Source organism: Sebastes umbrosus, chromosome 18 (genome assembly GCF_015220745.1).
Source record: "Sebastes umbrosus isolate fSebUmb1 chromosome 18, fSebUmb1.pri, whole genome shotgun sequence".
In the NCBI taxonomy this organism is placed as follows: Eukaryota; Metazoa; Chordata; class Actinopteri; order Perciformes; family Sebastidae; genus Sebastes; species Sebastes umbrosus.
The window spans coordinates 15,689,693-15,833,871 of record NC_051286.1 but is presented as its reverse complement, the minus strand read 5'-3'; the positions used below and the strand labels follow the sequence as shown (position 1 = coordinate 15,833,871).

Sequence of the window (144,179 nt, the reverse complement as noted above, 5' to 3'; positions counted from 1 at the left end):
TGAAGGGCTCATTCTAAGCTAACAAAAACACAGTGATTCTTAGTTTCAGGTGATTGTACACTAATGAAAACATAGTTATGAATATCATATTCCATTTCTGCTAATAGATCCCCCGAAATGTTAGACACTGTTCCTTTAAGATGAGATAAAGAAAACTGCTGGGGAAAAGAAAAAGGGCAAAATGTTTCAACAGTAGGCTACTTTTACCGAATCGACAAATTCCCTACACAAAAAAAGCACTCCATCCATTGAAAGGTTTTTTGTTTGTTTGCGAAAAAGGAGAAATATGAAAAAAGAAATCAGAAGAAGAAGCAGATAAAACATTTTTTGAGAGCTGAACTGTCAGCTTCGATCAGGTTGGAGGTGATAAAAATCTGCCCTCAACCCCAATATTTCATATTTACCAAGAAAAATCAGAAACATCAAACAGGCATCCTAAAAAAACATGAAAGGAGATGGTTCCTCACACACACACACACACACACACACGCACACACATAGCTGCTATCTGTAGCACCGTGAAACAACCAGATTGAAAAAAAGTTGATGAAACAGAGCGCAACCCACATGCTCGCACGCACACATGCATGCACACACACACACACACACACACACACACACACACGGGGGAATGCTTCTGTCTCCATCTAAAGGCTCTGAGTCCCATGAGAGCAAAAAAACTACTTTATCTTGCCACTCTGCCAAAACACTTGTGGCTTGGAGCCTCGCCAGGAGAGAAGCTGTTGGAGAGATTTCTTTAACAAAATCAAACACTAACGGACACACACACGCATTCACACACACACACACACACACACACACACACATACGTACACACACAGCTGCTGTTCGGTCCCATAAGCTGTGGAAGACACAAGCAGTGATGGAGAAAATGCCTGAGTGGACTGAGAGAAACTCGGTCTGATGGCTTTGCTAGAATGACCTACATAATACAACTTACATGAATATTTCCAAGGTAGAATTGAGATAAAGTGTATATTTTGTGCAAAGTAGAGCGCATATTAAATATTACTATTATATAAAATTTTGGAATAATGGTTTTAATAGATTGATTTACTGGCGAGATTAATTATACATTATATATAAGTTAACAGAGCACATTCTCAAATCTGGCATTTGCAATACTTACATGTGACCCTTTGGCCAATTAAGTCCTGGTATGATCGCAGTGTAAGTTATTTAATATATAATTATTTTATAATTATCTTCATTATTAATTACTCTGACAATTATTTTATTTATTAAGCAGGGCTTAAGTTGACAGAATCTTTGTCCGATCATCAGTTCAAAACACAAAAATATTCAATTTATAATCATAGCTCCAATTTGAGAAGCTGCAGGTAGTGAATTTGTGGAATTTCTTTGTTTAAAAACATGGCTGAAACGATTAATTATTAAGATTATTGCAGACTATGCTGTTGTTGATTGCCTAATTTGATTAATTGAGTAATCATTGTAGTCATTGCATTCAGATTTGGCATTAAATGTCACCTCCTGTCTGCCACAATGTCAGAACGTTATGCTCCTTGTACGATGTATTTGGGGTCAAAAGTGGAATTTTGGGCAAAAAAACCTGACAAAAAATCATCCAGCATTCTGCTTTCAGTCACGCTGCTGTTTATGAGAGGTGCATCTGCTTCCTCGTTGTGAACACTGACCTTCATCTACGCAACGCTATGCCTGTGTGTTAGGTGTGAAAGCCTCTTCTCTTAGTTTTATACAGTCACTGTGAAAGGAGCAATAATGTGCCACCCATATATTTCCCTCTGCAATTCAGCGCTGACCGTCTTTTCTTTATTAAAAAGCTTTCTCAAACTTGCGAAGAGGAACGAGGCTCAAAACAAACTGTTCAATGTCTCTGCGTTTGTGTCACAACAGCAACAACTGAAGGCTATTCTGTAATTCTTGTTGTTTCAAGAGTACTTCATTAGAAATAAGCTATTAAGTCATTCAGTTTGACCCCACGACTGCAGACATGTGCAGCGCCATCTGGACTTGGTAGCTGAAATGACGGATCGCAAACTTCGTCCATGATATAACTTTGATTTCAGGCCTTGGTTTTTATGGACCCACGTTTGTGGGTAGTGAAATACTTGCAGATCACGTTGCATATTTGTGAATTGTCTTCTGTGGATTATAACTATTATCTACAGATCTGCTACGGTACCAATCGGACAAAATTCTGTAAACAAACAGGAGGAAAGTTACAAATGTCATGTGGCCCATAAATCCACAGGAAGCGATCTGCACATGTGAAATAGATGCACAAATGTGTAGATATCACTTTACATGTAAACCTTAAAATACGTATTTACAGAGTAAGTTATGCGTATTTGCAAATCGCCCTGTATTTTTGTGGATGTGACTTTACACAACACAAATACATGTTTGTGGATAGTGAAATATTTGGAGATCATGGTACACAAAAAAAATCACACTAACACCCACTGTGCAAAGGTGTGCATGTTGTCTGCACGGACTATTTCTTTGTGTGGAAATGCAGTCCTTTTCTCCAAAAAGTGCAATCAATTATTAAACTTTTATTTTCAGTGGGGCATATTTTGGCACATTTTTTGCTCCTGCTGAGATGAAAGAAGAGGGAGAAGCGGTTGCAGTGGTCTCTTTACTATTTGCATTCACACCACCACTACTGCATGTTTGTATTGTGGCCTCAAGCAAATTCTGTCTGGTCTGATGGGGGGGTGGAGAGGGTCAACGGTTAACTGTCAGAATATTTAATGTGAACCCACTGCTATCTGAAAAACAGGCTGTGTGTGTATAACTGACTTTAGGCAAATGGGGATAAACAATGGCATGCAGCATATGCAATCAACTTTTTGGGGTGTGTCATGAGAAAAAAAATAATATTTTTGCCATGACAATAATAAAATAGGTCTACTTACAGGATGTGAAATCAAAGATGAGTTTAGTATCATTTCTGATGGAAATTGAATATAGGCCTATATTAAGTCCTCTAATAGGAATCTGAAGTAACATAATGACATTATAGCAGGCAACATCTCTATAATTAGGCTATTTCTATACAATTCTGTGAGTGTTTATTGAAGACTTCAAAAATATATTACTATTTTTTACATTATTTTATTTTACAATCATCTTACAAAATGTTAACATAAGAAATGCCTTTAAGTTTTATGACAGAGTGTGTGCTTCATATCATTACCTATATATCTCGATGGAGTCGATTCAACGGCGGGATGGATCCATCATCTCTCCTCCAGAGCAGCAGCAGCAGCAGCAGCAGCAGGCTGCCTGCAGCGCGCAGACGCTCAGCCGGCGCATGGAGCAGCAGAAGCGGCTGCAGGAGCACCGGGAACTCTCGGCTCTCGGATCAGTCCGGGTTCCACCCCTCCTGCAGCGGGGAAGGAAGCGAGCGAGCGAGCGAGCACCGCGGCGGGCTGGAGAGGCTGGAGAGTCGCAGTTTTGACCTTCCTCGACGCTGTCCGCAAGTTGGAGGGAAACGTGAGACTGAATCGTTGCTGGTGTCGGTGAGGAGGATGATGATGATTTGCCTATCCGGCGTTAAAGCTGCATCTCATTTACCTGCTGCTGGTTCACACAGACAGAGAGGAGAGATAGACAGCATAAATAAAACAGGAGCACTCTCAAACTGAAGAGGTTCAGCCTCCAACCTCCTTTTGATAACCCCCAAAAACACTCCTTTATAGATAATAATGTCATTAATTATATTGCCATTTATTGTGTCTTATAATTAAGATATTTAGTTAGTTATTATATGGTAAAGGTGTGCAGATAGTTAAGATATGTTGCTTTAACTCTATTAGCCTAAAATGACACACAGGCCTACATTTAACCTCTCTTTGGACCAGCATTAAGAGATCTACTGTAGGAAAGATCTCTTGATAAACTGGCAAACCACATTTGCAAAACTTGATGACAGGGAATTCCCATCACATGAGGAAACTGGTCTGCATAACCGTTGCGGTTGGGCCCATACTAATCCCACCACAGGAATATATACACCACCTGAGCACAATGAAGCAGAATAATTAGAGTTTGATAGAGGCACAATATTGGATATAATGCAGGACTCACCTTAGTTGATAATGTGGTTTAAGCTCCCAAACAAGTTTGCAATTAATTAATTAACAAAAAAAGAAAATAACATGACTACAGTATACAGGGGGAAATAATGACACCATCTCATTTAAAAGTTTTTATTTGAAATGATTTTAAATACAAATAATATATTTTTCCATTTACAATGACAGTTCCTTTGTAAACAAAAGTGGCAGATAGATAGTCATTGGGGGTAGTTTGTCCAAACTGAGGCGGCCTGCCGGCCAGTCGCCTGGACAAGGTCTGTCATGGGAAGAGATGGTGTCGTATTTAACCTCACTGCAGTGTTTTTTGTTTTTTTTCTCCACACAGCGTAAATCACTGATGCTACATTCTATTGCAGAGCGATAAATACTCAGAGTACAATGTTAACCGGCTTTGAACGCAATTACGGGAGGGAAGAGTGAGCGCATGTGAGTTTTGTGTCGAGTGTGTCGAGAGAGAGCGTGCCCAGAGATATTCATACCTTTATCCCTCTCCTGCACTAACATAACACACTAGTATATACCAGTAGAAACTTTTAACTAAGTGTGGAAAGTCATGATGAAAGATTAGTCATTTCTGTTAAACACTGTCAAGTCGTCGACATACAGTGAGAGCCCGCAGAGCTACACGAGGAAGCTCTGATTTTCTTTTTCTTTTTTGCACTCATGAGTCTAACAGATGTAAAAAAAACCCCAAAAAAACAAGGTTAGATTGGAACAAAACAAGACAATGAGTTACATTTGTTATAATATAACAACAACAAAAACTAATTTTAAATGAAAGTGGGTTCCTCTTTGTTAGCCACAACTGCTCTGTATTCCTCAAACAGAAAAATTGAAACGAAAATCCTTGAGGAGATGTGGTAGGGGAAAAAAACTCCATCTGAAATGGCAGTTGTAATTTCAAAACAGAGGTCATTCTGACTAAAGGTGCTGGACAGAATATGCCAAGTCTTACACTAAAAGTTACTTTCAACAGGTTTTTTTGTTTGAGACACTTTTCAGATCATGAGTGCGTTGCGTGTCAGGGACCTCATACTCCGATCCCTTTAACGCAGGGCCGGTCATATGTCACGTACGACTGCTAATCCTCTTCAGATCAGAGATCAGTGATATGTACTCCATGACTCAGGAGCTATAGGTTACTATGGAGACACTAACTTAAAAACAAAAGAAAAAACTGTTACAAAACACAAAAGAAACTTTTTTTTCCTCTGCTCTCCCAAGAAACCACTGATGCATAGCACCCAAGGACTTGTAACGTTGTGGTATTTCAGTTGTATTCATAAGGCCTTTTCGGACACCGAGTATACACTGGAATGTGCTACAATTGTAAAAGGAAAAAAAAAAAAAAAAGGATGAAGAGAAAAGGAAGTCACTTCTCTGAAAAGCCACAAGTATGTATATCTATATATATATATATCAGTATCTGAGCCCCTTAAAAAGACTGAAAACTCAAAACTTGTATGTAGTATATGGACAAGAAGAGTACTCAATAATTCAAACAAATCTTAACACTGCAAGTTTTGCCATTTTCCCCCCATTATACGTGAGGTCAATTCATTTCAAGATCCACCTGCTTTCGACCTCTTTCAGAAAAAACAGTTTGACAGTGTCTACCTGTATAGACATCTCCTTAAACATACAGTGAGTACAAGTACATACAAGTGACTGGCTGGTTTGACAGCGGAAAATAAAATAAAAAAAAAAAAAAAACCTGACAAGACTCAACTGTGCCCCCCATGCGCTGAAAGGAGCAAACGTCCTTATGGTTTATGTGTTATCCCCCGACGAATAGGGCTAAAGCTCACACGTCTGCAGTTTTAAGTGTACAATAGAAAGTATCATTGGTGTGGAAAACATCGGTGCCGAGTGATTTATTTTTTTAAATTAGGAGCGAGAGCGATGTCACGATTTTCCATACGGAGGTTTTTTGTTAATTTTGCAAACGGAATTAGCTGTTATACATCCCCCCCCTCTCCACCCCTCGAGAAAAAAGAAGAAAAGAGCCCAGATAATAGGTCCTCCAGTCCACAGTGTGTCAATCTTTCATACCTGTACAAACACATACATTGTTACAAACACACGCACCATCCACTCGCACTCTTACGTGCACACCCACTCACACACACCTGGGCCTGGGTAAAGTATTCACAGAATTCTCTTCCGCCCAGCGACGGAAAGTGAACGAACAAGTCTCTGTAGAAAAGGGGGAAATGGGAGGGGGGCGGGGTCACAGTCCATGTAAAGATAAAATGGAGGAGAAGAAGGAGGGCTCTGTGTGTAGAAACTGTCCCCAGTGATTCTGTGTGTGTTTGGTGTGTGTGTGTGTGTGTGTGTGTGTGTGTGTGTGTGTGTGTGGCGGGCACAGCTTTGCTGCCCCTCGTTCACTGCTCTTGAGTGCTGTTGTGGGGTCAGGAGTGGGTGGGTGGCCAGTCCATGGAGGGGGCTGAGCGAGCGTGTGTGTGTGTGTGTATCCGCGTTCAGTCGTTGTCCTCGTCGTCGTCTTCGCTCTCCTCGATGCCGTCGCTGTCCTCCTGCTCCTCGTCCTCCTCCTCCGTGTCGGGGATGTCCCACTGCGGGTGGTTGTCCAGCATGGCCTTGGCCTCGTGGACCTCCAGCTGGAGAGAAAAACAAGATTTAGATGTTTTGGCAACATTTTTACAGAGGCACACTAACTCTGTAGTCATTGGCCATTAAGAGTGCAGTGTTCATCAATATCTTAGGGTGCTTTCACACCTGTAGGTCTGGTTCATTTGTTCCCCACCAGAGGGAAAAAAAAAAAAAAGACACACGGATGTCTTTTAGTCTCGGTCTGGTTCATGTTCACACTGGCTTTTTTTTTTTACAAACGAACCGAGAGTGTAAACATGAAGTCATACAAACTGAAAACCAGAGTAAGGTGTGAAAGCAGCGTTTTTAACTAAGTGTAATTGATGAAACAGAGGCTAAAAAAAGAATCAGGTTTTACTGCCATCTAGCTGTTGACATTAACAAGTCCAAAAGTAATGGAGCACTGAATTAAAGCACAACATAAAATCAATAGAAATAATAAAATCAGTAATAATAATATATAGATCCCAAAATAGCCCATGAAATAAGGAATAATCCCACAACATTATTCATTCGCACAGCACCGCAAAGCTTCAAAATACCTTCGAATATTTCTCACCGAAGCTTTGAAGCACAAAAAAATGGTATTCGGGACAGCTACCTAGTTGAGTGTGAGAAGTTGTGTGCCAAATTTCAAAACTTAAACCCGCTGCGGGCAACGTAACAATAGTTTTATGGTATACAGAATTACTTATTTCAACTAGTTTTACAAATAAAGCTGCAATGTTTCGTAGATTTAAATTACACTGAATGAAAATCTCATTATAAACTGCAAACTGGATGTGCAACAGAGACCATGTAGAGTCACATTGTCTAAATTAATTTACATACTGTACCTTTTATGTGCTGTGTCCAACCTTACAAATAGCATTTAAAGACACAGTATTAAGATAAATTCTCATTATCTCTGAACCTCATCGATTTCTTGACCTATTACAGCGACATCACACCGTAAGAGCACATTATCTTAATGTCTATCAGGTGTTTAAATAAATAAATAAATAAATAACAGTACAATTCATGCTCTGTTTGGCTTGTAACAGATCCCCTAATTCCCAACAGCTTGGCATCAATTAACACCATTGTTCTGCGAGCTGCTGGTACATTTTGGCCGTGGCCGCCGGTGGGTCTATTGTCTCAGCCGATTTAGCAGGCAAACTGTTTTGGACAGCGGCAGGCGTCCTCCAAGCAATCACACACACACATTTGCACACACACATTTGCACACACACACACACACACACAGCTTTCGTTCTTGTCACCTTGAGTGGTTTGATCTGGTCCAGTCCCAGGTAGGAATCGGAACGGAGGATGACAGAATATTGGTAGTTGCCTGTTTTAGAGGGGGCTGGAAACTTCAGCTCCACCTGGGGAACAAAACACAAACAGCTGTCAAATCTAATCACAGGAGCACTCCAGGCGCAGTCGCATAACTGTGCGTCTGAGGGCATGATTGCTCGATGTGTTAAGTGTTACAGTGACGCATGTGGCGACGCTACACTGTGGCTGGATTGTTACGGCTGATGTTAAAAAAATTAAATTGCCGCCACATAAAGAAACAAGGTGGACGTTATCAGCGGTTAAGAAGACAGCACCGACGCAATGGAAGGAGGCAAACCTGAAAAAGACTCTGCTGAATATTATAAACTTATTAAAAATACAATCTGCCATTGACGCACACTCATCGAGCTGCAGAGGGACAGAGTGCGGTAGGTAAAGGCCAACGCTGTACAGATTTTAAAGCCCCTTGAGGCAAATTTGTGATTTGTGATGTATAAATAAAATTGACTTGACATGATGATGGGGTCCAACTGTAAATATTAGACCAGCATTACCTCAGGCTGTGATTACCATGTCGTGCAATTACATATGGCAAACATCTAATTATCAGCACAATGAGGCCAATTATTATGCAGCGGGTGAGCGGAGAATGAGCCGTGAACACGGCAGCAATTTGCTGCCGTCCCCTTGTTGATGAAAGCGGATCTCCTGCCCTTCCCCAAAAAGTCACGCAACGTATAAGCAGCGGCACAACACTAACAAACAGGACGAATTGTTGAGGTGACAGACTAATTGATTGCTAGACAGTGAACCGTTATGCATGGGCGGATCACCTCTCGCCATTACATTCCTTCAGAGCGGGGGACAGCTGGTCATGCAGACTTACACAGGGCCCCATTAAGCTTTTACCTCGCTGTCAGGGCCTTATTGTTGCTGGAGAACACCAGGATCAGAGGTGCAAAATAAACACACACACACATATATATGCACGTACTTCTCTGAGGAAATAACGACACAAGTGCAAAGGGTTGCCTAGCAACAGGATGTGTGATGGGGCTACGGTGCACGGGAAACATGAAACGTGAACACACACACACACTTTAACTTATTAAGACTTTTCTACTCCAGACGGATTATAGCATAAGTCACAATACATAACCCTGACTTTATAATACAATGGAGGGAAACCGATTGACTATAATTTTGATAATCAATTAGTGGTTAAACCGATTTATCAAGAATAAATGCCAGATGTTTGCTGGTTCCAGCTTCTCAAATCTGAGTTTTTTTCTGCTTTTTATCAGTTTAATATCATATTAAATTGAATACATTTTGGTTTTTGTCTGTTTGTAATTTAAAAATGTCACCTTGGGCTCTCAGAAAATATCATGGCCCTTGAGGGGCCAATTTTATGCCATTTCATATACCAGAAAATAAATCAAACTATAATTTCCGCCTCGCAGTTCTGTGCCTCCGCCAACCAGTCAAGTTTATCCTCTTAGAAATTTGAGTAAAATTGTCATAATTAGCATATGAATTGTTGCGTTATGGCTAAAAAAAATAGTTTTGTGAGGTCACAGTGATCTTTGACTAGGGACAGGCCATGATTTTTGATTTTTGAAAAATATATTTTCCCTTCTTTTAACCGTCGCAGGCGCTGGTAGTAACGTTACTACCCGTAAAACGTCTATGCCACGCTCAGTTCGGCTCTTTTCTTTCAGCGCTTTTCTGAGATATCGCTTTCACAAAAATGGGACGGACATGGGGTCACAGTGACCCTGACCTTTGACCTGTGATGAACAAAATCTAATCAGCTCATCCTTGAGTCCAAGTGGATGTTTGTGCCACATTTGAAGAAATTCCCTCTAGGGTGTTCCTGAGATATCTCGTTCACAAGTCGGACGGACGGACAACCCGAAAACGTAATGCCTCCGACCACGACGGTCACCAGCACTGAGGCATAAAAATCTTGACAGAGTCGTACTGTACAGGCATACATTTCCCTCATGTGTGTTATCAAAACTCAAAAGGTATATTTGCCCATACATAAACAAAAACACAAACTCACCTCTTCTGTGTCTTTTAGCGTGCAGACGTGGTAGGGCATGGAGACGAGGGTCTGATCTCTGCGGTCGGCGATGTAGAGCCACCACCACTCGTGCTTCTCCTCGGGGAAGTAGATGCTGTAGACGGGGTGCGTCACCTTTGACTTGGTCTCTAGCAGAGCCCGCTCTCGCCGCTGGATGCTTTGCTGCAACGCCTCCCACTCCTGACGGGGTGAGGTGTGGAAGAGTGGAGGGTTAGGTTGGGTTCAGGTACGAGCAGTGTTTTCCTTTTCCTTTACATTCATTAGCTTGACTAGGATATCAGGGACTGAGCGCTGCAGTTTTATGCTTCCAGGTGTGGAATTTATAAGGAGTGAAACACACAGTACTGACTGATATTTTCACCATATGCCATTTTAAAAGTTGTCTGACCTCTTCATCGTCGCCAGCCATCTCGTCCACCTCCGTGTCGCTTTGTTTGTCGCTGTCTTCGTCTCTCTCGCTGGGAGAGTCCTTGGTGGCTTCGCCCTCTTCCGACTCGCTGCCCTTGTCTGAGGCCTCCTCCTCCTCCTCCTTCACGACTGCAGCTACTGCTGGTGCTGCTACGATTTCCTGAGACATCAACATCGAGAACAAGAATTTATAATGTATGCGGCGTTGTTTTTAAAAAAAAAATCACATGACAAATTAATACAGTTAAATGTGTATAAAAATCACCAAGCAGCTTTAACTCGGCTGCGATTGGACACGTACATTTCCTGCCACGTTGCCGTTGGCCTGCTTGGCTTTAGCAGGCGCAGGAGTGGCCTTCTTCTTGGTTAATTTTTTCTTCTTGGACTTGGCTGTCTTCTTAGTCGCTTTACTCTTGTTCTGCCAAACTTTTGTTTTGGTTTTACTCGTGTCGCCCTGCTTTACACAGACAAAATAAGGTTAGTTAAACACTACATGATTTCTTAGCATTAAGCTTTTAATCATGGCTAAATCTGACCCAAACAGAGTTTATGTGTTGTCTGAAATAAGTCTGAGTTGACACGTGTTGTGTGTGTTTTATCCTTACCGCTTCCTCTGTAGTGGCAGACTCCTCTGTTAGACACGGTAATGAATCCTGCTCTTTTTCAAACACCTCCTACACACAAAGGATACAGTTAATTTATGCTTTTCAACAATGCATACGATAAGATAAGAGATAAAATAATCCTTTATTAATCCCACAGCGGGGAAATTTGCAGTTACAGCAGTAAAGTATTGCACATGAATGTGTGAATGAATGGTCAGTTTTTGGCATGTGCAGTTCACTGGGAGCTGTGTTGGTTATACAGTCAACAGTACACTCTAGTGGTCATCCGTGGAAGTGCATCTCCAAGGCAACAAAGAAATCAACTGGATTTGCAAATGTTGCTTTCTAGTAATCCATTAATATGTTGGATAACGTTAGTGTTTAACTAAAGGCAGTCATTCCTTACCTGCATCCGTTTTCTGGTTAAGGTGACCGTTACTGTGACAATAGAGCCTGCTGTGATGTTATTGCTGTCTTCATCATCAAGGACTGCAAAGACACAGGGAGAGAAAGAAATATAACTTTCAATATCCAAGAGTTTGAGTGCTGAATCTGAACAGTTACACTATGCAAGCTAGACTATGTCACTTTTTCTTTTTAGTTTATCTGATTCATTTCCGAAGAAACTGCACTCATGCTTATCCATGCAGCTCATAACGATTTCACTACCTCTTTTTGATCAGTTATTGCTAAAGCGTTGCTCAAAAGGGTGTTATGCGCCTCTCTCTACATATCAATGCTACCTTCAATGTACTCCATAGTTGAGTAGCACCGCCCTATCTATTAGGGCTGGGAAAGAAATTTACTCACCTATGTATTTTTTTATTTTTTACAATTTTGAAATCAATTTTTTTTAATGCCAGAATCGATTGAACTCCTTCAACTGAGTGCATGTGGAGGTAGAAGGAAGTCTTTGGTTTTCACACATTGCCCAGAAAAACGGAGCCAGGCATCATGGCTAAAGCTACATGCTAACTCTGTCATGGACAGGTAACGTTATCATTAGCAGTAACGTGCGGTCAAGCCAGCCGTCACTCTCATCTCTGTGGTCAAATCAGCCGATGCTATAACTGTAGCGCACCCATATACTGACATTTATGTTAAATGCATTCAAACGGCCCCGATCGAGCTGAACATGAATGTAGAAAGAGCGACTACGCCCGGTTTTGAAAGTAAGGCCTTAACAAAGAGTATACAAAATGCATAAGGAAATAAGATTAATTTGATTATATTTAACATAAGTATAAAACATTACATGTCCCTTATAAATTAAAAAGAAAATATCACTAATTTGTGAGAGACATGTCTTCATTCTTTGATTTTTTACATTGCTGGAAAAAGATTTAATAAATAATTTGTGACAGTGACTGATATATTTGACTTCTCTGACTACATAAATGCTAAAAATCAAACCTTTTTACTGTATCAATTTGGACATTTTCCAAAGTAAAAGTCCCTAAAAGTGTATGATTCAACTTTTTCCCCATGGTCTAGTGTTAAAAAAAGTTACCAAAAATCCAAATGAATTGTCTTATTGAATCGCAATACTTCAAAATAACAATACATCGACACACCCAAGTATCGGGGTAGTATCGAATCGGGAGATGAGCGTATCGTCTCGGCCCTACTATCTATAATGACAACAATCATACTTAGGTGAAGTATCTTCAGCTAAAGTGACAAAGACTAAGATGGATTTAACCGACTGCACATGGAAGCGTTTTAGGCCGCAGACGTGTCACAGGTCGGCTGGTGGCCAAACAAAGTGTGTTTGTATGTGTGTATTTTAGGACCGACCCTGCAGTTTGGTGTCCATGGCGATGTGAGGGAAGCTGCCCAGCACAGATATGACCTCATCGTACTTCTCCTCCCCCAGGAAACGCAGCATGCTGCGTCTGTCGGAGTCCTTGAGACTCACCAGGTCCTGGAGGCTCCGAACTTTATACTAAAAGAGGAGAGGGCAAATTAACCGTTGATCCATTGCACAACCAAAACGTTTCTTCATCTTGTGTGCATGTACTGTACAGACACTCTGCAGTCATACCTTCTTAGAGACGCAGTAGCGAAGGTGCTCCTCCTCAAAGTGGGGCAGCTGTAACAGTGGTGACTTTGACTCCTGCAGACCCTGCACTATCATTTGGGTCAGCTTCATACAGTTCTCTATGGTTACCAGTCGAGGAGCATGGAAACCTGGAGGCAATGGGCACAATTATCAAAGACGTTATGTGGGTTGAGACTTGTGAGAATTTTATTCAAAGTTATAACTGTGTGTGTGCGTGTGTGTGTGTGTGTACCTCCTCTGCTGTTGGCCATCATGGTGAGCTGACAGCCCACGTTGATCATCTCCTGGAGGAGAGCTGGACTCTTCCTCACCACAAACCTCTGATCTGAAACCCAAACACACACACACACACATATACCATGTTCTAAATAACAAGTTCATGACCTTAAGAAAAGATTAGAAGAGTATTATTATGCAGATAATGGCCTGAAATTGTCCTCTTCTTCAAAATTTCATTAAATCCATTCCCAGTGTTTCCCACAGGATTTTGTGAGACAGTGTTGGGTGGACCTTAGACCCTCTATGGGGGGCCCGGAAGAACATTTTGTACATTTTAAAATTAAATGCATCAATCTGGTACACTTTGAGAGCAAAATTAAGGGGCTGGATCTACGAAGAACTTTGTGCTATTGTAAACAATTTTGTGCTCTAACAGTGGTGGAATGTAATCAAGTACATTTAGGCTACTCAAGTACTGTACTTACAATTTTGAGGTACTTGTACTTTACTTGAGTATTTCCATTTTACGTAATGTTATACTTCTACTCCACTACATCTCAGAGGGAAATATTGTACTTTTTACTTCAATACATTTATTTGACAATTTTAGTTACTAGCTAGAGATTCTTTATAAAAAATATAAAAATCGACAAATGGTGTATTATTACGTAGTATATAATTATTATTAATTATTACTTTAAGTATATTTTAATGCTAATACTGTTACACTTCTACTTAAGTAACAGTTTGAATGCAGGACTTTTACCTGTAACCATATTTTTTACACTGGTATTACTAGTCGAATTAAAAGATCCGAGTACTTCTTCCACCACTGTGCTCTAGCGAACAATTAAATCATAAACACACTGGTCGTATAGATATGAATGGTGATGACACGGCAAAAAAGTCACACTCACAAAGCATGGTAAACGAGACGTGGTCCCGTGTTTCAAGACGGGTCGGGTGGGCTGCCGACATCGCCGGCCTGCCAGCCCACCCGTTGAGAGGTGTAACAATATTTTCGGTTCATTAAGAAACTGAGGCAGACTCAGCCAAAAAAGGCACAGCTTTCTAAGGTTGTGTTCTTTACGGTTCACAAACAGCTGGAAAAACTACTAAAACTACTCTAAACAGCTTGTTCTAGTTGAGTATGTGACCTTACCTCTGTGTGTAGGAGTGTACACATATAAACAGGGGGAGGGTTGTGTATATTCATGAGGAAATCTTGTGACTTCACCTCTAACAGCTGGTGCGGCTGTTTTTATTTCCCATTTTTGGAACTGTAAAGAACCAGTTCCAGACCACTGGTGTTGCTTTAGAGAAGGCTGACCTGAAGCTACACACGCTAACTCACTGTGTTCTTATGTGAACATATGAAATAAGAAACTTCATTTATCAGCCCTCTTAAGAGTTGTTTTTAGAACAGCAATAGTAATGCCTCATTGAATAGTAAAAACATAATATGTCTATACTTCTTACGGCCTTTACACATCAAATCCATACAAAAGGAATAATAGAATGAATTGGACTTAGTGTGCAAGGTTTCTGTGCATAACTATTTAAAAAAACACAGACTTTGTGTGCAAAGGCCTATTTGTATTTTAGTGTCCTACCTTCCTCCAACTCTTCTGATACATCCATGCGTGCCAGGTGGGCAAGCACTAAGACCCTGGCCTTCAAACTGTAAGGATAGCAGAATGGAGGCTCCTTCTTCTTCACGTTGATATTCCCCAACTCGCGGATCAACTGCAAGACAAACCAGGAGAGGTTGATTATGAAACACACTTGAGGTTAATCTGCTGTGAACTACTCCTCACAGACAGGCACAAAACTTTTGAGAGTCTGATGAAGTTGTCATTACCTGTGGCACTTCGATGTTGTCTGTTGGTCGTATGGTGGCGTCTTTATTGCTGCGAGGGTCAAACTCGAACGCTGCTGTCAACACCATGGCTAACCCTGGAGGGAAAAGTTGGTGAAAATCAGAATTAGTCAAAAAAAAAAGAAAGAAAAGATGACAGGAAAATGAGATTCATAAACCTGTTCTGTTAGGTGGAAGTCGAGCTTGTTTTGACTGATGTATTAATCGTTGCAGAAAAAATATAAACGCAGCGAGTTAAAATCAGAGATGCCCTGATCTTTCAGTCTCACACATGTGCCGCATGATGGTTTGACATCACGGAGACAGCGGCGCAGACAGTAACGTCACAGCCACACACGTGCACGACATGCACGTCGCACACACAGCGGCAGGTATGGCACAGAGTACAGCCACAGACATCATGTTGTCGGTGTGGAAGCATACATAAAGCTTGCAAATTGTAACACCGGCAAGTCCAAAATAATCAGTGGAGGAACAACCACAGCTTTCTGAGTGAGAGAAGGTCCTGTAACTTGGTATTTAATATTTAATATTTAAATATTGGTTATTTAATAGTCAATGTTTTTATCATGAACATACAATTGAATTGAAATGTTCCGTGAAAGAACGGTTACAAAAATGTTTGTGTATGCTGTCAATTATAGTTCTTAGATCGGTCATCAGTGCAAAATGACAATTTATGATATATATATATACACACTGATCAGCCATAACATTAGGACAGCATGGGCACCCTGACCGGTCTGCGGCTACGCAACCCCATACGCAACAAACTGCAATGCACTGTGTGTTCTGAGACCTTCCTATCGGAACCAGCATTAACTTTTTCAGCAATGTGAGCTCCAGTAGCTCTTCTATTGGATCGGACAACACGGGCCAGCCTTCGCTCCCCACGTGCATCAATGAGCCTCGGGTCTGACCCTGTTGCCAGTTCACCGGTTTTCCTTCCTTGGACCACTTTTTGGTAGGTCCTGACCAATGCAGACAGGGAACATCCCACAAGAGCTGCAGTTTTGGAGATGCTCTGACCCGGTCGTCTAGACATCACAGTTTTGCCCTTGTCAAAGTCGCTCACATCCTTACGCTTGCCCATTTTTTCTGCTTCCAACACAAAGTTCAAAGTTCAAAATGTTCACTTGCTGTCTAATATATCCCACCCACTGCCAGGTGCTATTGTAACGAGATAATCAATGTTATTCACTTCACCCGTCAATGGTCTTAATGTTATGGCTGATCGGTGTATATATACTGTATGTAGTTAACTTCTGTTGACAGCTGAATCCTTTGCTTAACATAACTGTTTCCCAACCCAAAACCATACTAACTACATGAACACTGTATCCCCATTTTACTGCTTGTACAGCTTTATTGTGCTCGTATCTGGTCAAGGTCTTGTTGTACATTATGAGAAGTAGGTAAACTCACGCTTCATGTTCATGTTGGGCGTCTTGTACATGAAATGCATGAAGAGCTGGGTGGTGTTGATGAGGATCTGGTCTCCGCTGTATCGGATGGAGCGGTACCACCATGTGCCCTACGATATAGAAGGAAAAACAAAAAAAGAAAAAAGTGAGAAATCTGGGATCTGGGAGACGGCAACTGTTTTATACGATCTATCGCACAGAACATGACGAGGACTTACCACAACAACAGGAAGGATGACCATAAAGGCTAGTCCATAAACCAGCAGCACCTACAGAAGAAAGCCAAATATAACACGCTCTTTGGGTTATTGATGACATTGGCTCGCTGCTAGAATAATACAAAGCATTGCAAGCTAATGAAGGTAGATTTATTAATTATAACTACTAATATCAATGAATATATACCAGCATTGAGTTCTTCTGGTCAACAATCCAGGCTGGCAGGGCAATACCAAAGCTGGTGGCTAGAAAGGGAAACAGAAGAGGCAATGGAAGAGAATTGAAAAATCTGTTCAAGAATATCTCTTTTTAATTTGGAGCCCAGTGAGCGTGCAGTTTTAAAACCCGCAGTAGAAGTGTGTGTGTGAAAGTGGGAGACATATCTTCATGATATGCTCAGCTCTCACTGGAATGACTGGGCTGCCGTGTTTCAATTCATCTTCCATTGTAACACGTTCATGATTACGAGACGCTGACTCACCGGCATCGAGCACAGAAGGTGTGGCAGGGCAACACATACAAAATGCAAACGTGTGGGATTTAGGTTAGCTTCACTCACCTCCCGGACCATCCGGGTTACCGTATATTTCCCAGTTTTGTCGCGATTGTTCATTGGTCAGACTATGGAGAAAAAAAAAAGATAAGTAAGAAGTAAATGAATAAATCTCCTAAAAAAGTCTGGGCTTTCTATTGATTCATCTGCTTATTGATTATGCAGATGCAGTCTTGCTGTCTGGCTTACAAAGTCAAGACCTGAATAACACTTACGCAGCATAGGCTTTGGCAATTCTCATGAATGTGGCCTCATCTCCACCTTTGTCGGGATGGTACTTGAGCGACAGTACACGGTATTGCTTCTTGATTTCTGACAGTGATGCACCCTGGAAACAGAAATATACTTACAAACTCCTTACCACACCACATATAGTGTAATTAACAGAAAGATAAAACAAATAAACAATACTATTGAGTCTCAAAAGTCCTGAAAGATTTTTATTTTTATCTTGTGTTTTATCTTAGACAAGTTATGGGTCTAATATCTTGTGCGCATAAGATAAAAAGTGTCTTTAGGGACTTCAGAGGCTCTGTAGAATACAGCAGACTTTATGTTTGTGTGTGTGTGTGTGTGTGTGTGTGTGTTTACCGGGTCCAAGTTGAGGACTTCATATGGATTATACTCCTGGTACTCTCTGTCCAGCTTGGACACCTTGTAGGCTAGTAGCAGGAACACAGCCCAGCCAAATAACAAGGCTGCTTTCCTGAAAACAGCAACACACAAACAAGAAGAAAAAAAGATGTCACACACAAACGTCTGTGCTCCCTGGAGACAACATCAGGCCCGTCTCGTTTTTATGAGACACTTTCACACGGCGGCTGGCAAGAATTCTAAGTGTTTGAAGTTATGATATTGTGTGCAGAAGCAATCTGCAATGCAAACTGGCTTTCATTTAAAAGGTCATTAGAAAGACTACAGAAAGCTTAATCTACTGCATACAAGCAGAATGGCAGGACAGGTTCTGACATTGTTGTTGTTTGGTTATGCATGGAAGTGTAACTTGTTTCCATGACAATGGCAAAACCCTATGGCCTGCTCTGCAGCATCTGTTGCCATGACGACCGCTCGCTGGCCTGAGTTGTCTGGGTGGCTCAAAGTGAAAAAAAATACATGATGGATTCCTATAATAAACACCATCGTTATGATACAGTTGTGAAGAGGAAACAAGATACTGAGATTTTTGGGAGAAAGGCTGATTCATTCCACTTAATAAACCTGCTTTCACCAGCGTCAGTCGCAACCATCCAAATAATAAAGAATTTATGAATTTTGAGAGTAAAAACAAGGACGTAGGTCTCGTGACAGAACAGGAGTAGAAAGTGGATGTGTGATGAAGGGAAACAGGCAGCTGAGGAGGCAGAACAAAGAGGAGATACTCGCAGAAACACTGGAGGCAAATGAGTGAGACGCTGAACCGCACTTGTACACCCATCTTCCCATTAACCCACACATGCAGAATGAATAAACAACACTGAGAAAAACAGCATCATGTTAAGAGAAATGTTAAACAGTGCAACGTGATGTTTACACCGACACCACTGAGAGTTTACACGTGAAAACAACACAAGCCGAACTTTGTGTAAAAAATGACCCGATACAAGAGCATATACTGTAATCTTGAGTCTGCCTACGCTAACGGACAACGTGGCACATCTTCACACACAACAGTGACAACATCTCTGTCCAGCTGGAAAACACACAGTGAGTGAACCAGTAAGATATCAGGAACCAGAGATGATGGAAGGATGTGTGCGCTTTCTCAATGCAAACAGCTCAGGCAAAGTCACGCCCAAACAACAGAGGTGATGTGACATTCAGCAACAAAAGGAAAAGGGAGCAAACAAACCAAGGAAACAAACCTGGTATCACACTGCCGAGCTAGTTATGGCCAATCATATGTCAAGACACATAACATGGTTCCATAAATAACTACCGGCAGTGAATAATTCAAAAGTATAATCAACTCAAATCCACAGAAATCACCCTCCTTGAATTTAAAGAATCATATTTATTTATTTACACAACAAAAAACACAAATTATTGGACTCACTTTAGTGTTGGGACAATGCTCTGCTGTGACTTCATCAGCCTGAGCCGGTACCACAGACACCTGCCATGTACCCTCCTCAGGCTCTTCAGACGCAGTTGTTCTGGAAAGAAAAAATGGACAGAGAGAGAGAGAGAGAGAGAGAGAGAGATTATGGACACATTAATACCATCAAACCAGTGGCAATGAATACTGATAATGCCACAGCAAATTTGGGTATGATCACTGGTGCTTGAAGTTAATCAGTTACGGGCCCTAGTCTGTGGAACAAACTGCCTCTCCACATCAGATCTGCTCCCTCTACGGAGTCTTTCAAAGCACAGCTCATGTTGTTTTAAATGTGCTATAGAAATAAATTTGACTTGACTAATCTAAATCAGGGGTGAGTGATATTTTCATTGAAAACATAAATGGATATGTTAGTCAAGCAGGGAGATGTTTGCTTCATTCAGCTTGAAATAAGTTCAGAAATGTGTATGAATTTCTTAATTGTTAATGCCATGATGCTAACTAGGATAACTTACAATACAACATGTAGCATTAAATCAACATATCAATAACTGCTGGCATGGTGACTTGTCATTTAACTAGTCCCAGTAGACCAGCTGCGTAAAGCTTGCTAGCACATATTAGATATGCTCAGTTGTTGACAAACAAGATAGCTGTACTAAGATAAGGGTATATCTGGGATAAGGTCAATAAAGCCACAAAAGCAAGCTTGAGAAGCTGAGGAGAGTGACTCTGGCTTTTAGTTAGCTTTAACTAGCCTGCACTTAGCTTCATTTTGACCCACTGAAGAAGACAATAACTGACTGGATATGTGAAGTTACTGAAGATAACTAGTGGGATGGTGATAATATGTAAAGCTGGTGTGGTGGTAACTTGTATTAAACACTGTGCTGCTGAACTCTGAACAGTACAAGATATTATGATCACAAGTTAATGTAACATTGGGTCGGCTGATTTCTTTGGAGCTCCAGATTAAATCAACATATCAATACAATAACTGTTGGCATGGTGACTTGTCATTTAACTAGTCCCAGTAGACCAGCTGTGTAAAGCTTGCTAGCACATATTACATGTTAGATATGTTTTCTGTTGTTGACAAACAGATAGCTGTACTAAGATAAGGGTATATCTGAGATAAGGTCAATAAAGCCACACAAAAGCAAGCTTAAGAACCTGAGGAGAGTGACTCTGGCCTTTGGGTAGCTTTAACTAGCAGGCACTTAGCTTCATTTTAACCCACTGAAGAAGGCAATAACTGACTGGATATGTGAAGTTTGTGAGAGATAACTAGTATAATATGTAAAGCTGGTGTGGTGGTAACTTGTGTTAAACACTGTGCTGCTGAACAGTACAAGATATTATGATCACAAGTTAGACCAGCTGTGTAAAGCTTGCTAGCACATATATATACATAACCAGTGTTAGATATGTGTTGACAAACAAGATAGCTGTACTAAGATAAGGATATATCTGGGATAAGGTCAATAAAGCATCACAAAGGCAAGCTTTGAGAACCTGAGGAGAGTGACTCTGGCTTTTAGTTAGCACTTAGCTTCACTTTGACCCACTGAAGAAGGCAATAACTCACTGTATATGTGAAGTTTGAGAGAGATAACTAGTGAGATTTATAACAATAGGTAAAGCTGGTGTGGTGGTAACTTGTGTTAACACTGTGCTGCTGAACAGTACAAGATGTTATGATCACAAGTTAATGTCACATTGGGTTATAGGTCACTGCATCTAGAGTAGCAAGCTAGATTAACAGAAGTGGTTACAAGCATGGTGACATTTAACTAGTCCCAGTAGACACATATTACATGTTAGATATGCTCTGTTGTTGACAAACAAGATAGCTGTACTAAGATAAGGATATATCTGAGATAAGGTCAATAAAGCATCACAAAGGCAAGTTTTGAGAAGCTGAGGAGAGTGACTCTGGCTTTTAGTTAGCTTTAACTAGCCTGCACTTAGCTTCACTTTAACCCACTGAAGAAGACAATAACTGACTCAATATGTGAAGTTAGTGAGAGATAACTAGTGGGGTGTGTAATAGGTAGAGCTGGTGTGCTGCTGAACTCTAAACAGTACAAGAAACAGGGGTAAACATGTCTGTGTAACGTTTTGCTAGCTTACATTCACAAGTTAATGTCACATTGGGTTACATCTCTGCATCTTTAGCAGCTAGTTAGATTAACACAGCTTGGTTTACAAGCTGAACTCTCCTGTGGTTGTGAGTTAGCTGAAGTTAGCAGCAGACATTGAGGCCTTACCAGCATTCTGATCCCGGGGCCAGAGGTAATATGTGGCCGGGATCACAATAAGTCCCACGAAGGACGTGAGGAAATAGAAGAAGGTGTTGCCGCTGTCATCGTACTGGAACTGCTGCCCGGCCATTGTCGTAGCAGGCGGCTTGTGGGTCTTGTGGCCCTTCTTCTTCTTCTTCTTCTCCTTCCTCCCCCTGCTAAGCCCCAATGTGTGCGACTGTGACAGACAACGTTAGCTTAGCCAGCAGCCAAGAAGACCAGCAGCTCTGATCAGCATCGGTGTACGTGGTGTACGCATGCGCAATGGGGACATTTCTTCTTCTTTGCTGCTGGTTTGAGTTGGAAGCTTTTTCTGGAGACGCTACTGACCCCTAGTGGTGTGACATGGAGATTATGTCAGGGGTCAGCAACCTTTACTGTCAAGAGACATTTTAGGCAAAAAAATACAGTAATCTAAATCTGTCTGGAGCCGCAAAACATTTGAGCATTGTGATGAAGTTAACACAGTTTATAGTCTAAGTATATAGTATAGAAGTCTAATGCAGTGAGGGCCAAAGTGCAAATGTACGACGGAGTATTAGGGTCAAAAATAATCGGAGATTTCCAGAATAAAGTCATTACTTTACAAGAAAAAAAGTTGTAATATTACGAGAATAAAGTCATAACTTTACGAGAAAAAAGTTGTAATATTACGAGATGAAGTCATAACTTTACGAGAAAAAAAAGTTGTAATATTACGAGTATAAAGTCATAACTTTACGAGAAAAAAACAGTCGTAATATTACGAGATAAAGTCATAACTTTACGAGAAAAAAACAGTCGTAATATTACGAGATAAAGTCATAACTTTACGAGAAAAAAAAGTTGTAATATTACGAGATAAAGTCATAACTTTATGAGAAAAAAGTCGTACTATTACAAGATAAAGTCATAACTTTACGAGAAAAAAACAGTCGTAATATTACGAGAATAAAGTCATAACTTTACGAGAAAAAAGTTGTAATATTACGAGTATAAAGTCATAACTTTACGAGAAAAAAAAGTTGTAATATTACGAGATAAAGTCATAACTTTATGAGAAAAAAGTCGTACTATTACAAGATAAAGTCATAACTTTACGAGAAAAAAAAGTTGTAATATTACGAGATAAAGTCATAACTTTACGAGAAAAAAAAGTCGTAATATTACGAGAATAAAGTCATAACTTTACGAGAAAAAAACAGTCGTAATATTACGAGAATAAAGTCATAAATTTAAGAGAAACAAAATCGTAATATTATGAAAATAAAGTCATAACTTCACGAGAAAAAAGCCGTAATATTACGAGATAAAGTCATAACTTTACGAGAAAAAAGTCGTAACTTTATGAGAAAAAAGTCGTAATATTACAAGAATAAAGTCATTACTTAACGAGAAAAAAACAGTCGTAATATTACGAGAATAAAGTCATAACTTTAAGAGAAAAAAAGTCGTAATATTACGAGAATGAAGTCATTACTTAACGAGAAAAAAACAGTCATAATATTACGAGAATAAAGTCATAACTTTATGAGAAAAAAGTCGTAATATTACGAGAATAAAGTCATTACTTAACGAGAAAAAAACAGTTGTAATATTACGATAATAAAGTCATAACTTTAAGAGAAAAAAAGTCTTAATATTACAAGAATAAAGTCATAACTTTACGAGAAAAAAGTCGTAACTTTATGAGGAAAAAAGTCGTAATATTACGAGAATAAAGTCATAACTTTAAGAGAAAAAAGTAATAATATTACGAGAATAAAGTCATTACTTAACGAGAAAAAAACAGTCGTAATATTACGAGAATAAAGTCGTAACTTTAAGAGAAAAAAAGTCGTAATATTACAAGAATAAAGTCATAACTTTAAGAGAAAAAAAGTCGTAATATTACGAGAATAAAGTCATTACTTAACGAGAAAAAAACAGTCATAATATTACGAGAATAAAGTCATAACCTTATGAGAAAAAAGTCGTAATATTACGAGAATAAAGTCATTACTTAACGAGAAAAAAACAGTTGTAATATTACGATAATAAAGTCATAACTTTAAGAGAAAAAAAGTCTTAATATTACAAGAATAAAGTCATAACTTTACGAGAAAAAAAGTCGTAACTTTATGAGGAAAAAAGTCATAATATTACGAGAATAAAGTCATAACTTTAAGAGAAAAAAGTAATAATATTACGAGAATAAAGTCATTAATTAACGAGAAAAAAACAGTCGTAATATTACGAGAATAAAGTCGTAACTTTAAGAGAAAAAAAGTCGTAATATTACAAGAATAAAGTCATAACTTTATGAGAAAATAACACGTAAAATTACTACTTCATAATATTATGACTTTATTCTCATAATATTATGACTTTATTCTCAAAATCTCAGTTTGTTTGTTTTTTCCTCAAAGTGGCCCTAATACTGCGTCGTACCGTCGTACCATAGACCTAAAATAATGATACATAAAAATGAAAACGTAAACAAAAAAACAGTTATTCATTTCCATTTTTAAAAATCCACAGGGAGCCACTGGAGAGGAGCTAAAGAGCCGCATGTGGCTCCGGAGCCGCAGGTTGCAGACCCCTGCCCTATATGGTGTGAATGAGCTTTTATGAGCTCGATTAAAGCAGTCAAATAGATATATTATGTAAGACATAACATACCTGACGACTTCATAAGGAATTACATTAGACTCGGCAACTCTTGCACCAAGTTCCATAATTTTTTTGGGGTGTAAACATGAAAATTCTAGCTGAGAGGTCCCACAAATATCCCAGCATGATTACTTTATTTATTTATTTATTCCTTCATTCTGCACCAACCTGTCCACATTCAAATCACAAATCACAACTCACCTTTTTAGAACTGCTTTTAATATGTGATTAATATTGTGTTTTATATCTTTTTTTATGATGTCCTTGTTTTATGATCTTTTTATCTTTGTAAAGTGTCTTTGCGTTTTTAGAAAATATTTATTATTATTATTATTATAATTATTATTATTATTATTATTGTTGTTGTTATTATTAATAATAATAATTATTATTATTATTATTTATTTATTTATTAAAAAGGGGGGTGCCAGTGCAATGTTCTTTCAAGGTTGGTTAGTCATGATTTTGCAGAATGATGTATTGAATATATCCTAAAAGAATTGCCCACTCATCCCACTCATTGTGAGGTGTTGCCCCCCCCACCCCCTCTGAAAACACACACAGCTACATACATAACCTTGTGCATATCTATATTATTATAATCATTTCTCTGTCATAATAACTGATGTGGCTTAAAAAAAAAGAAAGAAAAATAGCTATTTTAATCTATTGTTTTATTATTTGCCATTCTGGAAAAAAAAAAAATAAGTATGGTGGTCATTATCTTAAGACAACAAAATTAACTCAAACTCATCATTTAATGCCCAAGGACATTACATTTCTTGATCTAGTCAGCTCAATTATAGTTACAAAAACAAATAACACAAGCTACCCCAGAGCAAACAACTGAAAACAGATTGGATTTTATTCTTGGCAGCAGTGCATGGAAACCATCTAGATCGTTTGCTTGGTATCAACCGTGTTGACCTTGTGGCTTGTTTGACTGATTTAACATTTGTACCAGAGGCCATTATATCACAGTGAGATCTTATCCCATATAATGATGTACAAGGTTTATACACCGGTTTCTGTAAACCATACCGGTGTGTTAAAATGATTAGGATTAAGAGCAAAAATGGACTGTAAAATATGTTATTATGATAAAAAAAAAAAAAAAAATGAATTACTGAATTACCTCATTAGATGTTTGGACCAAATAGTAGTTGTAGGATTGGCTGTTTATTTTTATATTCATTGACTGTCCACTGCACATAGCAGATTTAAACAGTAGGGCTATTTGGCCTTCAAAATAAAAGTAAAGGCATATTAAACTATGCTTGTCAATCAGGGGTTTATGTCTACGAGGAGATTGATCCATTTATGTTTGTGTATCTGATGAGTTACACAAATGAACATAGTTTCAACGGCGCTTTACTCTCTGTTCCTTCTATACATATAGGTTTATTGTTAGCTTTAGCTTGTTTGTAAGACCCCAAGCCCAATTAAAACATTTCTAATCACATTAGGTATTATGTTTTGTTGATTTTTCAGCTGCGGGTAAAGAAGATGATGAAGAACAAAAAATCTGTTCTCTGCAGATTGATTCTGTTATATGTGCACCATAATATCATCCAGAGGCTTGCGTTTCAAGTCAGGCACTGTGGCGTCAGAAGCAGGATAACCAACAGGAAGTAACATCACCAGCTTCTCATTGGGGGGCCGTTTGAGGAGGAGCCTGAGCTGGGGGCCGCAGTTTAGGGGCGTCGATGTGACGGTGACGAGACCCACGTTCTGATTAGCAGATGGACAACAAAAGAACAGACATTCAACCGCTTTACCAGACATGTAAAGTTTATCCGGAAATGCGTGCATTTTCAAGAGGATCCATTTAGCTCTATAAACACTCTTAACTCTGTCTTAACTCAAGAAAACAGGGATTGGCTGATCTATACTTTAAAGGGGGATTTCTTTACCTGTAAAGCAGCCAACAGGAGTCCACAGGATATGGAGAGACTGATTTCATTGTAGTAATGTATCTTTTTCTTGCCGTTTGGTAGCATCCCATAGGTCTGTTTGAAGGTGAGGATTAGATATGGAGCAACATCCAAGTACTCCTTGACCCAGTTTGTTCTGCATGAGGAAGCAAGTTGTGAGAAAAGGGAAAGACGTGTGAAATTAGAAAATGTAGTAAAGTTTAGGATAAAGGGATGTGGATTGAACGCTGTCAGTGCAGATACAGTTTCTTGTTCTAGTACAAATATATTAATATGAGTGTGGAGTATAAGTATGCTTGCTCACCTAAATTTGGCCAAATCATGGAGCCACTTGTCCCCCATCCTCTGACGGTAGTTGACCTCCTCCTCTTCTTCGACTATCCGTCTGATCTGGTGCTTCATCTCTGGGTCTGTCACCACGACAAACGTCCACGGCTCTGTGTGTGCTCCACTAGGGGCCGTACCTGTCCGGAGGAAGGAGAGGTGGAGGGGCGAGTAGTCAGAAAATAATTATAAATACCCAAACATTAGCTGCTTTAGGAATTTTTTTAAAATTATGGTTTACAGTAGATTAAAAGTGGTCCATTTTTCCTTTTTAAAGAGGACTTATTATTCTCTTTTTTAGGTGCATACTTGTATTTGGGGTTTCTACTAGAACATGTTTACATGCTTTAATGTTCAAAACACACGTTATTTTTCTCATGCCGGCTGTGCTGCAGCACCCCTTTTCACCCTCTGTCTGAAACGCTCTGTTTGAGCTCCGAAAAGCTCAGTCTGCTCTGATTGGTCAGCTGGCCCACTCTGTTGTGATTGGTCAACTGAATCAAACTCTTCGGACTCCGCTCCAGCTCCGCTCTAACTAGCTTTGTTTGAGGGCGTGCCAAACTAGCTGCTATAGGCAGGTATTATGCAAATGTGTTACTTGGTGACATCACCACGTTACGGAGGAAAAGGCAGGACTTCAATCGAGGCGCTTCAGGCGTGAGTTTACGGTTACAAGTCCTCCTCGGCATTATGGAGTTTTGGTTTATTGCGCTTTGCCGGTAACACTCATTGACTTCTTGCTTCTTCACAGAATCTTTTTTTTGTTTGCCCACTGGCATATCGGAAAATACTGCAAAGAACAACATGTTGAGCTTAAACACCTTTGTGCATGCTCGTTGTGCGAAGCCTTTTCGAGCACAAACAAAGCTTGACTCCCTTTGGTGTGGACTTTGGGCTTTGTAACTTTGCAGACCTTTTACATGTACACAAACTATATAACACACCAAAGGAAAGAGAAAAAATCCCAGAAGCATATAATTGATCCTCTTTAAATTTGCACATGCCTGCAGTGCGGATGACATTATTGATGACTTCTCGTGGGACCGGCTCTGGGCTGATGAATCGGACAGTCCTCCGCTGGTTCATCAGCGTGTACATATCCTTGGCTCTCTCCAGCATCGTCTCCACGGGGTAACGTGGCGTTGAGTAGGGCACTTGTGGAACGGCTTCCGCCTCATTGCTGTCCACCCAATCGCCATCCTCTAAAAGAATGAGAGGCACAAAAAGCAGGACCAGTGAGCAGCTTCGGATATGAAAATTCTCGTTAGGTGTTAATCAGGGCATTGGAAAAATTATTACTCTTGGAGAGTTGAAGTAATCTTTAAAGGAAAACTAATAATTCATCAGAAACCTTTTTTTTTAAAAATTCATATTATCAATCACAAACATAATTATGCATCATGTGAGCATGCTGTTCACTAAAATAATAGATTTTGCTACACGGCTCCTCTACAATAATTGTTTTACCCACTTTGCCCAGTGCCAGCGGGTAATTAATCTTTAATCAAGAGGCAAAGATATGAGTATGTCCAGTGGCATAAGGTATTTTACTTCATTAAAAGTAGTAATACTCTGTTACAAGTAAACATTGTGCATAAAAAAAATATATACATAAAAGAACTAGCCTCAAAAATAATTAAAGAACCAAAAGTAAAAGTACTCATTATGCAGAATGGCCCACTTCAGAATAATGTATATTATATTATTGGATTAGAATTATTGATGCATTAATGTGTTCATCACTTTATGCTGCAGCTGTTAAAGGGGCTAATTTGAATTACTCCATGTACTGCTGGTTAGCTTGTGAATTTGTGGGAATAAAGTTTTAATTTATACATCAATATTTATTTGTTGATTATATTTTGTATTGTTAAACTTAATCTGCAAAGTAAATAGTACTTTAAATGATCAAATAAATGTAGTACCTCAGATATGTGTTACTGTCTACCACTGGTTATGCAGGCTAAAGGTCATTTACCATTATTGATTAACCCAGCTGTCTTAAAACAGCAAACTTTCACTTGCTGATAAAAAGGTTTTTATATTGTTCCAAATCGTTTTATATTGTGTTGAAATGGTGGTTGTGTTGACCTATCTGTGAAAAAAAGTTCATCCCTGTCGAGTATGTAAGAAAACAAAGTTCTGTTCAGCTCTTACCGTTCTCTTTTGCCGTGATATCTGTATCATCCTGTAAGTCCTGGTCCACCCACGGTCTAAAGTCCACTTTTGATGCCCCTTCAGTTTTTCCCGGGGCGGTTGGGGAAGTCGAGGTGGTCTCCGTCTCCCGTGACCTCACCACCAGCATGAAGCCTATCACCAAGCACAGCACCACCGCCAGGACAGGCGTGAAGACGGACAGGAAAGTCATGGCTACCGGAGGGGAGAGAAGAGGATAAGGGGTGCTCAGCTGAGTGCAGACTTGATGTTCTGAAGTGAGTCTATATGCTGAGTCAGAGCTCTCTTTGTCAGCTTGCAGCTCTGACCCACTTTGACTGGCTGCTGCTTTATCAAGTTGATAATCCACCTCTTCCTGTCTAAAGTTCACAGTCAAATCAGTAGTAGTATCATTATTACTAAAGGAATTAAGGAGGTAGAACAAAGCACAACCGTGTTTTTTTCAGAACATCCTTTTTTTTTTTTTTAAATGGATGGTTGTATAAAAATATTTTACTGCAAAATGTGTTTATTTGGTTGATGTTTGGATCCTCCCTCAAAACTGAAAATAGTGAAAAGGTAGGCTTCTCCAAAAGGGATAGCCTTATCAAATGTATCTCTGGAAATAATGATCAGAATGACACCAAATGGCTGGATGTTCACAGACAGCCATTTGCTGTCATTCTGATCATTATTGAAATTGAATAAGAACTCAAAACTCCAAAAGGCATATAGGCTATATGTCTGTCATTATTACAGTAGACCAATCACCAAATATCACCATATATATATATAAATAAAGGCATCCATTCGTACCAACCATGTCATACTAACTTGTGGCGAAGGGGGCTAAATAACACTTCAAACTTGTGCTAAAACTGTCATGTCCATTTTCAAAGGGGTCCCTTGACCTCTGACCTCAAGATATATGAATGGAAATGGGTTCTATGGGTACCCACGAGTCTCCCTTTTACAGACATGCCCACTTTATGATAATCACGTGCAGTTTGGGGCAAGTCATAGTCAAGTCAGCACACTGACACACTGACAGCTGTTGTTGCCTGTTGGACTTGAATTTGCCATGTTATGATTTGGGCATATTTTTATGCTAAATGCAGTACTTGTGAGGGTTTCTGGATAATATTTGCCATTGCTTTGTGTTGTTAATTGATTTCCAATAATAAATATATACATACATTTGCATAAATCAAGCATATTTACCCACTCCCATGTTGATAAGAGTATTAAATACTTGAGAAATCTCCCTTTAAGGTACATTTTGAACAGGTGACAGACAAAAAGGCGTGATTAATCATAGACAATCATGCGATTAATCAAGATTAAATATTTTAATCGATTGACAGCCCTAATCTATATATTGAATTAATATAATTCTCTCATTTGAAATCATGCTGGTGATTATCAAGTTATCAGGTATACATATCATCATTTTTTTTACATGTGCATCACACAAACATAAATACTCAATAGATGTAGTTCATTAAATGAATAATAACACCAGGTGGCAGAAGAGCTCGGCTAGAGTTGGGAAAGACCCTCTGCTGAAGCTTCCCAGCATCTGCTCGCTTTCCGGACCAGCACCATTGAGGGAATTTGGCTGGCACACTGCAAAAAAAGTACCTAATTTCATGACTTTGTAAAGATCTTTTTTACTTTCTAGAACAAGCTTCAGAACCTGCTAATGGCATCTTTCAGTCATTCAAAGTGTCCTCAAAAAAAAAATGATTGCAGAACATTTCTCTACTCTCCTATAGAGATACGATCATCTAACTCTGTATCCACTTTTAAAAAACCTTTGAAAATACATTTTTTTTAGGATAGCATTCCTATAAGTAGAAGGGTATAAATATATATATGTATACATCTGTTTCTGGATGCATGTGTACATTACACATTTATGTATATATATTGTATATTTGTTTACTGTTCTTTTACTGTTATTTTACTGGGAAATTCTTAACAGTGCAGACAAAAAATGTAAAATTTCATGAAAAAACTGTAAAAAAAAAAAAAAGCTTTTTTTTTTTTTTTTACAGTGTACACAAATCGCCTCAGATGCTCATTTCTTGCAGTGGACGCTCCGCCTCCTCGGCTGTCTCCGGCGCTGCGCTTTAAATAGCAGCTGTTTAAAAGCTCCTCTCCATTCTCCTGTCTGCTGTGCAGCTCGCAGTCTCTCCTTCAGCACAGCAGTTCAACCTCTACTCACTCACACATTTTCTTCAATTAACAACAACCCCCACAAAACATCCGCCTAATGTCGGCCGCCAGCACCGAGACTAGCGCCCCGCTGCCCAGCGCCGCCAGCCGCGTCTTCTTCCAAGGCGCGCCCGGAGTTGGCTGCGTTGGCTCCGGACCCATCACCAGCGACGACCCGGTGCAGAAGAAACAGGGCAAAGTGACGGTCAAGTACGACAGGAAAGAGCTGCGGAAAAGACTCGTCCTGGAGGAGTGGATCATCGAGCAGCTCAGCGAGTTGTATGACTGTGAGGTGAGTGATGGAGCATAAATCACGTTAGTGCACCTTCAAAAACCATATGGACATTTATAGGGAGACAGGTGGACAGAATGGCACATTCAGATGGTCCTGAATACCTACTTTATCAATGTGATGGGTTTATGGTTTTAAACCCAACCTTATACCAAAATTTAGACTCACTTAATCTAATTAATGTGTTAATAGCTGCTCTTTTTGGACCGAGTTTACGATACGATACTATACAATAGATACGATACGATACAACTTTATTGTCGGTTTGCACTGAAATTCATTTTGCATCCATAGGCAGCTCAGTTTGAGAAAAAGTACACATACAACAGACATACTGTTACCAAAAAAAAACAAAACACATCACAATTATTCATACACAACCCATTACAAAAATTACCATCTGTCCTCTGGATTTACATGTCTTCTTTTGCAGCACATTAATTATTATTTAGCTTGCTGAATGCCTTGATTTGCATTATCTGGATCACCTCCGATCCTTTGTCAGAAAAAAAAAATGCTATCCCATATTTACAGCGAACCCCTAACATCCTCCATTAAACACTCTATGTCTTTGGGTTTATTGGTGTCTCTTTGTCCTCTGCTACACTGATGATACCTGCTGGTATATGGCTGAGGCGAGAATGGCAGGGGGCGTCTATAAGAGACACAAAGGCTGTCTGGTTTAATAATGTTGGCTCTTTCCACTCTGACTTTGACCACAATATATTGTCTCCTCTCTTATCCGCTCGGTCTGTCGTTGAGGGAAAGAGAGAGAGAGTGATGGCTGGTTTAAATAAAGCGAGAATGAGAAGGGAGAGTGAGAGAGAAACCGCACGGCTGCGCCTTTTACGCACCGGTCGCGGTTTGGGATTGTGTCCATTTTTTCCCATCATATTCTAATTGTAGATTGAGAAACGGCATTCTGCAATCATGTTTTTTCCCTGTGGCTGGTGTTCATTTCTAAATCGGGTATAGTCCTCGAGAGCAAAAGGCATGTTAAGAAGCCATGATTTCAGTTTCCCTGAAGCGGGGCTCACAGTATGTGTTGGAATTAATTCCTCAGTCGTTTTCTGATTCCAATTTCTGACCTTTTTCAACCCCTTTTTCACCTTTCCAGGGATGATCTGTCGCCAGACGGTATTGACAGCTCTGCAGCTCTCACACGTTCACAAGTCGCATTCTTTGACATTTAAGGAGGGGGGATGTCTGAGTGTGTGTGGAGAGAAAGAGAGAGAGAGAGAGATAGAGAGGTAGAGATGGGGGTGCAGAAAGAGAGAGATTCTATAGGTGATGTGTAAGTGCATGTGTGTGTGTCTTTGGGGGATGGGGGGATAGACTGGAGGAGAGGAAAGAAGGGCAGTGGGTTAAGGATGTGCTGATGCTGTGACTCTCCTCACCAGCCAATCACCTCCTCTGGCTCTAACCCCCTTCCTCGCAACAGAGGGTCTTGCACAAGCGCACACATATGCACGCACGCACGCCGCAGGCATACAGTTTTTTAGTCTGTCACCCTCAGACTCAGCCAATCAGAAAGGAAATCGACAGGGCAGTCGGTTCATGTGCAACCACACGTGCCTGCACACATGAACCTGTCAGACTATCATTTAAGTGTGCATGTGGTTAATCCTTTACTGCTGCATCTCAGACTATTCCTAAGATTGATCCCAGCGTGTGTGCACATGTGCAAGAAGGGAAACACCTGGATGTCAACCTCAAAGCGTTATTGTCTGTCTCGGTTGCAATGCAAATATTTCTTCCTTATACTGAAGGCAAATGAGATTGTCTGCATGTGTGCAAAACCATTACGATTTCCCGCAGCTCCAAACTGCTTCCATCTACTTCAACATCACCAAAATCTTATCCGGAGCCATCTATAACACCCTAAGCTGCTGTTTTTTTTTTTTTATTTAACGACTGTCATCTTGTTTGCAAGCTTCCTCCTCTATTTTATAGTCCTGCTGTGGGTTCTCACTTAAGTTGAAAAGAGCTGCATAGCACCGTCTGAGCGTGGACTGGTTTACATTTCAAAGCCGGATGAGCTCTTGGCTGCGTGTCAGTCCGCCGTCAGCAGGTGCGCTTGATCTACAAGTCGTATGATGCTTCCCCAGCAATGGATCGACTGGTCTATTTGATGTTTTCGATGAGGGCTGGAGTGCACCGGCTCAGCGAGCAACATTTGCCTTTTTCTCTTCCAGTGGACCTGTGATTTGTTTAATGCAAAAGCACATATAGCTCAATGGTCACTACAGCAAATCAGTGTTTTTCGTTTGCAGCCAGTCTACTGTGATTTCTGGATGGAAATCAATCTTTTATTTCACTATGTTGTAGCATTACTGTCGAAAAAGACTCTCTTGTCTGCACACGTCCCTTTTCCCCCCCTGACTTCAATCCAGATTTCAGCATAGATATTCCCAGCAGCATGACACCTCCTCATATTATGTCGTTCACACAGCAAATGGGATAATATCAAATGATAATCCCCAGGCTCTCTGGTGCGTCGTTGCCGGTCTGATATCATGCTGGCTGCTGCAATAAGCGCGGCGTTGACTGGCGGTAGAAAGACATGGACAGACTGGCAGCATTTCAGAGGACAGAAGGTAGTAATGAAGCCAGTACATCATTATTTTGACACCTTGTCACCGCGGTGCATTGTTAAGGCTCACTTTCATCTGTTCGTCCATGAATAGATACTGATGCAATGTTTGAGCAGGTGGACTTTACTGCTTTTACTCATGATGTTTGGTCACATGACTGTAAACAGGAAGTCACACTCCCTTCACGCCTGTTAACACCTCCATGTTCAGACCTAAGATAGACACAGGTGTGTATTTTTTTTGTGTTGACTATATGTGTGTGTGTGATAGAGAGAGGGAGAGACTGCTGATTTGGCGATGCTGATCTGGCTTAAAGGTCAGCCTCTGTATCAGTTTCATAAGAAAACCTGATACTACAGAGCATCACGGTGTGTTTGTGTGGGGGTGGTGGCTGTGCTGATGCTGAAGATAATGGAGTGCAGAGAGGGTTAACTCGGATGAAATTGGATTTTGGTTTTCAATAACAGGTAGGTGAGAATATCTGTTACCAATTTGTCCTGTCCAAAATATGTCTCAGGTCTTAGGTTGGAAAAACCCAGAACAAGTGGAGACCTAAAGTATTCTCACACAATATCTGCAAGTCAAGGAAAAAGCCGGCTGATTTAAGGCATTGACATAGACTAACAAGTAACTACAAATCTTATTCGCTAAACAGAAATGATGTTAAAAGGGAATAGTTTGACATTTTTAGAAATATGCTTATTTCTTGCTGAGAGTTATATGAGAAGATTGATACCATTATCGTGTCTGTGATCTTCATAAATGGATGTATAAAAAGAACTGGATACATTAGAGGCGGGCTCCCGTTCATTCCTATGAGTCTTATCAGTGGCGCATGAAGCCAAAATGGCCCGACTGCCGAGTGATAAAGTATCTGGCTCTTCGGGCGATCTTCTGCATCCATTGGGCCCGTACAGCAAGCGCAGCAAGCCCCCAGGAAGAGCGTCGGCCGTAGATCTCGACTTTCGTAGTGGTCATACGGCGGTACTGTAACTTCCGTGTCCGTCACGTGATGCATTGGGCCCAAAAATACTTTTTCCCATAGACTTACATTGGAAAAGAGACGTTTGTAACTCAGTGGATCATTTTTTTTAGGTAAAAAATTACGTTTTTAAAGTTGTAAAATGAACTAATAGCTGAATCCAGAGTTACTTCCCTTCCTCCGTTCATGTGACTGAGACCCAGACTGAGGTTGGAGCGTAAGCCATGACGACAGCGTGACGTTAGGACCCCGTGACCGAGTCATGTGACCGAGCGGACGCTATACTGCGCTGTTGCACGTGTCCAAGATCCGGTTACTGTTCCAGACAGAAGTGGAGCCATTGAGGCTTCATGCGCCACTGAGCAACTTTCATAGGAATGAACGGGGCCCCGCCTCCAACGCTGTATCCAGTTCTCTTTATACATCCATGAAGCGCACAAGCTAGTTTTCTTTAACTCCGCCTCCCAGCCCTCGGTCTAGCCTACACGTCAACATTCATCCATTCACATACTCATTCATACTCTGGTGGCAGAGGCTGCCATACAAGGTGCCAACCTGACCATCAGGATCTAATCTAACTACTCATTCACACACCGATTGCTCAGCCTTCGGGAGCAATTTGGGGTTCAGTGTCTTGCTCAAGGACACTTCCGAACATTTTGGACCTTCCGATTGATGAACGAGCTGCTCTACAGCTCAGCCACAGCCTCTAAGCTAAGCTAAGCCTCTCCTAGATGTAACTCCATATGACAGACATGAGTTTTATCCATTTTCTCATCAAAATCTCTGCAAGAAATCTAATTTCCCAAAATGTCAAACTATTTATTTAACCTTGAAACAAACAAGACTTAACGAATCACCAATTTTTTATCACACCGGTATTTTTTCCGCTTTCTATATCTTTCATTAACTGTGGTTTTTAATTTGCCTCGAGCCTCCGTCTCTCTCCTCCTCTCTCTTTCTCTGGGCGATAGGGATAACAGAAGGTGAGTTTTGTCAGAGATGGATCCCCTCTGCTCTCCTGGGATGTGTTTGCCTCTGTTCATTTTGCCGTTCAAAGGACGGTGAGGAGAGAGGAGAAAGAGGAGAGAGAACAGAAAGGAGGGGTGACTTAGAGAGAAAGAGAGAAGGAGAGGGAGAAGCCAAGGACCCGGCGCTCCCAGTACAGCTCTTAATACAGTGGAGTCCTGGACTACGGCAGCTTATTAATTTTCTGCTCTGTTGTTGTCTGACAATGCCATTGCTCACAATTGCATTATACTGTAAATAAGGTGCTGCAGTGTTTTCTCCCTCCAACTCCTTTACACTCAGTACTTCTCCTCACTACTTTTGTTTTAGTTCTGCAATTATAATTTAGAGTGATAATCAGCAACACTTTTGCATAAATAAATAGCAGTTTTGCAATCTATCCATCATTCCATCAGCAGTGAATCAAACTCTATCTTGATTAGGGCAGGTTATTTTCAGTACTCATTAATCATGCATTCATTAAGTTTGGTATAATAAATGTAAGACAAAAGTGCAACGTACCTATATAAATCTCCCAAAGCCTAAGGGGATGTCATTTACATAGGGCTGCAACTGATGATTATTTTAATTGTCGATTAATCTGTTGATTATCTTATCGAGTAATCGATTAGTTGTTTGGTCTATAAAATGTCAGAAAATGGTGAAAAATATCGATCAGTGTTTCCCAAAGCCCAAGATGACGTCCTCAAATGTCTTGTTTTGTCCACAACTCAAAGATATTCAGTTTACTGTCATAGAGGAGTAAAGAAACCAGAAAATATTCACATTAAAGAAACTGGAATCAGACAGTTTAGACTTTTTTTCCTTTAGAAAATTATTCAAACTGATTAATCAATTATCAAAACAGTTTTCTTTTAATAGTTGATCGACTAATCGTTGCAGCTCTAATGTCATCTAATTGCTCATATTGCCCAAACAACAGTCCAGAAGTCCAAAAGATATTTGGTTTATTATCACACAAGACAATGAAAAGTAGCCAATCCTCATATTTGAGAAGCTGGAACCAAAGAATGTTTGGCATTTTTGTTTAAATTTATAATTCATTTTAAACAAGTCGAAATATATAAAAAAAAGAAAAGAAAAATCAGTCATGCCTCTCATCCTTTGAAGGATGTGTTGACAAAAAGCATATTTTTTTTTGTCTTTGTATTTCCATGAGTTATACTCTACACATTTCTCCATCCTTTGCGCACCGTCTTCACGACGTTTAGAATTTGAACTAGAATTACCGCCTCGCGTTTGTATGCCTCTGCCAACCGAGTTGCTGAAGTTACAGTTTACATCCATGTCTGTCCAAAATGTCATCATTTCATAATTTTATCCTTTTGAAATAGTCATAAAATTAGCATATGAATTCTTGAGTTAGGTCCAAAACGTGTTTTGTGAGGTCACAGTGACCTTGACCTTTGACCACCAAATTCGAATCAGTTCATCCTTGAGTCAAGGGTGAACGTTTGTGCCAAATTTGAAGAAATTCTCTCCAGGCGTTCCTGTGATATTGCGTTTACAAGAATGGACCGGACGGAAGGGCGGACAACCCAAAAACATAATGCCTCCGGCCACGGCTGTCGCCGCTGCGGAGATATAATAAAAAAAAAAACACTAGCCCACTCACTCATTCAGTAGCCCACTGTGAGAATGGACCAGACTGTATTGGAGTGCAGATTAACGCTGAGCTCAAGTCTGGGTGATTAAAAGGCAGCACAGCGATGTCCGTCTGAGAGCACTTATCAATGGACAATCAATGGAGGTTGTTGAGAAACAGACTTGACTTGGTGTGTGGGTGTGTGAAACAGAGCAGCAAAGACTGATAGAGCGGTAAATCTGACTCTGCAGTTTCATGTGTGTGTTGTTGGGGTGCATGCTGCAGAATGAGTGGAGAGGGACTCTGTAATGCCCTACTTTTTCATGGCTCTGCGTCAATAGAACCCCACTCAATGATGCTCATTCATGTGTACGAGCTGCCGACATCCAGCGCTCTGCCCCTCGGGCCTCGTGTGTGTGTTTGTGTCGTTGTGTTTGTATTGATGTGTGTAATAAAGGCCCCTACATGCTTTTTTTTTGGGTTGATGATTTTCCACTGCTCTTTGGCAGATATGGGGTGGCGAGCGGTCACGGGTACTTTTTCATGAATGACTGAGCATGAGCTCTTGTCCTCAATTGTAACACACACATAGGTCAGTGTGCATATTTGGACCAAATGGAGCAAGAGGAACTAAGAGATTGAGCATCTTCTCGTGGATAATACTAACTCTTATGCCTGCTGCTCTCTTTCTCTCTGGATCATCACCACAATATGGGGGGTTGGTTAATACACACTGTTGTGTGTAGGGCTGTCTCAAGGCGGTGTCTGTGTATGTTGTGGACAAAGGAATGGGGGTTTTGTTGATGATATCAAGGCTGACTTCTAGGTAGAAAAAGAAAATCTTCACCCCTTTCTGTCTGTATCATGTAGAGATGTTCCGATACCATTTTTTCCTTCCCAATACCGATTCGATACCCGATCTTGCGGTATCGGCCGATATACCGATCAGATACCAGCGTGATAAATATAATATCTTCGTCACTTTTGGGCTATCTTTGTGGAATTTATCTCGTCGTTTGAATGTGGTTTCCAACGTTTGCTGCTGCGGTTCGCCCTTTTTTTCTCCTTTGCCTTGGTGAAGTCGTCGTGCTCTTTCGCGTGATGCATCTTCACATGTTTTATAAGATTGCTGCTGTTGAAATTGGCAACACTAGTGCCACCCCTCGAAACGACAGCCTTACATACTGTACATATCAGTGTTTTACTTGGATTTTTTGATTTTCCACTGTGAAGTACTGCCAAGTGACTGCCATTTTCCACGCTCTGACTACCGTTAGACTCTCTACTGGCACCACAATGTTGTTGTTTGCTATCGTCATGTGACAAACTACCTGCAATCAGTTCTTCTTCGCTGCTCTAGTTGCCAGTGGCAGCCATGATACATCCAGGGCGACAGCACAGTGAAGGCTTCTGTTTTCGAGCTGCGAGGAACAATTGATTTCTGGTTAAACAAGTTGATTTTTTTTAATAAATCATGGTATCGGAACGGTGCATAGACTGGCGTACTCGCCGATACCCAATCCTGAATTTTGAGCAGTATCGGGCGCATTTCCAATACTGGTATTGGTATCGGAACAAACCCTGGTATCATGATCTCCTCTCCTCCCCCCTTGCTTTCCCTGTGACCTTGTCAATAACAGTCCCCTCTGCTCTCCTTTCATGTTTTTCTTGCTGGGAAGGAGGACAGCCGCGTATCATGTGAACCTCATTGGGAGGCTGAGGAGTAAACAGTGCAATTCAAGCCAAGTCATTAGCGACGTTCAATAGGTTTAGGAATAGCACGCACACGGGGATAAACACACGCATATTGACACACAAAAGGCATTGTGTTACCATTAAGGTTATACTGGATATACTATATAGGTGGTAAGCAGATAATAATGTATGATCTATAGGCTGCTGTTATGCTGCAGGTATATATGGGGTGTCTTCATTATTCCATCCGTTATTAGCCCATTAAAATGTGCATCCATCACCTCTGACAGTTGATGGATGTGATTCAACTCAGTGATCAATTGAATACATCTCATTCTGACTGATGACAGGAAGTGGGATACGCTTGATTACCTCATTATTTTTTGAGAACGGTGGCTCCCCGCTGCGGCTTATAATCAGCTTAAGGTCAAAAAGAGAAGGAAGCGCGTGGAAAAAGCAGTGTGGAAATTAAACAGAGAAAAAAGGAAGCCACATACTCGTTATAAACACGGATCCAGAATGGCCACCATTAATTAAATTACAGACGGGCTGACAGATTGGGAGATTTAGTCAATGGGATGTTTGTTTTGATGGGTAACCCTGGTGCGTTTATGGATCTGGTCTGGAAGGTCATTGTCGTGTTTGTTATCTGTGTTTTGGGAAGGGCAGACATTTATCTCCCCGTCATTTAAAATTGCACGGACAAAAATAGCCGCTCGCTTAGCACTTCTGTGTACCGAGCGCGCGTTGACACATTTCACGTAACACCTGCAGACGCATGCATCTGCTGCTAAACAAATCAGAGGTGTTGACAAGAAGGGCCTTTTAGCGAGCAGATCGCCACCAGCTGTTCTTAACAGCAGAAAGGTGTTAAATATCAGTTATAAAGGTTACAATGTGTTTGTTCCACCTTTTTTCTCCATACATGCTGTCATTCTCTACACTTTACCTCGTCTCTCTCGTCTCAACATCCGACCCATCGGGACACCCACCCACCTGTTTTTTTAATCCTCCTCCTCCTCCTCTTCTCTGTGATTCTCCCTTTTGTTCTGCTGTCATCCCTGTGGCTTTCACATACATGTAGATTAGACATTTTATGTCCTGTAGTTGACACTGTTAATCACATATTCCCATTCAAGTGTACGAAAAGCCATTTGTGCCTGCAACTGAAATTTTCTCTGGGTTTGCCGAAGAACAAATCTGAAGAAATTTTCCAAAATCGGTCAAACCGTTTGGCTGAAAAGTGAGTTTCCATTAGCATCCTATATCTAATCTTTGGGCATATGGGACTACTGTTTTTCGCAATAGACTCCATTATATTTTAGGAAAAAACAGTAGTCTGTGCCCAAATACTAGATATAGTATGGTAAGAAAATTGCTGTATCTCAGAAACTACAAGTATTTGGTATCTATGAACTCATAACAAGTTGAATATCAAAGATATGTAGACATATGCAGTGTAAAAAATATTGAATTGAATTTAATTTAATTTTCCTATTTTTATTTCTAATAATCCTGACTTTGTCTATTGATAAAAGTGTGATTTTTCATGCGATCTAAAAAGTTCATAGTTGTACTGTTAGATACTTGCCCAAAGTATGTCTGTACCAAATGTCAAGACTTTTGTCCAATCAAAACAAATGTTGTGGCATTTTTCCTTATCATACTAAATATAGCCTTTGGGCACAAATGGGTTAATTGTTTGATAGTGTGATAACTTCAACAAGAATGATGCCTCCGCAGAATAAACCTACAATGCTGAAAATTATTACCCCAAAATGTGATAAAATGATGATAAAATGTTGAAAAGAGGAAGTAGTCGTCTTATTTTTTGTTCTTGCTGTCAGCTTATGTCTTCCTTGTTCCCTTTCCTCCCCGTCCTTCATGGTTTCCCACTCTATTAACCCTGTATGCTGTGTTTATGGGCCTTAGCTGTGATATTACAATGCTGTCATGGTGGTTTTTGATATTTCTACAAACCCCCAGGGAGGCATGTCAATCCGCCTGCTGCATAGAAGAGAAAATAAAGATGGATAGGGTGAAATATGATCTGGAAATAACAAAATGTGGTACGGAAAAAAAAGATCTTAAAATGGCAAGTGCAATTGGCAATCATAGTCGTGTGACATGCCAGATGCAAATTGTGCAAACTAGAGTTGCAAAAATAGAAAGCTGCCGAAACCGTGATAAGGTAAGAGATGTGTTGAATTTTCACACTCGCACACTGACTTTCCTGTCTTCCTATGACATCCCCCTCCCATCCCGAGATGATCCAGTTAATCACTGGTTTCATTGTCGGCGGGCCGACACATTTTTATAAACTGGCTGCTGTGTACAAACACTGAGTCACTCTCTATGGGTGGCACTGGGGAAAAACACTGTCGTCGTTCACGCGTGTCTGCGAGAGGGAGACTGAGGGGAAGACGGAGAGAAGGAGGATTATTGTTTTGACTTTCAAAGTCAGCGGGGTGTGTTCATGTGGGTGCGTATAGTTGACTTGTATGTCCACCTTTGCATGTGCTGCAATGACTGCGCACATTTGGCAGCAGTCAGTAAGGAAGCACTATTAAATGTTTTCAAAGTAAGTTATTCTTGGTAAGTTTATCGCTTCTATGTCCCCGCTTCCACTCCATGTCCCCACAACAAAGGCTTTTTCTAATTGCTTCCGAATTTGAATAAATCCATTCATTTGACTGGCCGGCAGTGTGACCTTGGTGCTATTGACGTTTTTTAAGTCCAGTTTGGCTGGAAGCTTTCGGCTTTGCACCGAGAGCAAAGGTCCAAACGGGCCCCAGCTGTCAGAGCATTAGCCTCAGGGAAGAACTGTGTGCCTGGTAAACACAGTAAAATGAATCATGTGCCTCCCCAAAATCACAAAGCTGTGAAATAGAGTCGCAAGACAGATGCTGACAGTTTCATGGTTGAATCCACAACAATCCTCTGTCTGGGCTTTAAATCAGGATTTTGTCCAAAGGAGGATGAGATGATTTAAGGGATTCTGACCTTGTACGGCAGTAGCGTAACACGGCATGTGTATACGTCAGCAGCTGTTACACAAAGAATTGTGCAAGGTGGATGTGAGATGCCAAATCTACAAGCAGTCAAATCTACTGTATGACTGCTGCTTCAGAGGTCTGGGAGAGTCCTCAGTTTAGTGACGGTATCGTGGCATCTCTGCAGTTTGCAGATGATGTTGTCTTTTTATTGATAAAGTACATGATATTCACTGTTTGATATTTTTTAAATATACTATAACGTTGCCCATTTTCAGACAGTTTCTCTTGGAAGGCATTCATAGTGTTAAAAGTGACAGATATAGAAAGAGAAGAGAGAGAGAAGTTCAAAACCTGGCTCCTTTCTCACATCTGCACAGCTGGCCTATCACGACGCGAAGTGGGTGTGGATGTCGGAAAGGGGTGGAGATTTCCGAAGCTATTCGACCATCCGACAAGCCAACCCGATATCACCCCGCAGCGTGCGATAGACCCGCATGTCCACAAGAGGGTAGCGTGTCAGTGTCACGTTTTGCCTCACCGAGACGTAAATGTTAGTTAAGTTAGTTAGTGTTAGTTAAGTTTAGGAAAAACGTCATGGTTGGCCTTAAAATAAGTACGTAAACTAAGTAAAATATGTACAAAAACAACGTAACATCAGTGTGGAAAACACTTCACAAACATCACTAACTTACAAAAAAAAAACACCGGTCTCCTGGTGAAAGCTGTGTGTTTGTTGGACCCATCCACCTCCCCTCCCGTCCGCCATAAACGTGTCTTTCTTTATTTTTATTCTACGTCGCTAGCTCTAATTGTAGCATATTCACACCGATGCATTTGCATTGCAGTCAGTACAGACTACATGGCGTGAAAATGACACGCCTAAAGCAAGAACAATGTTATTTTTACACGCTTTTGCCTTGCGCGTTATCGTGCCATTCACATGTGACTTTTCGTGCGACCGGGCCGGACAAGCCCTTCTGAGGAAGTGCGTAGCTCACCCTCTCTCTGCATGATCACCAAGTAAAAAGAATGTAAACATAGTTACTGTGGGGAATATAAATAAAGCACGATACCGTCTGATCACGTATAATACATGAAATCTGACACTTACTGTAACTGTAAATCAAAAACTTTACCATAGGTATCTCTGGTGGGACGGCCACTTACAGACTTACATCTGAGTTTGCGAGTTTCTACGCGGACAATTATTGGGGGTACAAGACTAGGACATTGCTACTACAACCCTATTGTAGAGAAGCAACCCCCATCATGAGCAGTGAATGAATGATTAAGACATTTACATCCTAATTAGCTTCCAGCATGCAGAATCATTGTTATTTTTGACTGGGAATCTCCTTTGAGGATTATTTCCGCCCTCCCAACCCTCTTTTTCCTAGCAGCTCCCCTCTCTGATATACAATGTCCTCTAGAGTACCGCTGAATCAGCGTGGGAAAGAGCTTTTTTGCTGCAGCAGCTAACTTTATCCAGTGAAGTCACATCATCCGTGCTGTATGGTTTCAGCAAATTGCATCGCTGGAGGGGGAGGAGGCAGGAAGTAGCTGTAGAAACACTTCTATCTACCGTTGCACCTTCTGTCCTTACTGTTCCAGGTATATTTTTGAGACACGGAAACCTTTGTCCTCTTGTTTACCTTGATCCTCCAGGCATCTCAGGCTTTTTTTTTTTACTTGTCCCATCCTCACCCTCCGTCCTCTGGCGTGCAGTAGTTTCTCCCTCAGCTCACACAGTCTCTTAAGACGAATTCATCCTTTTGATGTGACACAGCACGGCGGTGTAGAGAGAGGAAGAAAGCTGAGCTGTGAGGTTTTTACTGTGTTGCACAATCCTCCTCTGCCTCATCATCACGGTGACCCACTTATCTGTGCGCTCCCCATCTCTCCCTGCATCTTATTTTCTCCTCTTATGCATTCTAATTACTCGCTCTCGTACATTTCTTTTCACTTCCCTTTTTTGCGGTCTTGTTTACCTCTCCGTTACTCTCATCTCTGCATGGGCCCTGATTTAACAAACATCCCTTGATATCGTGAAAATCTTTCCTTCCTTTGCTTTCTTTTCTTTTGTGCCGGCTATATTTTTTTAATGACTTTTCCTTGTTTACAATATGATCTGAATATTTTAGCATCTCCTTACTATTAAAATTCACCTTACTTTCTTCCTGTACCGCCGTGGTTCTCTATAATCTTTATCACTTGCATACAGAGCTGTGATTAAAGAAGGTGCGGTATTATTAATTTATTCACCGGATAACTTCTCTTTGAAACCTTTTCAGACTGTGTGTGTGTGTATGCGTGTATGTGTGTGTGTGATCTCAATATTATCTAACTTATGTGGGGGATCTGTCAAAGTCGGCCACATTCTGTGCGTATTACCGACACTCAGTTTCAATAAACCTACAGGCAGAGAGTGAGCGTTCCTGTGCTCTTTGCACCTCTGGAACATAACCACACTGTCGCTGTCTCTCACACACACTCTCTCTCTCTCTCTCACACACACTAAAAAATGCCCGGAGAGAAAATGACAACTGAAAGACAGCGGTGTCGACTGCTAAGCTTCCATATGTACCTGACAGCTGCCATGATTGTCTTGACAAAGTCTTTTAGCCACAGTAGCACGCCGCTCTGCAACCGCCATGGACCGCAGTGGTGCCATAGTGCTAAAATACTCAATGGGATAATCTCTCTATTCATAATACAGTCTTCAAACCTCACACTTCAGACCTACAAATAGCCATAAAGAGCAAAAAATTTCATTTCTGCAAGGAGAAATTTCATGTAACCGAAGGGGGGGAGCCAAAGCTGCCCAGGAAGAGCGCCGGGCTTTGAAGCACATTTTACATAGTGGCCAAATGGTGGAATTACAACTTCCGCGTCCGTCATGTGATGCTATTGGGCCTAAAAAGACTTTTTCCATAGACTTAAATTGGGAAAGAGACATCTGTGAATCAATGGGAACATTTTTTTGAGGTAAATCAACTTCCCAGTAACACCTGAATAGCCCCTTTTTTAAATCTTATAGCCAAATCCACCTTGAGCGATGGCTGGGAGGCGGGGTTAAAGTAAACGCCAGTGTGCCGGCTTTATGGGCCCAATGGATAGGGAAGATCGCTAGAAGATCCAGGTAATTTTTTACTTGGAAGTCAAATTTTTTTTGCTTCATGCGCCACTGATTATCATGCATAAGAATGGACGGGAGCCCGCCTCCGATGCTCTATCTAGTTCTATTTATCCATCCATGGGGCAGCCGACATAGCACTATTACAAGGTTATCTTATAGTGTTTTTATGTTACAATATACAGTATTTAATTAGAAATTGCTATGTTACTGCAATTCTGTTTTTTTTTAACCTCTGTTTTGTTGTTCTTGCTAACTTTACGTTTCTTTTTCTTCCAAAATTGCAAATTTTTATGGCATAATAATGTCAAAAAGTCAAAGTAGGCATGTATAGCCAGAGTTGAAGGGTATATACACTGTATTCTTGAGGGAGGTTAGCTTTCTCATAATCATTTTTGCATTGATTATATTCAAATCACATCTCTGTAAAAAATAAGGTGAAAAAATAAAGAAACGTGGCAGGTTAGTTAACATTTCCTAGTTTTTTACTTTGCTATAGAGCTGTAGGCTACTCATTTTTCAGGGACAGTTGTGTTGTGTGCCTTATTCTTTAATGCACTTCTTGCAGTATAACTAGACAGGCTATAGCAAGGCTAACAAACAGACTTTATTTCAGAGGTGAAACAAAGTTCTACTGTAGGATTTCAATCACAAGTTAGCAGCTATAGCTACCCAGATATTATCTAATCATTAACTGTAGATTGACTTCTGTGCATGGCATGAAATACCACTTTGAAAAGAATATTGAACCCACCTAACATAATTATCTTTCCATATTGCCAAATTGCCTCAGCAATTAATCACTTCAACTGGTAGTTCTAGTTCATATAAGAAGGCTATAAATAGCAATAATCATGAATCATTTGGCCGAGTGAAGTGATTCCCTGTCACAAGGAGCTTGACTCTTTGTTCGTGGAGAGTGTTTGAATAGAGTCTGAATAGAGTTTTGCGGTGAGTCACGGGGTCGGGCCGCTCGCATTAGCTTTGACTCACCTCACCGCAGACGAACCAGACTGAGAAACGCTGCTGGCTGCTTAGCTGTCGGTGAAAACAAGTGCACACACACTTTCTCTGCACACAAAAACACAGAAACAAACACACTGGCTGGCCTGTCTCGCTCTCTTTTGCTTGCTGGCTCTCACACAAAGTCGACTCAGAAGTTGCCTTCGTTACAACAAACACTTTGGTCCTTGTTATCTCTTTTGCAACACGCTGTCGTCTACACATCAGGATACACACTGACTCCTTTCCTGTTTTCATCACTGTGACTTTCTTCTGCATATGAAATCATCTGTAACAAATGCTGCTTCTGTAGTGCGCACACACAAATTCTTATTTCTGCCCAATTTCATACTATCACATAGTAAACTATTACACTAATGTTCAGTGCCCTATTTTGAGATCACACTTTTTTACTAAGATAATGCAAATTATACGCACAAAGAGGTAACAATGTTTAATGTAACTTCACTAACATCAAGCAAAAATGATTTTTCATGCATTTGTTTAAATCTTTTTTGTGATTCTCCACAATATTTCACTTTTTTCAAACTGTGAATATCCTCATTTCCAAAAATTGAATAGTGTCCCTCAACAATACACTCAAAAACAAAGTATTTTTTCAATTTAATAATAAAAAATAATAATAACAAAATTAACAAAATAATATATTTTTTTACAGAAATTATTTCAATATTATTTAATTTTTTAATAATATTTTATCTTTTGTGTTTGTCGTGTGAATGTCCAACATGCTCAGGAAGAATTTGTATGCTGATTGCAAATTATTCTTTATTTCTCTGTAGTTTATATTATTTGTGTTTGCTTTTTCAACGTGTCTCTCTACAGTCTTACAAAATCCCAAATTACATCTTGTTTCGGCACTCTTTCGAATTAATTCCTGTGTCTCTTGCCTGTCCCTTTATGTCTCCTGGCATCGTGCGCTGTCATTTTGTCACCATTCCACTGCTGGCAAGATGGAAAATTATTTCCCCCGGGGGCAGTGGGTGTGACCTCGACTATTTCAGACTCTCAATCACCAGCAGGACGGCGACAAGTTCAGTGTTTATCTGCACTTTAAGTGTGTGAGTGTGTCCGAGTGTTTCCATTCTTGTCATAGCACGCAGTGTATTTAACACACTTAGGTACTTTCTCGCAAGCTCCACAGAGAGACAAAGCCCTGTGGTGAGCATTTCTCTGATTGATGGTTTGCAAAAACTTGTGTGTGTGTGTGAAGATTTGCACGTCGCTTGCGATTGCCTGCAGTCATGCTTCACACACACACAGGCCATGCTTGCCCTAGTCATCACCAATCACAGTGACAGAGGGTGACGGACTGCCTGCTGACATGTGGAATAGTCAGACACATACACACACATACGCACACAGCAGTCAGACTGAGTGATAACCGCCTTACTATAGATAGATAGATTCACTTATTCATCTCTATTATTAGGTTAAAGCTTCTCTCTGTAGCTCTTAGAAACTAGCAGACCACAGTATGCAAGCAGGACACCACTCACTGTTGGTTTTTTAATACGTCTCCTATCTCGTTTTTGGCATTCATGACCGAGGCCTTGATCTTTATGCCCTGCTCACATTTCAGAACTGGCAGGTAGCTGCTGTGAGGTGTAAACAAGCTGACCTTTGAAGAAAGAGCAGCCGTCTGTGATGATTCGTTCTTGAAATTCTAGTTTGGATCTCTAATGGCTTTCATCTGTCCTAAGGGCATGAAACATGGTCCGCCTCGTCTGTCGATATTTTTGGGGTCTAAAATGAGAATATTGTTGCTTGGCCATTTTCAGTTTTTCTAATAAGCCACCTAATTGGTGAGGGATTTTCTCGACCCATACTGCTTCATAAGAGAGCAGTAACTACAGAAACAGTGACATTGGGGGGAAAAGAGTTTGAAGACTCTGATATACATACATAACATAAAAACAATGCAGATACTGCACATTGTAAGATTTAAAGCGTGCAACAAAATGTGGTTTTGTTTCTTAAGCTTTCTTGTCCATTTGAGCCAATGAGCTTGCGTAATAAATTCATCTTTAAAGGCGTTATTGATAACATTTTACATCCACAGAAAGGTGCCAAATAAAAGTAAGGCTTTTCCTAAAAATATACAGTATATATTATGATTGTGAATTAATCATTTTAATTTTTTTGGCGGGCCCTAAATGAATGTTTTGTTTATCTCTGTGGAGAAATCTGACGTTCGGTTCCCACTTCTAGCAAAAACTGGCTGAGTTTGACGTTAAGTGCCTGGCAACGACATGTTGTGAAGTGAATGCAATGGAACGGGGGAGGGAGAATGAAACATCTAGTGGCTCAATGTTATCAATAGCACCTTTTAATATACTTAATATGTGATTTAAAAGGTACCGTTAGCTTGACCACATCAAATCATGTCAAGTTCTGCAGAGGCGGTACTTACTGCTACTCTGCTAAGCTCCCTTTTAGCAGGACGAGATTATCTGATGTTACATTTTTTCCTCCATAATAATTAGATTTAGCTACATTTTTATTTACAGTATGTGGTATAACAGACTCAAACACTAATATGTTGTAACATCAAAATTAATTCTTCAAATAGAGAAAACAGGTTGTATTACGAGCAAAGTGCAGTCCCTACAGCTTGGTTTTTACCTCCGTTTTGTTGTATATTTCTATGGCATAATAATTCTATATGGTGTTGACTATTTTCAACTATTGCACTTTGGCTTTGTAGGACAGTATTCTATAGAGGAACACAAAAACTAATAAAGCGAGAATTTTAAATGACGACAGCATCCATCCATTTGTCTCTCCTCAGTTTGAAATAACTCCTCTGATGTTCACACATTTGCATATGACCTCAGTCCTCTGGTTCCACAGCGCACACACACACACACACACTTCTATACTAATAGATGACGGTCTTTGATATGTTCTGCCACATTCCCTCGTTTCTCCGCCCGTCCTTTCTGTTTCCGTAATGAGAGGGGGATTTCAGAGCGAGACCCTCTCGCTAAGACGCGGAGGGAGATTTCAGAGGAGGAGGTCGAAGGGGACGCTCGTCTGTAGAGAGGCTGAGAAGATGCTTAAAATGCAGGTTGTGTAAATGCCTCTTAACAGCTCAGGAATGAGAATGAAGGCGGGGTGGCCTTGTGTGCAAGTGTGTGTATGAGTGTCAAGTGTGTGTGTGTGTGTGTGTGTGTGTGAACAAATGCAAATGAGATATGTGCAAACAAGACGCGAGTGTCACTTATGTTAAGTGGAATTTTTGAGGTCAGGTGTCAGTGTTTATTGCTTATCTGAAGCGTATGCATTCCGGTTGTTTTAACGATTTATATGAAAAACTCCAGTTGCAATAGGTCATATATCTGTCGTCGTGCTGTCGAACATATAGGGCACATAATGTACCACATTTGCCACTTGTCTTGCATTTGGTATTGTAATTTCAAAAGGTATAATTGTGAGCTAATTCCATTCTGTGCACATCAACCCACCCACGCCAAAGAGTGGAATCACAGTGACTGAGCTTTAAATGCTGAGAGCTAAATCAAATCGTCCTTCCATCCTCCGTGTTCCTGTGTCTAAATACCAGTGCACGCTCCAGGCGAAAGCATAAAGGAGTCCTCTGAGAGCACATAAACACACACACACACACATATATATGCATGGCATGATTTAAAACTGGAAGCAGTAGCATCCTGGGCAAAGGGAACCAGGGATCATCCAGCATGCATCAAAAGAGGTATTTAAAGTCTTGGTCGCTGTCCAACAAGGGTGTTCAACCTAAAATCTTTATTTTGGTGTAGGTTATGGCCAACCGTTTTAGAGAAGTGAACCAATTTTTGATCATCAAGGTCGTGAGAAACGTTCAAACACCCACAGCAACAAAACCTTTATGATTGGCTTATCATCAGCCAGTTATTTACTTTGGCTCTTTGGTCAGGCAGCCGGTGTGAATTTATTTGCAGGAAACAGCTGATCGTGGGTTTTATATGGGGTCAAGGATTGGTGAGAGCCATTATGATTCAACCAAATGACCAAATCAATTAGCTGAAGGCGACGAATGCCACAAATAGCTGAAGAGTTCGGTGTTGATTCTCAGTGGGATTAGCAAAACTACAAAAATGATACCAAATGGAGCTTGGACATGGCTCTTTATTGGAACCTGACTGCGTTGATTTTAGTGTTGTCAAAAATATCAAAGTATCGATACATAAATACTGAATATTTTAAACGGTTTAAATACTCATTTTCCATAGTATCAATACACAGGTACCAGCTGCACTTTCTGCTCTCTCTTCTCTCCGACAGTGGGTTGAAACACATAAGGCTATTTATCAAATGATTTAGGTACGGTTAATGTTAGGCAACTAAAACACTTGGTTAAGGTTAGGTAAAGATCGTGGTTATGGGCAATAAAATGACACATAAACATAATTGCAGGTCTGTAACATGACGCAAACGGCGGGCAACGGACATCAAAGTCCCATTAGCCACACGCCCATTCACCCTCCCTTTCCACCTTCCTTCACTGACAATGAATGTTGGCGATGAATGTAAATCGTGAGGAGCGGAATCATCCAATATGGACATATTTCCTGGCAATACTGGGGTGGGATGGCAGTGTCCATTTTGCTGCAATCGTGTAGTATGTTGTTACTGAGCAGTTCAGGCCACCACTTGGATGAAGAAGCTGCACTTGCACCCAGTTTCTTTGCTCTCTAATTCCCAAAAGGGAGCGTTTGGAAGATACATCATGTGGTAGCTGGGAGGAAAGGGTTGATCCTCCCTGCGTGCCTCTTTTGCACAAGCCTTGTGGTGAAATAAATTGAACCAGAGGAACACAGGACCTTTGAAGTGGTGTTGAGCAGAATACAGCCTCTAACCACCGAGCCACTAAACGACCCAGCCCTGTGCAGCGCGGCACAGCACAATGACATTTCCATATGATGTCTGCTCCTAATAGGCAAATATACGTTCAGGCTGCTTGGAGCACGGAGTGCAGAGAGAGACGTGGAAACAGTGTTTTGAATACAGAGGTGAAATGTGAAGAGAAAAGTGAGAGAAAGTGTGTAATTGGGGTTGGTTTTGTTGAGAGGTTTGGGTCTAAAAAAAGAAAAAGGGTGTAAAAACGTGACAAGGCAGTGCATCAGTGTTTTGTGAACATCATTCCAACATAATTTCCTGTTTGCCCAATCTCCTCTCGTTGGTTTTCACATCCTTGTCTTCTTGATATAAATCTGTTTCAGGAAGCTCACTAACCAAGAGTGTTGTTGTGTTTCAGGAGGAAGAGATGCCAGAGGTAGAGATAGACATAGATGACTTGTTGGAGGTTAACAGTGACGACGAGAGAGCCAGCAAACTACAGGTATACACCTGAGACTGTGTGTGTCTTTGTACCTACATCTATTTTTAGCAAACCTCCATTGTAATATACTGTGCTTGAATCAATGTATAACCTCTTTCACTCAGTATAATACTTGAGTCAGTGCAACATTGTTCTGTGTGAACACACCTTAAGAGCTAGGCAGCATGATTTCTAGATGAGATAAATGGCCGTGTCTAGAAGGTAACCCGCAAATTGCGAAATCTGGCAACAACTTAACTATTCAAGGTCGTTGCCTATATAGCCTTAACTGCATTGCAGCCTTTTCAACTGTATGTTGGATTTCTCCCTGTGTGATTGTTAATGCCGGTGCATTCAAAGACTGATACCAAAGTCTGACACCATGCTCACCAACCACAGACAGAAAATATTGAATTGTACATTAATTTTACATGTTATCTTCATAAATAAAAACAATTAAAAGCACCAGAGCTGTCAAGACGATGTCCGAAAACATCTCATCCCTCAACAACTCACTGTGTTTTCCCTTTTTTTTGCTTTTTTTTACACAGGAATCATTAATAGACTGCTACAAACCAACAGAGGTGAGTATGTTTCATGTCTGTCATACAATAAAACGCTCAATAGCAACGACCCAGCAGCTCGTGTGCGTAGACAGACATTATTGATGCTCACATGCACCGTTCGATTTTTGCAGTAATAGAGCACTTTATGTTGAAGCGCCGTGTCCCACATGTGTATGTGTGTGGTCAATTAATGTCTTGTGACACTCACACACGGTCATCTCTTTCCATCATCCGTCATTCTGACCTAAATACGACCAAGGACAAAAAGCCACACACTGTTGTTGTTTGTTAGTTAAGGGATTTGGTTATGTTTACCGTGTGTGTGTGTAGAGGTGTTAAGTGGGTTGGGGTGAGGTGGGGTTAAGCTATTTTGGTGATTACAGGTAGCACAGACCAATCACATTACCTCTACATACGGCGATCTCGTCCAGCCTGGATTCCCCCATCTGTCATCTGCGAGTGTGCGTGTGTGTGTGGCATTAGGTCAGACTATGACAACCACTACAAGGTCACCGGTATCCAAAGAAGTGTCCAACCAGGTTGACATACACACACACACTCACACACACACATAAATGCTTTGTAATCTCTTGAGAAAAGAGTAACACAGATGCCATTTTGAAACGCAATCCCTCAAGAGAAGGCATCAGCTGGGGATAAACGGTGAAAGACAGAAGAAATGGAGAGAAATGTGACAAAGGTATAGGGGAGGATGACAGAGAGAAGGAATGAGAGCGCTGTTAGAAAAAGGCACACTGGGAAAATAACAGGAGCTGAAGGGAGGAGAGTGAGGGATAGACGCTATTACAAAGAGATGGGAAGAGAGGGATGCAGAGGGATATATGAAAAGACAGCCAGAGGCAGAAAGACAGTGTAGGGGAGAGAGGAGGAGGAGGAGGAGAGGTACAGAGGGAGAGAGAGAGAGGAGGGGGAGGCATTAGTAATTGGGTCAGGAGCAGAGTCACCCCTGATATAATGAGGGGGATTATTTTTCCAACATATTCTCCACCGCAGTCACACCGTCGTGGACCTCTATACAACCTCTTCCTTTAAACCCAAGATGTGGCTTCTATTTGTCCTCCTTCCTTATACTGACTCTTCATAATCCAGTCATTTTAAAGGGCAATACCACCATAAGTGTCCCTTTCCTATCACTTCTGACTGGTCGATGCCAATATTAGACTATAAAACAAACTGGCTTTTTCATTTTTTTAACTTTCTCTCATAGCAATAGGTTGGAATTTTGGGAAATACACTTATTGTATTTCTTCCCGAGAGATTTGTATCACTATCATGTCTGTATAAGCTAAATTTTAAAGCCAAAACCAGCAGTCGGGTTGGCTTAGCATAGCATAAAGCTCACTAAAAAACACTTTTTATCTGGTTTCTTTAATCTGTACAAAAACCTGTGGTTACCAGGGCTATGTTTTTTTTACTATTTCATATAATGTGTCAATTAGTGAGCTTTAAAGGTGCTAGCTGTTTCTGGTCTTTATGCTAAGCTAAGCTAACTGGCTGCTAGTTGTAGCTTCATATTTAGCGTAGAGACACGAGAGTGGTGTCGATCTTCTTGTCTAACTCTCGACAAGAAAGCTAAGAAGTGTATTTCTGAAAATGTCTAAATATTCCTTTATAAATTAACCTTTTGCCAATTACTTAAGTTCTCAACAGTTATTTAGGACCTGTCTTCTGTCGATCACATCCCAATCAAGTCAACACACAAATAAAAGCAGGACATTTTTCTCTGCTTTAAGGCCGTTACACACCGGCAGCGTTTTGTTTTCAAGCGATTAATTCGCACTTCAGTATATTTTTTTGTCGTTTTTGTCATGAATACTTTCACAAACACATCTAAAGATTAAAATTATCAATTTAATAATCTGATTTTTAACTTTGTTCCATCTTTTACCATTAAAGAAAGTAATATTCTTAACTGTATGTTTGCTTATGTGTGTGTGAAAATGTCTTCTTAACTCTTTTTTTCTCTCTTCCCTTGCAGATCTTTGTCCGTGAGTTGCTGGGCAGGATAAGGGGAATGCGAAAACTCAGTGCGCCAACTAAGAAGGGCCTATAATGGCTGTGATGTCAACCATCAATCAACCATAAACTACGTCATCTCAGCTCCACCTACTATAACCCACTCAACATGGACTGTCATCACACGGAATAACTTATCTAAACATAACAGTAACTGTTCTGCGACTTTACAAACAGGCACATAAACTCCATGCCACATATAGCACTAGTCATTCATTTCACAATCATGTAGAATTACAAGGTGTATTATTATATTTGACTGTTGAAAGGTACGTAAGCAAAACAGAGCCAACATGGTTAAAATAGCATACAACCACAATAAAAATGTCAAGCCCTGGAACATGCCAGAACTGCAACATGAATACCACCCAATTCCACATTTCAGAGCCATGTTACAAGCGGACGCTGTAATAAAAAAACAGCCATACAGACTAAAACACCAACAAAAAGGGAAAAAAAAAAAGTTTGTACTGCAGTAGGTGTGAAATTAGCTGTAGCACTATGTAAACACAGTGCTTCATGATTTTGTCCTTTTTTTACTGAGGTGTTTTGCTGTTACTTCTTTTACAAAATGTACTGTACGTTGCCATTTATTGTTCATGTGATTGAAATGTGGTCTTCAACAGTTTTTGTCCTACTTTAAAGTCACCCCCCCTTACTCCGTCAGTGCTTGCAAACGTAAGGGAGTAGTTTTATTTTAAGCACAAGGCGTTAATGCATCAATTCTGTCCTTTTGTGATGTGTAAAACTCTGGAAAGAGTGGGGAACGTTTTAGCGAGCAAGGCTAAAATAGTGTGTGTGCTTTTTACCCACTGTTCTAGTGTACTTTTCACCACAGCAAGGCATGATGGGTGTTGCAGTTCTCTGTGCGAGACTGCAAAACCTGTATGATTGGCGGCCTTTCACTTATATAACGTCACGCTGTGTTGTCCCTCATTAGAATACATATCAGTTGGTCGTTTAGGTTCAAGCACAAAAGCCCATACATCGTTTCTCACACTCTGGTTCACTTAACTCTGCTAACTTGCCTCTCTAATAGTGGTTGTTGTTGCCTTTAAAGGACATTCAGGATCAGTTCTTTTTTCTCAGCACTGAACCTTAACTACTGACAACCTTAAAAGGCAAATATGGTTGAGTCAGAACCTGAGGACAACTTGAAACTTTGACACTGAAACCTGTCAGGTCCTGTAAGGGAAGGTGTGCCAAAACTGGGAGTATTACATCTTAAATGTCATGCGTCACGGCGGTATTGGTGTGGCACGGCATTTCCACAGTTTAAGTTTGTGAAACATCGTCGAGTGGGCGCAGAATTTTTTAGATGTTTCCAGGTGTGCTGTAATCCCAGGTTTAGGAGGTGGATTTAGTTATTTATAGTTGTGCACCAACACACTCAAACACCTGTAAGCTCTGGTACAATCATGACTCTGTTATGGGGTTGGGCCCGGTTTCACTTCCGAGCAGTCAAATTGTGTACCGACCGGAATGGAGCAGACCTAAATCTGCCATATGATATAATACCGTTCAGTTGCCAAAGACAAAAGCAGGGCAATGTTTCATTTTAACATAACACTTGCAAAGCACCCGTCTTGCATGCTATAACAACAGAGAAAAAAACACTGATAAAAGAATATAGATATTATGAACTTATAATCAAGCAAAAAATACTTTTTTGACTTAGCTACCATGTCTGACTTTGTAGAACTTTTTGTGTTGAAAACAACGTGACGGTCACGTTGGAGAGAATCCAGGAAAGATTTTAAAAATGGTGCTGTTTTTGATGTTCTTCCCAGGTTTTGGTTGTATAAAAACACATTTTCAGTGTCGATTGATGCCAGAGAAATGTGTCTGGAAGAAATGTGTCTGTCTTTATTGATGAGGTGCATACAGTCTAAAGTGGCGTCCTCTTTGCATTTCCTTTCCTCAATCTGGATGGGTGTCACCACATTCAGCTAGCAATAGTTGATATGTTTGAAAAAAAGATTTTCTGGATCAGTGAATTTGAAGTATAAGTTGAAGAAGAAGCCATTATATAGGCAACTGGGATGCATCCAGGACTCATGTCGAGGTACTCCATATAGGATTTTTCTGTCGAGAAACAGTTCAGGGGCAATAGGCTGATATTTTATAATTTATGGGATTTCATGTGGAGAGTATTTTGAAAGTGTCCATACTAGAAAGCTTTACGTTTGCATGTCTTTTTAAAATCGCATGTCGAGGGGGAACATTTTGTTGGCCCAAAGGTTTTTATTTCACAAAAATAAAACACTTTCCTTTTTATACCTTTATTATTATTATTATTATTATTATTATTAAGACTAAAATATTCAGTTTTTCAGCTGCAGTTTTGTTCTTCTGTACATCCACAATAAGCGTTCTTGTTTTTAAAATGTAATGTGGTGTGTGGTTTGTTTTTGCTGATAATAAAAATGCAGAAGGACTCTGTACTGTTTAAACAGATGCCTTCCCTGTGTGATTTTCATTTTGTTATGAGTAAAACATGAGTGTCTTCGTGCTTTATTTAACCCATCTGTGCTCACGACTGACAAACAGTCGGAAACAGACAGCCTGGCTCTGTCCAAAGGTAACACAATCTACGTACTAGCAACTCTAATTAAAGGAACAGTGTGTAACATTTTGGGGGATCAATTAGCAGAAATGGAATACAATAAATACATATTTTTTCAATATAATCACCTTAAATGAAGAATCGTTGTGTTTTCGTTAGCTTAGAATGAGCCCTTCATATCTACACAGTGAGCGGGTCCTCTTTACAGAGTCCGCCATGTTGCTCCGCCATGTTTCTAGCCCAGAACAAACAAACCAAACACTGGCTCTAGAGAGAGCCTTTAGCGTTTTTACATTACCTGAAGGCCACCGTAGTTCTCCGACACGCTGAAACTGCGGTAAGGTGAGCCGCAGAGTGCAAAACCGTGGTACCGCCAGCCGCCGCCTGACTTCCGTTGCTCCTAAAGTAGTGTTATTATGTGGCTGCGGCTCACGTTACCGCAGTCTAGGAAAGGGAGGAGTATGCGGAGGGGTTGCAATCTGCAACCACGCCACTAGATGCCGCCAAATCCTACACGCTGCACCTTTAATACATTATATCTTGTTTGTTTGATTTGTAAAAATGTAAAAATTACAAGTTTCTGTTTCCCTCTGTTTTTATGCTAAGCTAGTGGTCCTTGGTGTGTGTGCTTTCACATGTCTGTGTCTCTGCATGGTTTCTGCACAAGCCAAGGGACATATTAGAGCATCGTGGTTGCCAATGTGCTCCTCCTGCTCAGTGCCACACAATGTGGCAGTAGTTTAGTAGGCCAGCCCTGTCTGATTCTGTAAAGAGCTCATCAGGGTATGACATTATTGCTCAATGTGCGCATGAGTAGCCTTTCTCTGCAACATGTCTAGCCCCATATGGACTGGCCTACTGTACACTGTTGCTAGGTAGAAAGTTTCACATTTAAGAGGGTGCTAAGAAAGAATAATCACAATGAAACTTTAAGTTGCATGATCGTTGCATGAGCGATCTGTGAGGGAACGAGTCAATTTCGCTGCAAATCGACACTCATATATTTTTATTTCTAAAGGGAAGTCATGTGGAAGAATGTAGGCCAAATTTAGAGAGGAGACAAACAGAGAAAGAAACACCCTTGGTGAACATGCCGCAGCTTTTATTCCCGCAGAGAACGTGATAATGGATGTCTTCTGATTCACTGACACACATTCCCAAACAGCCTCGCGGATTTCACTGCGGGAAACAGAATTGCACACGCACACATACTGCATGTTGGGAGGAACAGAAAGCCGAAGCCGGTGCCAGCGCCAGCCAGCGACTGTGCAGAGCAACAAGGCTGCGTGTGCCTTTAAATTCCATGACCCACTTTTCACAGCTGGGGCTGGCTGGCAGGGAGCGCTCGTGCACGCTGTCTTGAATAATTGGAACTGCAAGGTGAATGTGAGGAGAATGGTTAAGGACGGGAGCATCCCCCCATCGACATCCAGCGTGCCCGGTTCAGTCAGCTGGCTGCACACCAGCAAATCTCACACCAGCACCAGCCCTCGAGTCGATGTCGGTCATGGTGTGTCAGACTATTAAAATGGATTTGAATGGAGACAGTTGCTTGACAGAAGAAAGGACATTGTATGGATGTATGAAATCAGATTGGCAAGTGACATTTTTATGAGCCGTTATATGCAGTTGAAGCCACTGTAAATGTTCAAGGAATACAATAGAAATACATCACATCTAATGTGAAATAGCCCAGCAGACCCTACTGTAAATTTTATGTCTTCCCATCCCCCTCCTCATTTTGTCGTTCTCTCTCTTCATCCCATCCGCCTCCCCCCTTACTCTCCTCCACTCCTTCACTATATTTTCCCCCCTTTCCCTTGTGGATGCAGTGATCCATCATGCCAATACTTCAGAGAGGCAGAAAGGGAGAGAAGGGAGGGGAGCAGATTGAGAATAAAAAAAAAAGACAGACAGACACTGTATATGACCGGGGCGGTAAAGAGAGAGATGAGAGATAGGTTTGACACCAGCAGCGTCTCCCCCCACCGCCCCAGTTCCCTTCTGCTGGAAGATAGATCCCATCTCGTCTCCACCGCTGTGGAACCCAACTGCAGCATCAGACAAATGCTGTGCTGACGTGTCACGCTGTTATAAGCCTGCTCATTCATTTACATGACAGGCGATTCAGCCATACAGCATCACTTATAACCCAGACAGAGAGAAAGAGAAGTGAATTCTTCTGTCACCTAAATGACACAGAGCTGTGTATACCCTGCACACTAGACCTGCTACATTGTGGGTAAGGAGGAGTCGCTCCCTACCATCCCTATTGTAACCTGCATGTGATCTAGTATGAAAGGAGCATTACTAGAAACAAATAAAGTGCATTGTGAAGTGGGCCACATGAAAGCTATGCCAAATTGAGTAATTTCCAGCAAGATTTTTGACACCTATTGAATATTTGATTTTACTTAAGTACAACCGAATCCCTGGAAACAACCTCCTTTCTCGACTCTATAAATACTATATAACACACATGCACGTGTTCCACTTACACAGCTTGCATATGTGTGTGTGTGTGTGGCAAAACCTGCTGTGCACCTTTTGGGAAATCTATTTAATTTCACTACGCTGAGCCCATTCAATTTCCCAGCGCTCCAGACATGAATGTTACAACTCTTGCTCTTCAAGCATAAAAAGAGGTAGGTGTGTGTACAAAATCACACAGGCTTTTTTTGCCAACATTGACCATTTCTACCGTTACTGCTGCTACTACTACTACAGCTGGAGGCCAACACACACACAGCAGATTTTGAGTGAATGAGTGGGAATTTCTTTAGCGCAGCTGTCTGAAGCAGTTTTGGTGAGATGTTCAAAGCCTTTCTACTAATATTTACCTCAGTTACTACTGCCATGGCAAGTAGTAGATAATGGATTGGACAGGGGAAATGAAAGCACTAGTGTGAATTAGGGCTGTCAAAGTAAACGCGATAATGACGCATCAACGCAAATTAGTTTTAACGCCACTAATTTCTTTAACGCATTAACGCAATTTAAGATTTTGAATTAACCTCTTAAAAATCCAATGGGCTGCTGTCAATATTTCGGAGATTGTAGCGGGCTCAGTTTTAAAACTAGAGCGGAGATACTGGCATCATGAAACTAGAAAAAAACAACCATGTCATACTAGCTTGTTGAGAAGGAAGGTTGAATAATGCTCTAAACTTACTCTAAATTTTGGCGAGGAAAAACTGGCATGGCCATTTTCGAAGGGGTCCCTTGATCTATGACCTAAAGATATGTGAATGAAAATGGGTTCTATGGGTACCCACGAGTCTCCCCTTTACAGACATGCCCACTTTATGATAATCACATGCAGTTTGGGGCAAGTCATAGTCAAGTCAGCACACTGACATACTGACAGCTGTTGTTGCCTGTTGGGCTGCAGTTTGCCATGTTATGATTTTAACTTTTTTTTTGCTAAATGCAGTACCTGTGAGAGTTTCCGGACAATATTTGTCATTGTTTTGTGTTGTTAATTGATTTCAAATAATGGATATAGACATACATTTGCATAAAGCAAGCATATTTGCCCACCGCATGTTGATACGAGTATTAAATAAATCTCTGACAAATCTCCCTTTAAGGTACATTTTGAACAGATTAAAAATGTGCAATTAATGTGATTAATTGTGATTAACTATGGACAATCATGTGATTAATCACAATTAGATATTTCAATTGATTGACAGCCCTATTAAAAGACACAACCACTGACAGACATGTTGGCTGAAATCCAATTACAGGTGCACTTCTTCTTGTAGTTGGCCTTACAGCCCAATAAAGACATTCAGAGCAGTGTAAGTAGTAAAGAACACAATCAATTCACAATTCCTTCAAGGTATCCATCATATAAAGGCATTCAGGACTTGCTTAGCATTAAATACTCCCTTTAAGGTACATTTTGAACTGATAAAAATGTGAAATTAATTGTGATTCAATATTTTAATCAATTGACAGCCCTAGTATGAATGTACTAGTATGAAAGTAAAAGTATTTGTTCTGCAGAAAAATGTCCCGTGTGACTTATATATTACTACATACTAGATTGCAAATGCTGATGCACCAAAGCATAATGCTGGTTGAGCTGGAACTAGTTTTAAAAGGTGAAGTGTGTAGGATTTGGTGGCATCTAGCAGTGTGGTTGAGCCTATCTAGAGCCAGTGTTTGGTTTGTCCTTTCTGGGCCACTGTAGAAACATGGCGGACTCTGTGAAGAGGACCCGCTCCCTATGTAGATATAAACATGCTCATCCTAAGGTAACGAAAAACACAACAATTCTTATTGTCAGGCAATTATACACTAAAAAAAATATACTTATCAAGATTATATTCTGCCAATATCCCCCTAAATGTTACACACTGTTCCTTTAAGTACTTTATCTAGGTCTACAGTTAGGTATGTTAGTCCAGTTTAGTCCCCCTCCAAAGGGTCATAAGAGAGAGTTACAAGAGTACAATATTTCAATCTGAATTGTAGTAGAGTAGTAAACTCAAGTACCTCAAAATTGTACTTGTACAGAATTTTGCGTAAATGTACTTTTTTTTTATTATCCCAAATCACTAGAATAGACAGGTGGTAGACAATATCCAACAGGGATGCATAAAGAGCCTAGATGTTGTGTAGTGTACGTAAAGCTTTATAGTTCAGCAGCCCGCTAAGCCTACCCAACACAATAAATGCCTGGATGTCAGTAAACACTGCTGCTATAAACACTGCAGTGTAGACAATACCACCGCAACCACCCGAGGGATTAATAGCAGGGATTTAGAATTAATAGCACTATTTACTCGGGTCACATAGCCATATGTCTGCTGGCCTGTTTGTGGATGAACTGCTTGTTTTTGTTTGTCTTTCTTGTGATTGGCCCTTTCAGTGCATATGCAGAGGGATGAGATTGGTCCGCTGAAAAAGGGTCTCATACCTAGATACAGCATGCACTGTGCAGCTGAGTGTGTGTGTGTGTGTGTGTGTGTGTGGGTAAGGCAGGTCAAGTCTATTTAGACAACATGGGGGGAGTCCTAGTGGGGGATCTGTCTATCTGCAGGGGGTGAGTTCAGATCATTCTCTATTATGCCATCTGTTTCTAGTGAATTATGTAGAGACAGATCATTAAAGAGGCTATTATGCTACCAAGACGACACAGACATGGTCTTATTTGATCCATCCAAAATAATTATTTCATAAAAAGATAAAAAGCCTGACCTGAAATGACCAATAACAAACCACAGAATGATATTCCTGGGGCAAGTTAAAGCATCCTGAATCTTCCGATTTGCTGGTTTCCTTTGTTTTGTAAATGTGATGAGGAATATTAACAGCGAGGTTTAAGAAACCGGTCTCAGTTTTCAAAGCAATATCATGAGGGATGTGTTGCTATGGAGAGGCGGTCCTGTCTGTCTGCTGCTTGAAAGGTAACATGAGGATAGAGAGACAGGGCGACTGAGGCAAATGTAGCGACACAGACAAAGAGGCATTTCGGGTCAGACTCAAAGGAAAAGTGATAACGGTGAAAAAAGACAGGAGTGAAAAAAGTAGTGTGTGGTGCAATCATGGCAATAACAATTAATAGTTAATCATGTCCTTTTGTCTCGGCTATGAAAAGGCAGCACTGTTCGGGTTACCAGAGGACAAACCTGCATAGCAATGTGCTTCATTATTAATTACCAGAGTACGTGAGATTTTAACATAATGAGAACATCTGCAAAACTGAATGAATGAAAAATCAAGCACATTCTCCATTTGTGAGGCACTATATGCAAGAAAAAGATCATGGGAGTCATGGAAATTTGAAGCTAAACTGTGAATATCCCTCGCTAAAGTGATGTCACCACTACATCTGTTTATTTGTATTTCCTGTTGACGAGATGGGTGTTTTTTGTAGGTGGCGATGTGTTACTATCGTCAACACAGCGGCATGTCTATGCATGCTGGTTTGCAATGAATTTTTGCAGCCTATGCATTGTTTACCTCATTATCTCCTACATTTTCTACACCTCTTCAGCACCACATAATTAGCTGCTATGCTGCATTCAATTGTTGTTGAAATATTGCAATAATTTACCTAGTACAGAATGTAAATACAAATAAAAAAATAATTTTACATGACACTCAAGATTCAAAGATGTGCCATTCTCACTTTTAAAAAAACAAACAGATTTTTTCATCTAAGTTTCTAATGGTGGTAATACCAATAATGATTTTGTTTTTTTCCCATATTCTCCTCTAATTTAGGGCAGACTTTAAAGGCGCTAAAAACACATTCTTTCAATTAGCTTCTTACTATGAGTGATGTGTTCCAACATGAACACATTTCCTGCCAAATAATTTTGGTAATTTTACATTAGGGATTTGTGTTCTTCTGCGCACCAATCAGGCTTTAAGTTTTTTTTTTTTACCAATTCTGACTAATCAAACCACAACTACACGGTCCTAATGAAGTTTTTGAATATTAAAGAGGACCTATTATGCTCATTTTCAGGAGTATTCATGTATTTGTGTTTTTTACTAGAACATGTTTACATGCTTTAATGTTAAAAAAAAAAAAAAATTATTTTTCTCATACCGCCTGTGCTGCAGCACCGCTTTTCACCCTCTGTCTGAAAAGCTCTGTTTGAGCTCCTGAAAAGCCCAGTCTGTTCTGATTGGTCAGGTGGCCCACTCTGTTGTGATTGGTCAACTGAACCAAACTCTTCGGACTCCGCTCAGGCTGTGCTCTAACTACCTTTGTTTGAGGGCGTGCCAAAGTAGCCGCTAGGCAGGTATTATGCAAATGTGTTACTTTGTGACATCACCACGTTACGGAAGAAAAGGCGGGACTTCAAGCAAGATGTTCCAGACAGTTCAGGAGCAGTGTTTCTGTGGGAGAGAGTAACTCCCTTTGGCGTGGACTTTGGGCGGCTTATTAACTATGCAGACCTATTACATGCACAAAACAAACTACCGGTATATAACACACTAAAGGAAAGGGAAAAAGCACAAAAGCATAATAGGTCCTCTTTAAACTCTTGAATAAAAAACATTAAAGATCATTTTTCCCAATCTTAAACTTTGATTGTCGCTTATTTGGATATTCAACGTTATATAGAAAGTGTTTTAAGAGGCTTTAATGCCTCATCTCTCTAAATATAAAAATATGCAGTTTGTCCCTGGGTTGTTGATCTTGCTCATTAAACCAGTCTGCATAATCTAGAAACTTATCTGATCTCCACTCTGATGTTTGCTGGCCCATGCTGTGGGTCCCGTGCAAGCCCACACACACAAAGTACACAAATTAATCCAAATAAAATCAGCGAGGAGCAAATAAGAGGCCGCTTGTCCTCAAAACCAATCAGTTCCTCGATCTGCTTATTCCTCAGCATGAAGAGCCCTGAGCTTTAATCAACCGGAGGTCTACAAAGTGGAAACGTCTGACTTCCATTCCCCTTTGAATCTTGTAGACATTTAGGTCAAGCAAACACACAAAAACCTTTGTGTCTTCCCTCACTTCAGATCAGCAGGTAAATACTCGATGCCATGCAGAGACTCAGTGTGTACATTCTTTTCATTGTGCGGATTGATTTCTGTGTAGGGAGAATCTCAAGATCCCTCTCCCATGGGAACCAATTACAGACAGTTTGGGGAGGCTTTCATCGTGCACATGTGACCCTGAACGTCACTCGAGGCTTAACCACCACCTACTGACTGAACCCTGCACCCCCATGACTAACCCTCTCGGCTTCGGACACAAGCAGCAAACGAAAACATGAAAAACAGATGCTGATCACTAAAGAGGAGTAGCAGGGGGTTTCTTTGTCTAGAGGGGTTTTGTCTGGGAAAATAAGTAGGGAAATAAGGGGCTTGGGTTAAACCTTGAGTTAATAAGCAAATATGAGTAAGTGAAGTTCCCTGTTTGCAATCAGCATTTTCCCATCCTCTCCATCACCACAGAGATGCCCAGAAGTGTGTGTTTGTCTGTCTATCTGTCAGTGTGTGAGTATATACCTTCCAGGCCAGTATCTCCTCCCTCCACCTCCTCCATCAGAGGAATTGCCAAACAGCTGGTTGCCATGGTTTCAGTTGTCCCTGCACCAATCAGTAGCCATTTTACCGGGGGTCCAGAGGGGGGGGTAAACCTGCACAGTCTGGCAAATAGCAGCGATATGAACGGAGATTAGCATACATCCAGCCAGGAACAGCAAATCCTTGCTCAAATATCACTAGTTGAAATAACTGCGGTCTGCTTTATATTCGTCTCATTGCTCATTTTGTCTTATTGAAATGCTTCTTTTGTTAACTGTGAGGTGAAACCACCTTTTATATATGTCTATGCACTGTGTTATTCATTGACATTTTTGACAAACACCATAAATCTGGGGTACATCATGGATAAATCAAAGCTACTGCTACTCATGCATAAATATTCCGGGCATTAAACAATACTTCATTAATTTTTAATAGCTCTGCAATTAGCTGGATCTTGTGATTTAAACATCTAATTGATGTATCAATGAAACCTAATGAGAAATGTATTGAAACCCTATAAAGAGATTGAGTGTAGTTTTGATGAGTCAAACATTTTTAATGTAAGAAGAGGGCTCCCTCTGCTGGTCATATGGGACAATAGTAATACAGTGAATGGTTTGCCTGTTCAAAACCTCTGGCTACTACCATAAAATTGTTCTAAATCGCTGTCCAGTGAAAACCATGTATTGTCAAATTTGGTGATTTAGAATTTTTCATACAAACTGAAAGATGAAATGTTCCTTTTAGGGTTAAAAAAGGCTGAGTAATACTTTTAAAAACCCATTGGATCACCAGAAACAATGCATAGACACAAAAACAGGTTGACAGCTATTACTTCACATAATCCTATTTGTCAGGATAAAGCTGTAACAGAGCACAACTTTATCTTTAGTACTGGGAAATAAGATAAGATAATGTGCTACACAACCATACATACATACTGCCAGGTGTTGTCACTTATATTGCCTGATTAGACCGTGCTTGATTGACAGCTTCCTCACTCTCATGTTGGGACTATTTATACCGTTATTAAAGGCCTTTTTCATGAACAATGTTCTGATAGGTCACAGCAGGAAAAGCACGTGTGTAAATAAGTAATGATGGCTGAATTCCATGTAGAAGAGTATAGTATGCAAAGAGTATAGAAGCAAAGAGACGAAACTCCGGTGTTTTTTTGACAACAGTCGCTGCTGACATTTTGGACTGAAAACACTTATAATGTTTATTGTTTAACACAGGCCATTTCTGTAGAATATGAAAATACAATACAAATAATTTTGTTTTACTTTTGTACAGCACTTTTAGGCAGATGTTTTACTGGCATCCGGGAGTCGCTTTCAGTCCAAAATGGCGTAAGCGTAAGTTTGTGATGTCTTACACAGAAGGTTTATTGAAGCTTGATCAAGGTGCAATTGTCAGGTCTCCACCATTGAGGTGCTCTCTGCATGAAGGCCTCACAACTCTGCCCTTCCTCCCTGGTGCTCAGTGTTTTATCCTTATCATGTTTTGACTTACTCCCATTCCTCTGGCATCTCTGACCCTGGTTGCCACCGCGACTGGCTCTACGGTCCCTACTACAGACACAGCTGTACAGATAACGGTGGCTCCCCTAGACAGGACTCCAACCCAATAATGTCAACAGAGGGACACTCTGACCTCCCGACCAAGAAGAGAGGAATTGATGGAAAATTCCATCACACACATCACAACTCATGAACTCTGAGCTTTCAGAAACTTAACACTTAGAGGTAAACACAACCCCATTTGAAGGCACCAATTGACTTTCAATTCTTGGCAATATATGTTCTTTGGTCCTGGTATAGGCCCTTTTCACTGCAGCGATCTTGACATGTCATTGCAGGGTAATACCAGGTGTTACTAATAACATTAATATGTTATTAGTAACACCTGTGCTCCACCCAACTTCTACCTGACTTGAGGTCTAATTAGCCAGTTATTGAAAACACCTGTGAGGGTGTGAGGTGCCTTTAGGCACACTATGTTCACATTTAAATATCTGGTACATGTTCTGACATCCAGGGTAGTACTGTGTATTATGAGTCAAAATTTGATAGGCAAAATATTCATTTTCTTTGCTTATATGATGTAAGTTTTTTTTCCTCAATGTGGCCCTAATACTTCGTCGTACCATAGACCTACAACAATGATAAATAAAAAGGAAAATGTAAACAAAAAACTGTTATTCATTTCCATCTTTAAAAATCCACAGGGAGCCTCTGGAGAGGGGCTAAAGAGCGTCATGTGGCTCCTGAGCCGCAGGTTGCTGACCCCTGTCCTAGGCTATTGATATACACACATTGCCAGTAGATGTCAGCATAATACTTCAGACCATGTAGTTTCACTTGTACACCTTGCCCCATCTCAAGTTTATCAAGCACTCCTTTTTCAAGCAATCAATTAACAATATTCAGACATAGATTAGCCCAACTTTACATTTCTTTATAACAGGTGAGGCTTATTGTTTTATAAGGTGCATTTAATGCCCAGAATGAAGCCCATGTGTGAATGATTGAGACTAATAGTGAGTGAAAAGTTGCTTCCGCCCTAAATATGTGGTGTTAACACACTATTATAAGTTTATTATATTATGTATTATAGTCAAATTTAAAACCGCAATAATTATGTTCAAAGCAAGACATAATTCACTTCTAGGTAATATTCAAAAAATGTTTTGTGACAGGGAAGGGGGTTATAATTTAAGAGGAAAATTGAATTTTAAAAAAGCATTGTGTTCATACAACAAATGGAATGGGCGAGCTAAACAAAAATCCATTAATTAAGCCTAACACAAACTCTAAAATTCAACTTTGCCTGCAAATCCTAACAGCAATTTTATGCTAATTGAAAATATTCCACAGTCTTTTACCTATAGGGTTTTCAAAAGATACAAGTTTAAAACATATTCTTTTATTTAATGTTTTAAATTAAATTACACCTAAAACAGAAAAACAACACATAAGAACACATGTTCCTTGTGTTTATGCACATTTTGAGGCTATAATAGCCGGTGTTCACCACAGGATACAATTGCTTTCAATGTAACCCACACATTAATACTTCATATAGCTATTTTATCAGTCAGTCCTATTTTCCTCCCTTTTCTTACATCATATAAGCAAAGAAAATGAACATTTTGCCTTTTAATTTTTGACTCATAATACACAGTATTACCCTGGATGTCAGAACATGTACTAGGGATTAAACGATTGCCAGATATTTAAATGTGAACATAGTGTGCTTAAAGGCACTGCCAACAGGTTCCTTCAACAATGCTCATAAAGTATATAAAAGGGGAAAAGTTAAAGCAAAATGGTAATTTAAGGCATAAAATAGGGCAGTTATTTATTTTTTTGCCTAAAATGGCTCTTTTGATAGTAAAGGTTGTTGACCCCTAGGGTAGGGAAATATAACTTTTACTTCTACCTATTCCTTTTAGGACACTATTACTCTTGATTTTGTGTCTGTTTTTATTTATTTTTATGTTTGAAATAAAGTCTTTCATTCATTCATATTTTACTGTTAGGTGTGTGACTGTGATTAGCCCAATTTTACATTTCTTTATAACAGGTGAGGCTTATTATAAGGTGCATTTAAGGCCCAGAATGAAGCCCATGTGTGAATGATTGAGACTAATAGTGTGTGAAAAGTTGCTTCTGCACCAGGTATGTGCTGTTAACACACTATTATAAGTTTATTTGTTACTGTTATGGTGTGTGACTAGGTGTGTCGTCCCCCCACCTGTCCGTGGGAGGGTGCCCGGCCTAGTGGGAGGTTGCCCGGCCTAGTCTCGGATCATTGCCCGGTAGCAGGTCCCTCTCTCCGGTCCTCTCTCCGGTTCCTCCTGCAGCTGATCCCTCTCAGCTGTGGTGACGTCAGGAGAAATGGCGGACCAGGATGGCAGCGACGCATCTCCTCCCGAGTCCCAAGGTGAGTTCCTACTGCTGACACACAGGAAAAGTTCACTTTAACACACTTTTTCATTATAAAGAAACGAGCTGTTATTTAAAGTGTGAAGCCCTGCTCTAATGAGGTTGTTTTAGTCGCTGTTTGAAGGCTGAAATGTCACACAGAGAGAGAGAGAGACTCAAGAGCCGGTGGTTGGTCACGGGAGAGGGATTAACTATCACACCGACTCACCCAACCGGTTGCTTAACGTTTATTATTATTAAACACGACCTGTTCTCTAAAGTTACACACGTTTTTAAAGTTTTACCTTTGTTGTTGTTGTCGTTGTTGAAAGACATGTCGAGCTCCTTTTCTGCTGCTGTCAAGACACCTGTTGCTGACATTTTGTCAACTCGTCGAAATAGTACTAGAAATAATACTAGAAATAGTACTAGAAATAATAGGAAATAGTAGTATAAATAGTAGAAATAGTAGTAGTAGAAATAGTAGTAGTAATAGAAGTAGTAGTAGAACTAGTAGTCGAAATAATAGGAAATAGTAGTATAAATAGTAGGAAATAGTAGTATAAATAGTATAAATAGTATAAATAGTAGGAAATAGTAGTATAAATAGTAGGAAATAGTAGTATAAATAGTAGTATAAATAGTAGGAAATAGTAGTATAAATAGTAGGAAATAGTAGTATAAATAGTAGTAAATAGTAGGAAATAGTAGTATAAATAGTAGTATAAATAGTAGGAAATAGTAGTATAAATAGTAGTATAAATAGTAGTATAAATAGTAAGAAATAGTAGTATAAATAGTATAAATAGTAGTAGTAGAAATAGTAGTAGTAATAGAAGTAGAAGTAGTAGTAGAACTAGTAGTCGAAATAATAGGAAATAGTAGTATAAATAGTAGGAAATAGTAGTAGAAATAGTAGTATAATTAGTAGGAAATGGTAGTATAAATAGTAGAAATAGTAGTAGTAGAAATAGTAGTAGTAGAAATAGTAGTAGTAGTAGAAGTAGTAGTAGAACTAGTAGTCGAAATAATAGGAAATAGTAGTAGAAATAGTAGTATAATTAGTAGGAAATGGTAGTATAAATAGTAGAAATAGTAGTAGTAGAAATAGTAGTAGTAGAAATTGTGGTAATAGTAGAAATAGTAGTATTAGAAATAGTAGTGGTAATAGTAGAAAAAGTAGTAGAAATAGTAGTAGAAATACTGGACTGAAATATTATATGAAATGGAAAAGATATTTGATAAGGATTTAGAAATGAATCCAATGTCTTTTGATTTTAGGAATCCCAAGTACAAATATATAACTACTGCAGCCAACAAAAGGTTATATAACATTCTTACATTTGCTGCTAGAAAAAAATATATTACTACAGTGATGGGTTAGTTATAAGAAACCCTAATAATAAATAAATTGAGTGGCTGGTAGAAATGTTCAGTGACCTGCCACAGTGGCAGGTGAGGAAAAAACTTAATTCAGACCTTGGCTATGTTTAATAGCTACTGTTCCGTTTTGTTTGGTGGTATTTGAATCTTAATTTCTCTTTATTTTACATAATCAAATAAATGTTCTATAAAAACCTAAAAGCAAAATAAAATGTGGGGCGTGTTTGGCAGTGTGTGAGCTGCTTTCAGTCTAATAATTAGCTGTTCAGGGCAAAGCATCAAAGCAATGGCCACTTATTGCCAGTGATGTCGCCAAAAATCATTCAATTGTGGATAATCCCCTTTATTGTAGTTAATTCAATACTGAATCACAAAGGGCAGGACATTTCTGTGCAGTATATTTACAAGTATATTCGCATGTTTCACCGCTCTGGCCACATCTCAAACTAGTAATGACACAACAATGTGTTTTCCATTAGCTTTTAATAGTAAAATACCTGCTGTGACATCACTGATTGGATGTTGTTTCCTATGTAATGCAATGCTGGATTACTTTTCAAAACTGGACTCTATCTATATGATAAAACACTAAAATGTTGATCAGTGTTGTCCAGTTAGGGTGACCAGATCAAACCAAATGTGGGACAAAGAGTATGTTTATGTGGGACAATGTGGGACACGTTACCAAGGCTGAGAGGTAGTCTACAATTTTGATAATTTCTATCTAACTTGAATAATACATATTTCTACTCTGCCTCTTGTCTTGTAACATCTCTATGCTTTGCCCGAATGCATCCATTGATCGGCACATCTCTTTTTGAGCCAAACGTTTCTTTGTGAGACTCACATGAACCGTGTCGCTTCATGTCGTATTAATCACATTCCACCAGTTTATAAATACTTATAAGTAGTTTCACAGTTTTTGTTGTTGTTGCTCTTCCTTTTCTTTGTTGTAGTTTCCATCATATTCCGCCTAAATCTGCTTGTGACTTTGCGGTGACTCGCAATGTTCTCCGTTGGGCACAGCGTATAGCAAAGACGGTGAAATGTTAATCTGCACTTGACCCACGTGTGCGCAGTTTGAAAGCAAACACAGCCCCGTGATGACAACCTTCCCTGCTTTCTTCACAGCCATTGGATAAAAGCCAGATTTTTAAAAAAGCGTCTGTCCTGCAGTGGTTTCACTTTTGAAAACTAGAGCCAATAAAAATGTGGGACATCATCTCAAATATGTGGGACGTGGGACAAGGGATAAAAATGCTGTGCAGTCCCTCGTAAAGTGGGACACCTAGTCACCCTATGTCCAGTTGACATTACCAAAGATGTCTTTATTAAAATAACCTCACAAACTTGTGCCTAAATGCTCCGCCGTTAGATGCCCTGTTATCTTTCCAGGGGTTTGAACATGCAGAATTTTAAAGATTGCAGATTTGACTCGGAAATGTGTTTTTTGTTGTTCAACTTTTGAATACTCATCACACCATTTTAAGACATTTTTAGTGTAAATCTGTGACATCTGATAGAAAGAACGTGAGTTTAACCCTGGAATTCATGTTTTAACTAGGAAACTGTTTAATCAGCAGTTTAATCAGCAGCATACTGCTTTTAATGTAAATTCCTAACAAAAATAAGACTTGTAAGACTAATGTTAACATTACCATAGCAGCTTTGTTCCCTCGTCCCATCATCCTCTTTCAGTTTTCCCATGAATGCCTGCTTATGTTAGTCTAATGCGACCCCGCTGCAAACTCTCTGCATCTATTTTCTATAACTGAATGCTTTCAAGCTTTCCAATCCTGTTGCTATCTGAGTATTCATAAACAAATTCTTCCATATGCATTATTTATCTCACATTCCCATGCTGCTGTGAGCTGTAACAATCCACCGCACGCACCACTGCACCTTAGACAGAGAAACAGTGAAGGCTGGCTGCATGGCTCTGATGTTGTGATCACTGTCCTACAGGATTATCAGATGTTGTTTCAAATCTGCCGTTTTCTAATCTGTGCCATCCATGAATAGTTGACCCATAATATGCCTGCACAAAAATGCTTTGTATGTGTTTTTCTCACTTGTCGGCAAAACCAGTTGAAATGTCTCTTTCTATATCAGCTGATGAATATATTTCTGACTGGTTGCTACTGCAAGAAACCTCCGAGCTTGGTCATGTTAGCAGGTGTGAATGTGTTGCAGTTCACCTCTATACTGTCCCTTGAAGCAGGGTCCTTTTCTTTTATTGCGTAAACACCAGTGGTAAACTGTCGAATCAAATGATGCTGAGGTGTTAAGTTGCAAATGAATGTTGCTTGACTTCATCAATATTAGTTAGCCCTATTTGTAATGCAGCAACTGAAGTTTTTTCTATGTTTTATACTGTGTCAAACCTCATGTCACTGAGGACCCCAGCATAGGAAACACAGGCGCTTTTAGCTTGATCTTGCTATATGAGAAACGGCACATCTAAATACTAGAAGTATGTACATGTCAAAAGCTTTACATTCATGTTTTAGCTTCTAAATCATGTAGTAGTGTTCTGAGCAACAAGGAAAGTCTAGTATTTCATTTTAAAAATGTACTAAACTACTATATTTAGAACTATATCTACAGCGTGCATTCACGTGAAGGGAGCATATCAACTCAAATTGCTGTATATATTTACAATTAAATGTAACAATGAGCTTATATACTTGCATTGCTAACTGTATCTGTTTAAACAATAGTCCAAATAGTTCATCTATTCCTGTGTATGTGTGTCTCTCGCTCTCACAATAGGTGTGAGAAGGGTGTGTAGCCTCTCCGGTTTAAGTCTGAGGATAGGATTACAGCATTACTCTATCCTGCAGGGACAAAGATCAGATTGCTCTTTCATGAATGTGTATCTGTACAGCCTGTGCTCCCTAAGGAGATGAGGCAGCAAGTCCTGAATGCCTTTATATGATAGATACCTTAAAGGAATTGTGAATTGATTGTGTTCTTACACGGCTCTGAATGTCTTTATTGGGCTGTAAGGACAACTACAAGAAGTGCACCTGTAATTGGATTTCAGCCAACATGTCTGTCAGTGGTTGTGTCTTTAATAGGGCTGTCAATTGATTGAAATATCTTATTGCGATTAATCACATGATTGTCCATAGTTAATCGCAATTAATCGCAAATTAATTGCACATTTTTTTATCTGTTCAAAATGTACCTTAAAGGGAGATTTGTCAAGTATTTAATACTCGTATCAACATGGGAGTGGGGAAATAGGCTTGCTTTATGCAAATGTGTGTATATATTTATTATTGGAAATCAATTAACAACACAAAACAATGACAAATATTGTCCAGAAACCCTCACAGGTACTGCATTTAGCATAAACAATATGCTCAAATCATAACATGGCAAACTGCAGCCCAACAGGCAACAACAGCTGTCAGTGTGTCAGTGTGCTGACTTGACTATGATTTGCCCCAAACTGCATGTGATTATCATAAAGTGGGCATGTCTGTAAAGGGGAGACTCCTGGGTACCCATAGAACCCATTTTCATTCACATATCTTGAGGTCAGAGGTCAATGGACCCCTTTGAAAATGGCCATGCCAGTTTTTCCTCGCAAAATGTAGCGTAAGTTTGGAGCGTTATTTAAAGTTTTTAACCTCTTTTGCGACAAGGTAGTATGACATGGTTCGTACCAATGGGTTCATTAGGTTTCTAGTCTTCACTCTAGCTTTGAAACTGAGCCTGCTACAACCTAAAAGTCACAAGTTGCGTGAAACAAATTTGCTTTAAAATGCGTTATTACTGCGTTAACTTTGACAGCCCTAGTCTTTAATCGTTTTTGTCGTCCTGCTGGCTTTGAGCCACGGCATCTTGGAGAAAGATTTCAAGCTGTCATGCTGGTTGTTTAATCTCTGTGTGTATTTGCTTTTGGTAGATGTGAGCTAAGCCTGCACACAGGCACTTGTCATTAGTAATGGAGGTTCCGGCTGATGTTTGCACTGTTATTGGACAGGCCTCCAATAAATGTGGCCTGCTGCAATCACTTTATTGCCCTATTATTTCTCCCTCCCTTCCATTGCACCTGCCATACTGTGTGTCTCTGACAGGGTTCAAATACTCACACACGCACATCTCTCTTTATTGCTCATCCTCGCATATCCGGTGTATTTTACTCATGCAGTGTCCGTGCATGAAGTGAAAGTGAAGCACAACTATTGATCTTCATATCGTTACTTCTGTGTCCTGCTGTTCCCGTAAAGAGCCAGGCAGGACATGAATAGAAAAGAAGTCGATATTTACTGTACCACCCTGGCATGTCGAATAGCTGATGGCTCTTTAAGTGGAGTATGGGGCGGGGACACAATACCATGTGCTCTATGAACACACCCCTTCCACAGTGGCAGCTCCAGCACCGCATTATTTGCATTGGTGTGTGTGTGCATAGGCGTACATCCCTAGTTGTGTGTGTACATTACAGTAAAGTGTGCCTATCCTCTGCTCTCTCGCTTCCACTCTGCCACTGCATCATGTGCTGCTGCTGTTGTCAGGGAAACCCTTTACCGGTACCGGCTCACCTTCCACCGCTGGATTTACACTGAATATTTTAACGGCCCCTGCTGCCCTCTTGTTAACCGTGTATCTTTTGGCCAGTGTGTGTGTGCAGTATACAGTCAGTGCCTGTGTGATGTGATTCTTCTGACAAGTTTGCAGAACAGGCCCAGTGAGGGAGAGAGAGAGGCGAGGAGGGAAAAAGGGAGGCTGCAGTATAACACTAGTGACAGCAGCAGCAGCATCTCTTGAGGAGTGAGGGGAGTCAAGAGGAAGTGCAATCTTTCCAGCTTTCGACCGACTCGGTCTCGTGGATTAAAATCTTCTTTTTCTAAGCCAGACTACAAGAGCTCATCCTCAGACTCGGTCGCACTCTTCTCACTCTGTCTCTCTCTGCCTGGCACTGCCGTCGTTGGCAGTATTTACATGGCACAGTGGGCAGCTGTGTTTGTCTCTCTTTCACCCTCATCGTCTGTCTGAACTTCTTTAACTCTCTCCATTTTCTCTCATCTACTACATTTTGTAATTTCATTTTCTTCCATCCGTCTTACTCGTTCTGTTTTTTTCCACCTCCTTCTCTCTTCTTCTTGCTGTCACAGACCAGCAATGTGCAGCCAGGGGAAGCAGCTGTTAGCATTATCTGTTAGCCATCCTCACTGAGAAGAAGGTTTTTTTAGGGGTGACCCCCGTCCACCACCATCCTCTGGCGTCAACCGCTGACCTGCCTCCCCCCCCTCCCACCCACCACTGCAGGGTGGGATGGGCAGGGGCTGGGTGAGATAGCCAGTGGGCTCAAGGGCTATAGCAACAGGGCAGGCGATGCCAGACTGTAAAGGACGAGGACAAGGAAGAGGTGGCGGTGGCGGTGGAGGTGGAGGTGGAGGTGGGTGCTCGCGGGGCAAGTGGATGCTGAAGAAGGGAGGCAGCCGGTCAGCCATACCGGCACTCTTCACCATCAATGAGGAAGAGGAAGGGCAGAGACGGAGAGATGCTCGCAGGAGGAAGAAAAGAGGTATAGACGGAAACTGACAGGGGTGATAAGTGGAGAGCACACTGAATTTGCATGCTCTGGTACTTTGTACTGTTTCATTTATTGTGTGTGTGTGTGAGGGCTTTAATATCTGGGACAGCGAGGCTACAGAGATATGTGCGACTAGTCTCTGGAGAGTCACAGCAGTAGACAATCTGAAAAACTCTGAACTTGTGGAGCATTGAATACAAATGTATGTGTGTATTTGAGGGTAGCATGTTAATGATGATGGGCCAAGAGCTTTGATGGTAGATGCTTGTGTGTGTACTGTTTGCTCTTGCAGAGGAAAACTCCTCTTAACCCATCAAGCTCAGTCATCTGGAGACAGGTGGCTGACAAGTCTGATGAGAAAGCACAGTGTGTGTGTGTGTGTGTAGAAAACCAGCTGACAAGGCAAGATTGGGTCGACACAAGGGCAGGAGATGAGAGTGAAGGTGCAGTTGACTTCACACTTGTAGGTGGTTATAATGCATCAGTAAGCAGAGCGGTCAGTCAACGGGACAGCATGCGTCTGCAGTCACAGCAGGTATCAATGTGCAAACTTTTAACTGTCTCTTCCTGTTTTGGGGTTTTATTCCAGAGCTTTGAAAATCCGAGAGCAAAAGATTTGCTTTGTTGTTAATTTATTCACTTATTCATTCAATCACTTTCATGCCTTTTCATTCAGTGTTGACCAGAGCTGCTGTATAGTGTCGTATTTCCAGGGACAGTTGGTTTCAGTAACCTATTTCTATCTGATTTGGGATTAAGGTCTGAAGAATTAGTAGTGGAAAAGGCTATGGGTGGTGTTTTCTGGGTATTGTAGTATTACAGACTGAATCTTGCAGTCACTGGATTTGTGGTTTGTGCAAATATGGGTCAAGAGACAAGAATATAGAGAGAAAATTGAGCTCTTCAGGGTCCTGAATATGCAGCATGCTGCTGTCCTTAAAACAGAAAACGCAATATACTGTAAAGTAGTGATGTTAAGTCAGCACTGCAGTGCTGGGGGATGTTTGCAGTGACACTACTGTGATGCAATGGAGCAACTGTTTGGTTTAGTGTAGCACCATTTTATATGTATCTGATGTCCATTCATTAATTTATTTTTAAATGGTGTAAAGAAGAACCTGTATAACAGATCTGATTAAGGGGGGGTTTGTTCTTTGACTCAGGGAGACAGGATGGTGATCAAATATTAATGTGACTTAAAGATTAAGTTGTTATGATTGTCACACCAGCTCTATGCTAACCATGTAACTAAAGTAGTTGTGTCTGCAACAGCTACAGTATATGGTATAAAATGAACAAAAAAGTTTGTCGGATTCCTAAATAATTGCATTTCCTTTTAGTGTAAGACGTGATTCTCTATTCATACTAATAGTTTTGCAGTTCCCTCATGGGGCAAGCATGTACGGATCACTTAAACCATAAATAATAGAGGAGAACAGACAGAGGGGGGGATGATGAGATGACTGACGTCCTGTAGCGAGCATGATCTCAAAGTATCAGGTAACTGCTTGACACTTGTCTATATTTTAAAATGACAGTTATTCGGTGATACTGTCTTTATTTCAAAGGTGCCAAGTGTAAGTATCATGCACGGCTAAATATAGGCTAAATAGTCAACGAACATTTATATATGCCTTCATTTGTTATGTGTACGACTGTTTTGCTGTGTTCTACCTCAGCTGATTTTGATTATTTTGACTGACGGTTTGCGATATTGGAGGGTATGATCATTTTTACATCATTATTCTTATTTATTTTAATTGAAAAACGTATTAAAAATTGATGTGGTGTGATTTTTGCGGTGATCTAAACCAAAACAAAGATGTTTTCTTTAACAAATATTGCGCCTCCTGCGATTTGAATTAATTGTGCAGTCCTACTATCGAGGTGTAAAAGCATGGCTTGATCTTCACTGTGTGGGTGGATGAATTATGTTAATAATAGTAGTTTTGAGCTGAGCTGGAAATGAGATGGAGTTTTGATTGACATTGGTTGATGTGGATTTTAGTTGGTTGAGTGCTTTTTAGTGATACTTAATCTCTGACATAGTCATATCAATTTAGATGATAAACAAATCAATCAATGACTAGTTTATAATACAATTACAACAAAGATGATTACAGAGAGATGGCAAAATTTCAATATTTCACAACAACCTTTTCTATTATTGATGGCCCTTGTCGTCATGCCATGAGTGACTCTAGACATGAAACATGTACCTGCCATGTGCAACAAATGCACTGGCTCCCTCCACTGAAGGCACCTGTTATCCAGGCCTGACTGCCTGTCCCGGGGCTAGAAAGGAGGACTCCTGCCCCCCCCTATCCCTTTTGCATCCTCTGTTGGCTGGAGCTTAGCGTTTAGCTTAGCATTAGCAGCAGGCTAATCCTCTCAGGCTGCAGGGGAGGCAGGAGCCACACAGCAGGCTCGCCTGCTACCCACTGGCCTGGACAGCACAGCATTAATCGCAAACTCTGACCATTTAATCTGACTGCCAGTGAATGCGGCAGATAGATTGGGGGGGGGGGGGGAGCGTCTGCACACACACACACACACTCATACACACCAGCACTAGGGGAGGGAGGGACAGATTAAACAGTCGCACTCTCCCTATGTCTCACTCTCTGTCTCTTTTACACACATAAACACGCACACACATGGACAAAAGGATGGGGGTTGGAGAGTCGCCACAACCTGTCTCACAGTCAGTCGGCTCTCAACAACAGTGACACCGGCCAAAGCTGACCCCTCTCTCTCTCTTACTCCCTTCCTGCTTTCCCCTTTTATTTTGAAACAAGTTTTGGGTGGTCTCTTTTTTCGGTCGTCTTCTTTTTGCTTTTTTCCTTCGTCCCCCTCTCACTGCACCATGGACTTTGGATCTGATCTTCCACTGTGTAGGATATTTGCAGGAAGTAGGAACGTTGATTCTGGCCCTCTGATCTGACTAGTCGGAGTGGGACGCTATAGCCAGGGGGTTCAACAGGTCCCATCCTGGCTTTGACACCCCTGGAATCATGCACCAAACTCCAGGTAAAGACTTGCGATTTGATCCCCCAGGAGGACTCCTGCATATTTCATTGATACATCGGCACAGGGTTGAACAAGGTGCAGGGTTAGGGAATGAACACAAGTACAGTGCAGTCTGTCAGTGTATCTTTCAGTTTTGTTTTGGCTCTATACTCCAGCACATGGATTTGAAATGTAACATGAGGTTAAAGTACAGGCATTCAGCTTTAGGTTAAGGGTGTTTACATCCACTTCAGGTGAGATGTGTATTTTTACACACCCCAAACACTCTTGAAGCTATTGGTTCTTTTTTAATCCACTGTTTTGAAATGAAGTTACAATATTAAAAGCATCTATGGCTGTAGAATATGTCTGGTTTCTTTCCCTCATTAGGGGTGGTCAGGGTCTTTGTATGTTCACTGGGAGCTTGCACTATGCTCCACATAAAAGTGGTCTTTGGTGCGTTTGTAAAGGCTGTTAAATGGCGGTCTGGTGCAGACAAGCAAATATACTTTCTGCTATTCGAGGCTTGTTTGTTTAATGACCTCAACAACAGATGGACGAGGCTGCGAGAGGAGGAAACCACTGCTCCAGTAATAAGTCCACCATGTTATATTTGTTAAAGCATTGCATGTGATGGTTTTATTGGGAGACCATTAAGTATTGTGTAAAAACACTAGGTTTTTGGTCATTGATACAGCATTTTGCCTGTGCATATAACATGATGTAGGATGGGATGTGAAGGCAGATGGATCAAAAGATGATATAGAACAATTAGGTTAGTAATTCATTTTTCAAAGTGTAGTTGAGCACTGCATTGAACGCATTCATCTCTGTATACTTTTTCCCAGTCTCTCGCTTTATAAGGCTTTGTTTAAGTCACTCGCTCTTTAGGGTAATGGTATACCCAAGCTAAAAACCTATACACTGCTCTCATCTGCAACTCCGAGCCACAGGATGCCCTTTGACCTCAGCTGACCTCTCCTTATAGGCACGCTGACCGCAGTTCATAGCTTTTTATTTATTTGGTGGTCTCTGTCTAGGAAACTGGGCTATGCAAAGCCACATCCCTAGATATTTATTTTAAGTTCAGTCAAAATGAGACTGCTGCTGCATCAGGCCTTGTTTTCTTCAGTCGAAGAAGGGCTAATGTTGTATCATACACACACATGCAAAACACGCACACTTCTTACATGGCATCATTCGACATCCATTAACTGCTTCGTCACAGAACATAGCGTGTGCCACATTTGCAAATATTTTGATAAGTGCTTTGACATCTGGCTGTTATTCAAATTGCATTGGTAAAATATTAGAGTATGTAAATATGGGCCTCGCTGTGTCATGCACACCTACTGTACTGTATTTATGCTTTGAGAAACACGCCTGCTTTCATTGCTATTTGTCTTTGTCAGTCATTTGTATACTCCGTTTTTCTTGATAAAGTCTTCCTGCTGTAGAGATACAAATTTCCCATAAGAATCATTCGCAGCTGTGGGAGTAGGTATATAGATTTTATTGATCAATCATGAATCATTTCAGTGCTGGATGCCTGCATTCTACTGTTCTAATAACAGTGTCACTTGATATGAATTGCTAATTATCATTCATTGTAAATGGAACACATTTGTTTTCTTCATTTTGACCCGTCGGTGTTGTTGTTCCCTTCTGTAAGCAGTTTCCTATTTGTGTGGTTCAGAGCGTTCCCAGCTCTTTTCAGTGAAGTGCTCCCATTCAAGCCGTCAAATTGAGGAAAGTGGTTTTGCTCTTAGTCCTGTCAACGCTGGCTTATTGTGGAGTGTCCCACTCCGCTTGTCAGAAGGTCCACTTCAGCAGTCACTAGAAGTTAACTTCCACAAATGGAAATAGCTCCTTATTTTATACCATAATGTCTTTTTTGATGCAAATGTATAGTCATATGACCTCTTGGTAGAAGTTACTTATGGTGCCTAAAAGCCATTCACAAATCTCCAGTGTAGTATTTGCCTGTAGCACTTTATACTCCTCTCTCAATGAGCTAATCTTCAGCTTAAGGAAAATCACTTGAGGGGAAGGAATGCATTGACTACTAGACATTATTATAACCTGGCCCAGCCCAGCCTTTCCTGTCATAACAATAGCCATTATGAAACCAGTTCCAAGGCTGGTGCACCAGAGGCAGGGTAGACCTGTTAATACTTGTGTACACACCTCTTGTGGATGTCCAATAGACTGCAAAATGTAATACATCTCTGCAGCTATGACCTCATGTCTTTGTCCAGCATGTCCTTTTGTGAATTACAGTAAAATATCTCAATGAGTTAGGGTGGAGACGGCATTGGCAGTTTAGATTCTTAACATTGTCTGCAAAATGGCAAATCACAAAACATAAAGTGTAGAAATAAGTGAAAATCATCTCTTTTTTTTGCCTTTTGTTGGGTCCAGTAAACTCAAAAACTGCTCAGAACTATATGACTTAATGAAAAAAAAGTTTCATACTCTCCATAACTGTGCAGTAGAGCTGCAACTATTAATTGATTAGTTCAGGCATCTTGGTAACTATTGAATTTATCGCCAACTATTTCAATAATTACCTCCGCCTTGGGCCAAGGAGGTTATGTTTTCACTGGCGTTGATTTGTTTGTTTGTCTGTCTGTTAGCAGGATTACTCCAAAAGTCCGTGATGGATTTGAAAGACATTTTTTGGAGGGGTGGGGTATAGCACAATGAAAAATCCATTCGATTTTGGTGGCGATCCGGATTTAAGAATTTTTTTAAGAATTCCGATCAGCCTGAGCATTAAAACCACAGGGTATAACACATGCGCAGTGTAACTGATGACGCGTTGATGACGCATGACCCCGCCTTCTTCCTTCTGACAGCAGAGAGATATGTGTGTGGATGTGTGGCGAGACTCCGAAGTGCGGTGGCAGCTGCTGTGAGAAAGATGAACGTAGTGTAATGTTATACAGACACAACAAGGCTGCTGAATGTGAGACGCATCCGCCGATAAGTTACACGAAAACACACCATGTTAATGATAAGCCGACCACCTCACGGTACCGCCAGCTGGGAGCTGTGAGCTGTGATCTGTTTTTAAAGTCAGGCACCTTGGCGGAGGTCTGCGCTCTCCGAGTGCCTATTGTTGATTAACTGTTTCGAATAATTTCTTAAGAAAAAAAATGTAAATTTCCAATTCCAGCTTCTTAAATGTGACTATTTTCTGGTTTCTTTACTCTTCTATGACAGTAAACTGAATATCTAAAACACTGATGGACATTTTTCAACATTTTCTGACATTTTATAGACCAAACAACTCATCGATTAATCGAGAAAATGATCGACAGATTAATTGACAATGAAAATAATCGTCATTTGCAGCCCTACTGTGCAGATATTATACTTTATGTGTCTTGAACACATATAATTTAGTTTTAATACCTATAGTATACAGTATAATACCTGGCTCAGTGCAGTTGTTCTCAGTCTTTTATGCCTGATTACACTTTAGCGTCATACTGTAGTTGCATAAATATCCCTCAGACTAGTCTGATCATACATCAGTTGGTTCAGGTCGCATTAAATTATGCAAAGGAGGATGAAGTTGAAGTTTTAGTTGTTACATTTAAATGCAAAGTGAAACTTAAACGTGTTCATCAGGGCGGTAACAGTCCACTAGTAGCAGATATGAAACTTGTACTTTGCTCCTCTCTTCCGACCGGCATCATTAATTACCCCACTGAGCTAACATGCCGTTGAAGTGAAGAGATAAAGAAACCATGTAGAGAAGAGAAAGAGAGGGAAATGCAAGATAGTGTGTGTAGCTTGTGCTATTTCAGGTAGAGTCTGTGTGTTGGAGTTTAGTCTGGGTCAGGGCGACGGATTTAATTCAGGCTCCGACTTTCGGGGACAGATTGGTCTCTGTGGAGACTCTCACTCTTCACCACACTCACACACACAAAGGAGGTGTTGGAACAGTTATGTTGCTCACCCACAGTACCTCTGCATGCAGTATACAATTCTTTCAGTTAATTAGTTACCACCCTAATGCTGTTTTTCTTTGGATCCTTGACTAATTAAGCCAGCTTTTTTACACCCAAATCACTAAGGCGTGTGCGTGTTGTCATTTTGGAACATTTGGCTCATCTGTTTGTGCATGAGGCCCAGCAAGCTCTGTGTCTATCTGTGTCCAGGAGGCTGACATGAAAGTGCTGAGTCACCCTGAGCCTGATAGTGCCATTAATCAATAGCCTAGCTATGGGCTGAGAGGAAACACTGCAACACACTGGGAACATCTGAGAACACAGGGAGCACAGTATATATTCTTTTACCCCGTTTTGTTTCCTGTTAGGCTACATTGCAGAAGTCCTACTGTAAATGTTACCAAAATGAGAGCTTGAGAGTGCTGTAAAAGCAGCATATACACACTGTCCGGTTGCAGGTGGACTAATTTATTTGAGCACCACCATGTTAATCGATCTTTCCATACTGTTTTTCTCACTCTTGCTTGTTTTCATACAAACATCACCATCGCAGCTACTCTATGTTTTGACCATACATTACTACAGTATGTGTGATCACACTCAAATGACCCACTTCTGACACGCCACAGGTCTAAGTCACAAAAAAATAGTATCATAACCTCTTACATTAGCATCACCTGGAGTGTATTTTGGTAGTCTTATCATGTTGTTACATACTTGACTACACTACAGCATTGTCTTTCACACTGTGGTTGTGTTGTATTGATTTACATTGAGTCCCTGTGTTAGTAAAGATGCTGGCTACATCTTTTTCTTGTGGATGTATTGTTACAAGGTGGGGAAACTGTAGCTCCTCAGCCGGACTGGAAGTGCATCACTGGAGGTTGATTTATGATGCATTCAAGACTTGAGTGTTTCACATGTTTGTGCGCTAAAAAGCAGTTTGTTATGGACACACTGTGGTACCTATTCTTGATTTTCCCCAAGGAGGATAGATGCTATAGAGATGCTGCTGAATGTTAAACTTTTATTACAGCTATGGATGAATGCAGATTTTGCGTTGGAGTTACCTAACGTACAATTCTCTTGTCTTTCTCTCTTTCTGTCTCTTCTCGTTTCCTCTCTTGGTGTCTCTTTTTTGCAAAGTTTTTGCTATTGACACTTGTCTGGTTTGTCTCTCTTTTCCAGCGTCTTACTCCCAGTACACATCGGAGGATGGTAGAGCATCTTCAGCCACCTGCCCAGGCTCCTCTGGCTCCGGGCAGACCTACACTCCCACCTTGACCCCCACCCCCACACCACCCTCGACTCGCACCACCACCAGCATCAGCCCCAGTAACAATGCTGGCACCAAAACAGGTACGTCACACTGGCATGCGAGGGGAAACATTTCTCTCATGTTAAAACAATTATTATGAGACATAATACAACCCAGTTGTACAGTAGTTTTACTGTGCTGGTTTAACATTTGTTTGTGTTGCAGACTCGTTGCTCTACAACAAGATGGACGAGAGACAGAGGTTAGCCCGTGAGCGCCGGGGGGAGCGTGAGAAACAGAATGGTGTGTATTCTTTAACTGTGTGTCTGTGTGTGTAGACTGTACATTAGTGTGCAGGAGGCTTTAAATGCATCCTTTTCCCGCAACATATCATGACTGAACTCGGTTGGTAGCTGTGGTGAAGTGCCCGTTTCTCTGGTCGTTACATAAAGTCTAGGCTGAAGCCAGGCACCCCCCGTTGCCATGGCACCAATGTTACATAATGGGTCCGGCCATGGCACAGGGTTTAGGGAAGGCTGGTGTTTTGAATGTGTTTTTTTTGTGTGTGTTGAGCGTGTGAGTGACAGATGGGTTTCAGGAAGCCAGTGCCGTGTGTATGTTTTTATTACGAAAGTGTGTTTGTGTTCAGTGGTCATACCTCTGGCCCCGGCTGAGGGGCAGAGGGATTTGCTTTGTGTCGAGAGCTAAAGCCTAGTCACATGATCTACAGCTGACCCATCACACTGCTGCTATAAGCCTGTGTGTGTGTGTGTGTGTGTGTGTGTGTGTGTGTGTGTTTGTGCATGTGGCTTGGTGTGTGTTTGCATACATGTTGGAAATATGAACACACTAATGCATGTGCATCAAATCATTATTAACCGTGTGTATGCACTACGCTTCAGCTGTCAAGGAGGCCGAGTGGCAGGCACGTGAGGAGCGAGCCAGGCAGCACTATGAGAGGCAGGTGGAGGAAAGGAGGAGGAGGCTGGAGGAGCAGAGGGTGAAGGAGGACAAGAGACGGGTCGCCGTGGAGGAGAAACGACGGCAGAAAATGGAGGAAGACAAGGTCTGACACACATAGCCCTGTACACACCTCCACATTCACTCTTCACCTAAACGCACATGCACGCCCTCTCTACAAGTGCAACATAATACTCCTCATGAACAGGCTAATAAAATCAGTGTTTAGTGAACCATTTACACGCTCTATGCCTCCTCCTTCTTTAGTTAGTTGGAGTTTGAACTTTACTCCTATCTCCTAACCCTAATTTATTCCCATTTTTTTACACACACACTGTGAGCTGCAGGGAAACATGGACGTAATGTGTTGCAATGTCACCCATAGATTTCTGACAAGAAGTTTTGATTTGAGTTTGATTTCAGAAGTTATTGAAGCTATAAAATACAAATCTTGTCAAAGGCTAAATGTCATGGCTGGTTGATGAGGTGAAAAAGAGCACATGGAAACCACCATGGCTGAATGGCCCTCTGTCAGTCAAGCAAACACACCCCAAAACATACAATACTGTCCCACTGCTGCTATCTGATGGAAAAAAATTTACCACCAAGGTACAAAAAGAAAAAATAATCCTTAAAACTGTATTGTCTCATGGAAAACAAAAATAAAAATAATAAAAAAATATATTCCAAGTGAAAAGTTGGGATTTTTTTTTAGCATTCCTGCTTCATTAATAATAATAATAATAATAATAATAATAATAATAATAATAATAAATAATAAATAATAATAATAATAATAAACTGTATTTGTATAGCACTTTTCTAACAATGTTACAAAGTGCTTCACAACAAAAAATACAGTCATACAGTTATAATAAAATAAAATACAAATAAAATACAATATAGATTAAATAAAAAAGATAAAAAAAGTTTTGAGAAGATATATAAAGGTAGTGTCATTATACAGGGTGGCATGCGGCAAAGAGCCCTTGGCTGGTCTCGAACCCGGACCACTGCAGGAAGGACTCAGCCTTAATGGTACACGCTCTACAGTGATATCAGGCTCTAATTAGGTTATTGATTTAATGAACATTGGGACACTGATGAGTCAGAGACCCACAACATGATTCTGAGGCAGCACATGCTGATGACTTTGTAACAACATCATATCTTCCCAGAGGGAAACACTTAGAAGTTGAGTCCCTGTGGCCTAGTGGTGTACCGTGTTATCACAATCTCTACCTGTCTCTACTGTCTGCTATCAAATAAAGGAAAAATGCTGCAAAAAACTATTTACACAAACTATAACACATATTTACACAAATTCTTAGGACAACTTTGATGTAAACCGAGTGGTTTTGCTTTCATTTTGAGCCTGATACTTAATCACGATTTAGATTTTATCTGCCATGCACTTGTAGAACTTGTTTGCACAAAACACACTTCATTTCCGTGGACCAAACATAACACACCGCAAGTGTCCATTCAGAACAAAAATTGTTCCAGTCCTGCAGCTAGTATTTGCTGTAGTTTCAATGCTGATTATGTATCGTTGTTTTCGTGAATGAAGACTCGTCACGAGGCGGTGATACGCCGGACGTTGGAGAGGAGCCAGAGGACCAAACAGAAGCCCAACCGGTGGTCTTGGGGAGGAGCACTGCACACAAACACTCCCAGCACGCCAGCCGGTACTTTCACTCATCACGCAACTACACACTAAAGTCTCAGTGCTTTCAGGTTTATTGAATACGTTTGAAATCTCATCTCCGTGATGTCCGACAGTGCATCTCTTGTGTAAATATGTCTGCCTGCCTCTGCGTGTCAGTATTGTTCTGCCATGTTTATGTTTGAACTTTGCAGATCCCCTGCCCTCTGTTGTTACTGCTGACTCACACCCTGCTCTGCCCCTCCCTCTCTCTCTCTCTCTCTCTCTCTCTCTCTCTCTCTCTCTCTCTCTCCCTTATTCTCAACCTCTCTCTGACTCACTTTCTCTCTCTCTTTCTCTCTCTTACACTCGCTCTCGGATCTCCTCTCTGCTCTTTTGTTTCTCTGCCATTGTCCTTTCCCCTCCTGGTCCAGGTTTTGTCGAGTCGGCTTTCCTCTATCCACTCGACCTTGCTGGACTGGAGCACATGCAGGGTGCTTTCAGTCTCTACCGCAGATACGGAGTGACCTCCCAATGTGAATATTAAAGCACAGTTAGCCAGCCAGTGTTACAGTAGACCGCTGGCTCTAGCACTGTTACTGCACAGCACCGTTATAGCACCGCTGGCATTAGTAGTGTAAATGTAGGCCAATGTGAATGGCACGACTAGTGTGTGTTTTTTTATTTCCAAGTAGCAATCCAGGATCATTCATCTATTTTAGCTCCATTTCTAGATTACGTAAGACCCATTTAGCACTAATTCATTTTCTAATCTTTTTTTTCCCCTTTTAGCGACATGTTGTTAGTTTTTTCGTATCCAACCCGATTTAACCAGACTAGACTAGAGTAACCCTTCAAAGAGAGTTCTCTCTCCCCCCCCCTTCTCTGTCCTTCAAGTCCACCTTTTCAATACATCATTCATTTGCTTTTATCATGTTTCTTCTTTGTCTCTAGATGCTGACAGGCGGTCAGTGTCCACAATGAATTTATCCAAACACACAGACCCCGTTATTACCAAGCGCTTCTCCTACTCCTCTGCCACACTCCTACACTCACCAGACCGAGGTAACGGACATGGACTTGAACACACATATTGTTCATTACAGTATCCACTGCCTTTGGCTGTCATATCTTATGTCATTTGTGTTTGTTGTGACAGTCTATACGCTCATTGTTGTTTTCTTTTATCTACTAACTGGGGGTATAGTATGGTGACTTTTGATATGGACAAAAAAAACAAAACAGATTTCTATATTTAAAAAATAGTTCAACATTTTGGGGAATACACTTGTTCACTTTCTCTCTGAGAATTAGATGAAGAGATCGGTGCCACTCCAACATCTGTACAATTAATATGAAGCTACATTCAGATAGCTCAGCTAAACTGAACATAAAGACTGGAAACGGGAAACAGACTTTCTCCGTGCGAACGTAACAAAGTCAGCCTCTAAAGTTGGCTGATCAACACATTATATCTTGTTTGTTTATCAATGACAAGTTGTGGTTTTATGAGAGTCTTGTCTTGAAAGTCATTGCGTCCAGACAAGAAATAGTCTGGCACATAAACCCCCTAAAACCCCTACTTTTCATCAATTTTTACACTTAGGCTTTTGTACGTCTTAAACAAACAAGATATAATGTCATAATCAGTACGTTTTAGAGGTGCTGGTAGGTTTATTGTGTTGCCTTGGGACAGAACCAGGCGAGCTGATTCCCACTTTTTTTCAGTCTATATGCTAAGCTAAACTAACACGCTGCTGGCTGTGTCTTAGGGCTGGGCGATTACGTCCAAAATCTTCTATTGCGATATAGGTTATTTCATATCTCGATAACGACGTGTTTTCTGACAATTCAATGAATACATAGTCTTTATGAATTAACCACACGGTAAAACCTATTTTTTTGTATTTTGTCATTTTAAGAAGTTGAGTGCAAAATGAACATTACAGTTTAAAGTGACATTATAGAGAAAAAAAAAAAAATATAGCCCTAGTTTATATCGCTATAGAAACAATATCAAAAAATATATACGATAGACTTTTATCGTCATATTGCCCGGCCCAACTGTATCTTCATATTCAACGGACAGATATAGGAGTGGTCCTGATCTCCTCATATAACTTTCAGCCAGAAAGCGAATGCAAAGCACAATTTTCAAAATGTCAAACTGTTCTTTAAGTATATACTGTGTATATAAAGTGCTAATTTAACCGTTAGATCATGTACTCTTTGATGTTTATATGTTGCTAACAGGCTTACAGATGAGAACAGCCTCCTCCCCTGTCATTAGCAAAGCTCAGTCCAAATCCCGCCTACACCAGGGAAAGAACACCCAGCACAAAAACACAGGTGTCTTCTGGAAACCTTTTGCAGCTTGGTCCCACATTTTATATGTTACGCACTATGTTGCAAAGCAAAAAAAAGATCATGGGCTGGAAACTGTTGAGGAATTCCAAACAGAAAGTTGTGATTACCTTGTGTACTCGGTTAAATTGAGAAAACATTGATATTCCTTTAATAGTGATACATGTTGCTGTACAATCCATCTCCTCTTACATGCATTTTTTTTCATCTGTAAATGCTTCTTTGTACAGTAGCTTTGAACCTGGATGACATTTGATAGCTGAGTAAAGAATTTAGAAGAAGTCCTACTCTACTGATTAATATGATCTTCAATATTTACAATACAATCATCAAATGGCATGTACTATACTGTATACATGTGTTTGCACTTCTCTGTGTTTCATCAGAGGATCAAGATTCCCCCCCCACCCCCCCATCCCTCTAGCGTGACCCCTTTCTCTAATCCTCTGTCGGTTAATCTTTTTGTTTTTGTGGGAACACTGTACTCTGTTTTTATCCCAGCGTAAAAAAATCAAACACCCAACATTTCAACAATCAGACGTGCACATAATTATAGACGTAAAATGTAATCGCGTGCCAAGTTCAGTGCTGCCAAGTCGAACTCTACACATTCAACCGGCCACTGTGAGAAGCATCACACATTTCTTGAGTGTAACTCTGAAACTGTTTCATTGCTTGAACACAGTGCGGTGTAGATTAGCCGCTCAGGTTCCTTTGCACAGTTTCCAGCCCAGTTGTATCTTTGCCCCTCAGCCTGAAACCTGCAACCTTGTACTCTGCTTCCTTATCAGAGCGAGCAGTCCTGCATGATTTGCCTGATAATCTGTCCTTTGTCTCTTTTTAAGTGGCAAATCAGGTTATCATGGAGATTAATTTTGATTTGTTGCAAAAAATTGTTGCATTGTCCTCTTCTGCTTAATACGCTACATATTATGTACAATATGCCAATATTCCTACCCAGGTACCAAAGACTGCATGGCCAAATACGTAGCTTAACTTTCTCCCATAAAAGCTTTCAGCACTTCTTATATTCACATTCACTTCACATATTTGCCAAATTAATTCGTATATTTCTTGAAGTTTAAGTAAAGACAGTTTTCTTAAAATGCACATAAAATATGTCCTTTGTTCTGCAGTTTATTTGAATGCTCTCCTCCCTGTGTTTGCTCTTGGTTTGCGCTCCACTCCAGGCTGTTTGCTTCCCTCATAATTAACATACTGGTGCATGCAGGTGTAGGTGTAACATAGTAGCCTGTGCATGTTGATGACTTCACTTTTAAGCTCTCGCCTACGAGTGCAAGGGAAGGAATGAGTAACACCGTAATCACGCATAATTTATAATATGCTTTGACTGATCGCTTAGGCTAATCAGTGGGCGTTAGTTTAAGTTGTTATCAAACCTAAAATGTTACGTGTGTGTGTGTGTGTGTGTGTGTGTGCGCGCTCAGGCCTGCGCCGCCATCCGTTGACGACGTGGGAGAGCAACGTGGTGAACCGACTGCAGCAGCCAACGCACTCTTACCTGGCTCGCAGCCGCAGCGCCATGAGTCTGTCTGGAGATCAAACAGGTAATGTACACACATCCCACATTAAAGACGCCGTCCTGGCTCTTATGGTCAATAATGAGTCAAATAAAGGATGTTGGGAAACTGGGAATCACAGCTCTTTGTGCTATAGAAGCATTAACGCTGTTTTATGTTTTGGCCTCTTGACCAGAACAGTTTCGGATCTTAATCAGATTTGGCCAGACTTAAAGCATTACACCGTCTGAAACTTGCTTCACCAGCCTGTATCAGGCACTCAAAGCTCACACACACACACACACACGTCTGAACAAATAAGCTGTTCAGGAAGTATTCTCCTATAGATATAGGGTTTTTGTGATGCCCCATGCTGAAATATGAAATATTAAAGAGATGCTGTGAGACCGAGAGCCCATACAATCTACAAGAGGCCAATTCATTTCATCTTTTTGATGGCCCAAAATGATCCATTGTTTGTTTGTTGAACTTTTCCTGACATTTTACTACATCTTGTTGTCGGGGTGTAAATCACAAGTTTCATCACGATACAATATTATATTGTTTCTTTGGACAACAATACGATGTTTGCTGATATCACAAAGTCTACCACGATACAATTTTGATTCAATTCAGGGGCCTTCGATCTGATATCAGACGATATCATTTGCCCATTTAAAACAATCAGTTACATTTATATCAGCTTACAAAAAGCAACAAAAATATGATTTGAAAATGTTATTACTGGGCTCTGTAGGAAGGAGATGCAAATTTGGGTATTTCAAAATAAAGGCGTATCCTAAAGATGATGCGTATCAATGTTTTCACTTTGCGTCGTTGATATTGGATCCTTGATCATTGAATATGTCGATCCGGATCAATGTTTTGGTACACCCTTGTTGTTGCTGTGTTTTTCTTTATTTTGTGTGTGTTTTTTGAATAATCACACTCTCTTACGCTCACACACACAAGAACTCTTCGACCTGCACACAGCGCACTGTATTGCTTTCCTCTACTCTACACACTGTTAACATTCAACATTTTCTAGCGTGTGAAGGTGCACTTCTTGTGTTTTGTGTATTTCTCTGCATGCTCACTTCCTCTATGTGGTGTCGGGTCTAATGCATCCATAATAAATAGTTTATTCTGATTGAATGGCTTTCAAAGTAGAGGTGCTTCCAACACTGGCACATTTTTGGAGGAGGGATTGGTTCGCCAAACCACTCGTATATTGTAATAGCACAAAGTGAATGGAACATTTTCCATATTGCTTTGTGTTTGTAAAAGGTGTCACAGTTTTTGCTTTTCTTAATCACCACCCTTAGTCCACCACCCTTTTACCTAAAAAATGTGGTTCAACTTTACACAAAAGGAAATACAAGTAACATAAATACTGCCCATGTCTGATTATAACCCTCTCAAATATGAAATGATTATTATTTGGAATTTCCCGGATTTCAGGATTATTCATTAACACTTTCTGTATGTCAAAGAGGACACCTTGAGGGGTACGATACAAGTAAAATGCAATTTGTGTGAGGTCAACTTTCATTATTGCTGGACTACCTGGCCAATCAGCCCTACTAAATGCTTCTTTTTAAAAGTGTAACATTCATTTCTTTAACATAGTGATGGTTGTGGTATATTAGCAGTTTTGCTTTCAGTCAGTAGTACTAATACCTTCTTATTTTTCTTCTCTGTTTCCACCTTTCATTAATTCATCTGACATCCTTCTTCTCTCATCTGATCTCTCGCTCCTTGCTCCTGTTTTTCAAACCCTTGCTCTTTAAACCCTCACGCTGCCCTGCTCCATACCTTCCTCGAAAAACCCTCCGAACTCCCGCCTCGTACATCACCGTAGCCATGCCTGTTTGTCCTCGCTCAGTGTCCTGCCACCCCATGGGCTCCATGTCCTTCAAAGCCCTGCAGGCCCAGCCGCTCCCTCACTGCCGCAGCCATGAGAGGAACCTCAGCAAGGGGACGCTCTCGTCTTCTGCCACGACCACTCGCAGGAGGACCACCGGCACCACCGGCACCACGCAGGTGGGTTATGTCATCAACCTGCACCGGTGTTTGACTGACTATCTAGACAATATGGGTTCTCAATACATAAGGCAGTTGCAATATTATTAGAAATGTAAGCTGTGACAAAAGCTAAGTGCTTGTGTGTTTATGTGATGGAAAAAAATACTTTTTTCATATAATACTTGAATCTATTTGCTATAATATTTATCATCTTGATGTTGACAGATTTACTGTCTGTGAGCTTGTGCGTGCACAATGGGGGTGCATTTTCTATTCATTTTTGGTGTCTTACTATTACTCACGCACATAAATGATTCACTGCTTTTTGCTCCTCTTCTTCTAGTTCAGTTTATTCATACTGATGATGCCCCAGATCAGTCGGACACAATATATCAGAGTACCTGTGTGTCTCTGCTCCTCACACACACACACACACACACACATTACTGTACGAAGTGTCCGTCTGTCTGCTGCCGTGTCACAGCTTATACCATTAAGGTCTTAGAAGGAGGACATGTTCTGTACTTTATATTCCACACAGGGACCCAGAGACACATGCATAAACCGTAGAAACAGGTTCATAATCCATACCCAATCCAGCATACCGCCAGTGATATACCAGTGATGCCACTTATGTGCCATAATGTCTAGATACAGTAGGTTAGTGTTAATGCAAATGAGGTTTTTTTTGCCTCCTCTACAAATGGGAGATGATAAATACCTTTTCAGTGGGTCTGCGTGAGAAAAGTTAGATTTTTACAGTTAAAACAGTTACGTTTTTTTTTTGAATGGTGTCGTGGCTTGGTGCCAGATGTTACGCACAGCCAAAGGAAGGCCGTCTGAGTCTAATCCTGTTACTAACTATATTCTGCTGCTGTCGGTAGGACAACCTGGGTCGGTTCACCTTTGATTACTTTGTGTGTTGCTAAGAACAGTTTTGTGAAGAGCTATTTCAGTGACATGCTTCTGGCTCACCTGGGACCTTAACAGGTAAAAAAATTCCTGCACATTTTAAATAATCTTTTTTTTTTTTTATTTCATTGTTCTCCTCCATCTCCTGCACCAATAGAAGAAGGACCGTGACAATGTCAGGAAGTCTTGGAGCAACCTGTCACTCCCATTGGCTCCCATTCTGACTTTGCCCCCCAACAGGCTCTCCTCCTCTTCAGGCAAGAGGATCAGCAAAGTGACAGCACCCTCTCCTGGCAGGTAGGAGAACACACCCACGATGGCTGACAAGATGAGGTACATCAGCAGATTTGTGACAAAAAGGAGTTATAATATGGAGGCAGAGGAGTGCCATAATAAAGAATAAATCTGTAAAAGAATAAGAAAATAAATGCTGAACTATAAAGAGAAATAAATAAAAGAATATATAAGTAAATAAATAAATGTGGAAATATAATGAGAAATAAATAAAAGAATATATAGGTAAATAAAAGTTGTGGAAATATATTGAAGAATAAATAAAAGAATAAATAGGTAAATAAAAAATGTGGAAATATAATAGAGAAAAAAATAAAAGAATAAGTAAATTAAAGATGTGAAAATATAATAAGGAATAAATATAAGAATATATAATTTTATTTTAAAAATTGGAAATATAAAGAGAAACAAATAAAAGAATAAATAAGTAAATAAAAAATGTGAAAATACAATAGGGAATAAATAAAAGAATATATAAGTAAATAAAAAATGGAAATATGAAGAGGAATAAATAAAAGAATAAATAAAAAAAATTGAAAATATAAAGTGAAAAAAAATAAAAGAATAAATAAGTAAATAAATAAATGTGGAAATATAATGAGAAATAAATAAATGAATAAATAATGAATTATATATTATTTTATTTATTCCTCATTCCTCAACTAGTAACAAAGTAACAATTTGGTAAGGTTTTGGGCAAAAGTTGAAGTAAACAATGTGCCATGAAAAACGTTGAAATTGTTAAACACTAGTAACTAGTAGAATTACGTTTGCTCTTATTTTAGTCAGTACTTTGTTGCTGACTGCTGCTTTCCTTCCTGCACACAGGCCTCCACAAAAGCCAATAGGGCGCCCCCCGACCCCCAAGCAGCTTAAGTCTCCAGGGCCGGAGGACCCTGGAAATCGTCGTCCTTTCAAGATCCCACCACAGAGCCCCCAACCCACCAGAGCCCCAGGAGAGGAGGAAGAAGAGCAGGTCCTCAGTCCTCCTCAGCCTCGACCTCAGCCGCTGGGTCAGAACAAGACCAGTAGTGAGCAGACAGCAGCCAGCGGTCAGTTGCCACCCTTTTCACACCCATATTATCATGCAGCCTGGATTGTTTTTGTATAAGATACACTGGTCAAAATGCAATTTATGATGCCTTCTAGAGAGTGTTAGCAGTCCTCCAACCCATAAGCCCTCAGCGGGCACCACAGATGCAGAGGAGGCGAGTCGTATCATGGCTGAGAATCGACGCCTGGCCCGCGAGCAGAGGGAGAGAGAGGAAGAACAGCGCAAACAACAGGAGGAGCAGCAGATGTAAGCCGGCTGTGCTGTTTGTGAACGTGCTTGTGATCAAGACTAGTGTGCAAAGAGATAGATAATACTGAAGGTTTGTGTGTTAACCTTCATCATCATTATTTCTGTATCCGTACAGGTTAGCGAAAGAGGAGATGGCTCGCCGTAAGGCCGAGGAGCGAGCAAAGAGAGAGGAGGAGGCTCAGCGTCAGGCGGAGGAGATGAAGGAGGAGGAGGACAGAAAGGAGGAGGAGGACAGAAAGGTGGAGGAAGAGAGGCTTCAGAAAGAGAGAGAGGAGGCAGAGAGACTCCAGAAACAGGTCAGAGACAGAGACTAAACTTAGCAGACCCGTCCAAGACGTCTGTTGACCTCACAATAACATCAAACTCCTGTGTGTGTTAGAAAGAGGAAGAAGAGTCTCGACAGAGGGAAGAGGCGGAGCGACTGAGGCAGGAGAGAGAGAAGCACTTCCAGAAAGAGGAGGCTGAACGCCTGGAGAGGAAAAAGGTGACACATTGTTCACACATACTTGTGATATTTCATGATATTCCTTCTGTGCAGTGCATGTAAAAGCTCTGTTTTTTCACCAGCGTCTGGAGGAGATCATGAAGAGAACAAGACGTTCAGACACAGCAGAGAAGGTAAAGGCCAAAAGAAATGTGGTATCTTGACTAAACCATGATGAATCTATGAGTGTTAACTCTCCTTTTATTCTTTCCCTTGTGTAGAAAGTTGTTCCTACCAGGAATGGAGACAATGCAGGTCATTTACCTTTTTCTATAATCATACCTGTGCATATTCTTTTATTTTGAAAAATGTTACTTTTGCAGGAATATAACCTTCCCGTTGTACCTTTTTTAAAATATATCCTCTTCAGTTGTTCCCATGATGCTGTTTCTGACTGCTGTGTTGTTTTTCTCTCATCCTCAGTGACCCCTGCCGCTCCTAGTCCATCTGCAGTGACGGCGTCACCGACACACAATAGCAACGGTCGTCAACCTGAGCCCAACACCACCGCAATGAGCCACCCTGACCAGAGGTAGAGTTGCAGACTACAGGCACAGCAAACATGATATTCCATATAATCGTACAGATTGTCACATTGATGACTTTTATGAGGGTAACATTTCCCTTTCCATCCTCTGTGTTTCCAGGGAGAACGGGGAGTTTGAAGAGGTGATTGTTCTGCCTTCACATCCCAGGTTGTCTCCTCCTGAAGGAGAGGAGCAGCAGCAGCAGCAGCAGGAGGAAGTGAGAGTTCCTGTCTTAGCCTTCAGGGAGAACGGTCTCCTAAAGCCTCTGAGCGGAATAGAGGATATCTCAGCCCAGCAGGGAGCAGGTCAATAAGCATCCTCTTTCTGCTTTGCCCCTCGTTCTTTCATTTTGTCATCATGTACTACACCCCTTCTTCTCCACTTTATTGTCTTGGTATATTTCACCGCAGTTAGCTTTTAGTGTGATCATCCTACATAATAAATCTGATGATGGTGTCATTGTGATGTCATCAGGGTTATCTTGGATTGAGACTTCAACATTTTTTGCCAGAAAATGTACGTTGCAAACTTGTGGCATGGAGTTTTTTTAAAGACGTGGGCATTAACCAGACAGGGAGAGTCTAATGCTATTGAGTTGCATCATGGGAAATGTAGGATCCCACGTTTTTAGAGCTTGACGCACACTAGTGACTAAATATTATGATATCTCGGCCCCTGCTGCATCGATTTTTACCTTTTTTTATAAAAACATCTGCCTCTCTCATGTCTCCCAACTTCATGGAAGTGCAGTCTTTCTGCTCTTCATCCATCCCTTCCTCTTCCTCTTAGTTTCACACTCTGTACCCTCATTGTCAAATGAAATGGGCAGTTGGCTTAATTTACATTTAAATTTATATTTATGAGTCGTGCTCCTATGCAGAGCAACTGTAACTACTAGTCATTATTATGACCACAACATCAGACCAGGTGAAAACAGACATTTGGCTCGGGCTGAGTGATAATTCAATATGATAATTCATCATCTTTCAGTGGAATCATATCCTTATGAAATCATATATCTAAATATCGTGATACACCATTACGTTGTCTGAATTGATAAGCACATACTAACTCAAATTTCTCCAAAAAATCTAATCAAACTTAATTAAATCAAGCTATTGTCTTAATCTGTATGTGTGTGCATGCATGTAAACATAGTCGGTGTGTAGCTGGAAATATTTTTTTTTTCTCTAAAATTCTTTTAAAATGTTCATTTTGCACTAAAGTTCTTGATTAAATGAGAAAATAGTCAATACTTTTCATTTGTCAAGTATAGATTATTTATTTATTAAATTACCAGAATACCTGATATATCGTGATATTTATCGTTATTGAGATATGAAATTACCTATATTATATAGTGATATATGATTTTGGCCAAATAAACCCAGCCCTACATTTGGCAGTAATACAATCATCCTAGTAATTAAGTAATTAGTACAAGAGATGATGCAGTTTATGTAACATTAATGTGCTGGATTAACCAGCTTTAGCACAGTACAAGTCTTCATCAGTCTTCAGTCTATATTAGTGACCCAACATTCGGCAGCACATGTTTTATTAATCACAGCTGGTGGTTAAGCACAAGGACAAGCTAAGCAGCATGTTTTATTTATGAAGTAGAGACTTTCTTAATCCTTTTTTTTAGTTCACCTTCATAGCAGCTGACCGTTTTCTTTGTTGTTCAGATGTTGCCTGATGCCCTGTCAGACCGAGATGATCCCACACCCAGAGAGACAGGAAGTGAGATGGCCAGAGAGAGAGGTAAACACGGAGCTGTTGGACTGACACACAGGAAGGACTCGCAGCATCACAGCCAGACCTTTTCCAGGAGGTTTACTTCCTCACCCCTCCTGCGACAGAAGAGCACCGCCGTAGCCATTTCCCCCAAAGATGGCATCTCCAAAGATCTCCCTAAAGCATCTGCAGAGAGAAGTTACTATTCCCCTCAACAAACTCTCTGAGGAACAGATCGTCTCTCTCTGTCTCTGACCACGATCACACTCAGTCACAATGCTCTGTGTACAGCCCCCAACTACCCTTTATACTGAAGCGAATGTCCTGAAATCACAGGAGGATTGAACGCCTACTCCAACTTGTGACTCTCGTGGTAATGTGTGTGTGTGTGTGTGTGTGTGTGTGAATGAATGAGAGACTAATAATAATAATGTAAACTGAGATCAGCTGTAAAGTCTTCAGCCATGATACTTGAAGAGATTTTTTTTTTGTCGCTGTAGAAAACACACTGTTATCAGATGTGACAATGTGATAACTGGAACTCCACAGCACAACAGGCTCCGGATTACAAGGTTTCATTTGTCTTAAACTGGAACCTCATAATTCTCAAAGTTTTCCAACGTTTCTATTGAAATGTTACAGAAGAGATGGGATATAGGAATGATGTCAGTGCATGAAGTTGTATTAAGACTACAGGAACGTGTCATGTAATATATTGTTGCTGTGTCTACAGCGTTTAAGGCTAGAGGTTATTATTGGGGTGAGGCCGGGGGGCGTTGGAGTATCATGGAGTTTAAGTTAAATAATGAAAATACTGTTCTCAACTGAGAATTAGGGTGTAAACTACTGATTTTTTGTTTTGTTTAGTTTTATTTAATTGCTGTACAGATGAAATGTGATTCTTTGTTTTGTCTTCGATAGTCTTTCTGTTTAAAATTGAGATCTGCTTTTGACGTTAAATCCTTTCATTTGTTTCTCCTTTACATTCACCCCCGTCAGTGCTGCATCCTACGTCCTGTCACTGTCTGAACTCAGCCAGTGTTGGGAGGACTTCCGCTGTAGCTTAGCCACCTTGTGTCGGAAGCTGACTTTTGTTTTTTTTTGGCTAAGCAAATACAAAATGGATTAAAATAATTTGCTGGTTATGTTAATTCTGAAATAATCTGATTCTTTTTTGATTAAGGATTTAAGAAGAAATGCTGCTAATTTTGACGTTCCTTTGCCTTACCGCATTGTTGAGAGATTGACTCGTCTTCCTCGCTGAAATGAAGATTATGCATTCCCAGCTTGAGCTTTGACATTCTGGCCACATTGCCATAACTCTCCAGTGGCTTCTGTTGCTTGATTCATGTTTAAAAGTATGAAAGCTCATAATGTCCAGTTATGTCCTCATTGATAGAAGTCAAACAATTGGTCCTTTTATACAGCTTTTCACTAATGAAAGACAAAAAGAGGGGGATTACAGTAAAACACTGGAACCAAATAATTACACTTCTGTGATATTCACTTCCATCTTTTCCACTCAACTTCCAGTAATGCTGCTTTATTAGCATTTTGGTTCTTTGCACGTAGTTTCCTCTTTGTTCAAATCTTGCAGTACCACCAAAAACAGAAGGAAACTTCTCCATGTGTTGGTTATGTGGTGCTGGTTTCTGCCAGCAGTACATAGCGCACTGTTCAACACGGTAACTTGACTTAGCTTGAAAATAAATTGTTTGTAAATGACATTATACATAGAATACATATCCTGTAACTTATGTTTAAAAGTCGATATATTTTACTAAGACTGACGACGAGGCTTTGAAAACTTAACAAGCCCTTCACTTCAGAAGAGAGGGGCTGTGGGATGAGATCTTTGAACTACTGTAAAAGCTGAAATCACTGTACAACTGTTGCAGCTGTACCGTTTGGCGAGTAAATAAAACTTTTTGAATTGATTACCTATTCGCTGATGTGGTATCGCAATGATTTTGTCCTCCTTTTTGATCCAAAATGCAGAATAATAGTGTGGAAATAAAAGAATTTACAGTGAAAACATGGAATACTTTGTAGATTTATTTGAGCATAAACCAAAACAGCTACTGACAAACAGCAGAATATACAGAAAAGTAGCAACAGTCTCCAAACTTTTTTTCTTTTTTTTTTAACACATAGACAGAAAATGGACAGTTTGACAGAAAATATTTACATTTAATGAGAAGACTATACTTGATAGAAAACAGCGAGATGTTTCAAGTGTGTGTGCCTCCAATCAACTACCAGAATAGAGTTACAATCAGAAGTGCTTTTGCACATGTTGCTAATTTGTAGTTTTTCACAACTGATAGCAGGTTGGTGAAGTTCAGACCATGCACACAAAGCCAGGATGTTGGCCTTTTGTGTGCTAACATCCAGTAATGTCCACTCCAGTAACAAACACAGCAGTTGTATTCTTGTAGCACAACTTCACTGGGTCTCGGGGGGGGGGGGTCAAACTGCGCAAGTTTCACCAGTAGAACGTTTTGGTGAGGAAACCGGCGGCGGCGTTGAGCCAGCTTCCGCTGGAGTCTTCCTTAGCTGCGGTGCGGGAAATTGCTCGTTTGACGTCCTTCTCTGGGCTCTCCTCTTCCTCTGGGAGGTAGTCTGGTAGAGCTGAGTTTTGCTGCACTTCCACTTCAGATGGGCAGAGAGGGATAAAAACCTGAGGAAAACAATTCGAGAGGAGAGTAGTTAAGAATTCAATGTGAACTCACACCCACAATTCTTGGTTTATTCTCCTTTGGATACTCGGATAGTAGACTTCAACACAGTCAAAAGGTGTGCTCTAAGACCGCCACTCACCTCTTCTCCTGCCGCGTTCTTCACCACCTGCTGGGCTGACAACACCTTAGTGGCAGCGATGGCTGATGCCAGACTCTGCAAATTAAGAAACGTCATGTTAGTAGGGGTGATTGGAAGTAGTGCAAAATCAGCCACAGATCAGATGTGCTTTTTTTTTTTCTTACTCCAAATCCCTGCACCACGTGTAAATCAGTGGCTATGATCATGTAATAATACAAATGTTGACTATAACTTGAGGTATTAAACCTTAGACTGTATATAAAGATGGACAACGTGTCTCCACTTCCTCCCACTGTACAGAAGTGAAGCCAAATTATCCCGGCTACGGGAGCTGCCAGCTTGAGATTTTGACGTCATTTGGAGCCAGAGTCTGCGTAGTAGTGATTTGGCGGTGGAGCTGCGGTATTGAGGTCACCCGCCCGAAACCAATCGTGAGGCGAGCACGGCTTGTCAGCGAGAGAGACTCACTGCTGCCAATCATGACGTCTCTCCCCTATTTATAGCATCAAATTAATAAATTAAAACCAAACTTATCAGGAAAACGAACACTTGAACCTACATCGGTGTGATAAGAGCTTTTCAAAATGACAAAAACCATCTTTGGGAAACATTTATTTGACGTGTTCTTTGACTTTTTAGTTTGGCCCATGTCCCATCCGCTAACATGGAGAGGGAGGGATTTATGACCTATACTGCAGCCAGCTACCAGGGGGCAATCAAGATGTTTTGCCTTCACTTTTGGGAAGCCGTCATGTCGTCCATCTTTATATACAGTCCATCGATTAATCTCAGGCTGGTTACTTCCTAAGCAGACACTGATCTTTGTGTGTTACCTCAGTGGGCAGGTCTGAACGGATGCGGACGGTGCATCTCTTGGAAGCCATCTGGAAGGTGAAGCTGATCACTCCTTTGACCTTCAAAAGAGCCCCCTCACACAAGCTTCGCTGGTCCTTGATAAGAGAGGGAAACTGTATTAGTTAACTTGTTGGTAATAATAATAATCTGCACTTTTGCATGCATAGGAGCGTGTGTTAGTGTCAGTCAGCCTACTCACAGTGCTGTCCAACCCCTGGATGTGCAGAGTGACAGACTTGGCCTTCTTTTGGGTGGAGTTGATAAAGAACTGGGGTTTCTTTCTCCTCTCCCTCTCGGGATTAGCAGGTGAGCTCAGAATGTTAAACACCTCCTGGGCCAAGGCTGTGGTGTCAATAGACAGGCCCTCCCTATATGGAGAAATATTATATTTAACGTAGCCTGGTTCCACAACTCTGAAGTGGGACCCACATCTCTGGGTGACTGAACACATTTTACATGTTATAAACGTATAACTATTAGGCTTTTCCATTCAATACTAATCTTAAAGTGCTAATCTATCTGTGCTATAACATGAAATAGTAAATCTATAAGAAAAAAACAGTAACTGAATTAAAGCAGTAAACAGTTCAAGCAAGTCTCATTGGAAGTTTCAGGTAAAATCATATAAACATATTAAGAAAATACAGTTCAGGAAAACACGAGTGCACATTAGAGCCGTCAAGATAGTGTAAAGAAAATGATCCTCTCTCACCTCACAATTAGATTCTCCAGGCTCACCATCATCCCCAGTTCATTCTTCATGGTGGGGATGTTGGGGGACAACTCAGCCAAGTAGCGCAGGGTCTGAGGACAAAGTAAGACAGAAGAGGGATTCAAATATGCACCGCACATTCGACCCGTACCTATAGTAAATATGCGCATAAAACACGGTATGGCCCTTTAATGTGTGTTTAGCAGGAGGCTATAGTACAACCAAGAACTGCACCAGTCCAGCCTCCATCATCAGGAGGAGGAGGAGTACAGGAGCTTGGTCATAGACTTCAGGAAGTCTAGACCACCCCCACGACCAGTCCAGATCGATGAGGACGAGGTGGAGATCGTGGGTACCTACAAGTACCTCGGGCATAATCTTAACATCTGCACAAAACTCCTGCGGATGTTGTACCAATCTGTGGTAGCCAGTGTCCTTTTCTACGCTGTGGTGTGCTGGGGGGGCAGCACAACTAAGAGGGACACTTCAAGTCTGGACAAGCTGATCAGGCGGGCCGGCTCCGCGGTCGGCATGGAGCTCGACTCTCTGGTGACGGTGGCAGAGGAAAGAACACTCAACAGACTGCTGGCCATACTGGTCAACGCCAGCCATCCTCTGCACGCCGTCATCACCAAACAGAGGAGCTCATCAGTGGCAGGCTGCTGCTCCCCAGTGCTCCACAGACAGACTCACGAAGTCCTTTGTCCCCTGAGCCATCAAACTGTACAACACCTCTCTAGGGAGGGGAGGGGGGGACAAAGGAGGACAGTCTGCAGGACAAATAATAATGCACACAGTGCACTTTAGACTAAGCTACTTGAGTTACCCTGCACTATACTCATTTTTAACAGTCTCTTCTGCACTATATTCACTTTTTTAATAGTCCTGTATCACAGCTGTTACCCTGCACTATATTCAGTTTTAACAGTTTTCTTCATCTCCTTGTATTTTTATATCTGGTATATTTTTTGTTTTTTGTACTTTGCACTACTAACTTTTTTTACTGCCTTTCTACTAACATGTTTTGCACTATGGAACTGTGATGCTGGAAACTTGAATTTCCCTCGGGATCAATAAAGTTACTAACTATCTATCTATCAACCCACCTGAAGAGTTGCATGCAGCACCTCTGGGTTCTGGTGGTCCAGGAAGAGAACCAACCCGGGGAGACAGCCCTGATCCTGGACTATCACGTCTCGGTTCTGCGGCTCTGAAGCCAGGTCCCGCAGCTGACTCACCACCGACAGTGCATCCATCATCTTTGATTAACTTTAACCAGACCTGAAACTGAAATAGGTAACGTTATTTAAGTGTATATTCAGCCTGATTTAAGATTAAAACCAGTGGCGGCTGCTGGAATTTTTTCTTGGTAGGGCTGTGCAACATCCAATCAATTTCAACATCCCAGCATGATTTAATGCAAAAAAAGTGAAGGTACTGTGGTGGCAGTTTCTGTTAAAACAAGACACAAGCCAGCGTAACAACTTGTCTTTCAGTGAATTTAATAAAAAGGCATACATTAATAACTAAAGCATCTGCAGATGGACTCACGAGCACAGCCACCTGTTGTGGACTGTGGCAAGTGAGCCCCGAATACAAAGAGTAGTCAGTATTTATACATTTAAAGCATAACACGAAGATAAGTGCAAAGAAGAAAGGAAGAGAAGGATAGAAAGTATATCAATGCGTCAGCACACAGCAGACAACAGAGCATCACAAGACATAACAAGTATTTCAGCAATCTGTTGTTTGCAGTTACAGAGAACTAAAATGTCAGGTCACTGTCCTATGGTGACAAAGTTGAACATGTGAGGCCCTGAGATTGTCTAAAGGTACAGTGTTAAACTGTAGATATGAAAATTGCCATTACAGTATCAAAAACACATTACTACTTTGCAGTTAAATTACTTTATTCCAACAGGAAGAGTAAATAATGCTTTGAAAAACACAACAGTATAAAATATACTGGAATGTAACTAATAACTTAAATACAATTTTGAGGTACTTGTACTTTACTTGAGTATTTCCATGTTCTGCTACTTTCTACTTCTACCTCACTACATCTCAGAGGGAAATATTAGACTTTTTACTCCACTACATTTATCTGACAACTTTAGTTACTTTACAGATTCAGATTATTAATACAACATATATCAACTAATAAATAATGTAATATTATAGATTAAACTACCCAGCAGTAGTTTGTAGTTGTATATTTCACATACAGTAGTCACTAGTGTTTGTTTAAGCTGGGAACCTTGAATTTAAGAGTTTAATTAAAGTTGTCCTGTCAAATCAACCAGCTAGTGGCTAACTAAACAAGCTAACCATAGCTAGATAACTACTTTTTAAACGCAGAAGAAGCTGCCTAACTTCGTTTGAACTTAACAATTACGTGATGACCACAACAAATAACAATATAAATGCCCTGAAAGTGCGATACATGTGTTTAAATAAAGCTTTTTGTGATGTTTTCTTACCCAGGAGAAGTAACTCGTGTACAAAAATACAAAATTTGGTGCTCTGTTTTCGCGACACCCGATTGGTTGAGGAGCTGTTGCCCCGCTACACGGTCCTCCTCTCCTATTGGCTGCTCATACTAGTTCCTCTATCAACAGCCAATCAGAGGAGTTGTTGCTGCTGCGGCTTTATTTGAGTTCTGCTGCTGCTGAGCTGGAGCAGCGTGATCTGGAGAAGAAAAACTGCAAGTTCGTAGTGTTTATATACAGTTATAGTTTATATTATTGGTTATTATGGAAGATATTGTACAAGTTTAGCTACTAATGCACGTTTTGACAAGAAAAGTCCGCGGTAAGTACACGCATATTTCCTTCTTATCCCGCATGTTTCCTGGTTTACTTTCGATGAGGCATGCAGTTCTACAGAGAGACACACTGCAGTGTCTGTGCAGGGGTGTGTGCTATACCTGCACTGTCCTGAACACAAACTCCTTACTTTACTCTTTGTAGTTTAAAACAAAAAATCCACTCTGCACCGTCCATTGTGCTGATCCAATGTGATTTCACAGCTGTGTCAGCATCCTATCATCAGTTAATGATGTATGATAGTTGCATCAATAATGGCCCACCTATCTTTTGGACTTGAATGAAATATTATATTGTGTAAAACTGATTATAATATCAACATTAACTCTAAAAATGTATTTACACATGATAAATCTAAAATTGAATTTATGGTAAACTTATTGATTATATATGGTAAATTCTACATGTATACATGTAAAGTAACAAAGTTACCCCCAATTTCTCTGGATTTGAATTGAATATATCAAGAATCTCTAATTTATAAACACTAACAAAACTGTCAAAATGTATTGTGAACTTTTGAACCCTCTGAGACCCACAATAGATCATTTTTTGATCTTTTTTAGGGGGGTATAAGGGGTCTTTAGGATAGCAGATCAACAGTAGATGTCACATAGAAGTGGTGTACATCATCTGAAAGCTGGGAACCTGAAGATTAATTTGATATGCAGCTTTGTGTGTCAAGTTGTTCTTGTCATAAATCAGAAATAAACATGAATTATTAATTAATTAAAATAAATTGTATAAGGGTTTAGAACATTATGTAGGAAGTAAATGATGGCCATTCCCATGCTTACTTATTTCTAAGTTGTTGCAGCAATTTTTGGGTTGATGCCATTTGTTACACAGATTTGGTGCTAAATTTAACCATTGTTTACAACTTGAGAATTGATAAAAAAAATATCAATAATCCCTCTAAAAACACACAATAAGACACCAAGACCTTGAGGAACACCATAGAAAAAGCCATGCTGTGATTTTGTATCAAAAACTTTTTACATTTGGTGATTTCTACAAGAATTGCATTTTTCGGCAATTGAATGGCGAGCACTTATGTTCGGGAAACTGCTCAGAAACCTTATTGTCAATCTACCTAGGAAAGCCATCCATCCTCTGAATGCTCTAGGTCTCTAGTTTGTGGCTGTAATGTTTCATGAGGCTGTGATTATCCTCGAGGTCAACACAGGTCATTTTATACAGTCGGGTCAAGTTTCAAAAAATGGTCTCACTACAATGAAATGTCTACTATGGGGACTAACATCATCACACATGAATACAGTTGGGCTCATTGGATCCACAAGAGTCTCATACCCAATTTATATAATTCCAGTACTGTTTAGGGACCCCAGTACATGATCAAAAATGTATTGTTGAATTACTTACTATGGTAAATTGCTGGCATTTTTTTCAATCTATAACTTTATAGAGAGCAGGCAAATTACATTTATAGGTAAGTTCATTTGTATAGCACCTTTCAACAACAAGGCATTTCCACATGTTTAAATAAGACATAAAATAGAATTATATATAAAAAAAACACAAGACAATATAAAAAAAAACACATCTCATAATTTATAAAGAATATAATTTGAAAAAAGACAAAATTAAAGAAAATAAATTAATTTAAAAATAAGTGCAGTTGAATCCAACAGTACTATTTTAAATATCAGTAATTTGATGGGACTAACATGGTCTGCTTTCCTGGTCTCGGTGAGTACTATAACTACAGAGTCAGCTGCAGCTGTCTCATCCAATTTTTAGAGAGACATGTAAAGGCAACACTACAGTGGTCAAGCCTACTAAAGATAAAAGAAAGTGCTTCTTAAGTCTTGCTGAGAAACTCTTGCATTTAAGAATTAGGACATTAGGGTTGATTTTGTAATTGTCCCGTTCATGTTAGAATTTATGTCCATAACTAATACCTCGGGCTTGATTTGTTGTCTTTAGGGATTCAAGTACTGTTCTATTTTTCTAGCCTAAGTGTTGTATGTTGTGTTTTGTTTTGTTTCAGGTGTAAAGTATGTGACTTAGTGGCATCTATTCTGTGTTGGCCTCTTACCAAGTTAGTCAGCAGAAAGAGGAGCTTTGCAGTCACCAACTGGTGCACGAAAAACGTCCTTCCAATGTCTTTAGTCGAGGATATTCTGGATGTGCTGCGTGTCGTCCTGCAGTACTTTGGAGTGCCTCCAGACATGGTGAGTGCACAGACTTGCTGTTATTATGTTATCCAGGGATATCAAGGGGCTTACTAGTTGCTTTCATGATGTTTTTAAGTATTAACAGTAGTGTTACTTTGACTGGGTGAGTTTGTAAGGACGGCAATTTTCAACCAAGATTGTTTATTTGTCCGTGTGTGTGTGTTGTTTTGCGTGTAGCTGGTTCCAGTGTGGGACAGTCAGCTGTGCGGCCAATATCGTAGCATCGTGCGGATGATTGGGACCAACCTCCCACTGACACCTACACCACGTGTCCACTTTCAGGTACTGTACTACTTGTGTTTTCTAACATGACTGAAGATTATCTGAAACAGTATTTGTCTTCACTTTGTCAAATTCAACACAACCCAAAGTGGAACAAGGTGCTTTTTGTACAGATTTGCATATAAAAATGCTAACAACAAAAATGATGTCCCCTGATTTAAAGGTGCTATTGATAACACTGATAACATTCAGGCACTAGTTGTCACATTCTCCCCCCTCCCACGTTCCATTGCATTTACTTCACAACAAGTCATTGCCAGGCACTTACCGTCAATCTCAGCCATTTATCCGTTTTTTCCTCACTAACTGACGACCCAGAGATACCACGTGATACCAATGTTGTTTTACTATTGGCTCACAAACTTTGTTAGAAGTGGGAACCAAACGTCAGATATCTTCCGCAGAGATGAACAAAACAGTCATTTTGGATCTGCCAAAATTTTTAAAATGATTAATTCACAATCAGAATATTTTTTTTTCTGGAAAATCCATACTTTTATTCGGCACCTTTCTAACGGCTCTGTAAATGTTTTTTTTTTTTTTAATAATCAACTACATAAACATGTTATCATTAAGACCTTTAAATTATATATTTGTCACATAGTACTTCCTAAACAGAAGCAATACTGTATCCTAAACTGAGCTAAAGTGCTCATTTGTAATGTTTAAAAACTTGATTTGACATTCATTTGTTCTACAGTTACACACCTTCCTTGTTTCTCTTTATCATTCTTACACTCCTCCTTTTGCAGAATCATGTTCGCATTTGACAGAATGTAAGCCAACTAACTTCTGTGATTTTCTGTTATTTTTGTCATGTAGTCACAGTGTGTAATCTTTCCTTGTCCATGTTTGGTCCATAGGTCCCTCTGTTCACTTATAGGCCCCACGGTTATGTCGACGTCACCGTTGAGACACCTACCATCCCCTCGTTCTCTGACGTCCTGTGGGTGTTTGAGGACGAGGGGGAGAGCTTTGCCAAAACCAGGTAAGGACACACAATACAAACAGTCAAGGTTATTTCCCAGTGCAAGTATACAGAGAACAAAACCATATTGGTTCTTTATTCGACAACATATTCTGTCCTAATATCAGCAAAGTATCATAAAGTAGTGGATAGTATATTACTAATATGTTATTAGTCAAAGAATACATGTCCGAGTCCACTGTAGCATTGGAACAAAGAGTCGTTTAGTACATAAAATACATATTGTGTTAATTTGGAAGCTATTTTAGATTTAGTCTGAGTCTTAAGACAAAAATATTCATTAGTCTTAGTCACATTTGAGTCCCTTTTCTCCTTCATCATTTGTCTAGTTTTAATCGAAGGCAACTGAAACGTTTTAATCCAGTTTTAGTCATTCGATTTTAGTCAAAATGTTTTCTCTCTTAATTTTGTCAGCTATTTTTTTATTTATTTAATCTTTGTCCTGTTTAGTCATCAGATTATATTGAACATTTCTGTCATTTTAGTCAAACTTATTTCACATAGAATTTTTATCTTATCATTATCTGCTGAAAAACACAGGTTGAATGATTAAGAATGCAGCTTAGCAGTTAGTTTGAGTCCTCCTGACTGCGCTCATTAATGATGCGCGATTCAGTCGCACCCACCGGTCCGTTATGAATTATCCGTAGATTTTGTGGAATACCGAGAAAAACAGCACTGTTTTACTGTACACAAAATAATTTGATCGTAAACAAAAATGGGGCGAAATGTCCCTTTTAAGTTTTTACAGTATCTTGGAAACTGTCTCTATCACTGCCAACTTAATTCACCTTAGAAATGCATGTCTGCATGGGTTTATGTATTTTGCAGCTTTGAAAACACACATTTGGATTGGTTTGTTTTGGATGGGCAAATGTGAAATATTAAAACCGATGTATGGTCTCCATAGGAACCATTTACCTCCAAAGACGCTAAGTACTGAAAATCGGGATGTGGTGAGATACCCAGGACCGGCCCAGAATAAAGCCCAGAGAGGAGGCAGACCTGTGAAGCAGACAGCTGCTCCAGACGCCCTGAAGAAGATCACAGCGCTGGAGAGCGAGCTGCTCAAGCTACGAGCTCAGATAGCCATGATTGTCACTGCCGCTCCGACCTCGGGTACGCACTCTTTCTACCTCTCCTTTTCACAAAAACACACAAATGTGTTCAGCGTGTTTATACTGTGATTTTAAGAATAACTTTTTTGTGCTCTTTCATTGTTTCCTTAGGTCTGACCGAGTCCCAGAATACCCCAGGCACGCCTTTGATGTCCTCTCCCCTTCCTCCGGCTCTCACCTCCACGCCTCGCTGTTCTGCTCCTCCTCCACCACCACCTCCACCTCCTCCTCCTCCTCCTCCTGCTCCCTGTCCTGGCTCCTCCGCTAAGACTTTATCTGTGGCAGAGCTGGTCCGCCAGCGGAGGAATAAAGACCTTGACAAGGGTCAGCTCAAGCCCCAGGACTCAGACGTTAAAGGGATCCCATCCATGCTGGATGTTCTGAAGAACTTAAATCAAGTGAAATTGCGTTCAGTGGAGAGGTAGGCATTAGGATTGATAGAATATTGGTGTGTCAGAATTTCTGATTGAGTTATACCACTATTAAAGGTATAATATGCAAGAATTAACTAAAAAACAATGTAGAAACTGATATAAAAATAATCCCTCTCAATCATCACTTATGCTCTACTAGAAATGTGTGGTGGTGTCTATTTCTGCAGAGACACTGCAGCCCTCTGCCTGGATTTTGTCTTTTCTTCTTAATTTGCTTTACTCTGGACGCTTCTGAGCGTCTGCAAACAGCCTTGGTGCATGTCCTAATGTTGCAGAATGCTCTCCTTTTCATTTTTACCAGTGTTAACCTATACAACAAGAAAACATTTTCCCTCCTGTTCTTTGCAGATCCCCAGGGGGGACACCAGTCAGAAGGAGACGCAGTAAGGGAGGTGCAGCATTGCTTAGTGACCCAGCGGCTCTTATCGCTGAAGCGCTGAAGAGAAAGTTCGCCCAGCATCGCCTCAACAACTCGTCTGACAAAGAGAACTCACTCGAACTCTCACCGTTCGGCAGTCCAGAAACACCCAAGGTTTGTTTCCCATAGATACACACTTCATACTCACACACCTCTGTCTGCAGATCTACTAATCTGATGCTTTTGTTTCAGGTTGCTCTCCATATCAGACGCAGTCAGGGGCGCCTCCACCTCTGATCCCGTTGATCTGACCCCAGAAAAAATCAAAAATCAGACACCCCATCTGCCAATTACCGCTCCCACAGATGTGCCTCACAAATTACTACTGCAGCTACTGACTTGCATTTCATTTATTTTTTATTTTTGTTTGTCTATTCTTTTGTTTTTGTAAGAGTGTTTGTCTCACAAAGAACAAAGTGCTTGTTTCTGTTACGTATCTCTTTGTCTCCCAACAAAGAAAAGAGAAGAGTGTGAATGTATATTTGTGTTACAGCGATTGCTGCGAACGAGGGTTTTGGTACAGTTGTTTTGTCTTTTTGTACAGCGCAGTGTTATGTTTCCATTGTTATTCACATATTAATGATATCTTTTTAAATGAAATAATGTGTTTAAGCAGGTGTGCGCTTTAGCTTCCTGCTTTAATGTTTCTGAAGTCACTTTATGAGGCCTTTTATAATTCGTACCTCAACCAAGTGAAATTAATAACTGGGTATTGAGATTCATACAGCTGTATTCTATGCAACTGCTGTTTCAGGTCATTTTATTATATTAAAGTGTTAAATTGCACTGGTCAAATTTGTTGTTGTTGTTTTCATGTTCTCTAATATTTCAGTATTTATGTCCAAATCCAGTTTCAGTTTATATTGTAACTTTTTGAGCATTGTTGCCTTTATTCTTCAAACTGCAACAAATATTGCTACACATATGGCTAGCTGTTTTAACATTTAATAGCCAGACAGGATATTCATTAGAGATATCACACCATTTTTCAATTCACATACATTTTCATCACTTCCCTTTTTCTTCAATTATTTTTATTTACTTCCACCCTTGAGGCCACTTTCCTTAAATGATAAATGACCATTTAGTGTTGTGAATGATGAATGTAAGATGGTGAAAATGATGAAACATTTTGATCAATTAATTTTTGTTATTTCCAACCCTCATAGAGACCTGGGAGCAACTGGAGAAACTGTTGAAAAAACAAAAACTGTAGAGTATCTGCACAGTATTCAGGTTCAGGTTCAGGTGACTTTATTTGTACCCGTAGGTAGATTTGTTTTGCAGCAAAAATAGAGGATGGCATCCGTATTGACAATAAGTTAAAGCACAGACAAGAGACAGACATGACAAAGAGTACTCAAAGGCTTACTGGGATCAGGACCCAGCAAAAAGAAGGCCACAAGAACAATATATAAAACCTTTTGAAATATCAGGACAAAAAAGACACAAAAAATTAGAAAAGGGATAAACTTTCCATAAATATGTGCAAAAGCTGCTAGGACTTATTTAAATGAACAATTGCAGCTGGAACTATAGTATTAGACTATATAAAATAATTTAAGTTACTGTTAAGATTGACATTTAAGCAATACGCCATTGCAGCGTCTAGTCTGCAAAATCCAATGAAGAAGAAGACTGATTGGCATTGTCAGTCCAAAATGTCGCCAGCGCTACTGCAGCACCATCTAGCGGCTGTTGTCAAAAACGCACCAGAGTTTCGTCTCTTTGCTTCTATACTCTTTGGTACCGTTTGGTACGGGTGCCGTTCTGGCTCATAAAGCAAACTATTGCTGAAAAGGAACGACCGAAATGAGACGCTGCAATGACTTACTACTGTTTACAACTTTTTTCCAGGTAAGTGGGGATGCATACAGCCTCTGAAAACCAACACGAAAAATAATCTTGCAGTTTTCACAGTTTTGTTGCTAAATTATATTAAAAAGAAGCGGTGAAATCACCTGCTTCATGTAACCTCACAGGTGCCCTAGGTAAAGAAAAACCCAGCACATAGACGGTGACCCCTCGGTAACGTTACCGTCTATGTGCTGGGTTTTTCCTTAACAGTGGTTATCTAGCAAATAAGCTCAGTGACAGCAACGCTATTGTTAATATCTTGGCATAAATGTGTTTAGAGAATTGACCGAACCATATTTTCTTTGTACAGTGATACAAGTTGCTTCAGTTTAGGGTTTTTGTGAAGCTATATGGGTTTTAATGTCATCCTGACCTAACATTGGTCAAGAAAAAGCAAAGGTTGATTTCTTAGTAACTATAGATACACTAGCTTGTTAAGTTTCATACTGTGTTGAATGCATTTAGAATATGGACTCATGTCTTCTCAGGTATCACCCTGGCCGGTGCTTATGCATAATCATATGTATGCTAAAAACAAAGCCTTATTGATAGAATAAGATATTTTATTTATTGATTATATTTTGTATTATTAATTGTCATCTGATAATGAGGTAATAATGAGCACCAGCACCACAGCAGTCCACTCACTGAACCATCTCCAGCATCCTACGTTCTCCAATTGACTGGTTTGGCGTTGAATTCAATTTAAAAACAAAAGAAGGGGAAAACACAGAGACATCTAAAATGACACTAATGTTGGATCTTTAATAGTAAATCAGTTTAAGGTTCCATAAAGTTTGTAGTAGCTACACTGCTTCCAAAACATCTTTGCTATCAGGGGCCTGTTTCAACAAGCATGTGTAGTTAATTATCTGAATAACGTTGTAAAAACCCAGAAATGTCTTTCTACATCAGTCCATATTCTAGATTTGAGCACCTCAGTGGAAACAAATGGAGCAAATGGAGACCTTTATTCTGTGCAAGAGATCTGTCAGAACACTCACAAACACGCAACACTTTTCTAGTAATCTCTTACTCTTACAGTGAAACAGTTGAATACTTTATTTGCCTTGGCGTCAGTCAATTAAAATTAAATGTAAATGAACTTATCTAACAGATTTTTAACAATTCACTCATTTCTTCTGATAAATTTGTCATGTTTCACAAAGCAGAACTCTGATTTAATGAATCTCATGTTATTAAAAGTGCGTGGACGTACTGACTAGCGGTGTTTCGGGATGTCCAACAGTGACGTCACACATCTCACTTTAGTTTCTTTAACTTAGTTAACTAAAGTTAAATATCAGCTGAAATCAAAAATATTTCTTTAGGAGTCATACAAAGTTACATGGTATGATTTATGAGTATCATCTGTGTAACGGGGAACCCAGATCTCTTAAATTGAGAAATATGTCAATGGAGTCTGGCAGCAAATTCAGTGTGTATTTTCAGAGCAGTGGGCTTTTGTTTTTGCTATAAAGAGCCGTCGTACTAATGGGCTGTGTGTGGTGTTATTGGTTGTATTTGAGGCGTTTCACGGAAGAGATCCGTTAACACTGATATGGGTCACTTCAAACATGAATGTGAACAGTCTAAGCAGAAAGATCGGTTCTGGGGAAAAAATCCGAATTGAGCATTAAGCCCTGTAATGTGAACATAGCCTTAGTCTTGGTATATTGATAAGAACCTGCATGTCAAAAAGGCATTAAGGATGCTTTGCAGGTTCATCTGGAGGGTGGATGTGTCTTCAAAAGATCCTTGTCATTCTCCTCCTGTGAGACTGTGAGAAATACAAAGAAAAGTTTAAGTTATTTAAAACCAAATCTCATTATGATCTTCTCCAGTTATATGTACCTTATGAAGACATAAACACAATGGACAATTAATGCAATAATAAAAAATATGCAAATATAAATATAGGTCTGTAATAATGAACTGCCAGAAAAAAGTACCACCACTACACCACAGCTGCATTGAGTTTGACTAAAGAGTGTGCATTTAACGTTTAAATATTGTTTTGTAAGAAATGCAATGCATGAAAGAGCAAAAGAGTGCCAGAAGGAAAGCCTAATTAATTTGTGTTACACCTGAAAGCTTGAGAGTTATAAAATAGAACGTAATATATAAGCTATCAGATATACTGATAGGCTTGCCGGTGAAATAATAAATCTGATTCAATAAAGCTTAAATGAATGCAATAAATTCATACATGCAGAGATGGACAGAGTCCTACAAAGCATTTTTTTGAAGAAAATTTACATTGATTGAGAGGAGATCCATGGCTCCTTCTACTTGGCCTTTGAGTCACTTTAAGTCTGGTGGATCACACTCCTCATCCAATCGGAAGAGGCGGAAATTGGAAGATCTATAATACAAACAGTTGCACAGAGAGAGACAGTAAATTAGATTGATTAGTGGCATCAACAGATGACCAGACAAACATTAATTCAGGATGTCATTAAAGAGGACCTATTATGCTTTTGTGCTTTCTCCCTGTCCTTTAGTGGGTTATATAGTTTTTTTGTGCATATAAAAGTGCTGCAAAGTTACAAAGCCCACACCAAAGGGAGTTCCTCTGCCCCGCAGAAACACTGCTCCTGAACTTCCTGCAATGCCTTGCTTAAGTCCCGCCTTTTCTTCCATAACGTGATGATGTCACCAAGTGACACATTTGCATAACGGCTAGTTTGGCATGCCCTGAAACAAAGCTAGTTAGAGCGAAGCTGGAGCAGAGTCCGAAAACTTCGGGCCCTGTTTAAACCATCTATAGCGCATGGACTAAAGTGCATGGCGCAAGTGCATTTAGGGCGTGTTCAAGGCACATAATCTGGGTGCAAAGTAAGGCGCAAGGGGTAAAGGAGTTGTATTTAGTCTCTTAATTAATCATGGGTGTGTTTTGGGCATAACAGGAATTAAACCAATCAGAGTGTCATTTCCCAGGCCCTTTAAAAGCCAGTTGCGCCTGCACATTGACGCATTGCTATTTAACAGGCGGATTCGACAAATTTGAGAAGCGAGCCGTTTTCTGCTGAGGACAGAGGGTGAAAAGAGGTGCTGCTGATGAGAAAAGTAAAGCGTTTTTTCAACATTAAAGCATGTAAACATGTTCTAGTAGAAACCCAAAATACAAATATGAACCTGAAAATAAGCATAATAGGCCCTCTATAAAGTAAGACATTGCTTTGCAAAGTACAGTGGCTATGTCTGTAAACTACACTAACCTGTGAGGTCCATGTCCAGCACCAAAACCAGTCTCCTAGCCATGCAAGGAGGAAACACATAAATCAAACTACATCAAAGTATATCCATTGTATAAGAAAAATATCACTTTCAATGTACGCTTAAAACGAACTAATTGAAACCTTACTTGTTGAGGGAGAGTGTTATTCACCACAACATTCACACTGTCAATCTGTAACATTATGAAATTCATTGTTACAACTGTGACATCAACATGTGCTGCAATGCATTTCTAAATTAATTTCCCCTGTTGGCCAGGCTAACATGGCTAATATTGTTAACACACACAACTTGATTCATTCAGTTCATACTTGTAACACTTGTGCATGTATGTTTATGTCAGTTGTTTCGTTATTTCAACATGTTAACAGAAAATAAAGTTCATGTAGTAGATTAAAATGATGTACTTCTCAGACTCCAGCTGTAAAACATGATTAGATACAGTGGATGTTCACATGCAATGTAGCTGTGGTATTGACAATACTTTTCACGCAGCACTACTCCTCCCCAATCCCAAATAGGTGTATTTAGATTTGTCTTACTGAAGTTTTCTAAAAGTTTGTTCACAAAATATCTTAACTGTGCACTTCAAACTAAATGGTATTAACCTACTTGTTGAGAACGAATGGGGAACGTTTTATCTTCATAGACGATCACCCCCGGAAATCCACGAGCATCGTCGACACACTCAACGGAAATCTGCAATATCATCAAAAAGTCATTATGAATATATAATTCCAATATTACGATACCAAATTGCACCACTTTAACAGCAACTTGTTTAAATTAATATTGAATTCCTCAACATCCCAGCAATGCTAATGTTTTAAACAAACCCACTTGACTGGGATTCAATACTGTAGGCCTTTCTCACAGCAGACATTGTGACTTGTTATAGTAGGAAAAGCACAGGTGTTACTAGTAACACAAAGGATGGCTCTGTTATGTGAGAGTGATAATTCTAAATGGATTTCAGCCACCATTAATTTCATTATTGACACCTATGCTTTTCCTATTGTGAAAAGTCAAAATGTATACCGTGAAAAAGGCCCAGCAATCCACATCAAAATACAAACAACTTAAGAAATCTGCAATATCATAAAACAGACATTGTGAAACTAATACTGGAGTATAATATATTTGCCATATTACAGTATCAAACTTTTCCAGCGTAACAAGAACTGACTGACTGAACAAGGCTGTAAATTAATTTGAATTACTCCGACAAGCTAAGTTGCTAAAGTCAACGGCACATCGAGTCAATTCATCCAACACCAATTCACTTGTTGGGAATCTCCCAAGCTGCTGACATAACTGAATCACAAACTTAACTATTTTACTTCATACTCAACACTTGTACGTTTGTTCATTTTTGGTTAAAATTTGCAAAAAACAATTACCGTTAAATGAGTCGCCATCTCTCTGTAGCACACGTGTACGTGTCACTTAAATATGACGTGTACACGTGCGTACATGATGTGCGCATGTCACGTACTTACGTGGTATATCTCTGATATCTCTGCATATTTATACTCTATTTATACTGCATATTTATACTCTACTTATACTAGATCTTCTGCAATGTAATATTTGGCAAAGTCACTGTTGGGTATGTGAAAATCCTGTTTTCACATACTGTTGTTAGTCAGTGGTAGAAGAAGTTTTCAGATTATGTACTTGCTTTACAAATAAATGTAGAAATACCTCAATGTAAAGAATACTCTCGTGGAAGTCTCTTCCCAAATTAGGTACACAAATTGTTGTTAACCTCTAGTGCCATTGTGGCTCAGCTTCAGCTCCTTTTTTAATTCCACTAAAAAAAGGTGATCAAAAAGTGTTAAAAGCATACCTCTGTTCTTGAAGTTCTTGTACTGAATGGTGATTATTCAGACTTCCTTGGTTCATGTTGGTCCACCATCTCTGAGAGAAAAAACAGATACCACCGTTCATCCTTGCACATTGAATTAGAGGTGATCTTTTTGTGCGTAGCAGAAGAGAAAGGAACAACAAGGCAGGCAGCTGCAAATCAGATGTAAATTAGGCTATGGCCGCACCTCATCCTCTACCCTCCTTCTCAATATAACCATAAAAAGTGAAATATTGGATGCCGGTCTCTCGGGTTGAACCAGTGTCACGAACATTTGTTACCCTGAAATCATATTAAAGAAAAAAAAATATAGAATCCAGCAGTTACACACAAGTCACAAAACATTTCTTTAGTTCTATAAGGAACAAGATCATTTGTGTGAATTTCCATTAGCGTGTGCCTCTCCTGATATGCAAAAACAGCTTCTCCTCCACCTTTGCATGGCTCTGAATCACACCCTCATACAGTAGTCATTTAAATCTGACTCGATTGTTTTCCCCGACTAGATGCTAATCAGCCTAAGCCCCACATTACAGCCCATCGGGTGGTAGTTATGCACCCTCTGTATGTGTGGAAATCAGTGGAGATGCTTTCTACTATTATGTTATGAGAAAGAGAGAAAGATGGCTGATAATCAAGACGCATGAAGTGTAGTCTAAATGACACAGAAGAATAGCTGCCTCAAATTTAAAAAGAAAAACAATTCTAGAAATGTCAGCATTCACATTCACTGGTTCTTCGTGACATGTGTGTCAGTTTGTTTGTGGCCAAGTTGTCAGGGATGTGAGTTTAAAGGGGGACCCAAATGCAGAATTACCAGGCAGAAAGTTAGATTTAAATAAAAGCGAGCTTTAATAAATGAAGCTGAAGTATCCAAAACAACAAAAACCAACAGGCATCAAAAAACAAAAATGCAGGGAGGGGAACAAAGTACAAAAGAATAAATCCAACAAACAACAAAAACCAAACTGAGAACAAAACCAAAATTACCAACCAGAGGACACGAGGAACACTAGGATCAAGGCAGGAGTGACGAGCAAAACGGGACAAGGTAGACAAGGCTGGAGCGACAAACGAACTGACAAAGACAGAGGGGAAAACACAGGCCTAAATACAAAAGGGTGATTAAACACAGGTGGAACAAATCAGGGCGGGGCAGACAATCAACAAAGGCGGGAAAACAAACAAAGGTAGGAAGTAAAACCAGACAAGACACAGGAGGAGTAAATTACAAAATAAAACAGGAAACACTGGAATGAACGAATATAAAAGAAACCAAATCCAACACAAACCAAAATCACATTAACAGAACTAATAAACCCAAAGGAGGGACATAATACAATCTTAACTTATAACAAACAGAAAAAGTTCAATGTTCTGGCACAACCAGACCATGACACAAGTACAGCCTCACAGAGCTTCTAGCATGGCTGTATACCAAAAAGGCATTAAAGATGCTTTGCAGGTTCATCTGGAATGTGTTGTCTTCAGTGAATCTGCGTCGCCCTCCTCCTCCTGTGAGACTGACTGTAAGAAATACAAGAAGAAAAGTTTAAGAGTTACTTAAAACCACTAAATCTGAAATGACCTCATCCAGTTATATGTAGCATTATAAAGACGTAAAGACAATGGACAAATAATGCAATGATATAAAATATGCAAATATAAATATAGGTCTATAATAATGAACTGGCAAAAAAAGTCCACCACACCATAGCTGCATTTATTCTGACTAAATGAGTGTGCGTTTAACATTTAAATATTGTTTTGTAAGAAAAAGCAATGCATGAAAGACAGAATTTTTGCCAGCAAAAAGTGCACCAAGGAAAGCCTAATTAGTTTGTATTACACCCAAATGCTTGAGAGTTATAAAATAGAATTTAACATTTTAATTTAATTTAATAGAGTCCATGAGTTATCAATAGTCTAGCCGGTGAAATAAAAAAAGTGAACGTCTGATTAAATAGAACTTAATTTAATTAAAGAAAGTCATATGTGCGTAGATGGACAGATTCCTATAAATAATTTTTAAGAAGAAAATTTACATTGATTGAAAGGAGATCCACGCACCTTTTACGTGGCCTTTGAATCACTTTAAATCCGGAGGATCACACCCATCAGTTTCCTCATCCAGCCAAAAGGGGGGGAATTGGAAAGGTCTCACAGAACTACAACAGTTGCACAAAGAGAGACAAGTAAATTAGATAGATTAGTGGCATCAACAGATGACCAGACAAACATTAATTCAGGATGGCATTAAAGTAAGACATTGCTGTGCAAAGTACAGTGGCTATGTCTGTAAACTACACTAACCTGTGAGGTCCATGTTCAGCACCAAAACCAGTCTCCTAGCCATGCAAGGAGAAAAAAAACTCATAAATAAAACTACATCAAAATATATCCATAGTATAAGAAAAATGTCACTTTCAATGTACACTTAAAACTAACTAGTTGAAACCTTACTTGTTGAGGGAGAGTGTTATTCACCACAACATTCACACTGTCAATCTGTAACATTATGAAATTCATTGTTACAATTGTGACATCAACATGTGCTGCAATGCATTTCTAAATTAATTTCCCCTGTTGGCTAGGCTAACATGGCTAATATTGTTAACACACACAACTCGATTCATTCAGTTCGTACTTGTAACACTTGTGCATGTATGTTTATGTCAGTTGTTTCGTTATTTCAATATGTTAACAGAAAATAAAGTTCATGTAGTAGATTAAAATGATGTACTTCTCAGACTCCAGCTGTAAAACATGATTAGATACAGTGGATGTTCACATGCACTGTAGCTGTGGTATTGACAGTACTTTTCACGCAGCACTACTCCTCCCCAATCCCAAATAGGTGTATTTGGATTTGTCTTACTGAAGTTTTCTAAAAGTCTGTTCACAAAATATTTCAACTGTGCACTTCAAACTAAATGGTATTAACCTACTTGTTGAGAACAAATGGGGAACGTTTTATCTTCATAAACAATCACCCCCGGAAATCCATCAGCATCGTCGACACAATGGAAATCTGCAATATCATAAAAAAGTCATTATGAATATATAATTCCAATATTACGATACCAAATTGCAATACTTTAACAGCAACTTATTTAAATTAATATTGAATTCCTCAACATCCCAGCAATGCTAATGTTTTAAACAAACCCACTTGACTGGGATTCAATACTGTAGGCCTTTCTCACAGCAGACATTGTGACTTGTTATAGTAGGAAAAGCACAGGTGTTACTAGTAACACAAAGGATGGCTCTGTTATATTCAAGTGTTCCAGTGAGAGTGATAATTCAAAATGGAATTCAGCCATCATTAATTTCATTATTGACACCTATGCTTTTCCTACTGTGAAAAGTCAAAATGTCTACCGTGAAAAGGGCCCAGCAATCCACATCCAAATACAAACAACTTAAGAAATCTGCAATATCATAAAACAGACATTGTGAAACTAATACTGGAGTATAATATATTTGCCATATTACAGTATCAAACTTTTCCAGCGTAACAAGAACTGACTGACTGAACAAGGCTGTAAATTAATTTGAATTACTCCGACAAGCTAAGTTGCTAAAGTCAACGGCACATCGAGTCGATTCATCCAACACCAATTCACATTAAAGTACAAACGGGAACCTCCCCAGCTGCTGACAAAACTCAATCACAAACTTTACTATTTTACTTTATACTCAACGCTTGTACGCTTGTTCATTTCTGGTTAAAATTTGCAAAAATTTCCACCTTTAATTGAGTCTCCATCTCTCTTTAGTACATGTGTACGCATGCCACGTAAATACGTGACATGCGCACACGTGCGTACATGATGTGCGCATGTCACGTACTTACGTGGTATATCTCTGAGGCATATTTATACTCTACTTATACTAGATCTTCTGCAACGTAATATATGGCAAAGTCAATGTTGGGTATGTGAAAATGCTGTTTTCACATACTGTTGTTAGTCAGTGGTAGAAGAACTTTTCAGGTTATGTACTTGCTTTACAAATAAATATAGAAATACCTCAATGTAAAGAATACTCTCGTGGAAGTCTCTTCCCAAATTAGGTAAACAAATTGTTGTTAACTCTAGTGCCATTGTGGCTCAGCTTCGGCTCCTTTTTTAATTCCACTAAAAATAGGTGGTCAAAAAGCGTTAAAAGCATACCTCTGTTCTTGAAGTTCTTGTACAGAATGGTGATTATTCAGACTTCCTTCATGTTGGTCCACCATCTCTGAGAGAAAAAACAGATACCACTGTTCATCCTTGCACATTGAATTAGAGGTGATCTTCTTGTGCGTAGCAGAAGAGGAAGGAACAACAAGTCACAAAACTACTATTATTATTTTAAAGAGCAACAGTGGGGAAGCTCCATAGGTCAACCGACCAATAAAGAAAACGTATCGAAAATAGGATTCATGGTCTTTGTATGTCTTAAAGGACCAGTGTGTAACAATTAGGGGGATATATTGGCAGAAATTGAATATAATATTAATAAGTATGTTTTCTTTGGTGTATAATTACCTGATTATAAGAATTGTTGTGTTTCCGTTAGCTTAGAATGAGCCGTTTATATCTACATAGGGAGCGGGTCCTCTTCACGGAGTCCTCCATGTTGCACCGCCATGTTTCTACAGTAGCCCAGAACGGACAAACCAAACTGTGTTAACTTTTCCTGCTTGGGCCAGAGTCGATAACCCCACTCACTTCCCACGTACACACACACTCTACGCACTGGCTCTGCTCCAAATGTCTCTAGTGAGGGCCATTCACGTTTTTGCGTCAGCCACCGTAGCTCTTCAACACGCTTGGCACACGGGAGAGGCTTCAGTTGGTTGCAATCTCCTCACCTCACCGCTAGATACCGCCTGATCCTACAAACCTTTACCTTTAAACAAATAATGTTCATCAAATGTTGCTTCTTTTTTATGAATATTGTAATTTATTGAGTGAATGCAAATATGGTGTTTGTAAATGTTGGCTAAGACTAATCAGGTGGTGTCAAAAATTAAAGGCACAGAGATAGCTTTTCAATCATTTTAATGAGGCCACAGAATCCAGAGAACAGAACATGAACTCTGACATTACTGGATTGTCTTCTTTTTTACAGCAGATGATTTCTTACTGCAAATTACATTTGTATACTCTAACAACAAAACAAAAATAAGGACATCTGATGATTAGAAACATAATTCAATTTGTTAACAAAAAAAACAACATAACAAAAATAAACTATATTTACATACTCTTATTATTCTTATTTACATTAGTGTTGATCTAAATAAATAATGAGAATAAAAAAGTATGCTTATAATATATATCAGTTATTCCCAACGACTGGATCGGACCCACAGGAGGATCACTGGAGATTTTATTAGGGCCAAATAAATTAGTAGAATTTCTTACATAGCCTTTTATTTAACATTTATATCTGCAGTAGACCTTTGAGCCACATGAGGGAGCCTGAATGTTTGTATTGTTCTGATAATTGTTGCCTACTTATAACACTAAATCTAATATAATATTACTAACATTGAATCTATTTATAACATTGAATCTAATATGAAAGGCTAGCGTGCATTCTGTTTGTTTGACTCAACCTAAATGCATTTATTTGGCCTTATTTCTAAAATATTTAACGTGTATATGTTTTCAAAAACACATGCATAAAATGAAGTTGTGATTTATCAAACGTATATCTCTTCGAAATGGCTGGTTTACCTATTCAAGATGATATAAACTGATGGGGAAATGGCAGTAAAATGACGGGAGCATTCATTTATGCACTAATTCGCGATTCATAGATCAGGCCTAATGTGAATTGGGTTGCGATGGTTTGTCATTTTTAAAAAGTGGGTCCCCAAAAAAATGTTTGGGAAACACTGATATATATTATACAAACTGGACCCATGTCCACATTGCAGTCCGATTGCCCTCATTTTTGCTTTGCTTTGCATTTAGCCATGTCTCTTTTCCCATGTCTTAACGTATAGTCTAAATGAAACAGAAGAATAGCTGCCTCAAATTTCAAAAGGAAAACAATTTAAGGAATGTCATCATTCACATTCACTTGTTCTTCGTGACAGTGTGTCAGTTTGTTTGTGGCCAAGTACAACCTCACAGAGCTGCTAGCATGGCTGTATACCAAAAAGGCATTAAGGATGCTTTGCAGGTTCATCTGGAAGGTGGAGTTGTCTTCAGTTAATCTGCGTCCCCCTCCTCCTCCTTCTGTGAGACTGACTGTGAGAAATACAAGAAGAAAAGTTTAAGAGTTACTTAAAACCACTAAATCTCATAATGACCTCATCCAGTTATATGTAGCATTATAAAGACGTAAAGACAATGGACAAATAATGCAATGATATAAAATATGCAAATATAAATATAGGTCTATAATAATGAACTGGCAGAAAAAAGAACCATCACACCATAGCTGCATTTATTCTGACTAAATGAGTGTGCGTTTAACATTTAAATATAGTTTTGTAAGAAAAAGCAATGCATGAAAGACAACTGAATTTTTGACAGCAAAGAAGTGCACCAAGGAAAGCCTAATTAGTTTGTATTACCCCCAAAAGCTTGAGAGTTATAAAATAGAATTTAACATTTTAATTTAATTTAATAGAGTCCATGAGTTATCAATAGTCTAGCCGGTGAAATAAAAAAAGTGAACGTTTGATTAAATAGAACTTAATTTAATTTAAAAAAGTCATATGTGTGTAGATGGACAGATTTCTACAAATCATTTTTAAGAAGAAAATTTACATTAATTGAGAGGAAATCCACGCACCTTTTACGTGGCCTTTGAATCACCTTAAGTCTGGAGGATCACACCCATCAAGTTCCTCATCCAGCCAGAAGGGGGGGAATCGGAAAGGTCTCTTAGAACTACAACAGTTGCACAAAGAGAGACAAGTAAATTAGATAGATTAGTGGCGCTGGAAGGAGCTGTACATAGTGTTTATGTTGGATAATTAAACATTATGCGAGGTGAATCCGTGGTAACTTATCATCTAATTTATCGAAGATTTAGTGTAGTTCAGGATAAATCTTAAAGCAATATCTCAAATTAGATTAAAAGACTAATGCAACTCGTGTCTGAACGTTAATTGTAAAGCTGGGCGTAGCTAGTTTAGCATAGCATAAAGACTAGAAACGGGGAAACAACAAGGACAGTTGTCATCTTTCAAAGAGGTTATGTTTCAAAATAAATAAAATCTAGTATTTCTCAGTTTGGACCAGCAACAAATGTTCTTGAATGATCATATGACTCCCAATACAAGAACTGTGACTGATGACTGTAGACGCCTTCATTCATCCTATTCACCCTCTTTCTCCTCCTCCTCCTCCTCCTCCTTTCTCCTCCTCCTCCTCCTCTTCCTCCTCCTCCTCCTCCTGGAGACTGTGGGATTTGCAACAGAGAAGTTTAGAGTGACTATCATTGATCTTATAATCACAGGTATTCAAACAAACATCACATCCAGTAATATGTAGCCTTATGAAAACAAACAAATGTGGATCAATCGTTCATTAAGAAATACATGGGGAAAAAAAGGCCTAGTAAATGTTAAAAAATTAAAAGGGACTGGCTAAAAAAATTATAAAATAATACTTATAAAAAATTACTTTTCCACTATGTCCACAACTCCTTTTGGACTGGTGTCAAATGCTATACAAAAAAACTGTGTACTGAGACTTAATTTAGCTTTTTGGCAATTTGTTTGCAAGAAAAAGCAAAGCAGAAATAACAGCTGGAATTTAATGAAAGCGGTACAATGCAACCCATTTGATTATCAGCCTCATGCAACTGTAGATTGAAAGAAGATCTTTTTTTACCTGGCATTCTCTGGAGGATCAATATCCAGTGTGACAGAGTCCTCATTCTCATAACGGGCCAATTGGAAAGGTCTCACAGAGCTACAGTACAGCAGTTGCATAGAAAGATAAGTAAAATAGATAAGTTTAGCCTGTTGTATTAACAGATATTGATGAGAATATTACTAAAACAATCAGATTCAGTTGCTAAAGACCACAAACCAAGCCAGAAATCTTGGCGCAGTCACTCACTCAGACCTAAATTTTAGCATCTGCATGAAGTGAATTACAAAATGAGCCTACTACCACCTTAAAAATGTGTCATGAATTAAAGGACTTATGTCTCAGCAGGATTTAGAGAAACTTGAGTTCTTCAGTAGGCTCAAAAGAAAAATGTGAACCGGACAGCTGTAGCTTTTAAATCCTATTTATGTGTGTCTTTTATATTGTATTTTCATAATGCCTATAGTGTTGCTTTTATCTTGTCTTAATGCCTCCATGTCTATGTTATGCTTTGTCTAACCTGTAAGGGCTTTGTCCATCACCAGAAGCAGTCCGCTCTATGGTATCCTGGCCATGCAAGAAAAAAACAAACAAAATGCATAACATGCACTACATTCAAATGTTTTATTTGAGACCATACATTTAAATAGATTTCAACCCTTCACTTCTTATTAAATGATATAAATCTTACATATTGAGACGGAATGGGGTAGGATATATCATCATAGACGACCTCACCAGGAAATCCATCACAATTGTCCACACACTCGATAGAAATCTGCAATTCAAAAAATGTATTACGATCCTGATATATATAAATAGATAGATGTACCAAATTGGGAAATTATAATATAATTCCCACATTTCAATACCAAACTACCACTTTAAGAGCAAGGTGCTTAAATCAATGCCGAATTCCTCAACATACTAGAAATGCTAATGTTTCAAACGAACACACTGGACTTGATTCAATCAGTTCACCAAGTCAATCCAAATACAAACAGTGACTTCCCAAACTGCAGTACTTTACTTTTATTTCTTCCACATTCTTTATCTAATACTAATTCTCTATGCAGGAAAAACACTGATCAAACTACATCAAAATATGTCCATTGTATAAGAAAAAATGTCACTTTCAATGTACACTTAAAACTAACTAGTTGAAACCTTACTTGTTGAGGGAGAGTGTTATTCACCACAACATTCACACTGTCAATCTCTAACGTTATGGAATTCATTGTTACAGTTGTGACATAAACATGTGCTTCAATGCATTTCAAAAATGTATTTCCCCTGTTGGCTAGGCTAACATTGCTAATGTTGTTAGCACACACAACTCTGATTCATTCAGTTCACTGATTCTGCACACACACAGACACAAACTGTAACTATTAAAGCTGCAGTTGTTGGACGTACTTGTAACACTTGTGCATGTATGTTTATGTCAGTTGTTCAGTTATTTCAACATGTTAACGGAAAATAAAGTGAGTGTAGTGTAATGAAGTATTTCTCACAGACTCCAGCTGTAAAACACGATTGTGGTGTGGACAGTACAATATTTCTTTGACTGTGCAGTTCAATCTAAATAGTATAAACCTACTTGTTGAGAAGGAATAGGGAACGTTGTATCGTCGTAGACGATCACACCAGGAAATACATCAGCATTGTCCACGCACTCGATGGAAGTCTGCAATATCATCAAAAATGTATTACGATAATGACATATATAAATAGATAGATGTACCAAATTAGGAAATGATCATATAATTCCCACATTGCAATACCAAACTACCACTATAAGAGCAAGGTGCTTAAATCAATGCCAAATTCCTCAACATGCTAGCAATGCTAATGTTTCAAACAAACACACTCGACTTGATTCAATCAGTTCACCAAGTCAATCCACATCCAAATACAAACAGTGACTACTTTACTTTTACCTCTTCCACATACTTTATCTAATACTTGTACAGGTATGTTCATTTCAGCATAAAATGTTTAATAAACCTACATGGGTTATTTCCTCGACGCCTGCCATTTTCTTTTTCCGTTATGACGCATGCGCAGTGTAACTAACTGAAGCTTTGGTCATGCGTTTTGTTTGTCTCAATTTCGGCGGGTGCAGACCAGATTTTACTGCGCATATGTGATACTAAAGCTATGACGTATTGATGAAACGTGTCCCAGCCTCCTTCTATAGGCCTTGACTCAAACGTACGTCGTACCAGCATGGTGGAGTCAGACCATGTTAGTTTTACATATTTTACGCAACATTGTATTAATTAGTGTACAGCAGGTTTGAAACTGTCAAAATACCATTGAAAGAATTACATGAAACCTTATGCTTTGCTGGGTTATTCTAGGTTACTGTTTTTCATAATGTGTCAGATTTTGTTGTTTTTATTACAGATGGAAGAATCTCTGATTAATTTTTCTTAGAAGCTAAAACATGATTTATTTTTAAAATAACACTCACTATGAAAATATAACTCTCTCCCTTCATAAAAAATATCAAAACTACCACTTTTTACGCAGCACTACTCCTCCCAAATCCCAAATAAGTTTATTTGGACTTCTCTTATTGAAGTTTTCTAAGTTTGTTCTAACAGGGTTTATGACCCCTTAGGGGTCTAAGTGAATGTATGTGTAACCTATTATATCCGATATTGTATTAATTAATGTACAGCAATGTTGAGACTGTCAAAATGCTGTTTAAATAATTACATGAAACCTTTTCCTTGTTGGGTTATTTCTGATAACTGTAGCAAAGCTAATGTTTCAAACGAACTAATCTAATTTCAAGTAATTCACCAAGTCAATCCACATCCAAATGCAACCAGTAACTTCCCAAACCGCAGTACTTCCACGTACTTTACCTAATGCTTGCACAGGTATGTTCATTTCAGCCTAAAATGTTACTTACCCTTGTTCTTATTTCATCAATGGTCGCCATTTTGCGTTTTTCCGTTGTTTTTCGTTGGCAACGCCCTCTGCGGTTTCATTAGACCACGTGAATGTAATTGTAATGTAATTGTAATTGTAATCGGATATAATTATCCGATATTGTATTAATTAATGTAGAGCAATGTTGAGACTGTCAAAACGCTGTTTAAATAATTACATGAAACCTTTTCCTTGTTGGGTTATTTCTGATAACTGTTTTTCATTTGTGTCAGACTTTTTTTTACTACAGACGGAAGAATCTCTTACCAATTTATCTTACGAATTAAAACATTGTTACGTTTTAAAATAAGTCACTGTGAAAAATATAATAATAATATAATAATAAATATAAAAGTATCTCTCTGCCTGATAACTTAAAAGCACGTTTTCAACTCGGTATTCCCTATACGCTGATGACACATGATGCAACATGTGTTCCCAGACAAAGTACATAAAATTGTTCTCCATCACCCCCAAAACCTAAAGAAGAATCATACCTTTTTCTTGAGATCCTTGTACAGAACGTGGGTTACTGACCTTTGCTCTGTTCACGTTGGTTCAACATCTTAGCTAAGAGAGAAAAAAACAGATATCCATCCTTGGTTGGTTGGATCAGAGATATCTATGTCTATTAGACGTCTTTTAGAAATGTCTTCTGTATTATACCATCTAAGATCATTTCACAGGGTTGCAAGAACAGGGCGACTTGTCTATGGTGATGAACAAAAATGAAAGACTGACTAAGTTTCCCCTTTGCAAACCTCAGATGTAGCTCTGTGTCAGTTTTCAAGGGAAAATGTGCGGTCTGCATATGTGAATGTGAGATGCAGACACCTACTAACAGATGTGAGAAAGAAGGCGGGATGTATATCACACCTTTCATATAGCAGGCGTTAAGTATATCATCAAAACTGCTACTGCTGTGTTTTTTCTATTAAGGACAGCTGTGTATAAGCATAATTTTCCCTTGTGAGTTTTTGAAAATGATCAAATTTGGAAATTCTTTATTCATAAAAAGCTTAATTCATGTTTGTAATAATGACTCAGTATGAACTTAAGGCAACCATATAGGCTAATGAAATAGTCCATCATACAGATCAAAGCAGTCAAACCTGTAACAGCAGGTTTCTATTTGTAGTCTAGACATGATAAGTTTGTACCAAACATAATCACACATACATTGTTCTACATAAAACCAATAATTGATTAAATTATTTTCTTTTTCAATTTGTTTGTGTGTCAGAGCCAAAGTCAACTTCTAAGTGAATGTAATTAGTTTTCTATAGAAGGATGGACCAGTTTAGCTGATATTATAACATTAGTGGCATACTTGACATGAATCTATAATTTTCAAATATAATAATGGCATTCAAAAGTGGTGTTATAACAAGTAACGAAAAGTCATGTCATTTTTATTTTAATACTGCAGCCGAAAATCACAAATTTGCCTCAAAGGGATTAATAATTTCTGCAGCATACATCACTAATCAAATAGATATCTGTCTGTTAAGAATGACTGCTGATAAATGACATCAGAATAAAGTTTGGATAAGGTATTGTGATTTGAAAAATGATTTGAATGAGCAATTCAGATCATGTTTTGATGTTTAAGCACCACTGGTTTGTCATGTTGGAGAATCTCCTACAGCAGTGCATGAAGTGCAGATGTTTAGGACGCCTTAGTGCAGAAAGCACTAGTGCTGCAGGACTTCCTGCAGTGCTCCTGCAGTGTCTTCACACATTTCTTTCACGAGCAGGTACACACAAACCTGTGCACTGTAATTTTGTACCTGCATCTAAAACTGAAATTTTGCTCCAAAATATATAATTTTGCTATTTAAAAAACATGTAATTCAAATAAAAGACATATTTTGTGACAGTGTGTGTACATTAACTGTACTGTGCATGAGTAGTGCAACCGTTACTGTCCCAGTTATAGTGCGGAAAGTATTGTGCAGTGTGCTCAGTACGTGGGCGGGTCCTAAGACAACAGACCACTACACCCAACACTGAAACCCTATCAGGATGTTTGAATGTTGATGTTAAAATTCACAACTATCACACAAAAACCTACCTCTATGCTTGACCTAATGATAACCTACTTAGGCTACTTTTACATTCAAGGCATTCTCCATTTATACTACACTTAACCTGCGCAGTAAAGCCCAGCAGAGTCCCTGTATTTACCAGAGACCCTCTACAATCATCACACTACTTAATCACTCTTCCTATTTGTACTAGTCACTAATGAAACATTCATGTAGCTGAATGGATGGATGTACAAGAAAAGTATCTCTGTATATGAGCCCATACTTACATTTACAGCTACTTTGTATATGTCTATACAACTTTCAACTGCAATCTTTGTATGTATATATATACTGGAAAATAAAATAAATAAATACAGGAATAAAAATGTACAGAGTGCAATAACTAAGGTTAAGGTGTATATATATATATATATATATAAACTGGAAAAACAAAGTTTGGAAACTTGTGTTTGGTGGATTATTTCTCTGTTGTTACAATGCTAATGGTCATTGTATTTTACGTCGTTGGAAAGCCTGTTTATTTACCTTCGCAATGATGTCCAACTTGTAAGGATCATGCATTTGTGGGATGAGCAGCACAGCTGATTATGTGGATAGCGCCCAAGAAAAATTTGCCAAAATGCTCCGTCAATGGTAAACAATGTATTCTCCTGTTGGTGTTGACTCTTGTTTTGAGTTGTTTAGTGGATTGGATGATTGAACTCTCTATCAGTAACAAGGAACAAACAAGACATATTGGCTATTTTACACTTTATTCATTTAATACACCATCAGGAGCCTCAGTAGCGGTGGAAGATCCATACGCAGCCACAACAGCCTGGCACCTCCTCCTCATGCTGGTCACCAACCTGGTCACACGTTGCTGTGGGATGGCTTTCCATTCCTCAACCAGGATTCGTTGCAGGTCAGCCAACGAGGTTGTGTTCGTCACTCTTAACACGTACAGCACGCCCAACCTGATCCCACATGTTGAATTGGGTTGAGGTGTGGACTCTTGGCAGGCCGTTCCATTCTCTCTACTCCCACATTGTGGAGGTAGTCTGTGATAACCCTGGCTCTGTGGGGGCGAGCGTTGTCATCTTGGAGGATGAAGTTAGGTGCCAGATTGTGGAGATATGGGATCGTCACTGGCTGCAGAATCTCATCCCGATATCTCCCTGCATTGAGATGGCCTTCAATGATGACAAGCCTTGTTTTGCCAGTGAGGGAGATGCCGCCCCACACCATGACACTGCCCCCACCAAAAGCTGTTACTCCATCGGTGCTACAATCAGCATAGCGTTCTCCGCGTCATCTCCATACTTTGACCCTGCCGTCCAACTTTCGCAGACAGAACCTGGACTCATCACTGAACATGACATTCCCCCACATGTTCAGGTTCCATTGTCTGTGTTGTCGACAACAGCGCAAACGGGCCTGACGGTGAAGGGTAGTCATTGCAGGCTTCCTGGTAGCCTTATGAGAATACACTGTTTAGAGCATTTTGGCAAATTTTTCTTGGGCGCTACCCACATAATCAGCTGTGCTGCTCATCCCACAAATGCATGATCCTTACAAGTTGGACAACATTGCGAAGGTAAATAAACAGGCTTTCCAACAATGTAAAATACAATGACCATTAGCATTGTAACAACAGAGAAATAATCCACCAAACATAAGTTTCCGAACTTTGTTTTTCCAGTTTATATATCTATCTATATCTATCTATCTATATATATAGATAGATATATATAACTACAGATGTTTACATTCCAACTACACCTTAGTTATTGCACTCTGTACATTTTTATTCCTGTATTTATTTATTACTTGTGTATATATAGCCAATACTGTATAACTCAGCAATGTGCAATATCTTAGTTTTTATAGGTCAAGCAAATACATATTTCTATTTTTGATGTATGTATTTTTCTTACTCTTCTTTAATTTACTACTATTTAATGGATGTGCACCATCAGGATTGCTATTTTTCATTGTACTCAATATGACAATAAAGGAATTCTATTCATAAATGCATGTTATGGGCTCTCTGTGGCCCCCCAATCAAAAAAACAAACAAAAGACATCTCAGAATATCTGACATACAGGACTCAACACATGACAGGAACTGGACAGTTCTCACAAATTCTACCCACAAAAGAAACACTTAATAAGTTTAATATTTATTATCATTATAACTGCTCATATTTGATTTTATTTGTAAGGGACCATGTACAATATTAAACATAGATGTTACCATGTGATGTATTTTGTTAGCTTAAAGGGACTACTTGTAACTTTCAGTAATGCTTCTTAACAGCGACACCTGTGGCCATGAAATCAACGAAAGTCAGCGTCAGGCTAGTGCTTGCTCGCTCTAAATAGACATGAACGAGCATCGCTCAAAACAGTTAGGCGACACACGTCAGCTAAAACCACAATATCACTCTATATTTCACCTGCTTGGCAGTAATGTTAGCTGACCAGACGAAGGTCTCTCCATGAATCACAGCTGATACTGTGTTTGCTTCTCCTGCCTCAGCGCAGGCTTCAGCAGCGGGGCTCCGCAGCGAGAAACTCGTCTCCCTCCGCCCGCAGCCGGAGTGAGCACGGAGACACCGGCACCCGGTCGGTAACGAGACGACAAGGTTTCTCTCTGCAGAGTCCCGTCACTTCACAAGACACGGAAAACCTCTGTTTGTCTGGTGAAGCTGCAGCATTTATTTCTGCACAAACGTCCACTCTACATTTATTAGATATTCTCAGAGCTAAACTAACTCTCCTGCAGTGTGGAGTGAGCGCGCGTTCACGTCTAGAGGTGGAGCGAGTACGCGAGAACGCGCGCGCTGTCTGAGTGAAGGCAAGCAGGCGGAGGAGCGGGGACGCCGGCCACACGCGAGCGCACATATGCGAGCGCGCATGTGTCCCGACCCGGTACATTTGTACGCTTAAAAAGTTACAAACAGTCCCTTTAATGGTGCAGCATAATGAAGAATTGAAAAAGTGAATCGTGTGCATAATAATTATAATAGAGGACATGAAGAAAAGGAAATGGATCACAGTTTGACCTTTTTCATTATAAACTCACAAGTGCTTCTATAGTGCAGCCTGTTCACTCACCTAAATTCTTTTCCAGCAGGTGTCAGTATTGCGTATTAGGACCATGCTTTGACGTTGTTTCAATTGACATTTTTTCAGCTATTTCACAAATGAATGCTTTAAAAAATATACTAATAATGATAATTTCAGTCAAGTTGCTTTTTCTTAGGGTCTGGACTTGCATATGTGGCCAACATGTGAAAGTGAGCAGATTTTTGTTCCTCATGGTTACCACATGCCTGAGTTTTCATATGTGCAAACTAGGCATTATGTGGTGGCTAAGTGTTTTTTTGTTTTCAGACAAATGAAAGTTGAAAGTGAATTCCAAAAAGGTACAAACATGGAAACTATTCAGAGATATTTTTCAGTGTTCAGTTGGATTGGACACATACACAAGTAGGATAGTAATAAATTAGGTTTATTTTGTTGTGAGCAGCATTACACACACTAATCTGACAGCACTAATCAGGGATTACACTGAGGTTAGAAGGTCTCTGGAAAACACACACATACTGCACATTTACAGGGATGAATTAATTTAGTTACACAAACAAAATTGCATTCAGATTTATATCTTCTCAGAAACGGACAAGAACGTTTTTTTCTTCTCATGGAATCATTTTTGCTACGTATGTAAGTTTGCATTCATAGAAATGTGATGCAACATTAATGAGGGATCTTCACAGAAAAATACAGACAGGAAGACAGACACACATCTATGCTTGTCTGGCTTTTTTTTCTTACCCGCAAATGGTCTAAATGAGTGACCAACACTGCATGCTGCTGGTACAGTAAATGCTCTGCAATGTAGCCCCCCATACTGCACAGTATTTGGTTTCATCCCACATAGCCTACATTTCATATCATATGATATATTTTCCTGTTTCCAAAGCTCTGAAAGATTCTGGTCTGGTTAATGCAGTTGGAAAACTTTTTAATTGACTATTAATTTGTTTTCAAACTGACTGTGTTTGCTTTCACTGCGGAGCCACATTAAAGAATTGTTTTCCGTCCCAAACGAGGATATAAGCAGTTCTTAACTTCACCATCATGTTCTGGCTCTGTCATTGTGATTCTTAATCATATGAGTCGTATGATAATAAGGACATTTGACATGTCACAGGTCATTTCAGAGAGAGCGTTCCTATTGGCTGTTCATTCAACAAAGGCAGAGAAAGTTTCCTCAACTTATCTCAACATGGCTGCCAGGTCACAAACTTTCTCATTTTACAGCTAAACAGTACACTACAAGATGATTCTGAAAACATTTGAGGCGAAAAATAGGCATTGCGGTAACAGAATATCATATTTGATATTTGATCAGCGCTGCCTAGTTTGACTGTTTGATCGGAGGTTGCGAATGATTGACAGCTGGCTCTGTTGAGTGAACAGCCAATAGGAACGCTCTCTCTCTCTGAAATGACCTGTGATTGGCCAAAGTCTCCCGTCACAGGCTAGTTTTTCTAAAGCCTGTAAACAGAGCTCTGAGGAGGTGCAGAAGTCTATTTTTCTCTCAGAACACTTGAATTACAATATGCTGAAAGGTTATTATGGAATTTTTGCCCAATGATGCCAAAAATATACTGCTTACTGCCACTTTAAAGCATGTAAACATGTCCTAGTAGAAACCCAAAATACAAGTATGAACCTGAAGATGAGCATAACAGGTACTCTATAAAGTAAGACATTGCTGTGCAAAGTACAGTGGCTATGTCTGTAAACTACACTAACCTGTGAGGTCCATGTCCAGCACCAAAATCAGTCTCCTAGCCATGCAAGGAAAAACAACTCATAAATAAAACTACATCAAAATATATCCATTGTATAAGAAAAATGTCACTTTCAATGTACACTTAAAACTAACTAGTTGAAACCTTACTTGTTGAGGGAGAGTGTTATTCACCACAACATTCACACTGTCAATCTGTAACATTATGAAATTCATTGTTACAATTGTGACATCAACATGTGCTTCAATGCATTTCTAAATTAATTTCCCCTGTTGGCCAGGCTAACATGGCTAATATTGTTAACACACACAACTCTGATTCATTCAGTTCGTACTTGTAACACTTGTGCATGTATGTTTATGTCAGTTGTTTCGTTATTTCAACATGTTAACAGAAAATAAAGTTGATGTAGTAGATTAAAATGATGTACTTCTCAGGCTGCAGCTGTAAAACATGATTAGATAGAGTGGATGTTCACATGCGCTGTAGCTGTGGTATTGACAGTACTTTTCACGCTGCACTGCTCCTCCCCAATCCCAAATAGGTGTATTTGGATTTGTGTTACTGAAGTTTTCTAAAAGTTTGTTCACAAAATATTTTAACTGTGCACTTCAAACGAAATGGTATTAACCTACTTGTTGAAAACGAATGGGGAAACGTTTCTTCATATTCATAGACGATCACCCCCGGAAATCCACGAGCATCGTCGACACACTCAACGGAAATCTGCAATATCATCAAAAAGTCATTATGAATATATAATTCCAATATTACGATACCAAATTGCACCACTTTAACAGCAACTTGTTTAAATTAATATTGAATTCCTCAACATCCCAGCAATGCTAATGTTTTAAACAAACCCTCTTGACTGTGATTGAATACTGTAGGCCTTTCTCACAGCAGACATTGTGACTTGTTATAGTAGGAAAAGCACAGGTGTTAATAGTAACACAAAGGATGGCTCTGTTATATTCAAGTGTTCCAGTGAGAGTGATAATTGAAAATGGAATTCAGCCATCATTAATTTCATTATTGACACCTATGCTTTTCCTACTGTGAAAAGTCAAAATGTCTACCGTGAAAAGGGCCCAGCAATCCACATCCAAATACAAACAACTTAAGAAATCTGCAATATCATAAAACAGACATTGTGAAACTAATACTGGAGTATAATATATTTGCCATATTACAGTATCAAACTTTTCCAGCGTAACAAGAACGGACTGACTGAACAAGGCTGTAAATTAATTTGAATTACTCCGACAAGCTAAGTTGCTAAAGTCAACGGCACATCGAGTCGATTCATCCAACACCAATTCACATTAAAGTACAAACGGGAACCTCCCCAACTGCTGACAAAACTCAATCACAAACTTTACTATTTTACTTCATACTCAACACTTGTACGTTTGTTACCTTTAATTGAGTCGCCATCTCTCTGTAGCACACGTGTACCTGTCCCGTAAATATGTGACATGCATACACGTGCGTACATGATGTGTGCATGTCACATACTTACGTGGTATATCTCTGATATCTCTGCATATTTATACTCTATTTATACTGCATATTTATACTCTATTTATACTGCATATTTATACTCTATTTATACTGCATATTTATACTCTACTTATACTAGATCTTCTGCAACGTAATATATGGCAAAGTCAGTGTTGGGTATGTGAAAATGCTGTTTTCACATACTGTTGTTTGTCATTGGTAGAAGAAGTTTTCAGAAATGCCTAGACTTAGAGGGGCGCTCGAAAAGACAGAACCTGAGAGTGGTCGGAATAAAAGAAGGGAAAGAAACTGGGAAGAAGACCAGGGAGTTTGTGGCTCAGATGCTATCAGAGGTGCTAAACCTAGCAGAAACACCGGAGATAGACCGAACCCACAGGGCCCTGAGGAGACGTCCTGGAGACAACGAGCCACCACGGCAGCTGATCGCGAGGGTACATTACTGTCATGTTTATGAAGATATAATGCAGAAAGTGATGTCCATCAAGGATTTAACATTTCAAGGACAATGGATCCGAATTTTCAGAGATTTCCCACCTGAAGTAGTTAAACGCCGAGCTGCGTTCACTCCAGCCAGGAGGATGCTACGCGACAAACCTGGGGTCAGATTTGGACTTTGGTACCCAGCCAAACTACGAGTGTCGCACAACGGATCAGAGAGGTTTTTCACCGACCCGGAGGAGGCACGTCGTTATGCGGAGCGCCATTTCGGACCTTCAGGGGACGGGGTATGAGGACCGGGGTATGAGGACCAGATAATGAAGGCCCTCCACTTTGAACTTCAGAGAATTACTGAAAGGACTTTCCGTTTAGGATCTCCAAAGAGATACTGAGATTGAGGACTCCAACAGGAGCCTCTTACAGGTGAACTTCAGGGCGGCTTTTGCAGAATGTTATTATTTCTTGTTATATTGAAGGTTAAAGTGCACAGTCTGCCACTGTTTATATTCGTTCTAAAGTGCTACAGCCCATTTTGTTCAAAGTGTTTAAGTCTAAGTTTACTGATGTAGTTCTACTACTGATCCGTTGTATACAGTTGGGCTTATATTAAGCAGTCAATTGATTAACAACTGCTGCTATTTTTCTTCCAGTATTTTTGTAGTGGGTGCTATTGGATAGAGCACGTATTCTATGTTTACATTCTGAGCCTGAGGGAACTGGCCAAGACAAATGTTACCTAATTATGACGGAAATACTTAAAGAGGAGGTCAAGTTAAACATATTCTCTCTAAAATCCTTACTCACCCTTTTTTTTTTGCACATGAGCAAGACCTATCCCCTTGAATAATAAATAATATACCTAATGTTAATTCTAGAATTTTGGTTTTGGGTTCACTATATAACTGTGGGGCTACACCTGAAGGTCAGTATGGTAGTGATTAAGAATTGGTTGTTAGGTAGTTGGTGCGGAGTTTGGACTTCTGGGAGAGAGGGCTGGTCCCGCTCCCAGAGGTCTAAATGTGGGTGCACCAAAGGGAAGGTGAGTGTTTTTGTGTTTCTGTTGTTTTGTTTAAGGGTAGGAAGGGGGGCGGGGTGGGGAGCGGTGCTACATAGGCTGTATCATTTAACGACAAATGGCAATACGTCAGAATCATTACAGAAGAATGATATTTCCTTATGGTTGCACCGATAGATAAGGACGGAGATATAGGAACGGGAGGAAATTTAACTTTTTGCACATGGAATGTGAATGGAATAAATGAACCAGTAAAAAGGGGCAAGGTACTGTCGCACCTGAGAGAGTTACAGGCCGATGTGATTTTCTTACAAGAGACGCATTTGAAAAATGAAGCTCATGGTAGAATTAATGCTGGATGGATAAGTCAAGTATACCATTCCAAGTTTTCAGCCAAGGCTACGGGGGTGGCTATCCTAATTCGCAAAAATGTTTCATTCTTACATCAGTCTACAATTGCATATAAAGAGGGAAGATATATTTTGGTTACGGGTGAGATTCAGTCCACACCAATTACGTTGCTGAACATATATGGGCCAAATTGGGACGATCCTGATTTTTTTAGGAAAGTCTTTAGCTTGATACCGGACATCTCTACCACAAATTTGCTGATTGGGGGGGATTTTAATCTAGTCCTGGACACTTATTTGGACAGATCATCTACGCGAAGAATGGCATCATCTAACGCTTCTAATTTTCTGAATTCATATATTAAAAATACAAACTTACTGGATGTGTGGAGAATTTTAAATGCAACAGGTAGAGAATACTCATTTCATTCTCAAGTTCACAATGCATACACCAGAATAGACTACTTCTTGTTGGATGCCAAACTCCTGCCTGGAGTTCAGAATTTTGAAATACCACGACATAGTAATTTCTGACCACTGTCCCGTCTCTCTCATTGAGGCTGCTCGAGGCTGCAAAGACCTATAGATCCTGGAGGTTTGATCCCCAACTGCTTACAAGAAAACGCTTTTGTGAGTACTTGGAGACTCAGATGAAGTTGTTTTTTGAGACGAATGATAAAGATGATATTTCACCGACTTTGTTGTGGGAAACTTTTAAAGCATATATGAGAGGATGTGTCATTTCCTTTCAATCCTCACAAAAAAAGCACGACCGTTTTGAAAGATCACAGTTGGAGGACCAAATACGAAAATTAGACGCAGAAAACGCTGCCCAACCGTCCACTGAGGCGCATAATAAAATTTGAGCCCTCAAATACAAGCTCAATCAATTACTCTCTGAAAAAATCTCAAGAGCTTTCATATTTACTAAACAGACATTTTTTGAATTTGGCGATAAACCGCACAAGTTGCTGGCAAGGCAGCTGCAGAAAAGGGAAAATGATAGGACCATTCATAAGATAAAATCGGATTCTGGAACTCATATTACCTCACATAGTGACATAAACAGTACCTTTCGTCAATTCTATGAAAAGTTGTACACCTCCCAAGTTGTAGTGACTCTACTCTCTGCTAACAGTATTAAAGCTTCAGAAAAGCAGAACGTTTTTGGCATCATTGGGCAAAAATTCCATCATAACCTCTCAGCTTATTGTAATTATTTACATTGTGGTCATTAGGTTGCCCTAGTTAGAGCAACCAACGTTATATTTCACAATAACGCCACACTTAGTTGATTGAGTTAATTGATTCTGTGGGATCAAATTGTACACCTCTTTGGACAACTCGCATTCAAACGCGAAGTTATTGTAAGGAGACGCCACCGCAGTAATGGCGACTCATTTACTTCCGGTACTTCCCCGGATTTGTGTATAGGACCAATAAATGTGGAGTAAATATATTTTAATTAAAATCTGAGTGTCATTAAACAAGACTAGGTTGAACTGTAGTATATGGCTGGACCGTGTATGATCAACATGCTAAATTGTGGCCAAATTGTTACATGGATATAGTGTCTATAATGTGAATTCCTGGTTATTAAATGTTCATCTGAAATTTTCTGTAGTGGTCCCAGTAATAACAAGGGTACTGGCTACTGATATCGCATATTACATGACATGGTTAAGCTATGTTTGAGTCAATAATTGAGCACTGTCCACATGTTATTGTAAAAATCGTCTGAGGACGTAAGTGAGAACTGTTGACTACTATTATTATTTTAAAGAGCAACAGCCAGTGTGGAAGCTCCATAAGTCAACCGACCAATAAAGAAAATGTATCGAATTAGGATTCATGGTCTTTGTATGTCTTAAAGGACCAGTGTGTAACACTTAGGGGGATCTATTGGCAGAAATTGAATATAATATTAATAAGTATGTTTTCTTTAGCGTATAATTACCTGATAATAAGAATTGTTGTGTTTTCGTTAGCTTAGAATGAGCCGTTTATATCTACATAGGGAGCAGGTCCTCTCCACAGAGTCCTCCATAACCCAAAGCCCAGAACGGAGAAATCAAACTCTGTTAACTTTTCCTGCTTGGGCCAGAGTCACTAACCCCACTCACTTCCCACGTACACACACACTCTATGCACTGGCTCTGCTCCAAATGGCCCTAGAGGGCCATTCACGTTTTCGCGTCGGCCACCGTAGCTCTCCAACACGCTTGGCACACGGGAGAGGCTTCAGTTGGTTGCAATCTCCTCACCTCACCGCTAGATACCGCCTGATCCTACACCCTTTACCTTAAACAAATAATATTCATCAAATGTTGTTTCTTTTTTATGAATATTGTAATTTATTGAGTGAATGCAAATGTGCTGTTTGTAAATGTTGGCTAAGACTTATCAGGTAGTGTCTAAAATTAAAGGCACAGAGATAGCTTTTCAATCATTTTAATGAGGCCACAGAATCCAGAGAACAGAACATGAACTCTGACATTACTTGATTGTCTTCTTTTTTACAGCAGATGATTTCTTACAACAAAACAAAAATAAGGACACCTGATGATTAGAAACATAATTCAATTTGTTAACAAAAAAAAACATAACAAAAATAAACCATATTTACATACTATTATTATTCTTATTTACATTAGTATTGATCTAAATAAATAATGAGAATAAAAAAGTATGCTTATAATATATATCAGTTATTCCCAAAGACTGGGTCGCACCCACAGGACGTTCACTGGAGATTTTATTAGGGCCAAATAAATTAGTAGAATTTCTTACATAGCCTTTTATTTAACATTTATATCTGCAGTAGAACTTTGAGCCACATGAGGGAGCCTGAATGTTTGTATTGTTCTGATAATTGTTGCCTACTTATAACACTAAATCTAATATAATATTTCTAACATTGAATCTACTTATAACATTGAATCTAATATGAAAGGCTAGTGTGCATTCTGTTTGTTTGACTCAACCTAAATGCATTTATTTGGTCTTATTTCTAAAAATAGAAATGTGATTGCCGTGACGGGAGTTGTGATTTATCAAACGTATATCTCTTCGAAATGGCTGGTTAACCTATTCAAGATGATATAAACTGATGGGGAAATGGCAGTAAAAATGGTCGGCAGCGTTCATTTATGCACTAATTCGCTCTTTTTGCGATTCATATATGAATTGGGTTGTGATGGTTTGTCATTTTTAAAAAGGGGGTCCCCAGAAAAACGTTTGGGAAACACTGATTTATATTATACAAACTGGACCCATGTCCACATTTATGTTGATTGTCCTAATTTTTGCTTGTTACACTTCTTCTTAAATCTGACTGGATTGTAGTGTGGGGTTTAGGCTTATCAGGCTAAGCCCCACACTACAGCCCATCGGATGGTAGTTATGCATCCTCTGTATGTGTGGAAATCAGTAGAGATGCTTTCTAATACAATGTTATTAGAAAGAGGGGTAGATGGCTAATAACCAAGAGGTAGTGTGGTCTAGATGACACAGAAGAGTAGCTGCCTCAAATTTAAAAAGGAAAACAATTTAAGGAATGCCATCATTCACATTCACTTGTTCTTCGTGACAGTGTGTCAGTTTGTTTGTGGCCAAGTACAACCTCACGGAGCTGCTAGCATGGCTGTATACCAAAAAGGCATTAAGGATGCTTTGCAGGTTCATCTAGAAGGTGGAGTTGTCTTCAGTTAATCTGCGTCCCCCTCCTCCTCCTTCTGTGAGACTGACTGTGAGAAATACAAGAAGAAAAGTTTAAGAGTTACTTAAAACCACTAAATCTCATAATGACCTCATCCAGTTATATGTAGCGTTATAAAGACGTAAAGACAATGGACAAATAATGCAATGATATAAAATATGCAAATATAAATATAGGTCTATAATAATGAACTGGCAAAAAAAGTCCACCACACCATAGCTGCATTTATTCTGACTAAATGAGTGTGCGTTTAACATTTAAAGGGACTGTTTGTAACTTTTTAAGCGTACAAATGTACCGGGTCGGGACACATGCGCGCTTGCACATGCGCACTCGCATATGCGCACTCGCGTGTGGCCGCTGTACTCTCCTCCTCTGCCTGCTTGCCTTCACTCAGACAGCGCGCGCGTTCTCGCGTACTCGCTCCGCCTCAAGACGTGAACGCGCGCTCACTCCACACTGCAGGAGAGTTAGTTTAGCTCTGAGAATATCTAGTGAATGTACAGTGGACGTTTGTGCAGAAATAAATGCTGCAGCTCCTCCGGACCAACAGAGGTTTTCCGTGTCTTGTGAAGTGATGGGGCTCCGCAGCGAGTTACTTTATCATCTTGTTACCGACCGGGTGCCGGTGTCATGCCTGCTCTCTCCGGCTGCGGGTGGTGAGGGCAGGGATGACACCCTGCGGAGCCCCGCTGCCTCAGCCTGTGCTTAGGCAGGAAAAGCCAACACTAGGATCAGCATTGATTCATAGAGAGACCTTCGTCTGGTCAGCTAACATTACTGCCAAGCAGGTGAAATATAGAGTGATATTGTGGTTTTAGCTGACGTGTGTCGCCTCGCTCGTTCAGGTATATTTAGAGCTAGCAAGCACGAGCCCCGACGCTGACTTTCGTTGATTTCACGGCCACAGGTGTTGCTGTTAAGAAGCATTTCTGAAAGTTACAAATAGTCCCTTTAAATATAGTTTTGTAAGAAAAAGCAATGCATGAAAGACAACAGAATTTTTGACAGCAAAGAAGTGCAACAAGGAAAGCCTAATTAGTTTGTATTACACCCAAAAGCTTGCGAGTTATAAAATAGAATTTAACATATTAATTTAATTTAATAGAATCCATGAGTTATCAATAGTCTAGCCGGTGAAGTAAAAAAAGTGAACGTCTGATTAAATAGAACTTAATTTAATTAAAAAAAGTCATATGTGCGTTGATGGACAGATTTCTAAAATCATTTTTAAGAAGAAAATTTACATTGATTGAGAGGAGATCCGCGCACCTTTTACGTGGCCTTTGAATCACTTTAAATCCGGAGGATCACACCCATCAGTTTCCTCATCCAGCCAGAAGGGGGGGAATTGGAAAGGTCTCACAGAACTACAACAGTTGCACAAAGAGAGACAAGTAAATTAGATAGATTAGTGGCATCAACAGATGACCAGACAAACATTAATTCAGGATGGCATTAAAGTAAGATATTGCTGTGCAAAGTACAGTGGCTATGTCTGTAAACTACACTAACCTGTGAGGTCCATGTTCAGCACCAAAACCAGTCTCCTAGCCATGCAAGGAGAAAAAAAACTCATAAATAAAACTACATCAAAATATATCCATTGTATAAGAAAAATGTCACTTTCAATGTACACTTAAAACTAACTAGTTGAAACCTTACTTGTTGAGGGAGAGTGTTATTCACCACAACATTCACACTGTCAATCTCTAACGTTATGGAATTCATTGTTACAGTTGTGACATAAACATGTGCAACGTGCAAATTCATTTCCCCCGTTGGCTAGGCTAAGATTGCTAATGTTGTTAGCACACACAACTCTGATTCATTCAGTTCACCGATTCTGCACACACACAGACACAAAACTGTAACTATTAAAGCTGCAGTTGTTGGACGTACTTGTAACACTTTACGCAGCACTTATCCAAAATATTTCTGTGACTGTGCAGTTCACACTAAATGGTATAAACCTACTTGTTGAGAAGGAATGGGGTACGTTTTATCATCATAGACGATCACACCAGGAAGTCCACGAGCATCGTCGACACACTCCTTGGAAATCTGCAATATCATCAAAAATGTATTACGATAATGAAATATATAAATAGATAGATGTACCAA

The 144,179-nt window shown here is 39.8% G+C and overlaps 7 protein-coding genes and 2 long non-coding RNA genes across 18 annotated transcripts in view; 4 read left to right on the top strand and 5 right to left on the bottom strand.

Moving 5' to 3' along the window:
• The window catches only part of scml4 (Scm polycomb group protein like 4), a 17,469-nt gene extending 14,063 nt beyond the window's left edge, over positions 1-3,406 (bottom strand). Inside the window, exon 1 of the mRNA XM_037751550.1 lies at positions 3,206-3,406. The gene's annotated coding sequence lies outside the window, so the exon portion shown is untranslated. The remainder of the gene's footprint in view (positions 1-3,205) is intronic.
• An 800-nt stretch (positions 3,407-4,206) lies between these two features.
• On the bottom strand, positions 4,207-22,139 carry sec63 (SEC63 homolog, protein translocation regulator). 2 transcript variants are annotated; one of them, XM_037750812.1, is made up of 20 exons: positions 21,788-22,139; positions 19,512-19,611; positions 18,050-18,164; positions 17,674-17,786; positions 17,465-17,526; positions 17,092-17,150; positions 16,905-16,955; positions 16,688-16,796; positions 15,245-15,339; positions 14,997-15,129; positions 13,397-13,489; positions 13,147-13,292; positions 12,900-13,047; positions 11,509-11,591; positions 11,103-11,171; positions 10,799-10,954; positions 10,478-10,657; positions 10,069-10,269; positions 7,982-8,086; positions 4,207-6,727 (listed from the first exon to the last, which is right to left on the bottom strand). In XM_037750812.1, exons 1-20 carry the CDS (start codon positions 21,909-21,911, stop codon positions 6,590-6,592), a joined length of 2,280 nt encoding a protein of 759 aa, XP_037606740.1. In that variant the 5' UTR covers positions 21,912-22,139; the 3' UTR covers positions 4,207-6,589. The 2 variants fall into 2 exon arrangements, with proteins under 2 accessions (XP_037606740.1, XP_037606742.1); XM_037750814.1 differs by having other exon boundaries at positions 10,799-10,951; positions 21,788-22,137.
• Positions 22,140-25,199: 3,060 nt separating this feature from the next.
• Positions 25,200-29,193, bottom strand: iyd (iodotyrosine deiodinase). Its single transcript, XM_037749966.1, has 5 exons — positions 28,867-29,193; positions 27,714-27,911; positions 26,690-26,849; positions 26,365-26,521; positions 25,200-26,182 (listed from the first exon to the last, which is right to left on the bottom strand). Exons 1-5 carry the CDS (start codon positions 29,075-29,077, stop codon positions 26,000-26,002), a joined length of 909 nt encoding a protein of 302 aa, XP_037605894.1. The 5' UTR covers positions 29,078-29,193; the 3' UTR covers positions 25,200-25,999.
• Positions 29,194-30,993: 1,800 nt separating this feature from the next.
• Positions 30,994-56,789, top strand: ppp1r14c (protein phosphatase 1, regulatory (inhibitor) subunit 14C). Its single transcript, XM_037751341.1, has 4 exons — positions 30,994-31,372; positions 51,667-51,750; positions 52,281-52,313; positions 54,295-56,789. The coding sequence occupies exons 1-4, from the start codon at positions 31,139-31,141 to the stop codon at positions 54,367-54,369; spliced, it is 426 nt and encodes a 141-aa protein (XP_037607269.1). The 5' UTR covers positions 30,994-31,138; the 3' UTR covers positions 54,370-56,789.
• Positions 56,790-64,890: 8,101 nt separating this feature from the next.
• Positions 64,891-69,208, bottom strand: LOC119477056. Its single transcript, XR_005204165.1, has 3 exons — positions 69,140-69,208; positions 68,665-68,867; positions 64,891-65,024 (listed from the first exon to the last, which is right to left on the bottom strand). It is a non-coding gene; the product is annotated as an uncharacterized LOC119477056 (long non-coding RNA).
• si:ch73-217b7.1 (ensconsin) lies at positions 68,671-99,709 on the top strand. 8 transcript variants are annotated; one of them, XM_037750876.1, is made up of 20 exons: positions 68,671-68,853; positions 83,925-84,095; positions 84,220-84,297; positions 84,897-85,060; positions 86,525-86,642; positions 87,034-87,135; positions 87,554-87,664; positions 88,853-88,948; positions 90,412-90,531; positions 92,345-92,526; positions 93,578-93,717; positions 94,543-94,766; positions 94,864-95,014; positions 95,133-95,313; positions 95,397-95,501; positions 95,585-95,635; positions 95,723-95,756; positions 95,925-96,033; positions 96,149-96,333; positions 97,717-99,709. In XM_037750876.1, the coding sequence occupies exons 1-20, from the start codon at positions 68,808-68,810 to the stop codon at positions 97,725-97,727; spliced, it is 2,379 nt and encodes a 792-aa protein (XP_037606804.1). In that variant the 5' UTR covers positions 68,671-68,807; the 3' UTR covers positions 97,728-99,709. The 8 variants fall into 8 exon arrangements, with proteins under 8 accessions (XP_037606804.1, XP_037606799.1, XP_037606800.1 ...); XM_037750871.1 differs by lacking the exon at positions 68,671-68,853 and adding an exon at positions 74,706-75,759; XM_037750872.1 differs by lacking the exon at positions 68,671-68,853 and adding an exon at positions 74,707-75,759 and having other exon boundaries at positions 92,369-92,526.
• Positions 99,710-99,882: 173 nt separating this feature from the next.
• On the bottom strand, positions 99,883-104,760 carry armc1l (armadillo repeat containing 1, like). The gene is made up of 7 exons (XM_037750881.1): positions 104,633-104,760; positions 103,259-103,439; positions 102,153-102,244; positions 101,640-101,808; positions 101,419-101,535; positions 100,586-100,660; positions 99,883-100,445 (listed from the first exon to the last, which is right to left on the bottom strand). Exons 2-7 carry the CDS (start codon positions 103,409-103,411, stop codon positions 100,251-100,253), a joined length of 801 nt encoding a protein of 266 aa, XP_037606809.1. The 5' UTR covers positions 103,412-103,439; positions 104,633-104,760; the 3' UTR covers positions 99,883-100,250.
• An 11-nt stretch (positions 104,761-104,771) lies between these two features.
• On the top strand, positions 104,772-111,210 carry mtfr2 (mitochondrial fission regulator 2). 2 transcript variants are annotated; one of them, XM_037750879.1, is made up of 8 exons: positions 104,772-104,963; positions 106,989-107,172; positions 107,353-107,457; positions 108,321-108,445; positions 109,356-109,564; positions 109,675-109,984; positions 110,346-110,529; positions 110,608-111,210. In XM_037750879.1, the coding sequence occupies exons 2-8, from the start codon at positions 107,101-107,103 to the stop codon at positions 110,650-110,652; spliced, it is 1,050 nt and encodes a 349-aa protein (XP_037606807.1). In that variant the 5' UTR covers positions 104,772-104,963; positions 106,989-107,100; the 3' UTR covers positions 110,653-111,210. The 2 variants fall into 2 exon arrangements, with proteins under 2 accessions (XP_037606807.1, XP_037606808.1); XM_037750880.1 differs by lacking the exon at positions 104,772-104,963 and adding an exon at positions 106,567-106,687.
• A 15,143-nt stretch (positions 111,211-126,353) lies between these two features.
• Positions 126,354-141,826, top strand: LOC119476688. Its single transcript, XR_005204084.1, has 3 exons — positions 126,354-126,367; positions 134,885-134,887; positions 141,695-141,826. It is a non-coding gene; the product is annotated as an uncharacterized LOC119476688 (long non-coding RNA).
• The last annotated feature ends 2,353 nt before the right edge of the window (positions 141,827-144,179 follow it).

Bases quoted from the DNA above. Each gene is read 5' to 3' on its own strand.
- sec63 (XM_037750812.1), bottom strand. From the start codon at position 21,911: ATGGCCGGGCAGCAGTTCCAGTACGATGACAGCGGCAACACCTTCTTC. The intron at 17,527-17,673 runs GTAAGTGTTATT...TTTTCTCCATAG, and splicing joins ATTGCCAAAGCCTATGCTGC to TCTGACCAATGAACAATCGC. The intron at 16,797-16,904 runs GTAAGTCCTCGT...TCTATATCGTAG, and splicing joins TCATCCTTCCTGTTGTTGTG to GGCACATGGTGGTACCGCTC.
- iyd (XM_037749966.1), bottom strand. From the start codon at position 29,077: ATGACTTTCCTGTCCGTCTTCACGCCTGTCCTGGCGGTGGTGCTGTGC. The intron at 26,850-27,713 runs GCATGTGCAAAT...TCCTCCGGACAG, and splicing joins TAATGTCATCCGCACTGCAG to GTACGGCCCCTAGTGGAGCA. The intron at 26,522-26,689 runs GTGAGCAAGCAT...TTCCTCATGCAG, and splicing joins CATGATTTGGCCAAATTTAG to AACAAACTGGGTCAAGGAGT.
- ppp1r14c (XM_037751341.1), top strand. From the start codon at position 31,139: ATGTCGGCCGCCAGCACCGAGACTAGCGCCCCGCTGCCCAGCGCCGCC. The intron at 31,373-51,666 runs GTGAGTGATGGA...GTTGTGTTTCAG, and splicing joins GCGAGTTGTATGACTGTGAG to GAGGAAGAGATGCCAGAGGT. The intron at 52,314-54,294 runs GTGAGTATGTTT...CTTCCCTTGCAG, and splicing joins ACTGCTACAAACCAACAGAG to ATCTTTGTCCGTGAGTTGCT.
- si:ch73-217b7.1 (XM_037750871.1), top strand. From the start codon at position 75,567: ATGCCAGACTGTAAAGGACGAGGACAAGGAAGAGGTGGCGGTGGCGGT. The intron at 84,096-84,219 runs GTACGTCACACT...TTTGTGTTGCAG, and splicing joins CAATGCTGGCACCAAAACAG to ACTCGTTGCTCTACAACAAG. The intron at 96,034-96,148 runs GTAGAGTTGCAG...CTGTGTTTCCAG, and splicing joins ATGAGCCACCCTGACCAGAG to GGAGAACGGGGAGTTTGAAG.
- armc1l (XM_037750881.1), bottom strand. From the start codon at position 103,411: ATGATGGATGCACTGTCGGTGGTGAGTCAGCTGCGGGACCTGGCTTCA. The intron at 101,809-102,152 runs GTGAGAGAGGAT...TTCTCCATATAG, and splicing joins CTGGAGAATCTAATTGTGAG to GGAGGGCCTGTCTATTGACA. The intron at 101,536-101,639 runs GTGAGTAGGCTG...TCTCTTATCAAG, and splicing joins TCCAGGGGTTGGACAGCACT to GACCAGCGAAGCTTGTGTGA.
- mtfr2 (XM_037750879.1), top strand. From the start codon at position 107,101: ATGTCTTTAGTCGAGGATATTCTGGATGTGCTGCGTGTCGTCCTGCAG. The intron at 107,458-108,320 runs GTACTGTACTAC...TTTGGTCCATAG, and splicing joins CACCACGTGTCCACTTTCAG to GTCCCTCTGTTCACTTATAG. The intron at 109,985-110,345 runs GTAGGCATTAGG...TGTTCTTTGCAG, and splicing joins AAATTGCGTTCAGTGGAGAG to ATCCCCAGGGGGGACACCAG.